This window comes from Gavia stellata, chromosome 32 (assembly GCF_030936135.1).
Source record: "Gavia stellata isolate bGavSte3 chromosome 32, bGavSte3.hap2, whole genome shotgun sequence".
NCBI classification, from domain to species: domain Eukaryota; kingdom Metazoa; phylum Chordata; class Aves; order Gaviiformes; family Gaviidae; genus Gavia; species Gavia stellata.
The window spans coordinates 5,073,118-5,196,813 of NC_082625.1; the positions used below are offsets into that span (position 1 = coordinate 5,073,118).

Below are 123,696 nucleotides of genomic sequence, written 5' to 3' on the forward strand. Positions count from 1 at the left end.
TATCGGTCCCCCCCAGCCACACAGGGGAAGGACTGGCCCCAAGTCCGAGTGCAAGCGGAGGGACGGATCCCTCCTCCGTCCATTGACTCACTGGCTCAGCTCCTGCCCTAAATGCACCAGTTGATTTTGGGGTTCACCCCTCCTTCCCGGGCTGCCAAGCTGGGCTTCTCCCAGGGCTGTGTGTCATTGCCCCCCGCCACCGACCCAAAGGGGCCACATCCCACCCCTGCCCCTCCCCAGAGCCTCTGCCCGCGCCTCTGCTGTACTTTTGGGCCTGGGGCAGCAGAGCCGCCCGCTCAGGGCATCCTCCCATCCTCCAGTCCCAGACCCCCCCCAAGTCCCAGACCCCACTGGCATCGCAGCCCCGGGGTCACCCCTTTGGCAGGGGATGGACGCACCGGCCGGGCAACGTGCCAGCGCCCCATCTCGCCCACGGGCTCCGACAACCAAGACACCCCCCGATTCCCCAGCTCCCAAAGCCACTTTCGCCCGTGCCGCCGGAGAGGGGTGCAACCTGCAAACCGTGGGGACCCGTCCCCACCCCGACACCCTACCCCAAGCCCTGTCCCTATTGCCTGGTGAGGAGCACGGGGATGGGACGGAGGTGGTGGCACCGCGGGGGGCACAGGGAGGTGGTGCCACCCCCAGCAGGAAGCCGCGTCGGTTCGTTATGCAACGTAATTGCAGCCGCCGGGAGCGCTGGGGTGATGCATAGCCGGCGCGCCACGCCCTCACGCCCGCGGCCGATACTCCCGGCCCCCCGCAATTACCAGCACGGCGCTCTTGGCAAAACAGCCAGGCTGAGTGCGACCCTCGCACCCGCCGGCACCCACTGAGCAGAGCCCGAGGGTGCCCCTCTGCTTGCCCCATGGGGCCTCGAAAGCCGTTAGCCGGCTCCCAATGATGGCAATGGCTTCGTGTGATGCCGATGGCCAAATCCTGCCCGCACAGCCCCACGCACAGGCAGAGGGGAGCCCCCTGAGAGACCCCCGTAGCCAGGACGGGCAGAGCTAAGGGTACGTGGGGACGATGCTGTTCTGGCTCCTCCGGAGCTGAGTGTCACCCCTGGATGCTGCGAAGGAGAAGCCCCGACCGCTTGTCGTGTGCCCGCAGCCTCCTGGGGCTCTAATTAGCATCCTGCTAATTACACGGCCATGCCCGCCGCCGGCACCTGACCTGCTCAAAAGACGTTCGCCCCAAATAACTGACGTGGAGATACGGCCGTAACCCCGGCACAATGGCAATTACAGCCCAGAACAGCGTTTAATTGCCGCTCTGTTTGTAAGCCCCGGCTGAATCACCGTGCTGGCTCCCGCATTGTCCCCTCCTGCCGCAGCCAGGTCTCCCCCAGGACCGCCGGACATCCCCCTGGGGCAAACCCAGCAAGATGGAGAGGGACACGGGTGCTGGTGGGATGGCCACAGTGGCAGCCCACATCCCCCAAATCCCACCACGATCAGGGGAAACATCACGGCATACCCCACACCCTGGGCATGGCTCCCCCCCTGCCCCGGCTGTGCCTCAGTTTCCCCACCGGAGCGCTGGGCCCCTCCTCCTCCCACCATAACCCTGCAAGCATCGGCCACGCTGTGCAAAAGAGGGTTTTATTTAGGTGGGGGCAAACCCCTTCCCCTCGCCTGAGGAGGGGGCACGCAGCGAAACTCCTCCCCACGGCTGGCGGGGCTAAAATAGGGGGCAGGGGAAAAAAAAAAAAAAGGGTTAAAAAAAATAAATAATAATCCCCTGCCGGCAATTAAAATGTCCCGGCCACGGTATTTGCTCTCCTCCCACTGTAAACACTTCTTGCCCAACTCCCGGCCCGCTGCCACCGGCCGGCCCTTATGTAAGTGGCACCGTCCGGCCACGGGGCTCGGCCGTGCCGGTGGCGGTTGGCCCCTGGTCCGGTGGCTGTGCGTGGCCCCGTGGCTGGAGCCATCCTGTCCCACTGACACACTTTCTGCCCGTGGTCCCACACGCTTGTGTAACGCCGTGGCCGTTAACCCTTCCCATGGCCGCGGCCGCACCGGGACGGAGCTGTGGCTGCACCCCAACCTCCCGCCGCTGGGGATGGGGAGCGTTTTGGGGCAGTACCTGGGGCCGGCCCTGGGGATGCCCATTTGTCACCCCGAGCCGCAGCTCTCCGTGGGGGACACAGCTCCATCCCAGGTCCCAGGTTCCCTGTCACCCCCCGGACCTGGCCATCCGTGTCCCCTCCAGCCCGGCACCACTTGCCCCGAGCCGGGCAGGCGGCTCTGGTGGTTTCGGCAGAGCCAGAGCCACCCTCCCCAGAGCAAGACTCAGCCTTCCTCCCGCGCCGGCACACCCTCCTCTCCATCGCCTCCGCCCCGAGGGCGGGCATCGCTCTTGCACCCCAAAACAAAGCAGGCCCTGCAGGATCTGGCCACGGGGATCTGGAGCCTCCCTCTGTGGTGCAGGGGCTGCAGGTGGCCCCATCCTCCTCCTCCTCCGCTCCATCCCTCCCCTCGGCCATATGATCTCACTGCTGGGGGGGGGAATCACCCCAAAACCCTCAGCACTCCACTGAGCTCCGGGATGTGCCGTGACCCTGCTGCTGCCAGAGGCTTTTTGGAGCTGCACCCCCTCCAGCCGGCTCAATGGGGATGGGGTGCCCCTGGCTGAGGACTCCTGGGGGTGTGTGTGTGTGTGTTTTCGGGGGCACTGGCAGGTCCCTGCAAAGCCCTCTGCGCAAACTCCCCCGGGGCGAGCCCGCACACCCTTCAACCCATGGGGCTGGGATCAGGATACGGCCGCCCGCTCCCCCGGCCGGGCCACATGAAGCCACAGGAGCAAACCCATCCCCGGGGCCTGGGTGCCCCTCGCTGGGGGCAGGGGGTGAACAGCCCAGCTCCGGGTGTTTCGGAGGTGGCTCCGTGCCCCCGTGGCCATCCCTGCCCCAAATATCCCCTCGACTGCTGGGGCGAGAGCCGGGGCAGGCGGCTTCCCCGGTGCCCTGGCTCATTACCCAGCGAACCTGCTGGGAAAGTAGGTCTGTGCCCCATCCCGCTGCCGCGATCGATGCCGCAGGATGGGCACCTCCGGTAATTAGCAGCAGCCCCGCAGCCCTCCCTCACCTCCCCAGCCCCAGCCAAGGGCACAGGGATGCTCTGATGCTCTGCCACCACCGTCCTCTCCTCTCCAGCTCAGCATCCCCTCGGTGCACCCGGAGCAGGGGAAGGAGGATGGGTCCAGGCTGCACAGGGACACGCAGGGACTTACGATGCCATCCCACCTCCCCATCGCTGCCCCAAAACCCGGCTCTGCTCCCTCGTTCCCTGTGGCAACCTCCAACCCCAGGACCCGGCGCTGCTCCCGGTTGCACCCATCTCCGGGAACCACTGCACTTCCCCACAGCAATTAGCCGCTGTTGTATTTTGGGAAGGTGGCCGTGGGGTAGGGGTGGTGGAAGAGGAATAAATAAGTAACTAAAAGGAACGATCACCCCTTTTCATCTGCTGTTGGTTTTGCTTTAAAACAGGCTCCTGCACTGCAGCACCCCGGGGTCCCCCAGCATCCCGGCGTTTCGGCTATCACCGCCAGCAAATCCCATTCCCATCCGTGCACCCCGTGGGTAACCCCATATGGGCTGGGGTTGCGTGAGGCCAGGGCAGTTTGCAGCATGTGGCCGGCACGGCTCCGGCGTAATGTTCAAAGCACTGGCTCCAGGGACGAGCAGCACCGGGGCCGGGGCCACGCAAGTAATAAGGAAAATTTAAATTACGCAACTCTGGCCCCGTGCTGGGCTGTGATGCTGGAGGTGGCAACCGTTTTCTTAATTGATTAGCAGAGATTTCCTGGAAACTTTGGGCCAGAACAGGGTGTAGCTGCTCTTCCCCTGCCCCAGGGTGACCTCTGGCCACCTTCGCTTGTGGCCATGCGGCCGGTGGCTTCGTAGCTGCCCCAATCCCTGGCAAGGTGCCGTTTTTTCCCTGTCCTGTGGCACAGTGTGTGACCCCAGCTTGGAAATCGTAGCAAGCAGCTCACCCACAAGCAGCGGTGGGCGGGCGGTGAGGCTCCCCCATGGCCACCCGGCTCCTGCCCCGGCTGCTCTGGTTCACCAGCTCCCGCGCCGCGCGGCACCGCTCCAAGGCCAGCCCTGCCGGTGCAGGACGCAGCCCTTTGCACTTTGGCTGGTGCAGGAGGGTGGCAAAGGTGCGGCGGCGGGGAGGGGGACCTGCCACTGGCCCGGGGTGGGGAGAAACCGGGCAGGGGTGGGAGATCCACCCCGGTCCCGCAGCTAAATCACGGGGGAATTATCTCCATGGGGCTAAATAAAGGCAGTGAGAGAGGCTCCGCTCACCACATCCAATAAACCAGGCGTGATTTAGCCATTAGCAGCTCTTTAAATAGCCACTGCCAAGTTCAAAGTTAAACGTGACGGGGAGGAGGGACGGGCAGGACGGGCAGGGGATGCTGCCAGCACAGCCCGGCTGGGCTGTGGGGTTAACCCGCTGCCACCCGAGGGGACAGGGACCAACGTCTCCCCATCACTGCGCCTTCACTCTCCAGGTGCTGCCGCTCCCCAGGGTTATCAGGGACGAGGATCCCAAATCCTGGCTGGATCCCTCGGGACGCCACGCTGCCAGCAGCCGCCTTTCTCCTCCAACCTTATTTTCGAGAGGCAAAGGGCATGGCCATCCCCATCCCGTGGTATCCAGGACGGGCGCAGCCGTCGTGCGGGAAGGCCGATGGGTGCCGGGCGTCCTCGCCCGCGCCAGTGTGCGCACGCTGCCTAAACGGGCAGGGAAGCTCCTCCTCCGCCCTCTCTGATTTTTCCAATGACAGATCTAGGTCACTAGGACAAGTCGGAAAGGCTGCCGAGCCACCGCACGCTCCTCGCCACGCCGCTTGCAAAACAAGCGAGCGGGAGGGCTGGAAACCCTATAGGATTATACAAGGCAAAGCCTCTCACCCGGCCCCGGCGCAGCCGCGACGTGGGGAAGGACAGGAGCGAGGAGCTGCTGTGGCCCCCGGGGGAAAGGGACAGAGCGGAGGCGGTTTCGGGGAAGAAAACGGAGATTGAATTGATTCGGCGTCGCCATGCGGCATTCGGGCTTCGTCGAGAGATGGGGACCCTGCACCGGGCAGGACTGCGGCAAAAACACCCGACGAGGGAAAATGATGTGATATCAGGGGGGTTTGGCCCTTAACTGGGGCCAACGCGCAGTAATTGAGTTGGGGGAAAGGAAAAAAATTTAAAAAAACGGAAAAGTTCACCCAGCTGCTAATTAAGCCAGGAGCCGGCTGTGCAAGCGTAAGAGCCAGGCGGTGTTATTAATTAGGTAGGCGTTAATGCTTCCCCCTGTACTAATAAAGGTGAAATCCTGGGATGTCACGGGGCGGGAAGGGGATGCGGGGGGCTCGCCTCGCCTGGTGCTGGCCCCACCATTACGCAGGAGTGCGGCGGGTGGCAGAGCCACAGCACCCGCAGCCACGCCGGGGAGGGAGGAAAACCGATTTGAGGAGCTCAAAAATGTACGTCCTGGTACACACGCCCCAAAATGAGCCTTAATCTGTGCACCCAAAAATACACCTAAAGATGTGCACCCCAAAAACACGCCTAAGGAGGTGCACAAGCGAGTCCTGAAGGGCTCGGGCGCAGCAGGCGATGATGGAAAACTGCTTTAAAGGGGGATAAAAATCCCGCCCCAGGGTGTCAGGTCCCAGCAGCTCAGTCGGCAACAGGGATGGGGAGAGCTGGCTCAGGCCACCGCTGCGTCACCGTCACCGGGCCCCGGTGGATCGTCCCGCCGGAGCCTTCCTCCATCCTCCTCCCAACCGCCGGTAAAGTGGAGGGGTGAAAAGTAGGACTCGCCTTTAATAACGGATAAAAACAGGCAGGCGCTGGCGCGACTCACCCCCTCCCCTGGGTAAGGGGCACCCCAAATCACGGCTGGTCCCTCGCCCGTCCCCCCCAGAGCCTCCCTCGGGCCACCCCAAACCGGCCCCGAACCCGCGGGGAGGGGGAAAAGGGGGCAAAACCCACAATAAATCCAGCCCTGGTGGGAGCAACATATTGAAGAGGAGATTAAGGGGTTTAGTGCGAGGAAAAGCTTAAGAGCGGGTCTAAGCCGGCGTCGGAAAGCGAAGCAAAATAAACAAGAATTTTATTCCTAATGAAGGGGAGAGCTGGAGGAGCCAGACCGACCCGGCGGGGCCGATGCGGGTCCCCCTCCGACCCGCCGGCGGGGTGCGATGCCGGGTCCCCCCGCGTCCCCCGGCGGGGCTGATGCGGGTCCCCCCCGTGTCACCGGCGGGGCCGAAGCGGGTCCCCCTCCGACCCCCCGGCAGGGCCCGATGCGGGTCCCCCCCCGTGTCCCCCCGTGTCCCCCGGCGGGGCTCATGCGGGTCCCCTCTGGTGGGGCTGACGCGGGGTCCCCCCCGTGTCCCCCGGCGGGACACGATGCCGGGTCTCCCCCCGTGTCCCCCGGCGGGGCTCATGCGGGTCCCCCCCGTGTCACCGGCGGGGCCGAAGCGGGTCCCCCCCCCGTGTCCCCCGGCGGGGCACGATGCCGGGTCCCCCCCCCCCGTGTCCCCCCGTGTCCCCCGGCGGGGCTCATGCGGGTCCCCTCCGGTGGGGCTGATGCGGGTCCCCCCCATGTCCCCCGGCGGGGCCCGATGCCAGGTCCCCCCCCGTGTCCCCCCGTGTCCCCCGGCGGGGCTCCTGCGGGTCCCCTCCGGTGGGGCTGATGCGGGTCCCCCCCGTGTCCCCCGGCGGGACCCGATGCCGGGTCCCCTCCGGCGGGGCCGATGCGGGTCCCCCCCGTCCCCCACCCGGAGCCAACTTTTGCCGCTGTCCCCCCCGCAGCCGGGCGGTCCCCCCTCTGCCCCAGACCCCCCCCCCCCCCCCGCCCCGGACTCACCTCGCATCGTGGCCGGCGGCGGTCAGGAGCGCGCCGGGGGGCGCATGGGGCGGCGCGGGGGTCCCTGCGGCGGAGCGCGGCGGGGCGGGGAGCGGCGGCACCGGGCGGCACCGGGCGGCACCGGGCGGCTCTGGCACCTGCCCCTCCGCGGCGCCGCTGACCCACTTCTGCCCGAGCATGCGGCCGTTCACATGACGAGCCCGCCCCGCCCCGCCCCCCCCAAATCGGTTTCACTTCCAGCCCCACCTCCTGCCCTTCCTCCTCCTCCTCCTCCTCCTCCTCCTCCTCCTCCATCCCCGCCGCGCCGGTGCTCGGCGCTGCACATGGGCGCTGCGCTGCGGGTGCCCGGCGCCTCCTCGGTGCCGGGGGCTGCTGGACCCCCGGGACAGCGGGTACGCGGCTCTGGCAGCGGGGTGCTCGGCGCTGCACCCCCCGGGTGCTGCCCGCCCATGGGAGGGCCGTGCCGGTGCCCGTCCTGTCCCGGCTCGCCCAGGCACGGGGCCGGCTGCGTGTGCCGCTGAATCACCGCACCTCCTTGCTTCATCCCGCTTCGCTGTCCCCCCCCCCGGGGTGCCCCGCTTGGCACAGGGATGCTCACCCCCAGGCAGGACAGGGTGGGGGGACCCTGGAGAAGGTGCAGACACCCAGCACTGGGGGGATGTGGGAAGCGCGGGGACCCCTGAGCAGCCCCAACGTGTCCCCACACCAGGGCGCAGATGCTGAGGTCCGAGGGAACGTCCTAGCTGGGAGACCTGCAGTTCGGAAAGTGCATGGTGGAAGCAGGAGGGAGGTTTGGAGGTGGCAGTGAGCCATTCCCACCCCTGTCCTTCATGCTCCGATGCACACAGAGGGCTTTGGGCCCCGGGGTCGTATCCTGGATGACAGGGTGCTCCAACATGCTGCTGTAATAAATGCAAAGAAATGCTGGCTCTGGACCACACAATGAGAACTCGCGGTGCAGTGCCAGAGGCGTTGGCATGGGGCAAAGCCCCATGGCTGGGGTTTGTGGTGTGACTCCTGCACCAGGTCACCAAAGTCCCCATGGTGCCACATCACAGGGGTGGAGGCGGTTGGTCCGTATCATGGCTGGGCCAGGGCTCAGGGTGCAAAGGACGCGGTGCTCAGCAGCGCCAAGGGATGCCTGGGTCCTGGGAAGGGTGGCACTGGCCTGGAGACCTGCTGCATGCAGAGATGGCATCCACCATGGGCATGGGCGCGGGCATGGCATCCTCCATGGGCATGGCATCCTCCATGGACATGGCATCCACCACAGGCGTGGATGTGGCATCTGCCATGGGCACAAGCAAGGCATCGGTCATGGCCATGGCATGGCTCGGGCATGGACACCACCTCAGCCATGGGCATGGGGGTGGCATCCACCACGGGCACAGATGCAGCCGCCACCACCATCACACATGTGGCATCGTTGTCTCCTCCCTGGACTGCCCCCTGCCCTCACGGTTGGGCTCTTCAGGGGGCACCATGGCCCCAAACCCTTAAATGAAACCATTTAAGCATGGCTGAAGAGGGTGATTTCAACCCACGTCCATGCCAACGCCCGGGGCTGAGCCGGGGGTGCAGCGACGCTGCCGCGCTGGTGGCAGAGGGGTTCTCCCCCTGCTCCCAGCACTGACACCCCCGCAGCGGCGTGAGCGGGAGGCAGCGGCAGACGGACGGCAAGGCTGAGCCACGGTGGCACTTTGCGTGCTCCCACCCGCGTGCCAAGTTACCGCCTCGCTCTGCTCCGGCGCGGGAGCGGCTGTGGCCGGGGAGGGCGATGCCGACGGCTGGGCGGGGGGTGCAGGGGGCGGAGGGGGCCGAGCCGCCCGCCGCGCTCCAGTGCTGCTGTCTGACATAATTTTGCTGATGGCGATTGGGAATGGGTTCGCTGCTCTCGCCAGTCAGATTTGCTCCTTCCTCCCGGCTTTCCTCCCTCCTCCCTGCTGTGCTCCGCATGGATGGGCACGCAGACAGGACGCAGGGTGACGGCTCGCTTCGGTCTTTACAGGCTCCGCTTCCAGCGGGACTTCTGCAAGCGGAGCCCTGGACGGCCCCTGAAATCCCACCCCAGCACACATCTCAACCAGCTCTCGTTAAGGGCAGCCCCTGTGCCGGTGGCATGCGCGGCGCAAGGCCACTGCCCATCCCTGGAGGTCACAGGCACTGCCCGAAGGAGGTCAGCCTCATTAGCCCCATTTCACAGATGGGGAAACTGAGACTGGGAGCAACGCAGTGACTCTTTGGGGCACGCAGGGTCCGGCCCCAGCGAACTCGCCCCTCCCAAAAGGCGGTCGCCGTCTCACCCGGCGCGGTCCCAATTGCTGCTGTTGGGACAGTTGTGGCCAAATCGCGCCAGAGCAAGAGCGAAAATACTCCCGGGGTGCCCCGGCGCAACCCAAAAGTATGAGGTTACATAAGCAGCACCACACCTGCTGTGAGCAACACCGGACCCACGCACCCGCTCCCCGCCACCGTCTCCTTAACCCTTCATGCGCAGCACCCAACCTCCATCACCGACGGGCGTTGGCGCAGTCCAGGGAAAGTTCCGGGGGAAAAGGAGATGCAGCAGGGCCACCTGAGCGGGAACGGCCCATGGGGCAGCGGGTGCTGGGTGCTGAAGATCTGGGCCCGTGGTTTTGGGGCCACAGGGGTGGAGGTGGAGAGGTTATGCCAGAGCAGGACCCCCTTCCATCTTGATCAGGGCCTCACCCTGCCATCTTAGTCAGGTTTAAATTGGGGTCCTGGTCCCAGCAAAGCCAGAACCGAGGTGGAGCCAGTTCCCCAGGGGTGACAGTTGAGCCCCTGGAGTAACATTTGCTCCAGAGAGAGGAGCGGCCTCCCCTCCCCTTGCCCAGGGCTGCTTCAGATGTGGCAGCACTGGAGGCCACTGAACCTCCCCTGAAAACATTTCCCCCTCCACGCACTGTGATGCGGCGCCCGGTGCCGCTCTGCTCGCAGCCGGTCCGTGCAGAGACGCTGACCCCAGCATTGGCCGGCACCGTTCCCAGCGATGGGGAAGCAGCAGAGCCGGAGGGGCCAGAGCTGCCATCCAGTGCCTGGGTGCCGCCAGAACCAGGCTCAGTGCCAGGAGCTGCACCCGCCTGGGTGATGCCGGGGGACGTGTCCGGCAGGGCTGGATCCAGCCCATCGCAGGTGGCACCAGCTGCCCCGGGCATCAGCGGCGCAGGGAGGAGACGGCCACTGGGAATGGATAAGAAGCATAAACTCTGCCACCCTGCCACTGTCCAGCCCTTCTCCTTCCCCTCCTCCCCGGTCCAGCTTCGCCGCCAGCTCTTCGTGGTCAGGGCCAGGACAGACGCCGGGGCGCTGCCAGCCCGTGGCCACATCGAAGCCGCAACCACCCGCATGGCTCTGCCACCAGGATCGACCCACTCGGCCCCTGGCTGGCCTGGAGGCGAGCAGGAATTTGTGATGACACCACCGCACCTTAATCACTGTTTGCTCTCGCTCGCGCCCCACCCAGCGAGAGGGGAACCTCTCAGCCCGCCCAGCCAGCATCACCCCATCCTGCACCCGCAGCTCTTCACCCAGCCTCGGAAACCGCCGAGCCCCCCGTCAGGGCTGTGCTGGGCTGCCCCGCGCCCGCCGAGCTCCGGCACGGCCGGCTGGCAGAGCCGGCCCCGGCGGTGGCTCTGCTGTGGGCTCCCCGCCGTGGCACTGCCAGGTCGCTTCGCCTCACCGTGACTCAGTTTCCCGTCGGGAACGGCTGACCTGCCCGGCGGGGAAGGGGTCATGGGGTGAACTCGCTGACAGGGGCCGCAGCATTGGTGTCCCGAAACCTTGTCCTCAGGTGCCTGCACAGGGATGTGCCCCATGGCAGCCCCCAGCCCCAGGGCTGGGTGGGGGTCCTGTCCCCAGTGCCAGGCTGGGCAATGGGTGTGGGCAGCGGGAACAGGGTGGCTGCAGGGGAGCCGCAGTACTTGCAACCACCGAGCCTTAACATGGCCCCCCTGGATGCGGGGTTACCACCACGGAGAACCCCCGCTCAGGGACAGCAGTGCACTGCTTTGTCCTCTCCATAGCATCGGTGTCACCATTCCTCCCAACCCCGCTGCCAAAGAGCTCCGGCAGTGCAGGACGAGGGTCCCCCCACTGTGCCGGACAGGGCTTGTGCCCTCGGACCACGGGGACGAGACGTGGCTTTGCCACCTGCGCCATCCCCCAGTAGCCGGCTGGATTTGGCATGGTGCTGGGCACGTGGCCCTGCCAAAGTGACGTGAGTCACTGCCCCGCGGCGCTCGTTACGCAAAGGCTGGCACGGGCCGTGGTGTGGGGCTGTGGTGTGGGGCCGCGGCATGGGGCCGTGGCGCAGCATGGGTGCTGCTCGGGTGGGTGGTGGGTGCAAAGCAGAGCATGGAGAAGGGGGAAACTGAGGCAGCAGTGGGATGCGCCCCCGAGTCCTGCAGCCCATGCAGGGCTGTCCCTGTCCCCACCCAGGGCCGGGGGGGCCGTGGAGCCAGGTGTCCCCAGAGCCCGCAGGCCGGCCTGACCCGCTCACGTAACGCCCGCCTGGTGCTTATGCAATAGCTGCTGCCGCGCGGCTATAAGGGACATCCAACGCCGCAGCAATTACCCAGCCCTTAATCAGCGGCGACACAGGATAACGAGGCTAATTGGAGCTGTGGCCGGCAGAGCTGCCGGTGGGCAGGGGAAGGGGCATTCAGTCTCACCCTGCACCCTGAGGGGGCCCCCAAGCAATTAGTGGCTGCTGAGCCTTCGTTAGGGGCTGGGGGTGGTGGGGCGGGCATGGCCGGGCAGGACCCCGCTGTGCAGCGGCTGTGGGTGCCCGTGGGGTGAGACGGAGCATCGCCTCACTGCTTGGTTGGAGCATGGCATCCCCATCCCCAACCCCATCCCCAACCCCATCCCCATCCCTGTCCCCATCCCCACCCCTGTCCCCATCCCCGTCCCTGTCCCCGTGCCCATCCCCATCCCTGTCCCCATCCCTGTCTCCATCCCCATCCCTGTCCCCATCCCTGTCCCCATCCCTGTCTCCATCCCCATCCCTGTCCCCATCCCCATCCCCATCCCCATCCCCATCCCCATCCCCTGTCCCCATCCCCGTCCCTGTCCCCATCCCCATCCCCATCCCCGTCCCCATCCCCATCCCCATTCCCATCCCCTATCCCCATCCCCATCCCTGTCCCCATCACCATCCCTGTCCCCGTCCCCATCCCCATCCCCATCCCTGTCCCCATCCCCATCCCTGTCCCCATCACCATCCCTGTCCCCATCCCCGTCCCCATCCCCATCCCCATCCCCATCCCCATCCCCATCCCTGTCCCCATCCCCGCATGCCCGCAGCGCAGAGATGCTCAAAGTAGGTCAGTGGGCCGAGGTGCCGGGCGACTGCAGGCAGCCGCAGCATCCGCCCCGGGGGGGTTCACGCCGGGGGAGCTCGGCCTCTGCCCCCGGCCTCCCTCACCCCCCCCCAGCCCATCGCCCCGCCGGGCTCCAGGGTCCCCGGGGAGGGGGGCAAAGGCGGCATCTCCCAGGGCTGGGTTGCAGAGTCCTGGCGCACCTCGCTGCACAAATGATGCCCAAATAACAGTGCCTGAAGGTGGGGGCTGGGACCCCCTACGTCCCCCCCTCCCTCCCTGCTGCCCCAGGGGGCTCAGCCCGGTGGCATTGGGGTGCAGAGGGGCTCCCCGGACGGCTCCCCCCAGCACTCACCCCCGGTTTGGGCAGCACTGCCTCCTCGCTTGGCACTGGCCCGGGCACCGCGCGGCACTGCCGAATCTCCAGCGTAATAATTAGGAGATAAACAGGAAAGAGAAAAGGGGCAGATTTCATATTCTGGCCTGATACCCCCGAGACAGATAAAAGCGGAGCGGGGGGACGCGAGGGGGCTTTTTTCCCACTTGTTTCTGCTGAATCAAACATTTTTCCTCCTGCTTAGAAGATTTCCCCGCTCCCCCCGTCCCCCCCTGCTCCCGCCTTAATGAGGTTTTGCTGTAAAAGTCTCCGAGCCTCCACCGTGGCCTTGAGTTAATCTCCAGGCACCTTCAAAGCTGGGTTGTTCCTGCCCCCCGCCACCCCCCCCGCTTCGCCTCCATCTTTTTGAACTTCCTAGCCACAAAATTGCCGAGTTTTATGTGATGCTGCTTCTCCCGCGCTCGGCAGTGAGGAAGGGGGGACCTGGGGCAGACGGGGGCACACGGTGCGGGGGACACAGTCCCCTGGGCTGGGGCAGGGACATGGGATGGGGATTTCCTGGGGGTGTCCCTCCAGGTGGAAAAGCAGCCTGCCTTTGGGGGGTGAAAACTGGGGTGAAACTGGGGTGAAACCGGGGTGAAAAGGGGATATTTTGGGATTTTTTTTTTTTTACACCCCCCAAACTAGAATATTGTGGAAATATTGCAAAAAAATAGCCCTTGGCTCAGCTGAGATGGTGGCTAGAGCCCTCTTTGTCACTGACAGTGAGGGCTCTGGGGACTGGTGACGCCGGGGTGTCACCCCAGGGGACAGGCAGGGGACCTGGGGTGCAGGCAGCTGCCCGACAGGTCTGTGGGGGCTGAGCTGGGAGCAGAGCAGCCCCACGGGTGCTGGGAACATCCACCCGCTGAGGCTCGAAGGGGGACGGCTGTGGGACCCCAGGGCCGGGGCTGGTGACAGGAGGACGGGGCTGGTGACAGGAGGACAGGGCTGGCCGAGGGCTTCATCCTGGCTGCTTCCTTGGGGCTCTGCCGTGGGAACCGGCTGCTTCCCGGGGAAGGGGCCCGGGAGCCGCCGCAGCCGCGTTTGCAGCCTCGCAGAGCCCCGGCTGGCTCCAGACCCTTGATCGCATCCCTGCTGCCGGGACAGCAGCTGACCGGCTGGGTGCAGGGTGGGCCTCAAAGCACCCATCCATCCCTGGGAGGCTTCTGGGCATCCTCACCCTCCTCATTGCCTGGGCGGGTGCCTGGCCCTGACCGCAGTGGGTCCCAAACCCCCGGGAGGGGAGAAGCGGGAGCCGAGAGCACTCAAATTGCTCGAGCGTGGCGTGTTGCACGCATCCACCCATGCTCGAGCCATCGGCCGCCGCTCGGCTTCTTCTTCCTGCTGGCCAGTGCCCTGGGCTGCCCACTGCACCCGTACCTGGGCGTCCCGCTCCAGAGCTGATCTGGAGGCTTTAGCACAAGTTAATCCCAGCAATCCCTTAATTCCAGGGACCAAAATAGGAAAGATCAGTAGGTCAGTGGGAAAAGCTCTTGGCCAAAGTTAACACGTTATTGTGGAGAGAGGGCGAGAGAAAGAGCGGAGCAGGGAGCAGGGGAGAGGAAAGCGACTGGGGATCTGCTCTGGCTTCTCCCCTGCCCAGGCTCAGGTCACCCTGCATCCCGCTGGGGAGCCGTTTCAGGGATGCCAAGCACGGATGGGCCGAGGAGTCTCAGCAGCTCCCGCTCTGACATGGTTTGGGGACGGAAAGGAGGTTTTTCCCCTCTTGCCCAAACAACCCAACCCCAGCACTCACGTCCCCGAGATGATTTCGCTGCAGTTTAAATCCCGGTCTCCAGAGGCGAAAGGTTGCGTATTAGCACGCTGCACCACTGAGTGTCTCTAATTAGGGCTTGGCAGGCTCCTGCCTCGGCCCCGTAAGCGCCTTTTTGGCTGCTGCTCTGGAAAAAGCCATGCCGGAGGACTTAGCTTTTAATACAGCCAAAGCCCAGGTGAGCCACCCACCGCTGCCTGCGATGCCTGCCCGGCATCGGGCAGGTCCCAGGTCCCAAACGAGCTGGTCCCAGCACCGGCTCTGGGTCCCAGCCCCGTGGGGATTCACCGGGTAACCTCAGGCAAGACCCCCCCAGCCCTGCGGTGCTGGTGCTGGTGCCGGTGCATCCTGATGGGGACCAGCCCAGGGCCCTTCCCTGCATCCCTGGCTGCCTTCCCCCGGGCTGGGTGCTTTTGGGCAATAACATCGCTATGGGAGCAGTTTCCTTAAATCCATCTCTGTTACCGCAAGCAGCTTAGCACCAGAAACTCTCTTCCTCTCTGTTCTTTTAATACGATCCCAGCTTAGCAAAGCCCCGGACTTAGCTGCTGCCCCTGCAGTGCAAGTGAGGAGAGAAGAATTAAATAATATGAAAGCAGAAAACAAAGGGCTCTGCTTGATTTAAGCACCTGGTGGAGGGGGGGTCAGGGTGGCCCAGCCCTGCCCGGGGGGAGCCGCTGGGGTTACCTGTGGAGGGGGATGCTCAGTTGGATGATATAGGGTGCAGCCCCCCCAGGATGCCTCATTTTTATGGGTCAGTGGGTCAGGGATGCTCTGGTGCTTTCAACCATTGCTCCTGCTGCTGGGGGCCGGAGGGAGCCCAGCTTGGAGACACACTCACCCTAAGGGTGCCCCAAAAACCTTGCTGTGCTTTTTGGTGGCAAATATTCCCATTTTCCAGAGTTTTCCCATCGTGGGATCTGCCGGAACTGGTGAGCGGCTTTGGGGAACTAAGTGCCCTTTGCAGCGGCAGCATCACACCAAGAAATGGGTCTTACCCACCTTTCCCACCCCACCCACCATGTCGGTGCCCAGGACGATGCTCCCCAGCTGCTGGACCCCGCTCCCCATGCTGTGCCGATGGGCTGGGGGTTATTGCTCATCCTCTGGGTCCCAGCTGGCCCGGCTGGCTCCCATCGCCGGCACCGCGGCTCACCTTGGACTCCGCTCCCGGCACGGCCCAGCGGCTGGCTGGGTTGCTGGGGAGACGGGCTGGTTTATTTACCATCAAGGCTGCGATAAGGAGTGTGAAAGGGGAGGCAAAGCACATGGTGTCCAATGTGCCTGACCCACTTTTCCACTGCCCAGGCATCGCTCACCCTCAGCTATTGGATTGCAGTGGCGGAGGCGCAGGGAGCGCGGCTGCGAACGCCCCGCTGCTCGCCAGAGGCACGGTGCCGCGAGGGTTTGGGGTGTCCTTGCTTCTGAGCCCAATTTCTCTGGGCTGGTTGGGAATGGAGGAAAAGCATCCCTGGGTGCCGCGCGCGCATCACGGCTGGATGCCAAGACACCGTGATGGGGACAAAAACTCGTGTGAAAGCTCGCTGCGGCGGGCTGCTCGTGCCCATCCTCAGCTGCTGTCCCCGCCACGGCACGTCCCCCGCCGGCGCTGGCACAGTGGCCCAGATCTGCCATTCCGCATGGCTTCCCCGGCTCTCCCCGGGGCCGGGTGCCGGCAGGCAGGGCGCTCTCTCGGTGCCTCGCGCGGCCGCCCGCTAATCTGACATGACTCTTCCATTAGAGATGGGATGCCGGCAAAGAGCTTTTCAGTGTAGGAATTAACTCCTTCTCCCACCTCGGAGCTCCCCGACCTGGAGCATTGGCTCTGTCTCCGTCACCCGCACGGCCTGGGGTCTGTGGGATGGGGGGGTTCCCCTCCCGTCATCACCCCCAGCCTGGTGATGGGCTCCCCTCGGGACCCGGTTCTGCCTTTGCACTTGCATCTCCCATCCTCCTCCTCTGAGGATGTGGGATGAGAACAGAGACCCGGCATTGCCATGCTGGAGGGTGCCGGAGTGGGGGTCCACAGGCCCCCTGGGTGGCAGCAGGAGCCCCAGCTCGGCCATCCCCGGCCTCGGTTGCAGCACCAGCCGCTTCTCTTATTGATGTCCTCTCCTGCTGTTAATTATCGGCTCCAATTTAGCCTGATCAGAGCCGCGGCTCCCTGCAAAGAGCCTGTGTTGGTTTTGGCCATCCTCCCCACAGGGTGCTGGGGCTGCTGATGAGAGGATGGGACTCAAAGGAGGAGCCCGGGGAGCTGGGGGCAGGCAGGGGGACCTGGGACATGTCGGGGACCGATGACGAGGGGATGAGCCCTGGCCGGGAGCTGGCATGGGCTCCAGCATCCTTCCAGAGAGGGCAGGCAAAGCTGATCCAGCCTGGTACTGGCCCCTGGGGTGCTGAGCCCGGGGGGGGCACCCATGCCCGGCCTCCTCCTGCCTTTCTGTTTGACAGAGAAAATGATGGGCGAATGCGTCCCTTGGCCATCCCTCCTGGCAGCGTGCACGGGGCTGGGTTCTGTCCCTTGGTTGAGGTCAGGATCCGACCCATATCCCATTCTCCTGCCTGTGGCCCTGGAGGGTGGTCACAACCCCCTACAAAATGCCCAGAGGAACAGCTCATCCCCAGGGTACAGTGGGGAAACTGAGGCATGGAGCAAGGCGGGGACATGCACGATGCTGGGGTCTGCCTGGGCAGAGACGGGGGTTCTGGGGCATCATCTGAGCCATGTGGGTGCTTGAGCCCCATGGGGCTGCAGCATCCCTGTCCCTGCCATGGGACCTGGGGGCTCTGCTGCCCTCCAGGCCTCCACCTAAGGGGGCTTCAGAGGCAGCCAGCCCCCCAGGAGCCCCCCCAGCTGCAAGAAAGCAGGCAGGGAGCTGCTCCGGGAAGGTCTGCAGCCAAGGGGGCTGGAGGAGAGGGGGCTGCGCTGGAGCAGTGTGTCCTCACCATCACCTCCCCCATCGCTGCCATGTCACGGGATGGCTGCGGGGCCTGGGGACCTCATGCCCACCCAGGCTGACTTGATTCAGATCAAGATCCCGGCTGCGAGCGCCCTGGCTCACGGTGGGGATGCACCAATGGAGAGCTGACCTGGATCCCAGCCACCCCGGCGGCCATCACCTCCTGTGCCACCACATGTCCCTGGGAGAGGGACTTCCAGCGTGGGGGACAGCCCTGCAATGGCCGGGGAGGGCAGGACCGGGGATGGCTGCTGTCCCCGTCCCTCACAGCGGCCCTAGGACAGCCCAGCCCAGGGGTGCCCTCCAGGTCACCCACATGGTGCTTTGGGACGTGGAGTGGGGGACATCCACCGAAGGCGGTTTGGGAGGTCACACTGGAGAGCCCTAGCCCTACACCCGGGTTCTCCCGTTCACCCCCGGAGCAGAGAGATGCCCAGAAGGAGACATCCACTCCTCCCACCTCGGGCAGGCACTGAAGTGCCCCCAGATTATTTTTGTGGGACTCTTTGGCTGCAAATCGGGGTGTCAGCACCCTTTTTCCACACTGGATGGCTCAGACTGCGGCAGGGTGGGGATATGGCGGCAACAGAGGAAACCCTCCCTGAAATCCTGGTGCGGAGCCACCCATGAAATATTCAGGCCGTTCAGCGTGATTCCCGTCTCACCATCGAAAGCACCATGAATATTGCAGGCGGGCATTAAGGTTTCACGGCTGCCACAGCCCTGCGGACACTGTTACCACGGGAAGCCCCTCCGCCGGGATGCATCATGCCTTCGCCAGGCTCCGGTGACCTGTTTCCCTCTGGTTTACCCCCAAAACAGGTGGTGGTGATGGGCTGGGTCCCTGAACTGCTCTAAAAGCAAACTGCCTCCAAGCTCCCCACCGTGTCCCCAGGAAGGAGTGGCACAGCTCAAGACAAAGCTGCAGGAGGGTGCAAGGTCCTGCAGGACTGGGGACAAGCAGAGATGGTGACCACTCCACCCCAAAGCTCGTCCGTGCTCCCCGCTGCCCCGACGGCAGCATGGCCTTACTCCTCCGCAGCCCTGATCGATGCCTGCCCTGGGTGCAGGAAGAGGTTTGCAGCTCCCTGAGCTTCTCAGAGGGTTTCATCCTCCATGTCATGAGCTTTCCAGGTCAGTCCCCACCAGAAGGGCCCGTTCCCTTCTCCTCCACCTGCTCTCATAACTCCGCTCTTCCCGTGTTTATATAACAGCGATGTCTCCCACGGACCAGGGAAAGAATTGGCTGGGGAGAAATAATGAGGATAATTCAAGTAATTTGGGAAGATGAGGTTTGCGAGGTGCCCAGCATCTTCCACCTTTTACATGTTGTCTCTAATCATCCGCAATCTCGGATGGCCATTGATGGAGCTCGTTGCTGTGGCGACGGATGAATAGCCCTGGGATTGTACCATGCCAAAAAAGTGCCGTCCTTCCATCAAAACAACAACAACAACAAAAATATCATTTTGTTCAGGAAATTAAGCAGTTTGCAACCAAATAGCAGTGTCTGAAAGGGCTCCCGCATCCATTCTTTCCTCCGGGCTCCCGTGGCCGCGTTAGGTTTGTCAGGAACATGCCCAGTGCCCCGGAGAGTCATTTTGTGTGTGCCGGACAAGGAGAAGGTGGTAATTGCAAGGGGGTTTCTAGCCCACTGAGCCTATTAAAAGGATTTTATGCCCCCCCCTTTCTTCCACAGATGTGTGTCACGCAGGCAGGGAGCGCGGGGCGCTGCGGCCAGGGGCTGGCGCAGCACTAGGTTAATGTGTTAGCTGCGCAAGGGTGGACCAGAGCAGGGGCTGGGCGCTGCGGGAGAGGGTGGTGGTGATGGCCGGTGGACTGGGCAGGGTGTCGGGGCTCAGGTCCTGCTCCTCCCCTGGAGAAGGGGTGATGCTCAGCGGTGAGAGCCAGCACGGGGCTCCCGAGCTGCAGGAGGAGGGTGGTGGGCTGGGTGGGGAGCACAGGGCTCCTGATGTTGTCAGTCTCTGTGGTTTTCGGTTTAAACTCCCTCCCAGGCAAAACGACCTGAGCCCAGACGCTCTCCTTCCTTCCGCAATGCGCTGGGAGCATCTCCTGGGGTGGCTGCTGGAGATGCTGCTCTTGAGCTGTGCCGCCGGACAGCGGGTAGCACAGGCCCCAGGGACAAGGCTGGGATGGCAGTGACTTGGGGTCTGCTCAACCAGGGATTGATCCCGGCTTTGGGTTTGCCTCTGGGGGTGGAGGCGTCTGACCCTCCCGATGCTGGAAACCACATGCAAAGCTCCTGCTACGTCTCAAGACCCACGCTGCGGGAACTCTCCGTGCGTAATCCACACTACCGCACCCCAGCATATATTTTGAGCCGGGGGTCTGGTCCCTACTGGCATCTTCAGTGCGTTCATCTCCCAAAAGCCACCCACCAGCCACGGGATGTAAACAGTGTAATTCTGAGCTGTGTGACCCCGACGCTCATCCTGCAAGAGCATAAGAAGCCAAATACCTTTAGGGCAAGCATCCAGCTGGCAGCTCGGGAGAGCCCTGGGGTGCAGCAGGGTTGGACCCAGCCCTTGCCGCGCTGGGGCAGTGGGGAGGAGGAGGGAGAAGGAGGGATAGGCACGTGGAGAGAAAACATTTTGCAGAGGACCCTGAGGATGAGAAACAGGCCAAGTCCCCGTGGCTCCAGCTCTTCTTTGGGCCAGAGCCCCGGCCAGCCATCCCCAGAGCCCTCCACACTCCCTGGGCTCAGCGAGAGCCAGATGGAGGCACATCTTGGCTGCACAGAAAAATGAGGCAGCGAAGCGGGCTGGGGAGATTAACTCCACGGGGAAAACAAGCTCAGCAGACGCTGCCGAGTGGAGGACGCCTGCGCGGCTGCGCCTGTGTGTTTGCATGCACATGCATGTGCTACAAGCATACGCGGGCACGCATGTGCAGACATTAAGTACTTGCGTGCATGCAGACATGTGTGTTTGGCCGAGCTGATGAACCAGTGTCTGGCCTTGGAGGGGCAGGCAGAGTATTGGAAATATGTCCTCATCCTTTAACTGCGCTGCTTTGATAACAGTGATAATTGGCTAGAAATCGATACTGTTTTGCTCCTGGTTTTCCCATCCTGTCTCCCCCAGCCCTCCCCTCCCTGGATGCCTTACTCCCTTTAGTGCAGTGACATTTAAAAGCTTTGCCATAGTCATTAGATAACCCAGGTGGAGAGTTGCTGAGGAGGGGGCTGATGCAGCCCTGCAGCAAGCAGAGATGGAGGCAGCTCCCCTCTCTGCTGCTGTGGCTCAAGGACAGATGGAGACGATGCTCCAGCAGCACTTCTTGGTGCTGTTGGAATGACAGCGGTGGGTGACCGCAGCAGTTCTGGGGACGAGGGGAGTGCGGAGCAGGGAAGGAACGAACCCAGGCTGTGTCGGCCAGGAGCTCCCTCCGGCTTTGGCTCTGAAAATTGTTCTAGAGCATCACGGGAAAATGTGTATTAATAGCCCCACTGCTCGGCCTGCCCTGCTCTCTGCGTCCCACCACCACCCTCGTCCTGTGCCCTCGCCTCCCTGGCAAGGTGCACCCCGCTCCTGCCACGTTGCTCCAGCCGCAGGCGGGATCTTGGAGCCTGTGAAGCCAGGTAACTCCTGGTCTCCTTGCAACTGCCCTCGCAGAGCAGCCCCTGTGCTTCACCCGCCCATCCAGAGCTGCTGGGGGCTCTGCCCCCCAAAAAGCCGCCCTGACTCCCCACTTCCCACCCCGCTGGGCTCTATAAAGCCAAAGGGCTTGGGGAGCAGGACGGCAGTGCTGGAGGGTGCATGGAGAGCCCCCGGGGGCCAGGGGCACCCCGGGCTGGTGCTGGTGGCCCCAGGGCCCCTGGTTCACATTAGCCAAGGGACCCTCATCAGCCAAGGGACCCTCATTAGCTAAGGGACCCTCATTAGCCAAGGGGCCCTCATTAGCCAAGGGACCCTCATTAGCCAAGTGGGGCTCCAGCGCCAGAAAGGGACCCACTCTGCTCTGCAGGGCTGGCTGGAGCGTGGGGCTGGCAGTGAGCAAGGGATGCCCGGGAGGATGAAGGGTACATGGGGGGGTGCACGGGTACATGGGTGAGGGGCTGCAGGGGTGTGGGGTGCGTGGGTACACGTGTGCCCACCCTTCCGTGGGAGCCTGGTGCCACCTGGTGGCCAGGCGGCCGTGGCCACGGCCCGGAGCGTGCGGTTCTCGGTGGGGGCCCCACGGGAAGCGTGCGGCCGGCGGGGCCGGGGATGCTCGGGGGGCCGGGGATGCTCGGGCAGCGACCTGCCCAGCCCCTCAGCTGAGTTTATTTCCCATGCCGGCCACTGCAAATAAATCAAACTGCACCAACCAGAGCTGGTTCCGAGAGCAGAGCCCCGTCTGCGCCTCTGCCACAAAACTGAGACAAACAGAAACCCCGCACTGACACCCTGCCCGGGGCTTAGGGCTAACGCACAAAGTTTTTCATAGCCCACCGGGCCAGGGAGACGAGGAGGAGACAGCTGAGCAGAGTTTGGCGGTGGCTTCCCCGGGGGTTTTGCTCCTGGGTGTTTCCCCAGCACCGCTGGGCAATGGGCACCCTGTGATCGCCAGCCCTGGGCACGGGCACACGGGCTTGGAGGTGAATCACCCCGCGACAAGCTGGGTCACGACAACACCCGAGCAAAGCTTTGATTTAAAAACAAAACAAAACAAAACAAAAACCATCACTCAGGGCTTAGAGAAGAGTGGCAGGAATGGTTTGCAGCCAGGAAGCCCTTCCAGGCGGAGACCCCTGGAGCATCCCACCCTCCCTTTCTGTTTGGGATGGCAAGGTTCACCCATGGGGTCAGCAGTGACGCCCTGTGGGTCTTAGGGCTGTGGGGAGACAGCCTGGGGTGAGGCTGAGAATGAGTGTGCACTCGGGTCAACTAATTCTGTATTGCAGCAAAAATGCAGGAGGGGCACCACCGCCTGCCGGCTCACCCCGTATAGATGGGGTACGGCCGCGACAGCTGGGGGTGGGTATTCCCAGCCCCTCTCCTATAGCTGGGGTAGAGCCAGCTGCATCCTGGCCCCCATAGCTGGGCTGGGGGAAGAGGGGTGCCCACCCTCTCCTCCAGTGACTATAGATGGGGACGTCCCCAGTCCTCTGCCCTATAGCCGAGGTCCAGCCAATATCTCACCCTCTATAGCTGGGGAGGAAGGTCCCAGCTCCCTCCCCTATAGTCAAGGAATATCTATGTCCCAGCCCCTATAGCTTGGGGGGAGAGGGGTCTCACCCCCTCTCCTATAGCCTGGGTCCGACTGTGGCCCAGCCCCTATAGCAGGGGCTCCCAGATCCCCTCTCTATATTGGGATCTGGCTGTATCCCACCCCTTATACCCATAGTGGGGTCTCAGCCCCTTCAGCTATAGATGGGGCACACCTACACCCCTGCCCAAATAGCCAGGGGGGTCTCAGCCCCCTCCCCTATAGCGGGGGCACACCTATACCCCAGCCCCTATAGCCGGGGGGGTCACAGCCCCTCCCCTATAGCGGGGCACACCTATACCCCAGCCCCTATAGCCGGGGGGGGTCACAGCCCCCTCCCCTATAGCGGGGGCACACCTACACCCCAGCCCCTATAGCCAGGGGGGTCACAGCCCCTCCCCTATAGCGGGGCACACCTATACCCCAGCCCCTATAGCCGGGGGGGTCGCAGCCCCTCCCCTATAGCGGGGGCACACCTATACCCCAGCCCCTATAGCCGGGGGGGTCACAGCCCCCTCCCCTATAGCGGGGCACACCTATACCCCAGCCCCTATAGCCGGGGGGGTCACAGCCCCCTCCCCTATAGCGGGGGCACACCTATACCCCAGCCCCTATAGCCAGGGGGGTCACTGCCCCTCCCCTATAGCGGGGCACACCTACACCCCAGCCCCTATAGCCGGGGGGGGTCTCCCCTATAGCGGAGGCACACCTGTACCCCAGCCCCTATAGCCGGGGGGGTCTCCCCTATAGCGGGGCACACCTATACCCCAGCCCCTATAGCCGGGGGGGGTCTCCCCTATAGCGGGGACACACCTATACCCCAGCCCCTATAGCCAAGCCTCTCCGGCCCCGGCTGCAGGCGGCGGCCCTGTCCCGTCCCCCCCCGTCCCGGGCCCTCCCCGGGGGAGGGCGCTCGGGGGCCGCGGTGGGCCCTCCCCGGGGGAGGGCGCTCGGGGGCCGCGGTCCCGCCGGCAGCGCCCGCCATGTTTCCCGGCAGCCCGCCCTGCCCGCCGCCCGCCTGAGCTTCCCGGCGGCCGGCCCGGCCCGGCGGCCGCCCGCCTCCGCCGCCGGTGAGTGGGGCCCGGCGCGGCCCAGCGGCCCGGCCCGGCCCGGGCCTGCCGCCGCCGCGCAGGCCGCAAAGCCTCGGCCTCGATTTCCACCGCGGGCGGGGAGCGGGGCGCGGGGCGCGGGGCCCGGCCGCGAGGGGGGGAGGCACGGGGGGACGTTCCTCCTGGGGCAACGCCGGCCTCCGACCGGGCAGGGGCGGCTCGGCCGGAGGGTGACGGGGTGGGCGGGTGGTCTGTGGCCTTCCCTGGCCGGGCGGTGGGTTGCCCGGCTCGCCCCGGCCTGCCCGGGCTCGGGGTGCGGGGGCAGAGCCGCGGGAGAGGGAGCAGTTCGGGTTCCCCCGCGGTCCTTCATTTCATCTGGTTTTGCGGTAAAGCAGCGTGCCGCTCGGCTCCCGCTGCCCATCGCCCCACGGCTGCTGGCTAAGGGAGAGCTGAACTCTGTCCGAAGTCACAGCAGTCGTCGCCTTCTCTCTCCAGGGACGCTCAGAATCAGAAGCAACTCTGAAAATTTGTCCCTGCGTGGCAGTCGTTACCATCCGGTTACCTCCACGGGGATTCAGCCTGCCAGGTCCGCTCCCAGAGGGTCTGGTGCGGAGGAGGTTCCCTTGGCTGCTGGTGCCAAGGAGAGGTCGGTTTGGGCCGGGAAGGACTCCTGATCTGGTAATGGGAACACTGGTCTGAGCTCTTCAGGTGGAGCCCCAAGTGCAGAGCGGAGATTTGTATCACCCAGCTGAGTATAAGGAGGAAGAAACCAGACCTCATCCACTTCCATCCCACAGGAGCTCCGGGGAGGGTAATTATTTTATGTTCCTGTTGTTTTGTTCCCTTGGCAGACCAAGTTTTGTAGGAATGTGAAAAAAAGTGGCAGAGTTAGCCGTGAAGTGGTGGATACTTTGTGCACCTGCCGCTGCTGGGGATTCCCGGTAGCAATGCCATGTCTTTGCGCCCGAGCTGGAGCCACCTGCACCGGCACGGTCCCGCAAGCATCCTCTCTCCTTGTCCTCCGCCGAAGCTGGACTGGCTCCGGCCACGTTGTTCGTACACATCTGAATTGGTGTTTGGTTTTGCTTGTGGTTTTGGTTTAAAGGGGTGCAGTGCAGTTTGGACCTGTAAATCCTATACCACATGTGGCTGGAAGGGGCCAGTTCCTGGGGCTGGAGGCAACTGCATGTGATCCAGAGAGAAATTAAGATTAATTTTAATAGTAGGTTTCACTGTGTCTGCTGTTTCCCCCAGGAAGGTGTTCCAGAATCGCATCTCATGTCTGGAAAGAAACCTTTTTCTTATTTCCAGCCTAACTATGCTAATGTTCCCCTTAACTGCCAGCATGTGTCAGGAAATACATGAGTATGTCAAAACTGAGGGTCAGTGGTTCTTTTTGCATCGCTTGCATCATCTTCCTGATGGAGAACTAAAAAAGTAAACCAGGCTTGAAATGAAATCAAACGCCACTAAGCGCAAAATGTAACTAAGTAGGCTGGACGCTGTCCGTTTGAGTGGCGTTCCTTTTCCGGTGTTTGCAGGAGACATTAGTCATGCTGCGATGGCACTTCTTGTTACCATTGGAGAGCGGGTCATTCAGGTCTTCCGTCTGTGTCTTTCACCAGGAGTTTAGGGAGCCTCATGGTGCAAGGAGGGAGTACCAGGAGCCGGTTCCTGTCGGCTTTTCAGCCTGGCTCTGGGCAGGCTCCTGGCAGCTGAGCTCTGGATGGCTCAAGGCTTCAGGACTCGGATCCTGTGGCAGCTTATGATCCCTGGGTATCCCATGCTCAAGGGACGCGGGTCGCGTTGTTGTGCACGTGCAGGAACCGGCCTCTCTCAGGATCCTTTGTGCTCCTTCCTGATCAGCTGCGGCGTACAATGAACGAGCGCTCCAGCCCTAACAGCTGGCTCATTTTTATTCCTGTTTGTAGCTTGGCGCCTTGGAGGAGAGAGGATGGCTCAGGAGACAAACCAGACGCAGGTGCCTCTCTTGTGTACCACAGGCTGTGGATTTTATGGCAGCCCCCGGACCAACGGGATGTGCTCCGTTTGCTATAAGGAGTTTCTACAGAGACAGCAGAGCAGTGACCGGATAAGTCCCCCAGGTAGAGGATTTTTGTCTGAGAAATCTATTTTAAATGGGTGTCTGGATGCAAACTATGTTAAGCAACTGGAATAGAGCATGGTACTGGCTACCAGCAGGTTTACTCCCTTCTGGAAAACTCGTGTCTTTCCCTTTTCATGTAGACCCACGCCTCTAAATCAAAGACCCGAACCTTTGAGCGCATCAGTTCCCTCTAAGTGGGCCAGCTGTTTTCTTCCTAGTCCCAGCCATTTGTGAAGCCCTGTCCCAGTCAGCACCTTCCAGTAAACTGCAAAACTTCACTTGTGCTAACAGTGGCTCAGATTTTTAGCTATTACCTGCTCCCCGAGTTACATGCTGACTGCTGGGAATCGCAACAGATCCCTGAAATGATTTTTTATTTGGGAAGAATTTGGCCTTTTGGGTTTGCATAATTTTCTTACCTTAACAGGGCAGACAATCAAAAGCAATGAAATAAAAGGTTTGTTTCTCGCAGCTAAACAGAGCTGACATATGACTGAGCTGGGAGGCAGCTAGGTGCACAGAAAGGCTGCTCTTTCCACCATTAGCAGGATTTTCTTCTGCTGAGAGTTTGTGCAGATGCCCCATGTGCAGGCTTTGCAATACCGGTGAGAAACACCTTCTGGAGATCTTTTGCAGTTTTGTGGCTGAATGTAATAATGGCTTTCCTTGAATTACCCACGCAAAATATATATTGGGAACACAGCTCTTCCTGACAAAGGGTTTTTCTAAAGACCCTGACTTAGATCCTTGGCTGACATAAACCAAAACATTTCTATCGAAGCCAGTTCCTTTCAGCAGATGAGGATCTGGTTCTTAGACCTTGGAGAAGCTGCAAAGTAACGTTGGGTTCAAGGTGTGTTGGCAACTGCAGCGCTTTCATTTATGCTGATAGGAGAATATTTATGCTGATGTAGAGTTTGCTTTGCAATGTTGAGGAAAAGAAAGGGAATCAAAGAATGACGGAGTTGTCATGGGTGACTGAAGTCAGATTTTACCAGGTGTTAAAAAACACACGATAATGGAAGGCATTCAGCACATAACGCCTGCGAATAAACCCTCATCCCTCAAAAGGGAGTTCGTGGACCCTGAGGAGCTGAACAGATCTCTGTAAGTGAGGCCTGCAGTTCTCAGGAAGATGAGCAGCTAATTTCAGAGGGATGTTATGATCCTGATACAAGGAGTCATTCCTGATCTAATGTAAGAATAGCTGCACTGGGTCACGGTGAGGTCTGTCCAGCCCTGATGTGTTATCCCCACAGAGACCTATGCGCAAATTTGGAGGGGAGAGTGTAAGAATAGGGGATCTGGGAGTGATCCCAACAGGGGTGCACCCTCCCAGCTCCTGGTAGGGAGCAGGAGGTTAAAGCCGGCTGAAAGTGCTCATCCTGCTTTCTCCTTGGTTGACAAGCACCCGAGGAACTTGCTGACATTTTTAAGAGTTTACCAAGACTCTGCTCTTGTTTTGTAGCACCCAGTGGTCCCAACAGCAGCCCCATGGCTTCAGATTCGGTTGCAGGGCAGCGTGCAGAGGGAGACTCCACGCCTGAGGATGTGAAAGCCAGGTAGGGGCATAGTCTATGGGGGGGGAAACCAGCCCTGGGACACAAGGGGTGGGCTCTCATCCTTCGTATGGCCAAGGGGATCTGTAAAACGGGCTGGATCAAACATTGTTCATTGTGACCCTGGTTTATCTGGAAGATTGAGATGTCCCTGACAATGATGGCTGATGCGTAGAGTCAGGTACCAGAGGGTCAGTAGTAAATTAAAACCTGTAGTAAACTAAGTGGCATCCTGGTTCTCTTGGAGCCAGTGCACCTTGTCTGTTACTAGCTGTGTTAAACTGTTGGGTTTCAACTCAGTCCTAAGTGAAAGCACCTGGTGTTGATCCAGTCTGGAAGCTGTGACAGCAGGATTAGGGACCTCGGTCACATTTGATAGGAAAGAAGACAGTACTGCACTGAGCTCTCCCATCACATTACAGTCCTGACTCATAACTCTGTTTCCCTGTCCCTGGACTTATTTGGATGGGCTGTTGCCTTGGCTTTGAGATATAACTGGGTGGAAAAGGATACTGAGATCATCACAGATTCATTCCATTTGTGTCTATAAAGAACTTTGATCCCAAATCTCAAGGGGAATTGGCCTGCTGTACTCCTGAGCTGCCTCTGAGTGTAGTGAAATTAACTTAATGGGCTGATGATCTCTCCCACATAACTGTTAATCATAAGAAAATACTTGTGTTTGCTCTATGGTTTGTTTGTTTGTTTGTTGCAAATGCTCCCAGTGCTCAGACTCCTGTGACCCATCAGATGACGGCCATGAGCATATCCAGAGAAGAAAACAGCAGCGAGACAGAAGAATTCATCAAGACAGAAGAAGCCTCATCAGCATCTTCCTCATCAGGTAGACCGATTGGTTTGGCCTTTGCATGAGTCTGAATGACGCCAATCTCACAAGTCGGTTTGAGCAGCAGGTACAATACTGGCCACTAACTCCAGTGGACAGTTGTTACCTCCCGGCAGTAAAGGTACACCTAGCAGGAGAGCTAAGGAGAAAACAGTTTGTCTCTTTCTGAAAGAGGGAGGAGAGAAAATGCTGTGCCTGAGGGCAGGCCGATAGAGATTGCTTTGTGGGCTGAGGGCTGAGTAGCTGCCAGCCCTCCCCTCGCTGGCAGGAGGATAATCTTCCATGACGCCTATCCTAGTGAATGGCAGAAAGCCCGGAGCGTCCCACAGCCTGCTGCACGGCTGTTGTTGGCTGCAGTTCCCTGCCATCTCTTGAGGGAGGAACGGAGACGGATCCAGTGTAGTCTTGGGAGAGAGGAGACGTGTTTGGGGCGGTGCTCCGGGGCAGCTGCTGGCCTGGTTGTTGTCCTGTGTGATGGGAGGCATACGTGCTCCTCAGAGGGGAGCGTTAACGCTGTCGCTTTGTTTGCACAGTGGGTACCTTGAAGTGATAGAGGAGCACGGGTGTCGTTGCCCAGCGGGGTACGTCCTGCAGTTGATGAGTTACAGGGTGAGCTGTTGTGTTGCAGCTGAGCTGTAACCAAGTGACACTGCACTGGAGACACCCTCTTTTAGTTCAACTGACAGTTTGCTTGCATTCAAAGCTAAAAATACCCCAAGACTTGTTGGCTGCTAAAAAAACAGGCTCCAGTCACTGCACATGACGGTGCATTTTGGATTTGGTAATCCCTGGCCTGCAAGCCCAGGAGATGATATACAACAGGCAGGTGAGAGACTATTTGATGAAAGAGAGGCTTGGAAGAGCCTGCCCGTTTCTTCTGTTTGTACGATTTTTAGAAAGCTGTTTAGGGTCAGATCCACAAAGCTATCTCTGCCTCTGACTGTTTGTCTCCTTAGCCTTATTTTCAGAGCAGTGTGCACTGCAGGTGTGTATCTGCTAGCAGTTGGAGCTCCTCCCTCCTGTTGACTTCTCTAACCTGCTTAGGTACTGTAGGAAATCCCGCTAAGCGTCAGTGACCTTTAACAATCTGGCTTTCAGAGCTCAGTTTTCCTTTTGGTAGATTAGAGACAGTGATGACTATCTGCGTAAAGCATTCTGAGACCTACATATGAGGAACACTTACATAAGAGTCAGCAAAAATAATTAGTAGTACTTACAAGGGGTTAACTTTTTTTTTCCTGCGAAGATTAACTCTAGGCTCAGCTGTGCAGCTGAGTTACTGTACATCAGCTAAGCTGTACTGACTATCTGGACGCATGCTTAACCTATGGCAAGCACCAGGTAGTTCTACTTAGTATTACCTTTTCTCAGCAGGAGCTAAATGGCATCACGTTACCTTACTTATGCCTTAGCTAAACCATAATATCTCCTTGGTGTTTCTGAGCCTTGGACTTAAGTAATTTGAAACAGAAAGAAAACATGAGGCTGTGTGAGATGTAGATCTCTGTGGAACAAGGCAAATCTCACAGTTCGGGGTATGTCAGCCAGGGCAACGTGCGCACAGAGGGGTCTGGCAGAGACCCAGAATCAGTAGGGCCTCAAGCAGCTCCTGTAATAAAATGAATGTGTTGCTTGGTTTATCAAGAAGGGTAGCAAAACTCTTGCCTCTGCTTCAGGTACCCTGCTTGAAATATCCCAGAACATAGCTGAGGGCAAGACAGCTTCGGAAAAGCCGAAACAGAAGAAGAATCGCTGCTTCACTTGCCGGAAGAAGATAGGGCTGACTGGTAAGACCCTGGCTGTGGGGAAAACTTGCCTGTGGCCTAACTCGTCTAGTTTCATAGCCCTGCGAACAGACCTCCTTGCGCTATGATACTGCCTGGGTTCAGAGGGTCGGCATGGGTCAGTGGTTGGAGGTACCCCTCCAAAAAGTACTTTACATCCGCAAGATGTGGTGCTGCAGGAGAGTGGGAGGGGAGCTCCGACCTGCGAACAGCGCTGTCTGAGGCAGCTGGGGAATCTGCCGCTCGCTGTCAGGCTCCCTGCCAGCCCTTGGATGCAGGATTGCGGAACTGGATGGAGCTGTGCCTCTCGGGTTATTTCTGCTGCTTGGCAAAAGCTGCCTGTAGAAGCAAAGGCAGTGCTTGCTGTGGATCTAATTCTGCTCCTAGTCAAGTCAGTGATAAAGCTTTCATAATAGTGACATGAACTGAGTTAGACCCAAACTGAAAATCCCACTCCAAGACTCATCCTAAGAGTAGGATGGCTCTCGGTGTTCAGCCTGTAAAGCTGAAGAGAGAGGGGTGCTGAGATGGTGTCAGGTGACTGGTATCAATGGGAAAACTGCCCCTGGAAAACCAATTCATGAAGCAATTAACTTGGCTGTGGTTTGTTAATAAAAACATAATTCCCCTAAATTGACTCTGGCATTTAGTTGTTTCCCTGGAAAAATTTAACTCTAGAGCTGTGCAGGTCTCGCTGTTCTGGCAGAGCACTTGCCTCTAGCTTCTTCAGTGCGTTCAGGAGCCAGGGACTGCACGCAAACTTCTGTTTTCATCATTGTAAGCTGCTTTGGCAGAGTCTGGCCTGGAAGGTTTGCCCAGTGCCTGGCACTCTGGAGCCTGAGCTTGCCTGGAGATTTGATCCTTGCTGTCATAGAATAAATGTGGGTTTATAAACCTGGGACTGGGCAGGATACTCTGTGCTGAGCCTTCAGATCTGCAGGGAGGATTGTTTTCCTGGATGAGTGCTTCCTTAAGAGCTTCAAACTGTGAGAAGTTTCCTCGCCTTTAGGAATCAACTTCCGGAGAACTCCTGTGAATTCAGGGCATTTGGGATAAAATGAGTTTTATCAAATAGGAGTAAACTGGCACCTCGTAGCAAGGGATTTGTGGTCTTTACAGCCTTTAGTTGGAAAGATGTGAAAGGGAAGAGTGTGTGTGAGTCACTGCCAGCGCAACGGGGAGCTGATCTGGCCTGCAGCAAACCCCCTCCCTGCTCTCTGCCTCAGTTTCCCAGTGTGCTGTGATAATGGTGACACTTCAGAACAGCATTATCTCCAAGTGAAATGACTAAATTACGAATTTTGAAGCCTAAATAGCTCGAAAGTGATCCTAACAAGGTGAAGGTTTTGCTGCTTGCTGGCTTACTGCTGGTCAGTCCAGATGCTGCTGCGTGACGCCTGGGGAGCCAAGCTGGCTCAGAGGGCTCGGCTCCAGCTCAGGCTGCCTCCTCGCAGCCTGGGGAGCCTGGTCTGGATTAGCAATCTGGCATTCCGCAGTCGCCGGCATGTCCCTTGTCCCTGGGGAGCACAGAGAGCAGCTGCTCTGGGAGCGTTTCCCACTGCCGTGACAGCTGGGGCTGCATTAATGGAGTTTCCTGGCCTGGCAGGAACGAGCGGGGGCCCTGCCGCCTTCCTGTCCGGCTGGACAGGGACTAACAGGGCTTTGTCTCTCTGCTCTTCTTCCCTTCAGGCTTTGACTGCCGCTGCGGGAACTTGTTCTGTGCCATTCACCGGTACTCCGACATGCACGCCTGCCCCTACGACTACAAGGCAGAAGCTGCCGAGAAGATCCGTAAGGAGAACCCCATCGTTATCGCTGAGAAGATTCAGAAGTTGTGAAGGGGGCTGAGCAGCTTGAACTGCAGCCAGATGGCCTGGTGCTCCTCCCCTTCCTCCCAGCCTTCCTCCTCTTCCTCCCAGCCCTGTCGGTGGTGCACCGGGGACTCCAGCAGCACACAAGAACCAGCACCTGGACATGGGGACTCCTTGCACCTCTTTGGCAGACAGTTGGCATTCCTTCTCTCCCTTCCTGCCCATCTGACAGCCACAGCTCAGCTGATCCGTTCTCAACCAGCTTCCCAAAGGAAAATGGACTGTCCTGCCCTGCCGCTCTAGTGCTAAGACCTTTGGACTTGTCTTCCGCCGGGGCGGTTTGCATGGGGCGGGCAGCAGGGCTTTGCCGGGAAGCCTTTCCCTTCAGCCAGCAGCTCAGAGTCCTACGAACCGCCCAGGACGCACAGCTGGAGCCCATGAGCAGCTGCTGGACTCTGTTCCCTCTGCCCCACCGTCTCTTTGTGGCAGATGTAAAACCGGGAGCTGGGGAATCCCGGCAGCAAGGCTGCCTTCTGCTCCCCTAGAGGTGTTTGTTCTCAGATGCAGATAATTGGATTCTGTAGTTTTAATGCCCCAAATACCCCTCTGCTCCCTTTGAGATGCTGTTGTTGAAGCACCGGGATAGTTAAGCAGCAGAGTACTGGCACAGTAAAATTATTTTGTGGCTTGAAGCGACGTAGATGCGCTCCAGCCGCAGGTCAGGACCTTTAGGGAAGTACCGCTCACTGCCTCGTGCCTCTTGCCACAGGGAGGGAGCCGGCCTGCCGGGCTTGCTCCGTCCAGGAACGTGGCTGGGCTGAGGGACACCCTTGCACCAGCCTCCCGTGCTTCACCACCCCCTGAATAACCACTGGCCGCTTCCCAAGCGAGGTTTGCTGTAACACGGTGGCGCCTGCCCTTTTCCTCTCCCTTCTGCTCCCTGCCTTCTGCCTTACACGATTCTTTCTCATCAGGGTGGTGCGCAAAGCTCAGATCGCCAAACCTCCGCTTCCTTCCCTGTCCCTGCATGCAGGCGGATGGTGGGAACCCTTCCTCCCCCGTGGGCTTCGCTGATACTCGGTGAGAGCCTTTCTCCCCTATGAGCACGTTGGCTTGGGAAGCCCACCTGACCCTCCCTGCTCTCCCACCTCGCTGCTTGTCCCCATGGGATGAGAGGCAGGGCCAGATCCCCAGGAGACACTCTGAAAGCCAGACAGGGGGATCTGGGGCACGGGGAGGGCCGCAGGGCACGTGAAAAGTCACAAGGAGGGTCCTGGCGTGCCCAGAAGTGCAGGTGGGGGCTTTTGGAAAAGCCCATGACGAGCCCTGGGGAGCAGGGAGAGGCACTTGCAGGGCTCTGGGCCCACTGAAAGACTCGTAGAGTTCTCGGGGGTGCTGGAAGACTCAGGGTGGGTCCTGGTGTGCAAGGGAAGGCAAAAGGAGAGCTTTGGGGAACACTGAACATGCTCAGAGAACTTGAGTGACCTGAGGGCACCTGGAAGGCTCTGGGCTGCACACACACTCACATATGCATGTGGAGGGCTCTGGTGTCCAGGGAAAGCCAAATGCTGGGCTCTGTAGCCCTCCAGGTAAAACACGTGGAGGACTCTGAGGCTGTTAGAAAGGAAAACGGGGGGCTCAGGTACACAGCGCAAGGCAGGCAGAGGCTCCTGGGGTGCACCGAAAGTCACCTCCACCACCCAGGGTCTGCGCCCGCCCCAGAACATCCCGGCAGGGCTCTCCTCCCTGGGAACACCGGGAGCGGAGCTGCAGCTGTGGGGCTCCCGGTGGTCTCACAAGCAGAGAAACCTGGATGAGTCCTGGAGGAAAAGCAGCAGCCTCTGCCCCGCTTCCAGCCATCCCACACTTTGGAAAGTGTTTCCCTCGGCGTTGGCTCGTATAAGGGCATCAGAGAGCAGAGCAGCAGGCGCCAAACCAGCAGTCAGGGGAAATTGCAGCAGCACCTTCCAAGTGCTGGTTTCCTCCCCTGTTTAGGCAATTCTGCCCCGGTGATTGTGGGGGGATCATTCCGAAGGTTTCATTTTTACTATCTGATTTCAGCCGAAGTGGTGTGCGCCCTGCAGCAGCTACTGTCGTATGGCGTTTCTGGGAGGATTCGGACCTCCAAAAATGATGCAAATCCCCCGTCAGCGCAGAGCAGAGGCAAGGCTGGTTCTTGCTAGCCTTTTCCTCAGGTTTTTGCTTCTGGGCCATATCAGCGTCATGTCCGGAGCATGCGAGTGGCGGCACGTTTTAGTGCTGGGGACGGACCCGGGCTGTAAGCACGGTGCTGGTGGTGCGTGGCGAGGCTGGGTTTCGCCGATGAGGTTTTGGTTGAGAATGAGCCATCGCTCTCAGGGGGGAAGCTGTGAGAAATTGCAACCACCCCTTGCCTTGCGTTCGCACGAAGGTCACAAGCCCCTGGGGAGGGGAAGCAGCTCCCATGGATGCAACAGGAAAGTCCACACAGCAGAAGGCGCGGCCGCCTGTTTCTCCACCACCTATCTTTTCCCTTTTGTTTCCTTCCTCTTCGTAAGTGTAAATACTAATACAGTTTAGTTTGCTTGGATGCTGTGGATGGTTCTTTACGGGCACGGATGTGTTACACGCCGGCGCCAGCTCAGCTCTGGGCTCTTCTGAGGCGGCTGTGGGGCTCTGTGCCTCAGTTTCCCCATGGATAATACCTAACTGTGCCTAGTGCTGGTGGGGGTTAGGAGCACCCCACTTCTGGCACCCAGACCCCCCCGGTTTCTCTTCCCACCACCCAGGTACTTAGGCTGTGTCCTAGGGGCTGTATCCAGCACCCCTAGGCAACTAGATTCCCCCGTGGTGGGGGGAGCTGCTTTCTCCACCCGCGTTTGCAGGGCTGGAGCGGAACCCCACGGTGCTGGTGACCGGGGGGGGGGGCGGTTTGGGCCCAGGCCTAGGACCCGGGTGGGACCTTAGGTCCCACCCGGGTCCTAGGCCTGGGCCCAAACCCCCTCCCCGTGTCCATTTTGGGGGAAGCCGCGCTGGGTTTGGCATCTGGATGGCGGGGGGGGGGGGGGTGTGGGGAGGATATCCTGGCCGCGCGTGGCCTCCCTGCGTGGGCTCGTCCCTCGGTGCGAGCACCCCGGCAGCCATGAGGGGACGACAGCCCCGGGGAAGACTGCGCCGTTCCCCCGGCAACGAAGGCGGGGGTGATGGCGTCACTTCCGGTAGAGGAGAGGGCGGGGCCAGGCGGGTCGCTGTGCAGCGCCGCCCCCGCCTCGGAGGCCCGCAGCGGCCGCCCGTCCCTTCGGCAGCCCCGAGCGCGGGGGGGGGGCCCGGGCCGGGCCGAGCATGTCCAGGTACGGGGGGGGGGACGGGTCTGCCTCGGCCGGGGAGTGGGGAGAGGCACGAGTGGGAGCTGGGGGCGGCGGGGGGACGGGTCCCGCGGCGGGGGGGGGCGCACACCGATCAGTGTATCTGTTTGGGGGGGGCCCACAGCGGTCGTGAGGGGCCCACACGGGTCAGTGTGCGTGGGGGGGGTGGGGAGGCCCACAGCAGACAGTGCGGGGGGCCCCACGCAGGTCGGTGTGTGTGAGGGGGCCCATAATGCTCAGTAGGGGGGTGTGGGGCCCGCAGTGATAGTGGGGGGGTCCCACAGGCCCACATCGGTCAGTGGGGGGAGTGAGGCCCACAGCAGTCAGCGGGGGGGGGGGGGCCCACGCCGGTCAGTGTGTGTGAGGCCTACAGCAGGCAGTGGGGGGAGGCCCACACCGGTCAGTGTGTGTGGGGTGGGGGGGTCCCATACCTGTCAGTGGGGTGGGAGGCCCACGCTGGTCAGCGGGGGTGGGGGCACCCACTGGTCAGTGCGGGGTTCCCATGTGGGTCAGTGTGTGTCGGGGCGGGGGGGGGGTCCACACGGGTCAGTGTCTGTGTGTGTGGGGGTCCAACAGCGGTCAGTGGGGGGAGGGAGGCCCCCAGCGATCAGTGGGGGGGGTTGGGGGTTCCCATGGCTCTCAGTGGGGGGGGGAGGCCCCTGGTCAGTGTGGGGGGGGGTCCCACATGGGACAGTGTGTGTGTGGGGGGGTCCCACAGCAGTCGGAGTGGGGGGGATGACCCGTGCTGATCAGTGGAGGGGGCCCACTCAGGTCAGTGTGGATGTGGGACCCCCCACACCAGCCAGTGGGGAGTGAGAGGTCCACACCAGTCAGTGTGTGTGGGGTGGGGGGGTCCCATACCTGTCAGTGGGGTGGGAGGCCCACACTGGTCAGTGTATGTGGGGTGGGGGGGGTCCCATGCCTGTTGGGGGCAGGGGGGTTGTCCCACACAGGTCAGTGTGAGTGTCCCACTTGGGTCAGTGAGTGGGTGCAGTGTGGTTCCCCCACTCTGGCTGTGGGGCGAGTGTTTGTGTGTGTTGGGGGGGGTCAGTGCGTCTGTGTGGCACGGATCCGGCCCCCACGCCAGGCATGGGGTGAGTATGGGGTCAGGGTGGGTATGTGGTGCGGATCCAGCCCCCGTGCTGGCTGTGGGGCGAGGGCAGCCGGGCAGGCAGGGCTGCGTGCCCACGGGGCTGCCTGCCCGCAGGGGTGCGTGGCCCCAGCCGGTGCCAGGGTTTGGCCCGGCGGGAGCGTGACACACGGCGTGAGCATGACACACGGCGCGAGCATGACACGCGGCGCCTGCGCCACCGGCGGCTGCCTGCCTCTGCCTGCGTGGACCCACGCCCCGACGTGCCCGTGCAGGTGTGCGGCTGCTGGACACCGTCGTCCACCGTGGGTGCGTGTGGTCCTGCCAGCTAGCAGGTTGCCAAACCCAGGGAGGGCCAGGGCTGTCGGGTGCGATGCCGGCCCTGGCACCGCTGTGGATGGCCACCGGCCCAAGGGGGACCCAAATTCAGCCCTGGCCCCCGAAGTGCAGGGCCTGCGGCGGGGCCGTGGCATGGGGCATCCCTTCGCTCCGAGTATTTCGGCATATTTCGGCACCGCGTGCCTTCCCCTCCCGGCTGGGCGGTAGGCCTCCCCTCTCCACCCTTTCCTCCCCTTTTCCAGCCCTTCTGAAGCAGATGGAGCGAATTCCTCGGGGTGTGGGCTGGTTTGACATTCCTCAGTGCGAGCCTGTGCCCAAACTTGCAGAAAATAGTTGCTTTTTTTTTTTCTTTCTTTCTCCCCCCCTCCCCTTTTTCTTCAGGAGCTCGGCACTCCTGCTGCACGCTTGTGCAGCCAGGCCTGTGCCGGAGTCCGGGGGGGTCCTGGGCGGGCTGTGGCCTTTGTACCGCCAACTGTGTGGCTGTTGTGGAGTGTGTGTGTGTGTATGTGTGCAATCCTGCACCCGCCATCCTCACCTCCCCAGCGTGGGCCTGTGCGTGGGGGCTGCAGCGCGTAGTGTGGGGGCATGTGGGCTTGGAAGTGTTGAAGGAGGCTTGGTTTTGGGGGTTGCGTGGGTTCAGGACAAGCGTGGGGGCTGTGAGTGGCGGGTGTGCACTCTGTGTGTGTGTGTTAGAGGGGGGGATGGTGCGCCCCTCGGCTCGAGGGGGTGCGGTGCATGTGTTTGCCGGCACGTGGGTGTGCCAGGGAGGTCCATGTTTGTCCCCAGCCGTGGGTCATGTGTGTCTGGGGGGTGCCCACTGCAGAGCCCTCACTGCTGCCTGACCTGCCCGCAGGCCACGGCTGCTGCCCGCAGACGGACGGATGGCGGCTGCCCCAGCCCCAACCAGTGCCCCGGCCCGCGGTGGACTGACGGCGGCAGCCACGCCAAGGGCCAGCTGAGGACGGGGCCTCTCCGGACCGTCGTCGTTCCCGGCCTCTCTCCCATTTGGATCCTCCCTTGCTCCCGGCGCAGCTGCCTTTCGCCTCACCGCCGTGATGAACGGGCTGTCGATCAGCCAACTCTGCTGCCTCTTCTGCTGTCCTCCCTGCCCCAGCCGCATCGCTGCCAAACTGGCCTTCCTGCCTCCAGAGCCCACCTACGCCGTGGTCCCCGAGCCGGAGCCCATGGGCAGCACCAGCACCAGCTCCCTGCGCGGCGGTGCCGCGGGGCGGTGGAAGCTGCACTTGAAGGACCGGGCGGATTTCCAGTACTCCCAGCGGGAGCTGGACAACATCGAGGTGTTCGTCACCAAAAGCAGCCGAGGGAACCGCGTTGGCTGCATGTACGTCCGCTGCGTGCCAGGTGCCAGGTGAGTTGCCCATGGATGTGCCGGCCTGGTGCCACTGCTGGTGGTTTGACCCCAGCCTGCTCAATACCGGGCTGGTGCAGTGCTGGTGGGCACGGTGCCATCCTGCCTTCTCCTCTCCTTCAGCTGAATGCCACCTCCTTGCCCCGGCCTGACCCGGTGCCTTGCTGAAGGAGCTGGCACGGGGGCTTGGAGGCATCCTGTGGGGCGGGTGAGCTCAGCTCCCAGGACCGGTCTGGCTTGTGGCTGCAGCTGGGAACGGGGTTAAACATGGATTGGAGGCAAAGCTGGAGGCTATAGGGCTGCAGGGAGTCCCTAGGCTGTCCCACAGGTCTCCCCTCATGTCAGTCCAGTGATGTAACGCTCCAGTTGTGAACCAAGCATCTGTGCGAGGCTCTCGTTGAGCACTAGTGGGGTCTGCGCCGGCTGCTTGCCCTCCATCCCCAGCCTCGTGGTGACCATGGGGATGACCAAGAGCCTGTGCCGTCTGGGAGATGCCAGCGGTGAACCAGTCTGCATGTTTAGTCTTAATTCACTGGCGCATTTGATTCCTCAAGGAGAAGACTGATAGGAGCAAAAGCCAGGAGGGGTTTGGGCACAGCCCACTACTGGTCACTCCCATGGGTCTGTAAACCGGGAAGCCGGAGAAGGGCAGCCCCGGGTGCGGGATGGACATCCCCTCCTGGCTGCCAGTGGCTAGGCACCAGGGGATGGCACAGGGATGGGAGGGGACTCGGCAGCTGCTCCCTGAGCCGGTGGCACGGCGTGGGGGTTTAGGTGCAGAGGGAAGTCAGGTCCCAAAGCCTGCAGCACACCGGCTGACCCCACACACCGGCATCCTCCTGGGAGCAACGTGCTCTCCAAGGAATGGCATCCACAGAGACCTCTGTGTGGCGGAATGCGGCCAGGATCTGCCCTCGGCTTGCCAACGGCTTCGAACCCACCGGGGGGGCTTGGGGCGAGGGGGGATGGCTCTGTTACAGGATGCCTCCGCAGGCTGCCTGGTGGGGACGTCCGCTCTGTCCCTGCCTGTGTCGCAGGTCCCCAGAGAGAGGAAACCGGTGACGGGACTGTGCTGCCTGCACATCCGCCTGCCCGCGCCCTGCCGCGGTGAGGCTCGGCACTGGCCCTGCTCCCAGCCGGCCCACAGGAGCGACCGTTTACATGCAGGCTGCAGGGCTGGAGGGAAGGGCCCAGGCTGAGGGGGGTCCGGCCCTCCTAAACCCCCTGGGGCATCAGGTCTCGCTTGCCATCTGTCCTCCCCACAGCTGATCCTGCCACCGCCTTCCTGCTGGGGCTTTCTGGGCCATCCAGGCTGGAACATGGAGGCTCAACCTGGTCACAGACCTCTCAGACCAACTGTGGGGGCTCAGCAGGGAGTGGGTCCTGCTCCTCCCTTTAGCAGAAGAGAGCCAAGCTTCCATCAATGCGCTATTAGTGTTAATTTTTATGATTAACATTGTTTTTCCCCTTATGGTGGAAATTTCTTGTGCCTTGTCACTCCCACAATTCACTTCTCTCCCAGCGTCTGGTGTCTTGCCAGACCCAGGGGAGAAAAAAATCCGCTGTCAGAATTCTTACTTGAAATCCCCATTGGGCAAACAGCCCCAAATCCTGAGCTTTTTACCAAAAATAGACTCAAAAACTTGAACAGAATCATCCTGCCTTCAGGCTGCCCATTTCTGCTGGGAGCGAGCCCCTGGCCCTGGGCAGTGAGGAGGCTCTGGGTGTCTCTGGGATTGGACCGGGGGTGTTGCGAGGACCTTCCTTGGTGGCCAGAGGGGTGTTGGCCCTTTGCATCCTGAGGTTGGGCTTTCAGCCTCTGAAGCAGGTGTCCTGGATGGCGTTGCCCAGGCACATCTGTCCCCGAACTTCTGGCGGGGCCAGAGAGCGTGGCGGCACCGCAGCAGAGTCCTTGCTTAACCTGCCGTGCCTGTCTCTCCCCGGTGCTGCAGGTACACGGTCCTCTTCTCACATGGCAACGCCGTGGACCTGGGGCAGATGAGCAGCTTCTACATTGGGCTGGGCACCCGCATCAACTGCAACATCTTCTCCTACGACTACTCGGGCTACGGCGTGAGCACGGGCAAGCCCTCCGAGAGGAACCTCTACTCCGACATCGACGCCGCGTGGCAGGCGCTGCGGACGCGGTGAGCGGGGCGCCGGGCAGGGGGAAGGGAGGACATCCATGCTGCTGCCAGGAAAACCCTGTGGGCCGGCAGTCAGGAAAACAGGAAATCTCCCAGAGAGGGAACCTGGGCTGCTCGTCACAGGAAGGGGTGGCCGGAAAGCAGCTGCGGGGGGAACAGGCTGGGGGACCCGGAGGGGCAGGGATGCTGTGGGGGTATGACCTTGCTTGGGGGTGCTGGCACAAGCTGTGCTCCCCATCTTGCTGTTCCCAGGCTCTCCCCTGGCTGTGCTCAGCCCCGGTTCCCCAGGCAGGCTCAAGGTGCCGCCCCGTGCTGGGCTCTGCCTCCTCTGCCCTGCCTGCAGCCAGGCCTGGCTCACAGCATGCCCCAGGAACTGGGGGCTGCCCTATACGGCTGCGATCTGGGGTCCATGAACCCCTTTTCAACCCTGCTCCTAGCAGGGGTGAGCCTTGACACACCCCCCAACTCATCTGGCAACTCAGCCCTGGCTGCTGCCTGGTCCTGCCAGGGGTGCAGGGCAGCTGCTTTGGGCTCAGCCGTGAGGAGCTGGTGGAAGGCAGGGGGAACAGAGCCCCATTTCCCCCCACCCCAGGAAGCCTTGCAGGGTGCTGTGGCCAGAGCAGGGTGACCCCCTGGGCTGTATCTCCTGGTGATGTGACTCTGGTGCTTGGATGCTGACCTGTCCTCTCCTCTCCCAGGTATGGGATCAGCCCAGAGAACATTATTTTATATGGACAAAGCATTGGCACGGTGCCCACGGTTGATCTGGCCTCCCGCTACGAGTGTGCTGCCATCGTGCTCCACTCCCCACTCACCTCTGGCATGAGAGTCGCCTTCCCCGAGACCAAGAAGACCTACTGGTTCGATGCCTTCCCCAAGTGAGTGGCCTGGGGAGAAGGGGTGGGGGTCAGCTCTGGAGGGGCAGTGCCCAGTCCAGCTCTGTCCTGTACGCCAGCCCTGGCCACAAAGAGGGGTCATGGTGAAAGCTGTGGACCTGTTTAAGCCCACGACAGGCTTAAACACATCCATCGGGATCCTCTGACCTTGCATTCAGTCCCCTCCAGGGGATCGTAACCCTCCCTGGGGACACCATGCCCCCTCCTGAGGGCCATGCTGTGTGTGCACCCTGTGTCCCATGGTGGCATCACCTCCTGGCCATCCTGTCTCAATGTCTTTGCCTGCCAACTTTGGGGCTGTGCCACCAGCCCCTTGTCAGGTATCACAAGCCCTGGGGGTCCCTGGGACCCCTCTCTCCCCCAAGGGTAATTTCTTGGGCTTTTTTTCCCCCTCTGGAGAGGGCAGGGACAGTGGCATGGAAAGGCAGTGCTGAGGTGGGACGAGTTCTTGCTTCACCTCTCACTTGCAGCCAGGCCAGCGGGGCCCAAGGGACAGTCCCTGAGCCGGAAGCCGTGACTGGGAGCCAGCAGCCCACGCTCTGCATCCTGATGGCCTCTCTCGGCCTTTGGGGCCGGGCTGAGAACAGCCGTGCTTCCACTCCTCAAAGCCCAGCATGGCTGATCCTGACGAGGGGAGGGCCTGGGCTCACGCTGTCCTGCAGTGGTTTCCATCAGCCCTGCCTAGGTCCCACGGGGCTGTTGTCACTGCTGTCTGGTCCTCATCTGTCACGCCGGGGGAGATCTTGTCCTGGACCTCATCCTTGGCAGAAGCTCCGTGTCCCCATGCTCTGCTGTGATCAAAGAGCATTTCCTGGTCCCTCTCCTCAAGGGGATGTGTTTTGGGGGGTCAGGAGGAATGGGGGTGCCTTGATCCCTTTACTTACCCCCCTTTCTCATCTCTTCCCCACCTACCTTCTTGGCAGCATCGAGAAGATCTCCAAAATCACCTCTCCTGTCCTCATCATCCACGGCACGGAAGATGAAGTCATCGACTTCTCCCATGGCCTGGCACTCTTTGAACGCTGCCCCAAGGCTGTGGAGCCGCTGTGGGTGGATGGGGCCGGGCACAATGACATTGAACTCTACAGCCAGTACCTCGAGCGCCTTCGGAAATTCATCTCCCAGGAGCTGGCCAGCCAACGCAACTAGCTGCAGGACTCGGGGACAGGCAGGGGGTTTCTGCCTGTTTCTCCAGTTCTCCCAGTGCCCCTCCCCAGTCCCTGCTGCTGGAGGTGCAATGAGTTTGTACAGCCTCAGCTCCAGGCTTGGGAGACGGCAGGAAGCCCTGGAGCGGATGGTGCGTTTCCTCTTGGACATGAGCACAACTCTCCTCCCTCCCAGTGTCAGCCCCGGCGCTGCTGGCACCACCAGCCGGGCTGGCAAGAGACGGCAGCTCGCTCCCTCCTTCCCCCTTCCCCAGAAAGATGAGAGCCCACCCTCTTGATGGCGAATCCTCGGCTTCGGATATGTCCTCGTCCCCTCTCCTAACGCAGCGAACTCACAAATTCCTCCTGGCCGCTCTGCTGCTCTGACTATAGCAATAAGGCGAGTTGGAGAGGGGCTGGGGGCCTGGCCCCCTCCCCAGCATCGCTGTGAAGCAGGACGGTGAGGTGGCAGTTCCTGCTCTCGACGGAGCTTTCCCGGGATTGGCACTGGTGGCGGCAGGGTGCCTGGTGTTCGCCCCGTGGCTGGGGCAGAGCTGTGTCCCCAAGGGAAGTTTGGGGACGCGTGGAGAAGGTGCCCCCCTGCCCCACACCCCCTCCAGTCTGGCCCTGCTCTGCCTTCTCAGAGCACCCCCTGTGTTCAGGTCACCCCTGGAAAACCTCCTCCGTACCGCTCGCTCGCGGTGCACTCGGGACGCGGGGTGAGGAAACCAGGCACCGAATAAAGAGCAGAAGTTTAACGTTTTACCCGTGTGCGCCCTTTCCCTGGGTACGCCTGGGGCTGCCTCCCTGTGACCCAGCGGGGGGGACCAGCCCCAGCCCGTGGGGTCTGGCCCGGCCCCTCGGCTTTCCCGGCTGGCTGATGCCTCGGCTGAATTGCACTTGGCCCGATCCCCGACGCTTGTCACTCTCCTCTGGGGATCAGGCAGCCCCGAGGTGCCAGCAGATGCGGAAGGAGCCATTGGGCCCCCGGGACTGGGATGCAGAGGTCTGTCTCTTCGAACTGGTCTGTGGGGACAACAAGGGCCTGTTCCCCCTGCCAGCCCCTCTCCTGTTTCATTAGGGGATATCATGGGGGCAGAGGTGGAGGATGCCCTCAGCCTTCCTCGAGTGGTGGCATGGGGTGCGCTGCAGGGGAAGGAGGATGTCCCCACGGCCTGCCAGTGAGCCAGGGCCAGCATTGCGAGGGATGCGGTGTGGTCCTGAGTGGGCAGCATGGCCCTGGGGAGAGCAAATCTTATTTTTGACCTGCTCCGCTCCCAGCTGTGCCCCTGGCTGCGTGGGGACCTCTGCGATTCCTGGTGTGTGCTGGCCACGGAGGCAGGCGTGTGGGGCATCCCCCTGTGCCCTCCTGCCAGCAGATGAGGTGTTTTGCCCCAGGGAAAGGCAGAGTGCTCGGGTTTGTGTTTTTTGGGTCAGCACCTGCTCTGAAATCACCCCGAGAAGAGCTCTTCAAAATGTCCCTGTGTTTTCCTGCCCCCAGGGCAGTCCCAACCCCAACAGCAAAGCACCACTCTGCCCCTTCCCGTGCCCACGGGGACCCTCACAGGGCTCCCAGGCACAGTTCTCCCCCCACTGTGTCCCTGTCACCCTCGTGTCCCCTCCTCCCTGGTGCGAGGCCATGGGGCCTGGGCAGGCTCATGTGAGGAGGGATAATCTCCTTAGGCGGCTCTCGGAGGGGCTCAGGAGCCTCGTGGTGGGGCCTCGCCGCAGCCCCACGCTGGGTGCGCTCAAATGCACCTATTGTTTGGGGCTGGGAGCCATGGGGGGACTGAGGTGGGGGGCATGGGACCCCCTGCTCCCCACACATCCCTCGCCTGCCCCAGGACCAAGGCAGGGTGCTCCAGTGGGACCCTTCCTTGGCTCTTGGGCTCTGCAGGAGCCAGGAGAGTATTTGGGTGTTGGGGCTCTGGGTGGTCTCCCCACTTTTCCAGGGGTGGTTTGAGGTCCAGGAGCTGGGATGTCTGGCTTCTCCCCAAGCATCCCCCAGCCCTCCCCTCCCTTCCCCGGCTCGCCGCACGCAGCTGCCGGGTGATTTTAGAGCCTTTAGCTCACACGTGTGCTGGAAGCCAAAGCCACTGCGGTCGCCCAGCCTGGCTCCCCTCGGCCCTGGCCCCGATTAGTGGGGCTGGAGCAGCCCACGGTGCCCTAATCCCGACACAGAGATGTTTTGTTTGCACCAAGGGTATTTTCATCCTCTTACTGCTGCCTGTTTCCTGTTGTGCTGCAGATGCTTTAGAGTGGCTCTGCATCGCCGGCGGGGCCGTCTCAGAGCCGGTGGTTGGATTCGGGGGGATGTCGGGGTGGCTTGAGTTTGTATTTAGTGTGTCTCAGTTTAAAGAAAAAATAGGCAAAAGGACAGAAAAGTTCAGCTTGATCCTGAAAATTTAGACCCAGCACGGGTATGTGAGATCCTGGTGAGCCGGATGTTGCCAGCTGCCACCCCCATGACAGGGAGCAGTGGCCTGGGCAGGGCTGTGATCCGTCGCTGTTGGGGATCGGGGCTTTTTGGGTCAGGATCCCTCACTGCTCCTGGCCCAAGAGAGCTCAGCCTCCATCCTCACCTGAGCATGAGCGGCTGGAGTGACGTTGGAGGGAGGGAGAAGCACTAATTTGTATGTGAGCTGCAGGCTCCCCAAAATGCATGAGCCAGACCTGCCCTGGGGGTCCTGGGCACAGCGTCCCCCACCGGGGCCAAACTGGGCCATGAGCCACTGGGACGGCACTTCTGTCCCCACCGCTGGTGCCACGGTTTGGGAGCACCAGGAGGGGACGGTGAAGGAAAGGGGCTGGGTTGGGGCTGGACCTGGACTGGGTTTGGTGCCTGGAGGGGGGCTCCTCCGAAACCACGGTCTCCGCAGGGTGTGGAGGAGGGGAAAGGCAGAGTCAGGTCTCAGAGCATCCCCAGAGTCCCTCCTGCAGCCACAGCAGAGAGGGGACAGGGCAGGTGTCCCCCCTGGGTCGTCTTGAAGTCCCCAGCCAGAAGAGCCGGGGGACAGGCAGCTCCCGCTCCTGTCGCTGCGGAGTCGCAGGCACATGGCTGGGCAGGGGGGTGCCTGCGTGTGCCTGCGTGTGCCTGCGTGTGCCTGCGTGTAATGGCTGTGAAAGGGGACGACGTACTGGATGTCTCAGGGATCCCGCAGGGGAAAGGATGGGATACCCGCTGCGATGAGCCCTCGGCGGAGGCGCGATGCTGGTGCGGATGGGGCTGCAGCCAAGGCCGGGCATGGGGGACGTCGGGCTCACTGGGTGACCGGCCAAGAGGGGTTTAAGTTTCTTTTGGGGCATAAATGAGGCTTTTGATGGCCGCGGCCTGCATGCCACAGTCATGAGACCCCCTTCACAGGCCGAGCTCAGTCATGGGATCCAGGAAACTGAATTAAAGCGTCTTAAGGAGCTTTTTTCCGAGCTCTGCTCTGGTTTTTCACGTGCTTGTCATATGAACAAAGACGGTATAAAAGGGCAGAGGGGAAGGATCCCATCCGTGGCTGGGCTGGGGAGAGGGGAGGGCGCTGGAGGAGGGATGCCAGGGTGAGGGGCTCTGCATGGCGCTGGCTAAGATGGAGGGAAGGGGACAGGAAAGGACAAGGAGAAGAGAGGATGTGCTGGCAGGTGAGTGAGGCAGCGACCTGGTGCTGGTGGAGGACAGCTGGGGACGAGGACGGCGGCAAGTCTGGGGGAGCAGAGCCCGTCTGCCCCCACTCCTCGAGCAGCACAGATGCTGTGAGCATCCTGGTGTGCCCGCAGCTGCGCCCAGACACCGGCCGGCACTTCCCTGGTGAGAGACGGCGAGTGTGGCATCGCGTCAGGGGGAGGAGGGAGTGCGGGGTGCAGGGGGGCACCCACCACCCTATGCTGCTGGCTGGGGGGGACAGGGGTGGGAGGACACGCACACACCTGCGCAGGCTTGCACCCGCGTTCACATCCACACGCGTGCACACACACACACAGAGCTGTGCCTCCATGTGCCCGGCACAGACGTGCACGTGTGGATGTGCACACACACCCGTGCATCCCCACGCTGTCCTTTTAGTGCCGCACTCCTCACCCCCTCAGGTTTGCACACGCAAACCCACACATTCACCTACAGCCCCCTTGCCAAAGCCAGCGCTGCCGGAGCGCGTGGCCCTGCTTGCGCCCTGCACACCTGCCACGTCCCAAACTGTCCCCAGCGGGGAGAAGCAGTGCTGGGGCAGCGGGTCGCACCGGGGAGACCCATGGGCCGGTTTTCCCCTCTTGCAGATGCGGCGCAGGCTGGGGATCCCCCAGCTCCCTTGGGCTCCTGCCCCCTTCCCTCCCCTCCCGGCTCACATCTCTCCTCCGTCTGCAGGAGCGCTCGGCGGGAGGAGTGCGGGGCCGCGGCCCCCTGCTCCCTGTGAGCTTCCCTTTGTCATCCTATGCCTGAGCGATACCTGGAGGCTGGGACGGTGAAGGGAGGCCCACGGGCTGCCACAGCCCCGCTGCGACGACGCCTGGACAGCACGTGTGGGACCACGCACCTGGGGCCAGGACCACACACCTGGGGCCGGGACCCGAGTCCTTGGGGGGCCTGGCAGCACCTTTGGGGAGCTGGAGCATCCCCCTTGGGGGGCAGAGCATCTCCTTGGGGGGCCAGGAGCACCCTGGGGAGCTGGGAGCACTCTTGGGGGGCTGGAGCATCCTCTCCGGGCTGGCCGGTGGGGGCCAGGGGGGTTGGGGCTGGGCAGCATGGGATGCAGCGGCCGGGCTGTTACCTCAGGATGTGGATGGGGTTATGGGGTGTCACAGAGCACCCCTGGCCATGGGGAGGCTGAGGGGGGCGAGCGGGATGCTGCAGCAGGGCCGAGGAGGAGTCTCCCATGGGGCACGTGGACCATGGTGGGATACATGTGGAGGGGTACGAGGAGCACCGGGACAGGTATCGCCCTGTGCACCCAACAGTCCATCCCTGCGAAGAGACGACCCTGCGTGAGGACATTTTAGCAGCTCTGGGGAAGCCCCTGTTCTCCCACCGCCCCGTTTCTTTCTCCAACTTTGCAAACTCCTGGCTGGCGCCTCGTGTTAGGGCCGTGCCAGGACAACGGGAAAGTTCCTGCGTGGATGTGGAGAAAAGCTGTAACCCCCACCGTGGGGAGTGGGAACTTGTCCCAGGAGGTGCTTTTTTAGGGTGATGCAAAATAACAAGGAGGGAGCAGAGATCTGCAAGGCGGGAGGCTCCTGCCACAAGAGCATCTCCAGCTGGTTTCCTTTCTTTTGGCTCTTTTTCCCCCAAAAATGCAACCCAATTCACCCGTCCACGGGTTTATCACAGGGTGGGGATCGGCTGCAGGGAGACAGGGACCTACTCCCTGCAGGAGATGCTTCGCCTGCAGCTGAGCCCAGGCTGGTGGGTGGGAGTAAGCTTTTGGGGACACCCGCTTCCCCTTGGTCACCTCCAAGCCTCAGCCGCCCCAGGGCTGGATCCGGCCTCCTGCCCCGGGGAGCAAAGCGGGAGTATCCCCTGTGGCAGGTCTGGAGCCACGTTTCTGGGTCGCATCCTCCGTTCAGTCCCTGCTGTTTCAGGGACGCCCAGCACAGCGTGAAGTCTCCCCGGCACAGGGAGCAGAGTCCCCACTGTCACCCAGCAGCAATAATGGGCTGCGATGGGGGTGAGTTTGGCCCAGATGTGGTGGCATCCCCCTGCCTGGCTCTCCACGGGGAGGAGAGAGGCAAAAACGTGGAGGGTCGTGCGCCAGTGCAGCCCTCGCTCCCGAGGGCATCCTTGGCTGCCCCTTGTCCCACACGGGGACTGAGCTGCTGTGACAACCTTACCACGTGCCCAAAACGTGTCCTGAGGTTGTTCCCCTCCTTAACTTAAATGGGGATATTTGGCTGTTGGGTGTGAGCTGTGCCAGGAGGCAGAGTGAGCATCAGCCGGGTGTCCCAGGGACAAGCGGCTGGGGAAATCCCCTCGCTTCTCTGCAGAGGGGTCGGGACCTTTTGGGGCTGGGGGGCGATGAGGTCAGTCTTGGGGGTCCATTAGTTGATCTGGGAGGCTGCAGTGGGAGGTTCGGGTCCTTGGCAGGGTTAGATCCACCAGGATGGGTGAATTTGGGGGTCCCTGTTCTTAGGGGGGCTGCCTCGGTGTGTGCAGGGACCCTCAGGACCTTTTCCAGTGCTGCTAACTGGGAGCTGAGTGGGCATCCCAGTTAACCGAGCTGCCCCTTCCCATGTGCGGAAGCGGAAGCGTAGCCAAGGTCAGCCTGAATTGACGTCGGGCAGTTTTTCCATGTGGGGTCCTCCAGGTCTGGACAGAAATTAATGGTTTATTTTATTTTATTTTATTTTATTTTATTTTATTTTATTTTATTTTATTTTGCCAGCTTGTGAGTTGAGTAAGCATGGGGCAAGAATTATAAGGAAGGGAAATAATGTTATTCAGCATGTCTGCATGCATGGTATTTCTACAGAGTCTCCTCTATTACAGCTGAAGTTATATAAAATAGATTTATCTATATCATAAAAATAAAAATGCTTTCTTTTTTTTTGGGGGGGGGGAAGAATAGCTTGCTTTTCTAGCACTCGTGGGAGGCAGGGAGCTGGCTGGCAGGAGTGTGGGTGGGGATGCTCAGTGTGAGCCCTCCCTGGGTACCTTGTAAAGCACCTTGTGTCGGTGGCATGTTTCTGCCGGAGGGAAAGCTGTTGATTTTCTTGTGTTTCCTGCTTTTTAAAAGCTTTGTATCAATTATTCAGGTTTCCCAGGGCCAGCAGCTGCTCACCCCCAAACCTTGGCAGTGCCGGGGCATTGGTCTCCTGCTCGCTGCCCCCTGCGCGTTGGCCAGGCAGAGTGGCGGGTTCCTCTCCTGACGTTCTCAGCTCCTGGACTCTCTCTGCTGGGACGCCATGGGGGAGCAATGGGTGGGGAAGAGGCAGGATCATCGCATTGTTGTGCTGCCATATTTGAAAATAAAGTGTTTTGGATTTTTTAAGACTACTATGAAACCTGACTTCTGTGATCTTTCCCTTGTCCTTCCTTGGGATCAAAGATGACTCCTCCTTGTGCACCTTCCTCTACATCATCTAGCTGACTCCTGCACTGCCCCAGCGCTTTCCACCCTCTCTCCTATCTCTCGTTTCACAAGCGATGAGTCTTTCCTAGATCATCCCTTCTCTCTGGGCTGGGGCTTCTGGCTGCACTTAATGGCATTTCTCCTGGAAAGGCTTGGTCGCTCGCTGTTGTCCCAAAACAGCCTCATTTGCTGAAGGTGGAGACTCCCTCTTCTGAAAACTCAAGGTAGGGGCAATGCCAGGTGATTCGCAGGTGCTGCAGACCCCCCTCACCTGCTTGAACCCCCCCAGGGCCAGCTCTGAGTCCCTGCTCTGGCGCTGACTCGGTAGACAAATTGCCATTACCACATGCCTCAGTTTCCTCACCAGTAAATACGGGTGTGATGATCGCCTGGGGAAAGGAGGGCGGGCTGGGTCTTCATGGTGGAGGGCAGCGCAGAGTGAGTTTGATCCTCTGTGTGGCTTCAGGTGACTCATTTCTGCCTCAGCTCTCTCTACCAAAACCTGGCTGGTGTTCTGCTGCTTTCCAGAAGGCGCAGGCCATGCCCGGGGGCAGTGAGCCATGCTGGGGGCGGCAGGCCGCAGCCAAGGGGCCCGGGGCCATCCCTCTGGCCGCAGCAGGAGGGATGTGGCAGCGTTCAGGTGGAGCAGAGGTGGCCCTGGTGTGAGGCAGCAGGACAGGGCGACCGCAGCACCGGGGCCTGCACCCTCCCTCCAGCGTCTCCCCCTCGCTCTGTGGCCGTTCGGGGGGAGTGGGTCCAGCGGCGGGCCAAAAACCAGCTGAGCTTGGAGATATTCTCGAGGGCATCTCCTACAAACTGGTCACACGCCAGTTGTGGCTGCGGGAGGGCGAGGGGTGACTGATCTCCAGCCCCGGGGGTTTACCACCCTGCAGCCCTGCGCGGCCGCTGAGGCCCGGGACCGCCCCAGGCCCCTTCCTGAGGGAGAGACCCGCGCCGGGCTCCTCCCGCGGGCACGCCGGTGCGCCCAGGCCTGCAGCCGCGGGGAAAAGGCCCGGGAGGCCCCGGCCCCCCGAGGGAGGCAGCTGAGGGGAGCGGAGGAGCGGGGCGGCGGCTGGCGGCACGGGCCCGCCTCAGCGCAGGCGCCTCCCCCTGGCCGCCATTTTCCCCGCACTCCCGCCTTCCCCCTCCGCTCGCCCTCTCCCTCAGCCCGGCCCCCGGCCCCCGGCCCCGCCCCGCGCTCCGCTCAGGCGCGCCGAGGGCAGCCCTGTGCGGGCAGCGGCGTCGCGGGGGCCTCGCCGCCGGGCCTGGCGGTTCCAAGATGGCGGCGGGGCCGGCGCCGGCGGTGTGAGGCGGGAGCGCGTCGCCGCCGCCGCCCGTGCCTCCTCTCCCCTCCCCGGCGCCCCGCGCCCCGGCCCCGCTCTGCAGCCGGCGGGATGCTGAGATCCACCGGCTACTTCCGCGGCATCGACTGCCCCTTCCTCAGCGCCGGGGGGCCGGGGCCGGGCGGGGGTCCGCCCTGCCGCCGGCCTTACTGCCACTTCCGGCACCCCCCGGTGGCGGCGGCGCGGTGCGGAGCCTCCGGCGGCCCCGGCGCGGGGGTCGCGCTTGGCCACGGCGCAGGTACGGCCCCGGCCCGGCCCGGCCCGCCGGGTCGCGGTACCTCCTTCCCCTTCCCCCGTCTCTCTCCCTCCCCGGGCTGTGGCTGTTCCCGGCCCTGCTCCGCCCTCGCCCCGCGGTCCTGCCGTCTCCCAGCCCGGCAGTGCCCCCCCGGCAGCAGCGTGTCCTCCCCCTGGCAAGGACAGGCCCGTGCCCTTCCTCCTTCTCACGGCTGCCCACCGTTCAGGGCCTGAATCTGCCTCCGGCTCCTCTAAATCCCACCTGCTCCCGGGGCTCAGGATTCCCCCCGAAGCCCTTTTCGAGTGGGATGGCCCCACGGGGGTCTGTCAGCATCATCCAGGTGGGGCAGGTCGGTCCCCCTCGCTCCTGAGCTTGTGCTCAGCCCTGCCCCGGCTCTGGGCCCTTGGTTGTCACCTCTTGTTGCTTCTGAAGGAGGGTCTCAAGGGCCTTTTCTGCCCCAGCGGGTGAGAAAGAGATGGGTGTCTCCTCATCATCATTGTCAGTCGGATCCCATGGTTGCCATCTGACACAGGGGTGATGGGGAGCAGCTTTCCAAAATGTCCGATTGTCGGAGAACAGCCTGTCTCTCATCACCAGGATAGAGGCTGCAGAAGGGCAGCTCTGTTCTGATCCCTTTCTTTGTCCCTCCAGGCACCCCAGCTCACGTGGCAATGAGGTGTCAGGGCAGTCTTTCAAACCAAGAATTGCTGTGCTGTCACAGCCCTTCAGGAGTTGTGCGGGTTTTGGGAGCTGGAGGCCATGTGTTCTCTAGTCCAGTGCTGCGAAGCAGGTCCCGCTGGTGGGGTGTCGGGGAGGGGGGGGCCTGTGGTGAGCCGGGCCCCCTCCCGGTGAGGGACTTGAGTAAGGCATGGAGTGCTGCCAGGTTTCTCAAATGAAGCTTGGCTACAAAAAAGATAGCAAGCTATTGTTCTCCTCTACTTACACACATTATTTGCTGATCTCCTTATTTTATTTGGAGAGAAAAGCCTTTATTCTTCTCCCTAGAAGCACATTCAGGGCTGTCACAGGCCGGCAGATACCATATTAGAAAGACAAAAGTTTTCTGCCTCTTTCAGTGTTCTTTTGAATTTGAAAAGCTCCCTAGAACCCTTTAAGATGGTCTTCCAGATGCTTGATATTATAATTATCTTTCAGTGTACTATTACTGTTTGTCTTTAAACATCTGTGGAGTGTCAGTTTTGGAACTAGATTTGCTCATTTTGGTCTGACACCTGAAACAGCTACTGTACTAAACAAAAGCTGGTGCTGGTTTTGATTTTTGAAATGGGGAAGTGAAGGTTGGTCTTTAATAAGACCTTCTGGTGCACCTGGAAAGTGTGTGCAGCTTCTAATACTGGCTGAAAAGTGTTAATGTAAGAACTGAGTGTGAATGACAAGAAAGACATGATCCCAATGTCTTGTTAGGCCTGGCTTGGATGTGTTGGTGACCCAGGAGAAAAACCTTGTGTTTTGGGGAGTGAGAGCGGTTTACTTACTGTATTATGGCTCTTAGAGAAGCTCTGGCTTTTGAAAAACAGAAGCTACAGCATGGATCTGGTTTTCCTAGGTGAAGTGTCTGCCACTTGCAAAAGAAGCAGGATTGCAAGGCTTAACTTCCAGCTCGCTGCCTCCCACTCCCCCCAGCCGGCTCAGCGCGTGTTCCTGCCCTCTTTCGCAAACTCTCGGAGTCTAACGCATAGCATGGCTGTCATAACCAGGGATCTGCAAATTCTGCCTCAGCTTAGTGTTGGACTTCGGCCGTTTTTTCTATGTTGATTTCGATTGAGAAATGGAAAATAAGCGATGAGCCTGCTGCAAAACACTGTCTTTTAGAAAGGACTTCAGTGCGGTTGTGTAAGGATTTCTATAGGAGCAGAATACACTTTTACGGTTATTTTGTAAGCAGTGCTATGGCTTAGCTTCATCTGAAGGGTTCAGGTTGAAGTGCTCCTGTCTTTTCCTCTGTCTGAAGCTTGTCTAGCCCGGAAGGATGTATTTAAGATTTACACTAGAGGGTGTAGTAGTTTAGCTAGCAACCAGGCAACCATCTTCTTGAAAGCAGGTTCTCGAGCCAACATAAGTTGCTCCCTGTCAGTGAAACTGCCTGTCTTATTTTAAAGTAGCCTTATAACAGTGCATTTGGGCATATTTGACCTATTTAATCATGTCACTCGATAAACAAGCTTTAAAAGCATTTTTTTTTTTGCCAAAGCAGGGTGGGTATCTACACCAAGAGCTACAGTGCAGATCTGTGTTTTCTGGGATAGTGCCTAGAAAAAAGTACAACATCTAAAGAACCAGCCTGCTAAGCATATTGATTCAAGACTGTTGTTGACTTTGATGTTTGAGGATCACCATAGGACTGGCAGTAACCCCAAAACTCTTCGTAGATCTTCCGTAGCCTTGAAAGTAGCTTTTGAAAACTGAGGAGTGGAGCTGGCCTTGCCAGGTCGTGGTGGGAGGAGGCTGTGGGCATGTGCCAGGCAGAGCAGAGAGGAAGTGGAAAGAGGTATTAGTGGGGTGTAGCGCTGTTCCCCTTTTCTTTGTCCTCACCGTTCCAGACATCCTGAGGAGCGTAGTGTTCAGATGTTCGTAATAGATGATCCTTATTTTTCATACAGTCCTCTTATGGTCCTAACCACTGGGAGACAGTGGTGGAGAGGCCTCCATGCTGGTTAGGGGATCAGCAGCAGCAGGAGTCTGAGTTTTCCCCCGTCTGCTGCTGTTTGTGTGTGGCAAGCGTTCCCTTCTCTTCCTCTCTGAAAGCGGCTCAGTAAATAAAAACTTGCCGGGTGAGGAGGGAACCAGCGTGATGCGTCCGGTCTGTAGGGCACATCTGAACTGAGCTCTGAAATGTATGATACTTCATGTGGGGAAATCTATTCCGGTGTCTTTACTGCCAGTATTTGCCTGCGTGGTAAAAGTGTGGCTACCTGGAGGCTTGCGGAAATTCAGTGATGGCTGAAAGGTGAGGAAGGTGCTGGGGCAGTAGCGTGCACCGATGTGGTATTTCCATGGTGCTGTTAGCGGGCTGAGAAATGGGATGTGAGCCTGTGCAGGACTGGGAATCTGGAGATTGCAAATTCTAATCCTGACTTGGCTGAAGTGCTTTTTCCATCTACAAAATGACTAAAACCCACCTGCTTCAGAGCAGGATGAAAAGATTATTGAATGCGTGTGAAGTGCTTTGAAAGTGTGCTGTGTAAGTAGGAGGGAAGAACTGCCTTCAATCCTAAAAGCGTCTCTTCAAGAGCTGTGGAGGAGAAAAATAGGTCTCTCTTTAAAGTCTAGGTCCTGAGTATACTGAAGGAGATAAAAGAAGTGTAATACATGTCTTCATAAATATCTTAAGGAAACCAGCTCTTTGGTTTGCTGGGTTTGATAGTAGCTGTCAGGAGATGCTTAAGAGGTGGATGTTTTTTGAACCCAGAGCAGAAAGCTGTGTCCAGGTTTGGAGGCCTGAGTTCCTCTTTGTCTGCTCTAATCCTGGTGTTAGCGTGAGATGGAAAGAGCGAGGCTTTCAGCATGCTGCCTTCAAATACTTTATTCTAGAGCGGTGCGTACTGACAGTTGCTCGGCAGTTTTCCGGTATGGTCCAAAGCTTGTGGAGCGGTTTTCTTGCTGTGTGGATTTTGTATTTGGATGGGCAAGGCTTTGCAGGTTAGATCTAGATTGCATCTTTCAAAGGTGACTGGATGGGTTCGTGTGGTACTGTCCAGCAACGGAGTTTTTCACCTCTGTGTGATTTATGCTGCCCAGCCCACAAGTCAGCCACTGGAACACTGTTTGGCTCCTGTTTGCCCAGGTCAGGTGCGGAGAAATCCTTGGGCTTGTCTCCGCAGCTTTAACTCTGTTGATCCTGTCACTGATGCAAAAAGGCAGTTCACCTCTCCCTTCTTCAAAGTCTTCAGCTGAAAAGCAACCATGTGGGGTGGCTGTGACTTGTATGTAGAACGCTGTGCAAAAAGATGCTTGGTAAAACCTAAAGTGCCTCTTTAAAGGTTAAAACCCAACTTTAATCATCCTCAGCCCATGCGTCACCGTAGGATCGAGGCCGTTGTCTTCTTCACCAGTCAGGTTCCTCATACAGCTGAGGGCTGCGCATTAAACTCAGCCGTGTTTGGTGGGAGCAGCCTCTCTGTGCCGTCTGGGATTGCCTTTGTATTCCTTACATTGCAGTGCAGGTTCACGCCATGTGTAGAAAGGATGAAAAAAGGTCTTTAACAGATGCGTTTTCCTTCCTGTAGTTGATGTTGTGCAAGATTGGCTCTTGTAGGAAAGCGCTTTTATTACCGTATTTGCTACGGGGAAATTGAATGAGCAGAAATGGAAACTTGTGAACTGCCTTTGGTATTTCTTCACCGAGAAAGGAAATCGGGTGGTTCAGTGTTGGGTGCTCTAGTCCATGAACTGCGTGGGGAGGGGGCATTGCTAAGACTGCTTTTTTTTCCCCACCTTTGTGTTTAGAACAGTAATTACCAAAATGTTGCTGGTGGATATTTTTTTAACTGAGTTTTGAAATGAAGAGTAGAAAACGCACTTCACGGTAAGGTCAGGACAAGTCTTTTCATGTAAATCAATGTCATGGCTTTCCAGCCGTTAGGGATCTCTTGTCATTTAACTGAATTGTCAGTTATGGCAGGTTTCCTGTGGGTGGGCAGGTGCAGCTGCTTTATGTGTTGGGATTTCAGTGTGGGCTGTCAGGGCACTTCCGATTTTTGGTCTTTCTGCAAGTGGTAGTGTGGCTGTGGGGACACTCGGCCCTGAGCTTGCATGCGGCTCTTCCTTGCTCCAGTTACAGATATGTGAAAAGCAGGAGGTGGGAGCAAATCTTCTCCGTCAAGCCGGAAGGATTTTGAAGGCTAAAGGTGCAGCAACCTGCCTGGGTCCTGGAGGCACTAGCCTTGTGCTGGTGTTTGCGAGCTCGCTGGGCTCCTCTCCGCCCGCCAATGGAGCCCTTTGTCTGCTCTTAATGAATTTCTCTCTCCAGTGTGGAATATCTTACCTGACATTTAATCACTTCCTCTGATTTTTTTTTTTTTTTTTCCTCTAGTCGAACGCTGCAGTGCTGCGTTAGTGCTGAAGAAGTGGAAAGCACAATTCACTAGTCCAGAGTTTCCCAAACCACTTTCCCCTGGCTGGGCGAGGCAGGTCGGAGGCGCCGGGGCGGCGTGTTGGCTCACGTAATACCGGAGAGGCAGCAGCGCTGGGCTGCAGGCAGGCACGCACCAACAGGCAGGGCCTGTTGTCTTCTCCCTGCCCTGCCTGCAGCCTCCTTCCCCACTGGGACTGAGTGAGGGCTGTGGGACTGGAGAAGTGGGGTGGTGTTGGGCTCCGTCTGGGGAGTGTGCTTCTGGGGGGTCCTGGTGGGATGAGGGGATCGCTTAGTACAGCCCTGGGATTGAGTGCTCCCTCAGTCAGTTTGCAGACGACACCAAGTTGGGCGGGAGTGTTGATCTGCTCGAGGGTCGGAAGGCTCTGCAGAGGGATCTGGACAGGCTGGATCGATGGGCCAAGGCCAATTGTATGAGGTTCAACAAGGCCAAGTGCCGGGTCCTGCACTTGGGTCACAACAACCCCATGTAACGCTCCAGGCTTGGGGACGAGTGGCTGGAAAGCTGCCGGGCAGAAAAGGACCTGGGGGTGTTGGTTGACAGCCGGCTGAATATGAGCCAGCAGTGTGCCCAGGTGGCCAAGAAGGCCAACGGCATCCTGGCCTGTATCAGAAATGGTGTGGCCAGCAGGAGCAGGGAGGTGATCGTGCCTCTGTACTCGGCTCTGGTGAGGCCGCACCTCGAATGCTTGTTCAGTTTTGGGCCCCTCACTCCAAGAAGGACATTGAGGTGCTGGAGCGTGTCCAGAGAAGGGCGACGAAGCTGGTGAGGGGTCTGGAGCACAAGTCTGATGAGGAGCAGCTGAGGGAGCTGGGGTTGTTCAGTCTGGAGAAGAGGAGGCTGAGGGGAGACCTCATCGCTCTCTACAACTACCTGAAAGGGGGTTGTGGTGAGGTGGGTGTTGGTCTCTTCTCCCAAGTGATAAGTGATAGAACGAGAGGAAATGGCCTCAAGTTGCGCCAGGGGAGGTTCGGGCTGGATATTAGGAAAAATTTCTTTCCTGAGAGAGTGGTGAAGCACTGGAAGAGGCTGCCCAGGGAGGTGGTGGAGTCACCATCACTGGAGGTGTTCAAGGAACGTGTGGACGTGGCACTGTGGGACATGGTTTAATGGGCATGGTGGTATTGGTTGATGGTTGGACTTGATGATCTTACAGGTCTTTTCCAACCGTAGTGATTCTGTGATTGCCGTTTGGGAAACAGCTGTGCTTGCCAACTGGTGTTGCTCAAATCAAGTAAAAAGCAACGTGTACAGCTGGGGAGTGGGGAAAGTACAATATCAGAAAATTCCCCAAGATGATCATAGTAGTGCTGGGAAAGAAGACGACAGTCAAAAAGCCCCTGCAGACACTTGAATAAAACCCAGTCCAACTTGGGAGTAAATGAGGGTGAAGGCGGGACTTTCGGTTGGTAAGTCCTGCCCTAATTATCTCCGCAACCCAGAAAGTGCTGTGTCAGCACATGGTCAGCGGTGTTGTGCCATAAGCCTTTGCCGGAGTGTCTTAGAAGTACCAAGCAGATATTAAAAGCCTCAAGTACAGCATGAACAAATATCTGCAATATTTATTAACCGCGGGGAGCTCAGGTAATTCTTTGAAGTTTTTGACTTGCTGTGGAGTGAACTTGTGTTTTTGTGTGGGTTGCAGTACGTGAAGAAGCAGCTGCGAGAGAAGTGTCTTCTCCAGAGAGGCTTTCACGTGTTAGCCATTCATTTAACGTGAGACTTTAGTCCTCAGGGTTGCGTCTGTGTCTGAAATATACGGGCTATGCAAAAAAACCTCAGCTCTGCTTTGGAGGGTTTAGTTGCACAAGGATTTTCATTTCCCTGTGAGATACAGCCTTTTTATTAAAGAGAGGATCTGTGCTGAGAACCGGGGAGTGTGTTGGGTTTGCTGGTTAAGAGTCTGCGGAGCTGCAGGTGTCCGAGTCGTAAAGGAGCTGCAAAGTATTAATTCCAGCTTTTGAGTTAACTAAAGCTGGACAGGTTTTAAAACCAGTTAAAGTTTTGGTTTTAGTCGTTCATAAGTCACAGCTGAAGTTTTTAAATGTAGTATAGCTTGAAAGGTGCTTTTCTTTAGTTTTTAACTTTGTTTTTCGAAGTGTCCAGTTGTGACTGTATTGAAATACTGTTGGTTTTTTTGTTCTTTTCTTAAATGGAAATTCTTCACCCGAAATAGTTAAAGAAATAAGACAGGTGTTGAGAAGATAACTTATCTTAAGCAAGCCAGAGAAAGGCTGGAAAGTTAAGGGACTGGTGGGTGAGGAGCAGTGTTTGTGACCATGCTGGTGAAAGTAAGTTTTCAAGGTGGTGTTGAATAGAGAGAAAAGAAGACACTAGAATTCTTGAAGTATTTCTTTTTTTTCTTCTGCTTCTTTGGAGAGAAGACTTGCTCTACTAACTAAGTTTTGGAGTAGATCCTTAGTTTTACCTAGCACTTATACAGGAGATGTGGAAATGTTTTCTGGTCTGTCTTTTTCTTGGAAACAGAAAGAGTAAGTCTCTGTTAATTTTTTTTTTTCCCCCCAAACAGAATTTCAACTTTTCTTGTATATTGAGGAATAACTTTAAAGCTAAAATGAGAGAGGGAATGGAAAGATCTCCAAAGAATCCAAACATTGAATATCCAGATTAATGTATCATCGATTTTGAAACGGTGAGACACCTTCTAGCCTGTGTGATGACAGGCTGTGGGGTCGGGGCAGCAGCCTGGGGAGCAATCATGATATTTGGGGTGCCAACCTTTGTTTCTGCCCCTCTCCTAGCAAATACACCAGTTATGTTTCCCACGTTCTTTCCTAGGTTATGGGAGAAATGTACCAATGGTGTGATTTCCTTTTAGGAAAACATTACATTTATCACAGATCTTGACACGCCTCTGATGCTCTTTGCCTACCACTGTTGTTTTAGCACCAGAGCGGGTGGGACTGTAAATCACTGTGGTGATAGAGGAATGTAAATGATGGCTTTTGCATGGGCCAGACTGTCTTGTTCTGGCTTTTGCATCCTCGGATTTAACTAGTGTTGCTGTGTGAAGCAGTGGCGGTCCCAGCTGTCCTCCAGGACTGTCTGTGAGGCTGTCAAGAGGGTGAAGCTACCATATTTAGGAGGCTTGAGGACCTTTTAGATGCCTCTTCTGCTGTGCCAGAGGCAAAACTGCACAAAATTGTGTTTTCTTGAATAAAACTAGGTGTGTACTGCTTCCCTGGATCTTGCTGTCTGAGCTGCTTTGAGGGCTGTGCCCTAACATCTTCCTGTCAAAGTGAGTTTCCTACCCGAGTGAGTCGTTCCCTGGTGACGCTGCCTGCTTGGGAGTGACATGGCCCACGTTGGAGCTGCTCCCTTGCTGGATGAAGCCCCTCAGGCAGGTCCGTGTCTCCTCTCCGGCCACAGCATGTCAGCAGTCTCGGGTGGCTGAGCTGAGAAAGTGGCTTTTGGCTTCTATGAGGATGATGTCTGGCTGCTCTTGTCCCTTGGTGTGATCCACCCCTCCTTATGCTGGTTGTGACACCCTCCGGTGAATCCCCTGGTCAACCAATTCAACCCACCGAGAGACGGTCCTTCCATAGCACTGAGCACTTACGTTGGCTGACAACATCTGGTGAAGCCATACCCTGACCTTAAGCAGGCTTTGTCACAGCAGATTTAAAAATATCCCAGTGTGATGGATGACTGTTCAAACTTTTTTTCAGCCTTGCTAATATAAGACTTTCTTTTCTCATATCTGCTTCCTTTTTTCCACTAAAGAAATGACCATGTTGGTTCACGATGTGCTTTGACGCTGTAGCATCAAATACCTCTTGGGGAGTAACAAATGCAGGGAGCGGGGTGCGTAGGGAGAGGCCAGTTTGGACTAGACTGGCTGTAAGACCTCTCAGACCTTGCTTCCCTGATGTTTTTGGACCAGTACAAGGTTATCTATGCTTTTAATACTTAATTTTGATAATTAGATTTAGTATTTAAAAAGAGAAAGAAGAAGGAAAAAAAAATCATTAGGGCTAGGGTTATATTTAAAGTGGAAGAAACATTTCTCCTAGCTCCTCTTACCTGCCCTCCTAACCCATTTACTCTGGATAATTATTTGAAATGTACTGTTTTAAATTTTAGTGTTAATTATTTCCAAGTGGTTGGATATTATTGTTAAATTAATTGTTGGAAATTTGCTTTGGGTACTCGCAAAGGAGGTCTGTGCCAAAACCTGCCATTTCTTTTGCGCTGTTTAATTCTGAAAGGTAGCAAAACTCAGCCTGCTGGTAAAGCCTTTTTGAAACATTTTGTTCTTGAGAAGCCACTGTCTCTTCTGTGAAGCATTAAATGAAAAGCTTAAAATAATTTTCCAATGGTGATAATTTTTCTGTAATCGCAAAGGTTGTCCATTTGCTAAGTACTGGCACTGTAAACACAGGCAAGCTGTTAAGCTAACAGAGCTGTTCTGATGACGTTAAAATAAAAATGCCTTTTTTTTTTTTCTCCAAAGAGGTCTCCCAACAGCTTTCACCTTCCCCATCTCCCGATGAATGCACCTTTTGTTGCCAGCTCCAGGTGACCCAGGAAAACGGGTGACTTCGGCGGCGGCAGGTCTTGAAAATGTTCGCTGTCTTTTGGCCTGTGCTGGTCCCTCTGCAGTTTGGCCAGCACACCCTTCTGCTTTGAGATCCAAATTGCTGTAAATGTGAAAGTTTCTAATTGTTGTCTCCCTTTAGTTTAGCAGCAGTTGTTGCTGCTTAGCAACTCTGTTGTATCTGAAAGTAAGGTAGTTGTCATCCGTGTCCCACGTGTGCAAGAGCTTGACTCCTCTTTCAAAACCTGCAGGTTTACAACAGCCAGTACTCGTCATACGTTCGGGCTTTTCTGTATTTAAAGCATCTGAAGTATGTGTTCTGGTAGGGTGCTTGAAAAAAAAGACATCTTTTTCTCCAGAATGATTCACTGTAAAATAAGTTTTAACATCAAACAGGTGACCTTGTACTCGCATTATTCATTTAATGTCAGCCTTTGTTTACTGCCTTTGCCTGTTGCACAAACTAGAAGGACCAGTGGACAGCAAGGAGTCGCTAGCTTGTAGAAGCTCTGTAATAAAACAGCTCCACCTCAGAGCTGAGGCCTCGTTTCCCAGAACCAGGAAAAAAACAATCAACCTTGTTTTTTTGGAAGAATCTTCGTTTACACTTCTGTATAATCTGTGCTGAAATGGCTGATTTAAATGGAGTTCATTTTGGTATATTCTAAAGTAGTTGTAGGTTAAATAAAATGTTCGCTGAGGTCTTATGTAAATTATTAATATCTTGTTTTGTATAGTGTTGATGTTAACTTCACCTTTTTGTGTCTCAGAAGGACTATTTCATATGTCTGAGGTACATTAGTTTATTAAAATAGTTTTGTATTTTAAAGAGTGTCCCGATAGCAGTTTTGTTCACAATCCTATAAGGAGTTGTCATCTCAAGTCTCATTATCTCGTGATTCTCAAAGGACAGTGTAGACTCTCAATTTTACATCCATCCATCCAGAGTTATTTCACTATGTGGTGCCTCTCACTTACTCGTTTTGCTTCAGCAGAAATACTGCAGGCATCTTGTATATCAGAATAGCAAAACCGGTGTAGTTTATCTTGTAGTAATCTTTCTTTACACCATGGGTATTCATGTTAGTATTTGAAACGGAGAGGAATAAATGCAAAAGCTGAAGACAACTCCTTTGAATCTTGTATCCAGGTTGTAAGAAGGGGGGTGTGGGTGTTCCTGGGTGCCTGCCTGTGTGGCACTGGGCTCAGTCGTCCCAGAGATCCTTTCCTTCCCTAGGTTCCTAGAGGTGTAATTTGGCATCTGAAAAGGTGGCCTGATTTCAGACAGCGTATTTAATTTCTCTGACTTTGGGGACTTGTGTGTATATGGTCTCCATATGTATATGTGCGTGTCTGTGTATATATATACATATATTAAAAAAAAAAAAAAATCCCCTTCTGCTTGTGTTACCGCTACATTATCTGCAAATGCATCATGGCCAAAGGTGACGGTCCTGATTAGTATCGTGGAGCCCACTTACACAAGTGTCTTTCATGGAAAAGGTAGCCTTTGATCAGCGGCGCTTGGGTAATCCATCAGACCTCCTACACACCCACAAAAGAACTCTTTCATGATGATATCTCAAAGCCTGCTGGCATTCTTGGAGATTATAATGTATTTTTACATCTGGTCATTCCATTGAAAGAAAATGTGCAAATTAATTTTATACTGTAGATGAACAGCAGAGAATCAACGCTAGATCTGTGCTTAGGTTGTCTTCTACTTTCTTTGTATCCTGATATATTTAAAATAGTTTGCTGTTCTGCGTGCACAAGATGTCTTTTGTGTAGTTTGGGTTGTTTTTTTTTGTCGTGGTAGCGGGTTTTTTTTTTTATTATTTTGGCAAGTCTTTAGATCTGTGTTCTCGTCTCTGTTTATAGGCCACCTGATACTTATCTCTGCACAAATTACCAGGCTTTCAGCTGTTCCCTTAATGCTTGTGCTAAATTTTAGGTCTCCATCTTGAGTTAGAGGGTAATAGCTGGCTCCTCCAGACTTCACTGCACTGGTCTTCTCTACCACTATGGAGTTGATGTTTTGCAAAAAGTGGTGAGAAATGAGGTGACAGGTATGGACAGCTCTCTGTTCTTTATCAGCTGTTAGGCTAATATTTATACCTAATTGTTTTGAAAATCTGTTTACATATACTAGCCTTGATGATGATGCTGTTTGTGTCTGGGTTTGTTCCTGTTTTTTCCTTGTTACCTACGTTTCGTCATGGTTTTTTTCTTCTAACTAGGCTCTGGATCTCAGTCTGTCCGGTGTACACCATCCGCTGAGATGCTCTGGTTTGACATCTTCGCCCTGTCTCTCTCCCCCAGGGTTCGAGCTGTGCTGGGCATCGTAATGGGGAAGAGCAGACACTAGTTTTGGAAATGCTCTTTGTGTCTTGGTTGTAAGGCACTTTACAATAAGTGGAGGGGGAGCTAGGTATAGAAATATATCACCTTGTTCCTTTTTCCCCACATTTCTGGTCCTGAGCACAGCTCAGACTGTCCTTTGGAAAATGGTGACATCATACTGCGATTTCCCAGAGTCCCTGCTCAATCAGGAGCTAATTGGTTTGGAAGAAACTTTGCAAACCCAAGGGGGTAAAAAGTGTTTTATGAAACCACTGCCTTTATTTTAACCCAGTCTCTATTATTCTGCTTCCTTGGAGGCTAGTTCTGCCAACTGCTAGACAGGTTCTTTTCTTATTACCGAAGGGAGCTGTATATTCATGGATCCTCTCAGAAAAAAAAAAAAAAATCCAAGAAAAAACTCAGTAAATTCTCTCATCCCTCTTAGACCTGAGAGGGTTTTTTTTTCCCTATCTTTTATCTCTCTGCTTATTGTTTGTTCTTCTACATATTCAAGTTGGAAAGCCAGTTTTACTGCTATCCTTCTAGCAAAGAACAAAAAGTTCCTCTGGAACAGCAGCATCCAGAGACACTATGATTAAACAAGAATTGAAAACTGTTCAAAGTTAAAAAGCAACCATTAACTTACCTGTAGCTTCTGTTAGCTTGCTAAATGCAATCATCTTTATCGCTGGCTTCCTCCATTACTGGTCTAATTTTTCAAGGTGAAGTTATTTTCCTGCCTGTTCTTTGGCAAGCAGGGTGCCTGTCACTCCGCACACGTGCGTGAATGACGTCCTTTTCCCTTCCTTTTCACCAGGAGTTGGAAAGGTAGGTGGGAGAATTTGGGATACCATGGCAGAAAGTAGAGAGCGTTTATGCTTGCGGCAGCTGCTTCCGTATCCTTTTCAAGGTTAATGTTACAAAACGAGCTTTAACAGACTCTCCAGTTGTAAGTTGTCCCTTGGACAGGTTGCTTTGGCATTTCCATGTAGTTCCGTAGGGTGGACCATCACTCACCAAAAGCTCTCCCGTAGAGTTGTGGTTGGAAGAGCCGTGCAGCGTGGTCAAAGCATAACTTCTAGTAGTCCTAGAAATGCCTGTGTAGGAGAGGCCACCGAAGGGACTGGTCTGAAAAGACAAATGTCAGAAAAGAGAAATGTTCTGGGTGTTTGGTGTTCCTGTCTTGGTGGTTGTTCTGTGCGGTTGAGTTGTGTTGCCTTGGTACCTGTAGTTTTTTCTTACTAGCAGCACTCAGTTTGTCAGTCCAAATAAGACTGGTTTTCCTGCAGCTGCCATGAGAAATACTGAGCTTTGAGGAATATTGGAGGCTTTCAGTGGGCTTTGAGCATTGGCATTGATAAGTGAGAACCTAATCCACAGTTTTCATACTGGAATCCTCTTTCCTCTCTTGGTCGCTTCGTTGAATTAAGCAGATACTTCTGCACATACTCAGCTCCTGTTGGTCCTAATACAATGATTATTCTTTTGTGCCTCAAAGAATATTTAATTTATAGAACTTTTCCATGAGTAATAAAAGCACTTTATTAATAGATCTTTAGTCCTTATTGATGCAGGAGTAGTTTGTAAAATCTAGTATAGCCACACACCTGCCGCTGGCCAGAGAACATCACTGGTGGCTTTTGGTATCAAACGTTTATTCTGTGGTGACAAGAGCATGGCTTTTGGTAGTGTCTTTCAGTATTAGGTTTTGATGAGAGCAGACCTTAAAAAGACCTTTTTTAAAATTTTATTCCAAAGAAAATTTTACCTAAATTGCTGGCAGTAAATTATTTTTTTTCTTTCTCTTTTACAGAGCGAGGCTATGATCCCTACAATCCAGAGCTTCCGAGGCCCTCACTGGAGGCGGAGGATGGCGCCCTGGCTGACATTACAGATGTGACACCCGGTATTCTGGAGCTGGAGCTGGTCAACAAGGCCATTGAGGCAGTCAAAAATGAAGTTGAGAGAGAGCAGAAAAAGTATGAGGAGCTGTTAGAAACGACAAAGGAGTTCAGTGCTTCAGAGGCCTCCTCGCTCATTTCAAGTACGCCTGTGTCAGCTGCTGGGACACAAAATGATTCATTTACCTCCTTAGAGTATAATCCAGGTAGCTACAACTTTAATAATAACTCGGACTACAACCCTACTCCTCTCGCTGCTGCTAGCCGGTCAAATAAATACACTTTGGATACTTCCCGCTCTAAAGGTAGCTCACTGGAATATGTTCCCAAGGCTGTAGTACAGAATAAAAAATACAGTAGCACTGTCACTAACAATAAATATGTGATTGATGACTCTAAGCCTTCTACAGACTTGGAATATGACCCACTTTCAAATTACTCAGCCAGGCTTTTGAGCAAAGCCACAACAAAGGAGCCAAAGGGGTCTAAAAGGGGTAGGGTGTCTAGTTATGAGGAGTCTTACTCTCCTTCGCGAAAGAAGCTCTGTGAAGTACCCGACGACTATGAAGTGTATGCCAGGTTCTCTTCCTCTGAAGATGAGGCTGATGTGGAATATAAGCCAACTTCTGTTAGTTCACAGTCAAAAGCTGGTTCTGAAAGTGAGTCAAACGATGGGTTATCCAACAAAGAGCAGAGCACCAAACTGGATGACTTTGCTTCCCAGGATAGCAAAGAGGCAGCAGCGCAATATGGCATGGAAGACCTTCCAAGTTCACAGAAAAATCTTGCCAAAAACTTACCAGACAAGAATGCAAAAGCAGCGAAATTGTGTTCTGGTAAGAATGACCAGGAAATTGAAAATAAAAACAAAGACTCAAAAGACAAAACAAAAAGGAAGAAATCAGAAGTTAGTAAAACACCTGGCCTCAGTGAGGTTGGTAAGAAGGAGAAAAGTAAAAATACCGAAAAAGACAAATTGCTCAAGAAAGAAGAAAAGTTAAAAACCAAGAATGAAGAGAAAAACTGCAAAGATAAAAGTGTCAAAGTGAAAACCGATGGGAGTTTAAAGAAACCCGAAAAACACAAGTCAGAAAAAGTGGATGGGCTTAAGAAAGAAAAGTCCAAGTCCGCCAGCAGTAGTTCAGGGAAAAGCAAGAGTGAGGGTGTCATCAAAGGCTCTAGCACAGAGAAGCTGGGGAGCAGCAAGAAAGACTCCAGGTTGAAAACAGCTGATGTGAAAAATGGTAAGGAAACCTCTGTTCGTAAAAACAAAGAGAAAGGGACCAAGACTCCAGCACTGGAGCGAAAGAAAGAAAAGGTCAGTTCTACAGAAAAAGGAGATCCAAAGAAGGGCCGGAAGCAGCGGAGTTTGAGTCATGTTGACCTGTTTGGCGATGAGAGTGGAGATGATGATGACAAAGGCCGGCCATTGCCATCCACGTTGCTTGATGTGAGCTCGGACTCGGATGGTGATGGCTGTGGTTCAGACTCTGAGAGTGAAAATGAAGGGACAAAGAAAGTGAAGCGCTCTAAATTGTCAAAGTCGTCGTCGTCTTCCTCAACATCTGATGACATTGATTATTCCATCCTTGAGAAAGACTTGGACTTTGAGTCAGATCCAATGGAAGAGTGTCTCAGGATTTTTAATGAATCTACAGATGTGAAAACTGAAGACAAGGGAAGGCTGGGGAAACAGGTAATGCTGGCTTGGGTTGGTTGGTTCTCTCACCTCTGAATGCAAAAGGATTCTGGTTTAGTTTAGTGGTGTTGCTTATTTCAAGTAGCTGAAGAGGGCTACGGAGGGAGACTCCATATGTTGGAAGAATCTCATCCTTGTCATGACTGAGTGCTTTGAAGAGTTTGCACCTGAATTTCCCTGCTGGATTGAAAGCTGCTGTAAAATGTAAGGATTCAATTACCTTTTGTGTGGAAGGCCTTTAGCTTTCAGGGTTATCAGTTACTTCTGTCTCCATCTGGCCTAAGAACCATGGTGGCCTGGATGGCTGGAGAAGATGCTTCAGAGAGTATTGTTGTGGGTGTTTCAAAGCTAATCCAAGTTTGCTAATCTGGGTGATGCCTTCTTCTCGTAGCATAGTTTAAGGAACGTAGTGGCGGGTAGAACCACGACAGTGTGTTGGTGCAAGTAAGTCGATGTAGTTGGCACTGGACGCTTCGGAGACTCCCCAAATTAGTGTTTCCTATTCTAAATGCATGCTGTAGATATTTCATGAGGATCTCTGGATGCCTTGTAGGTGGCGCAAATAAGAAATGGAGGGTAAAATTTCTTCAAAACATGCAAGGGGTTTCAGAATAAGGAGGTAAAAAGACAGCATTTACATAAAAAGGCTTCTGCCAGTGACTGTGAGGTGGTCCCCAGAGGATGCAAGACCCTCCTTTTCCAAAATTAAAACGGAACGGAGCAAGTGTAAAAGGCTAGCCAGCAGCTGCTGGCAGTGATCCTCTAGCAGCATCTGAGGCAGAGAAGTAGGAGCAGACAAAACTCATCCTTTATCTTCTGACATCTGAGTTCGACTGGGCAGCAAGAGCAAACTCTCGATCCTGGGAGCGGCTGCCTGTGCATGGGCAGGATTGTTTGACTTGCAGTCAAACCCAGCACGCCCAGGTTTTCTGGTTGGGATGTTTTTGTGTGCGTACAGAGCAGGTGCTCTGGGAATTGGATTGGAAAGAGCTTGGGGAAAAAAAAAAAGTGACAAATTTGGCAACATTGAGAAAACACCCCAAACTTGTATCTAGCGTTATCCATCTGACATGTGTGACTGCAGTGTGGAGGTATCGGGGTCGCTGAGTCAGCTGTATTACCTGGGAGGCTTAATGAGGCAAGGCGACAAAATCGGGTGCCCTCTGTGTGCTGGGGGAGAGAGGGGGTCCCAAAGGACGAGTGTGTCTATCCAAGGAATTTACTGAGTGGCTTCAGCTGCAGCTATCCTGCATTCAAAAGATAACGGAGGTACTGGGACTCCATCAGGGCTTCCAGTGTGTTCCAGTTTAGACCCCTTCAAACACATCAAGGCTCCCTTTGGGATTATTGATCCGAGGGAGGGGCAGGGCGAGTGCAGCAGGAACCGTGCGACTGCATGGTGGAAAGGCGATTTCTCCTGGTATGATTGATTTGTTGACTTGTATTCTAAAAACGGCATCAGAAATTGGTGCTGGTTTTCAGGCTTTTGTTAGTTGGCTGGGTGAAGTGGCCATGAACAGAATTCTTCCATTCATGACCATCTGTATGTGGATGACAAAGTGAGGCAGGATCTGCAGCATGGGGAGGAGAGCTCATCTTTTGAAAAGAATAGCTGGACTATTAAAGCTTTTTGCTGAACTCTCTGTTGCAATAATGTCCCTGATCAGTTTGGAGAGAAGTCTCTGTTGCTGACAAGTAAAGACCGTTTTTACACTCATATGAAATGCCTTGGTAGAAGAAACTACATAAAGCAGTTCAGTGTAATGATTTTCTTCTGAACTATTAAGCATTACTTGATTTTGCTTGTTTAAAATTCAGCTGCTCTTTCTTTAGTGTTTAGTATAATTCCCAGCTAGGAAAGAGCACTTTCTTTTTGGCTCTGTTTTTCCAAATTGCCCAGTTTAAGCGAAAATAGTTTAAGGGCAGACAATCTATAGTGGGAAATACTAATCCGTTTAGAGCTTTCCAAACATGGGGTGATTCAAAACAGGCTGAATTCAGAAAGTGCTGAACCAGGGGCTGCCACTCACTGCAAACAGTTAATTCTGGCATGGAGTGGCAATGTTCAGCTGCCAGCAGCCACGTGTGTTTCCTTTGCACGTGCTTTACCTTATATCCCTGCACTGAAATTTAATTTCCCCCTGTTTTGGAAAGGGAGAAACAAGCATTGCAGCAGAAGGGTCCTTCTTTGAGAGATGGGTGTTTGTAAGTAGGTACCTGCTTCCCCGCTGCGTTTCTGGCGGGTAGGATTGGTCACGGGGAATTTTTTTGTTTATGGAATAATTTTGTAGATGGAGCCCGTGTCGTTTGGTCTTAGTAATGTGCTAGTCCGGAGGGAAGGTACATGTGGGCAGTGCGGTACTTTTCCACTGGGAAGGATCGCTTTGTGAAAGAGTTTATTAGGGATGTAACTGAATTAACAGACTTACCAAGTTCCTAGAGAGCAAAGTGATTCAGTGTGAAGTGCTCATCTGGAATGCCCTTGTGGTAATGAACAGAAGCTTAGCCTAAGCGGAGTCTGAGCTCGTCCCCAAATCCAGCCTTCAGCTCTGTCACGAAGAGATTGTCAGGCTCATCTCTGCTCAGAGCTTTACCAGGGGTTGTGTTGGAAAACTGAAAGCAAGATTGACTGCAGAGCAGCTAGAGTTTTGAAAAATAAACTTGTGAAGTGTGTTTTGTATAAATGAACAGCCGAGTCAAATTCAAAGAAGAGTTTAAAGTGGTTTCCCCCCGCTCCCCAGGAGCAAGGCTGAGATCTTAGCTCAGAAGTAGCTTTAGCTGGAGAGGTGCTGTTACTTCCTCCTGGGTTTCTGGCCATACAGGTGTGTGACCTGGGGATTTGTCACCACAGCCTTTCTGCAGATATGGCTGTGGATAAAACTGCAGAGAAATGTTTCCCAAAATGTGGAGCGGGGGCACTGTGGTTTAGTGTCGAGCAGGTTTTCAGAACCTGCTCTGGCAGCACGTTATACAAGGGCAGAAATGAGTCAGCTCTCAAGTTCTCACAAAAAAACCCCCAGAACCCCCTGGATTTTAAGAATGCCGCGAAAGGTGAGGTGTGTGAGCAGCTGGCAGGAGAATGGTGTTCAAGGCTTTTGTGCTAGGTAGGGGCTGTCCTGAATCATGCCATGCACAGCTCGTGGAGCGACTGCTTGTGTGGGAACTGTAATGCTGCTGCTGTTCGTTGCCTTCATTAGTGGCTCTTGGGTTCAAAACAAGGTTTGTTTTAGTAGTTCAGCAGCTGACCACATGTTGTTCTCACCTGCCACCTGCAAGGACTTTCTATTAACCCAAAAGGAGACTTTTCAGATGCCCTCATTGAGAGGGATCTTCAAGTCTGTTCAATTTTGGAAGCTTGTTCTTTTGTTTTCCAGGTATCCAAAGAGGAAGGAAATGAAGAAAAGACAGAAGATAATTTAACTACCTTGTTTCCTGGCCAAAAAAGAAGGATCTCTCATCTTGTCAAACAAGGAAATGTAAGTGCAGCTTTTAGAAGCAAAAGTTTAGATTCTTTAAAGTGAGGATTTTCTGTCCTGTTACGACACTGGAAAATGATGCAGTCCCAGGTTCAGGCAGTAGTGTATGAGTTATTTGTGCTGGAATCCATCTGCGTCAGTTTTCTTTCCTCCCCTTTCTGATTTCTGAAAAACGTGGTTAGGCATCTGTTACAAATGGCAGCAAAATAACAAACTTTCATAAAACCAGGGGTAAGCTGTGGAAGAGTAAATGGATTCTGCACCTTGTAACTCATTGGGATAGATTGAGATGTTCATTTTTCTGCAGTAATAGCTTCATTCGATCACTTAGATAAAAATTAGCTGGACACAAGGTCAGTCTGTGTTTGAAGGTACTTTTCTTTGTCTTGTGGACCTAAAAGATAGCTGTAGGAATTTTGTCAGATGTTTAAAACCATTACCTTATATCTGTTCTGAATCAGCCAAGATATCAACAGTATCCTGTTTGATATTCTTCTTTCACAATTGTGGAAATACTTTCAATACAGAGGAGAAGAATTAAAAAAAAAAGGCAAGGAAGGCATTCTGATTTTTTTATTTCTTTCTCACTGGGATTTTAATTCATGTTTTCTCTGAGGGTTTAATGTGTTTCCCTCCAGGTGCTGAGCACAGATTAGTCAGTTTTATGTTCCAGCAGGATAAGAGTGGAGACTTAAGCACTGATTTGAGCTGGGTAGTCCAAATTAATTGTTCTTCCTTACCTCTCTGCCTAGAAAAGGTTTCTTTGCTTTTAATAATTTGAAGCCCTGAGGTCAATACAATGCGTTTTATTTAACTACATATCTTCAGCCAGTTCATGTGTTTTGATAAGGGCCCTTTCTTCCAAAGTGAAGAGATAAGAGACTGAAACAAATGGGTTGGAAATTCATTAACTCAAACATTTATTGTAAATAGGTGCCTTTTAGACATGTACAAATCTTTAAATACATTTTCTTAATGTGACAGCTGATCCCAAAATGCTTTCCAAAGATGTGAGCCCCAGCGCAGCCATTGCATGGGCAAACAGAGCCGATCTGGTGTGGTCAGCAGCAGCTGCTGTGAGCACGCACCAGGACGTGCATTCCCTGACGTATCTCAGCTTGGCACGGCTGCCAAGTCTGTTCAGGAGGTGCCGTAAGACCTGAACTGCTGCTTTTACGCGCAGAGTTGAGGCTCCTGCTTTGCCTTCTCCCTCTGCGTCGAATATTTGCTCAGTCTTGCTTGTGATTTATAGCTCAAGGACTGAGCAAACAGAAGGGGAGGGAGCTGAGTTCTAGTTTAGTTGCCGTGGGAAATGGTGGGCTAAAGGAATTGAAGGTGAGGCAGAAAATGAGTGTCCTGTCCTGCTCGGAAGTCTGTAATTATAATTTAATGGCTGACTGCACTCAGTTTGGTATCCAGAAGCTGGTGTCAGCATCAGAGACCAGGAATGCAGGAGGTACCAGCTTGCCCCCAATTTGCGGTCTCAGAAACGCCATGTATACACATGGGCTGTGCAAGCGCACCCTTCTCTGAAGAAATTTCAGGAGGGAAGGCCTGTTTCTCAGATTTCAAAGGTTATTAGGTAGCGTGGAGAAGTTTGTACTACTGCTGCATCTCTTGTACTTCTGCTGCTAGAAAACTTCTTTCTTTGCTGACATAATTTCTGGCACCTTTCCTGCAACCTAAATTTGGACATCAAAGAAAATGCATGTGTAACTTGTTTGTGCTAGTAACGGCTGAAGCAGTGAAATGCCTCCAGAAATAGGCAGGGGGAGAGCCTATTTAAAATTCAGAGCTTGGTTTATGTAATGCTCTAATCCCATATATACATATATGTGAGACTTTTAAGTAGTTATAGGAACTAGAGACCTGAAAAAAGGCTGCTGGGAGGTGGGGAGCTCCTGTAATGCAAGGGTAGATGGCACTGGTTCTTCAGCACGGGAAAGACAGAGAGGGAGCGAGCTGTAAAACTCAGCGTTGTGTAGCAAAGGGGAATGGAGAATAGTTGGTCACTCTTTCATTGCAATATAAACTGAAGAAGCATGCAGTAGGCAGCACGGAGCTAGATTTGTTTTCTAGTGCAAGACTGTAGAGCTGAGAGTATTGACGGAGTCCAGAAGTGTGTTAGGCACAGTGATGAGGAACGTCATGCCATTAAACAAGCAGTTCAAATACCACCTACCAATTTAGGAACATGCCAGAGTGCTGGGAGGCCTTGCCTGAGGGTAAATCATTAATGTCGTGTTTTTCAGTGGGTGACTAAATATTTTGTTCTGGAGGACGGTTGGGATCATCTCCTCTCAAAAACCTGTGTTTGCTAACAGAGAGGGATTGAGGAAAAGAGACCTTTCTTGGGTGAATGGAAGCCAGAGAGCGGGGATTGAGCAGGCAAGCATGCTGGCTCTAAAACTTTTTGTCTGTGCAGGCAGAGGTCCCAAGCAAGCCCGTAATCCGGCCGTACCGTCCCCCCACCGCTCAGGAGGTCTGTTACCAGAGGATCCAACTGGCTCAGCAGCAGGCGGCACAGCTGGCTGTGGCCGTTCAAAAGGCCTCTCTTTCTTTGCCAGGAGAAAAGAAGAGGATTGCTCACGTGCCAAACGTAGCCCTTTCTGCAGCAGCCAAACAAAGTAAGTCAGCAGCGTTATTTGTGATCTCTGTCCTCTCCTCCCCGCTGTTAAAAGACACTGCCTTCTGTTTAAACTTCTCCTGAGCAGATGTGAAACTATCAGGAGATGTGTAGCATTGGCCATGACTTGAATCGTTGCTGATAGTGACCAGTGGAAGGTATTTCCCCTGAGAAATTCCATCCTATTCTGAAAAGCGACAGACTAGATGTACAGTCCCCTTCCCCTGTCTGTCACCCAGCCTCCCTCACTTCAGCCTGTTCTTTTTCTGTTTCTTCCTTGGAGCATGTTTGCTCCTCGTTTGCTCTTCCATTCAAGCCTTCAGAGGTGGCGCAAACAGGAGGGAAGTGCTAATTAAAGCTCATTGGTATCCCTTTGTAGTTGGAAGGACTCAGAGCTGACGTGATGGGCAGTTAGTGCATTGTAGCTGACAGAGTTACCTCTTTAAACTCTGCTGACTCAGTTACCCCAAAACAAACAGAAATGAGGCACGTTTCCTGGCAGAAGGTTCCTTCATCCTTGCCTGGAAGGTGATAAAATTACCCAATTTGTATCCCTTTGGAGGCTTCCATTCGAAAAAAATCACAGCTTGCAGCATGGGCCTTTTATAGTAAGTTCATTCTGGCAACTTGAAGCCCAGTGGTAGGATTTCTACCTAAATGTGTTTTCTGTTTCTTGCAGGCCTTGTGAGTAGTAAAACGACCGGTGCTGGCAGGAGTGTCACACCTTCCAATGACTCTGAAGCACCCACCCTTTCTCTGAAGGCTTGCACCTTAGCTGGGATGACTTCAAAGACCACCAGCACCATCGTGCAGAAAAGGATAGCACATGTTCCCTCCTTACAGGTAAGAGAAATTTGAAATCTTTCTGATCACTCCCCATTGAGGGTAGTATGTTTAACCATGCTGCTCTGAACTTAGCACTCTCTGAAGAGCGGTGTTTTGATTAGGTTGATTAAATGGGTTTGTTTCTTCCTGTGGTTTTCCTCGATAGCATTGTATAAAAAATTAAACACTTGAGGGGTAGGAGCTTAAAAAGACAGAAATACTTAAGTGCTGCTCTGATCTCTTTGAATATTGATCGCTTATCTTCAGTTTGAGTCTTCTGTTGTGCTGTCTGGCTAGGTGTGTAGCTGTTTGTGTCAGGGACTTGCAGCCTCTCGTGTTCAAAAGGCATGGCTGGATTAATGCCCTTCCCTGGCTTTGTGGGCCATACTGAGGAAGGTGGTTATGAATAATGTCCCACAGTGACCTATATAGCTAAAATGTGATCATTTAAACTTCATGCTGCTGTTAATATTTGGGGAGAAAACTCTTCCCCTGCCCCCCCCGCCCCGGGATACCTGCCCGTCCTTTGGGTATTTTTGCTATGAGTTCCTTAGCAAAGAAGTCCCTCCTTTCCCCATGAGCACTCGGGAACATGTTACTCGCTAAGACAATTCAGAATAGAGTTCCTCACGTAGCAGCGTGTGGATGGCATAAGAAGCTGTTTGCTGGAGTGGATGGCACAGAATGTGGTGAGTGCCAGGACTTGATTAAAGATATCTTTATTGATGATATCTTGTGTCAAGATATGTCATAACATACTCTGATTACTTCTGTAGGAGTGAAAAGTCATTTTCTTCCTTCCCCACACAAAAAGCCACCACGGTAACATATAACTAGAAGCTGATTAAAAAGAAAAGAAACAACTGAAAGGAGAAAATATTTACTGGTGTTATAGGGGTGCTTAAGGGGGTTAGAGAAATTATGTATTAAGTTAATTACATTATATAAAATTATATATAATTTATATAATATGTATAAATTATATATAATATATAATTGTATAAAATTATATATTAAATTTTATATCATATATATTAAATAATATATAGTAGAGTTTGAGAAAATACATATATGTAATGAAAAGGACCAAATCCCCTTGAACAGAGCATCAAGGTGGAAGTCTCGTGAGGAAAATGAGCACTCTTCCCATTGAGATAGGACCAGTTGCTCCCCTTTGAATGTGCTCATATCTTCTGTAGAGCTCTTGTTATTACAGATTGCAGCGGATGGTTTGGTTTATGGCTATCTCTTGGGTGGGATGGAAAAAGACTGACAAAACAATTGGGTGCTTTAGAGGTGAATATACGGTTTCATCTCCAAAAAAGAGGCAAATTGTGTTGATTTGGCAGATTAACTAGTGTTAAACGGAAAACTGTAGGTCGTAACTTGGTCCAACATGCAGTTTTTATGCATGAAGAAGATGTCATTCAATTTAAGGGGTATATCCTTTAAGGAGCATCATGATTGGCATTAAAAAAGGAAGAAAAAAAACCCCAATGTAGTAAAGTTACAGGAATCCCACAGAAAGTGTGATGATTTAGCTGGCTGCCAGCCTGGCAGGAGTGTGCCTCCCATTCTCTCTTCACAGCCAGAGTACTGAAAAGAAAACCACATCTGTTGTGCACATAACTGGTGTCATGTGTTCACATCTCCAGGTCCAAGCATGGTGCATGGTACTGTGCTAATCTTATATCTCTTAATGTAAATGTCATCATTTTTGTGATCTGGAATGCTTGTGTGTGTAAATGTAGTGTTGCGACTAATGCCACTGGGAGTCCTTGGCTGCGGGATGAGTTGCATAATGAAACATGGTTGGTTTTTGAAGTAGTTCAAATACTGAAGGTGGCACAAAAGCTTCAAGTGGTGTTTTTAGTACCAAAAATGATAGATGTTATATTTAGCTTTGGGCAGATTTTCAGAAAGGAAGTCATACCACTATTAATAACATAGCAGGAAATGCGAGAGTCTCAGAGCAACATACTTCTTAAACCCTGAATAGCCTCTTTCTCTCTCTCTCTGTCTCATCTCTAGAGTGCCAGCTTACAGAGGCCTGTTATTCCCACAGAATTTGGTGCTAAAGTCCCAACAAACATTCGTCAAAGATATCTCAATCTCTTCATTGATGAGTGCCTGAAATTCTGCTCCTCCTCCCAGGAAGCATTTGACAAGGTCTGTACTGATGCTTGCTTCTTATGAATAAAGTCTGCAGCCGAGACTAACATCCTCTGCCTTGGCTAAGACCTTCTAAAATTGCAGCAAACCCAGAAAACTCTCCTATCCACATGCAATTCTGTAGAGGAGACTGGCATTAAGTAATACTAGACTGAACAACAGAAAGTGTAATTCCAGTGGGGCTTTCCAGTAGGAAATCCCATCTTTCCCTTCATTCAGAAAGCATGCACGATCATTTTAATAACCCTAGAAGAGGGACGTAGGGGAATGTGCATTATGGTCAAGCTGGACAAAAAGGCCTTTTGCTCTGGTACGGCAGCAAACACCTTCTGGAATCTAAGTGTTCAGTAGAGGTAAGTGTTTGAGATGGATGTAACTGGTGAAACTTGCTGCTTATGAACTGGGAGGCTTTTAAGGAGCCTTGTAGCAGCAGGGAATAATATAGTAGGATTTCCAAAAGCAGAGTTGAGAAAGTAATGCGTTTTATTGGAAAACTTTGGCCATTAATGTTAGTTGAGTAAATATGGAGCATTGTGTGGTGTGTTTTGTAACCAAAGCAGCTGCCACGAGGCTTTTTTTTGTGGGATTTCACCTTCGCAGCTCCCTAGTGGGAATGTTTCTGTTGCATCCAAGGAGTGACCATTTGGCAAACTTCCTTTTCTTGCCAGTTAAGATCTTGCACTGCCACTGAAGTGGGGAAAACAGCTTTTCCCAGGCAGTTCCAGAACGGCTTTATTAATCTGTCAGGGAAGGTTTCACACGAAAATGCTTCTTCCAGCGCTTTGTTTAAAATACAATCTTTTTTTTTTTTTTTCCCTCTTACTTGTCTAAGCAGGCCCCAGAACCAGTATATATATGTGCCATGTTCAACTTCATTACTAGATTCCTTGACAGGCAATTTTTTTTTGCTATCATACTGGGATTCTGTATTTTAAGAGCCAAACATTTATTTTTTTCCAAAAACAATAATGGAAAGAAAGTATGTAGTAATGAATTGCATTGTTTGCAGGCTCTGTCAGAAGAGAAGGTGGCTTATGAACGTAGCACCAGTCGCAACATCTACCTGAATGTGGCAGTGAACACCTTAAAGAAGCTCCGAAGCCTAGTGCCCAATTCCCCGTCCAGTACGAACAGTACGTACCACGTTTGTGGTTTAATAATCGGAGCCCTGCTTGGATTAGAAGCCACGGAGAGGAACTTGTTGAAAAGACAGACCCATTTCTCAGAAGCATTATGCTGAAAGGCAAACAACTCCAGTTAGCTTTTTATAGTCTGGCAAGCTTTAATGGGCCTTCAAGAGGCAAGTCCTGCAATGCTTTGTTGGCTGTCTGAACCTAAATGGAGATAATGCCACATGGATTTTTTTTTAGCACAAGTTCTTTAAAATGAAAAGCCCCGCTAATGGAGTAACTTTCACATGATGCCTTCAAAGTGATAGACTCGTCCATCACCGCAGAAATCTGTTACACACATTAAGCTTCAAGAGAGAAACGAAGAGGGTTAAGACATTTCATTATTGGCTCTCGAGAGGGTACATTAAACAATCAATTTGTGCTGTTCTTGTGAATTTTTTTTTCCTGGTCTCTTCCCTTTTCTCCCCTCTGTCTTCATTACCTTCATGGCCATTAGTCAGAGCGGCTGAACTTGGGAGGCTGGCCTTTAGGAGAGGGCTGCCAGTTAATGATTAGTAAAAAGCACCTATCTGCCATTATCGGATGTGCTGAGCATATTCTAGAGCTCTGAAGCTCCTTTCTAAAAGAAGTTGAAAGATTCAGCGTGGGAGTCTGGGCTGCAGGGACCTAACAACAAAGCTGTGGGTGGGTGATCCCACCATGCAGCACATGACTGGGTCGAGTTGCTTTTGTGCTTGGTCCTCTCTTGCTTTTGGTCAGTAGGAGGGCTTGCTATGCAGAGTAAGCGGGTAGAGCTACCAGAGTTTCCAGGGGAACTGTAAAAATGTCCTTGCTGCCTTTAAAAAAAAGTTGCTGTGGGCTGACAGTGCAAGCAGAAAGCTCCCATAGTGCTGGAATGAAAATGCTAGGCCACCGCCTTGCACGTGCCAGTTTCTGGAGCAGAGCAAGAATTCAAGAGGATAAATGCAGTCCTCCTTTTGCTGATGTGCAGTGCCCCAAACTCTAGGACTAAAATCACTTACTCTTACTCAGCTGGGTACCTGATCTCTGTCCTGTTTTGCTTCTTCCCTCTTCTCGCTGCAGAGACAAGTAACAAGAAAGTGGTGTCCCATGAAGCTGTGCTGGGAGGGAAGCTTGCTGCTAAGACAAGCTTTACTCTAAACCGGTCAGGGAGCTTGAGAGCAGAGGATTTAACAGGTAAGACCCTGCTCCTGCGAGGCTGTAACCTGTAAATTATAGCTGGAAGTATAATACTGTGACTGGGGAGAGCAGGATCTTGCTGATGCATGAAGTGCTGTGATATATCTGCAGGCCAGTGTTATGAGTTATCACCTAACTGCAGTACAGCGCTGCAGAGTCGCTCAGTGAACGGTATGCCACTCTGATCACCGCCTTCCTTACTTCCCCGCTTTGGGCTGTGAGTTCACTGATGTAGTCCGCGTGGCTTTGATGTAGCATCAGTATCTGTTCAGAGCCACCTCTTGTGTTTTGGGTATTACTGACTTTTGGGCTTATATTTCTGTCTGGATTTTACTTTAGCTTTCTTGCCCTGAAGCAGTACTTTACAATGTGCCTGTCAGATGGAAAGGCAAACTTACAAATATCTCCATCTGCTCTGCAGGGCTCATTTTCACATTTATGAATGTCATAGTAAGGTCATATCGTAGCCAAAGGATTGTGCCACAAGCATTATTCATGTTGGCTCAAATAGGTTATGGGTATTTTGGTTGCCAAGAGATGTAGGTAAATTGTTGAGGAGATCAGAGAAGAGACAGGGAGGCCACAGAGCAGAAAGAATTGACATGGAGAAAGCTTAAAAGGGCCTGTATAGCTCAGCTAAGCAACATCAAAGGGTACACAGCAATACTGGAAGGGTTTAAAGTAGCAGCGAAAGAAGAGATATTGAGCAGAGTGCAAGAAGTTATAATTATTCTGTGAAATGAAATGAGCAGCCTCAAATCAACAGCAGGAAGAAAGCTTCTGATAGTCAATGTTTTAGCTAGCTGTGGGTGGCCTTTGAGGGGTATTCTTTGGGCCGTGTTACAAATTATCAGTTAAAGCATTTAAAACATTAAAATGGGAGAAGTCTCACATTGGTAACAAAAAGGCCTGAAGATGGGCCCTTTGGAGGAATTCTGTTTCAGCTGTGTTTTCCAGCTGAATGTTGGTTGTTGAAGAGGTTAACAATGAGCTTGTGCACCAATTTTGAAAAATACTGCCCTGGCACCTATTTCCCTGTCAATCCTGAACAAAGGCAGTGGAAGCAAGTTCAAAATAGTGCAAGTCCCTGCCAGGAGGCTTGATAAAGCAAAAAACAGTAAGAGAAACAGCCCCTACTTAAGTGATCTGGCTTCAGCATTGTCTTTGTGTGCAGGAGCTGCCTTGTATCGGCGACTAAAGGAGTATCTCATGACTGAGGAGCAGCTAAAGGAAAATGGTTACCCAATGCCTCACCCAGATAAGCCTGGCCGCGCTGTCCTCTTCACGACAGAGGAGAAGAAAACGATTGACTGTAAGCTCTGCTGGCTCTTTCATTCTGCAAGGTTTGCTAGATACATTACAACTGGAGACGCCTGTCCTGCTTGCAGCTGGTCTTTTTGCATAAAGATGTTCTTGGTCTCAGCGTGGAGCCATTTGCTCCTGCTGTGATGGGTCTCCTTGGCTGTGACCTCCGTCTCTGCAGGCCAGCCGGTCGCAGAGGAGAGGACTGTGGCTGCAGAAGTCTGCTGTGTTTCTAGAGGAGGAGTTTCTTCAGCTTGCATGTCATGAGAATGTTATTTTTTACACAAGGCTTATAGTTTGTGGCATGTGGGGCTGTGAGGCTGAGTGAGGTTTCTAACTGCTGCCAAAGAATATGAATTGGTCAGGTTGCCTCCCTGGACAAGCTGCCTTTGGCCTCCCCCTGTGAGGGCACATGTTTTGCACTTGTTCACTCAGCACAGGTTTTGACTCCAAGCTCGTTGCACTAACTTGGAGGCTGCCTGCTGCTGTTGCAAGGGAAATGGTTGGAGAGGCGCGCCTGTTCAACATCTGGTGACGCTCCCCTCTTGCAAGAGAAGGATTTTTTTGTGTCTCTGTGCATATGAATTGCTGTTATGGTGGGATATGGACTGACATTGGGCCAGGCTGGTTTTGCAGTGGGTTGTGCCTTGCTAGTTTGGATTGCACAGTTTTCTGCTTGATCTCTTGACAGCGCTGGGCCAAGTAGTTCCCAGAAGCCCTTTTTGCAGCTGGACAAAATGATTCCCCAGGTTTCCTCAGGACAGGATGGGGTCCTCCTCTGTCTGAATTTTCTGAACTCCTGTAGCAGGATTTATGCTTCTCAGACGCTGATTAGAGCAGGCTGTGGTGCGGCAGAGATAAAACACATACTTAGGGTATCTTTTGAGGTGCCTTGCCACACTCCTCTGAGCGTCTCTTTGGAGAGACCTTGCTAAAGTGCGTTAAGTGCTCATCCATGTTAACACCTTGTGTCTACATTTGTCCTGTGGTTGCTGAAGCAACCTCTACGAAAGCTGTCTTGCATTAACACTGTCAAGTACTGTATTTGTTAGAGCCCTTTTCTCCAGTTAACCAGCCAGCTCCTTTATATGATTCTGAGATCATGTTCCTGTTTCTGTAGTTTCCTGCACGTCTTGCAGGATCTTTGAATTTGTTCTTATTTAACTAAAGCTATTGCTGGTCTGTTAATGCTGCGACCACGGTCAGTGGACAGAAATGGTCTAGACTGGTGTTATGCAGAGCTGGGAATGTGCTAGCAGCTTAAATGCTCACACTAGAACTCAGGGAATTGCATGGAGATCAGAAGCACGACAGTAAACTCTTTTATTGTGGCTTTTTGCATCTCCCTTCTCTGAATTGTGGGCAGTACCAGCACAGATGACAGGAGGGAGAAGTCCATAACTGCCCTCTCGGTGGACCAGGCTGTGCTGTAAATGTTCCCGGTTTTAGATGCTGGAGAATCCTTACAGAAAAGCTGTGCCCAGGAAGAACTTGAATGTCATTTGGAAGTGACAAGGCACAGATCCCCTGGAAACCGGGCTTCATTAGCTCTGATGTCCAAAGAATGACTTATTTATCCTGTTTCTTAAAATAACTGTGTTAGAGTACAACGTAATTTGCTGTGTATGGAGGACCAATGCAGCACATGTTGATGTGAACTGTGTTGAAGCTGATGCTGTGCACCAAAAACACTAGGGAGTCTTATGTTTGCCTCTGAGAAGTGTTTGGGGGCCAAATCTACAGGACTGCATTTTCAGAGGGATTGCTGTGTTTTTATGGGAGTTTGAAACGACATTTGGAATCCTTTTTAACAGGAAAAGTTGTTTCACTGGTGTTTGGAGCTTGAATGATTCTGACGTACTTGTGCTTTGGCCAAGTTTAACAGGTGAAGGATTTCTAGTGACCTGACTCTTGTTTCTCTCTTCTCTTAAAGCCTCCTGCAGGATTTGTTGTCGCTGTGGCACTGAGTACATGGTCTCAGCCTCTGGAAACTGCATTCGCAAAGAGGAGTGTGTCCATCACTGGGGAAGGCTACGCAAGCAGAGAGGTACAGCTTGTCAAAGAGGGTTTAGTCACATGCTAGCTGTGCTCTAGCTCTGAACACAGAGTCTGTCTCGGTTTTGAGTTGCTGTGGAACATTTTGTGGCTTTTGGGGCTTGTCATGCTCACAGGTTGTGACAGTTCCTAGTTTTGTCACTGGGTGGCCCTGCTGCTGCTAAAATAGCCTTGCAAAGAGCTGCTGGGAAGTAGTGGTATAGTCCCAAAAATGTGACACTGGGGCTGGAGCAGAGGTTGTTCATCTTTCAGTTTAAAAAAAGTAAAAGAAAAAATAAAACTTCCTGTGCCTTTTGAAGAAATCAGTCTGTTTAGGAGGCTGACTTGGGAGCACTAGATGTCTGTCACTGCTCAGGAGAGTTTACTGGTCTTGGTTGAATTCATTTGCAGCAAGACACTAACCAAGTTTGAGCTCTGCTGTGGCTTTCTATCAGAGCAATCAGGTGGCTTCTGAAGTTTGTCTGGTTGAGTATGAGAGACTTAAACTCTTCAGATTGCTGCAGGTGAATCCATACTTGTTTTTCCCCATTGTTTGACACATTATTGTTACTGTGCTCATCCAGGGTACCTCTGCATGTGAAAGCTACAGTTTAGGTCTCTTGTTGACAGGACTTTTCTCTTTGACTCTTATCTCTTGCTCTTTCAGTGCCAGGTGGATGGGAAACTCATTACAGCTGTTGCTCAGGAGCTGTGGGTTCACCAGGCTGCCAGGTTGCAAAAGTAAGTTATTGAGCAACACCTTTTTATTCTCAATGACATTTGTCCTCTGCTTACAGTGGTGATGGCTGTGTAATTGTTGCTTAAGCCTTTAGAAGAATGGTGGCTTCCCTTAAGGGGGGAAAACAAGTACTTCTTAAATATCTTTTGCTATGCAAAGGTAGGAAAATTCAGTGTTTGTGGAAAGGAGGAGGCTCAGCTGTCTGGAGTGAGGTGGTTTCAGTTGTTCTAGGCAAATGCCAGTGGATTAAGCTGCTCAGCAAAAGCTCATATACAGATTTCTTCAGGGAAACATTGAAGAAGTGAGAAATAAGGGATTTGCTTTTAAGCAGCAGTCTCGGGGCCTTGACAACAGTGTGCCAAAACCTTTTTCCCATTTTTTCCTTTCCTAGATGCCTGTGCTAAGGTAACTTTCTGTTGTAGGCCAAATCTTTTCTTAATTTTCTGTTTACTGCATGCCCTTTGTTGTATTAAGGGGAGGAACCTTCCCAAGGAACTTGTAACTCATAAATATTACTTCTCTTGGCAGGGGGGTTGGGGGGGAAGGGATCCCAGCACTAGAAAGCAGAATGAAAAACCTGCTCAGGAATGGAGTTTTGGCCCTTTGATAGAGCTGAACACTGCTTGGGATACCTTTGCATAGGTGCTGCTTTTTTTTATTATTTTTTTTTCCTTAGGCAACAGGAGAGTTGGCTTTCCAGCCTGGCATCACTGGTTGTCTCGAACCATTGACTGAAGGGAGCAATCCATCTTTTGCCTGTCCTTTAGATCTCTGGGGATACTCCTCATCACTTGTTTCAGGGGCATTTTTTTATTTGGCAGCTGCCATGCAGGGGAGAGGAGCGTGATGCAGAACCAAGTGAGAGGGGATCTGAAAGGGTCATGTCCAGTGGAAGGGGCTCCCAGAGCCTATCTGTTATAAGGCGGCATCTTGTCGCACTGTCTGAAAGACCTCGGGTGATACAGGGCCAGCAAGGCTGGCTGTAGGTTCTGGAGAGTGGTGTGCCCTTCTTGTTCTGGCCAAAAGCTAGAGCTAGTAAGTGAATTCTGGGGCAAAATTCAAGGCTTGTAAAAACAGGAAGAATTGTCTATATGGGCACCCTAAAAGTCTGCTCTGCACAGTCTAAAGCATGGATGGGATCAGGCAGGCTGCTACTTCTCCTGTTTCTTTTTCATGTGAAATTAGGATCTCTTTTTAATCAGTGTTCCGAAAAACATCCGGCAGGGAAGTCATGAGAAATTGATGGGGCTATAAAAACATGACTTCTCCGCATGTCTTTGCGTGGCTCTTGTAGACCATAAAACCTCATGGCCTTTTAAGAAATGTACAATCTCCCTAATAGCCTCTTACTCAATGAAGCATGCCGCCAGTGCTCCAGGGCTCAGGCGTCCTTTGGCATCTGCCTCCTAGTTGTGCTGCCACAGATCACTATGTTCTGCCTTTCTTGGTTTTCTCATCCAAATGACCGAGTTTCACAGCATCCTGTGATAGATTTAAAGTTGGAGTCCACAGCCTGCTCAGGATGAGAGTATGCAATGAGATACTGGGATGTCTGGGCTACTGGGGAGCACAGTATCTTTCAGCTTTGAAGGAGGGCATTGAAAACCGCAAATATTTGTAATAAGAAACTGTTCTAAGTAACTAGGTCTGTAGCTGGTTAGAAAAGCATGTCTGTGTCTTTTCTTTCCAAATACATTTGAGATACGCCTGTCTGGATTACGCTGCAGTTAGCCAGCGTGGCAGGAGATGGCAGGATGGAGCTGTGCTCGTACCTACCGCTCCCCAGGAGCGAAGGAGTCTGGAGCTGCTGTTCTGTGTGATAACCGAGTCTGCTTCTTTTTCTGGTCTGAAAAACAGAAGCAACTTTTCTGCCCTCCTCTCAGCAAGGAAGAATTGGACAGTTGCAGAACATCAACTAGTGTAGAGAAACACCTAATTTTAATTTTTTTTTTTCCTTTACTGCCCAGTTATATTGTATTACAGAGGGAGAGAAGGGATCAAGCTGCGAGGGAGAGAAGGGATCAAGCTGTAAGGGAGAGAAACTTTTACCATCTATTGGCCTGGTAATCTGCTCTACCCATTTCTTTAGCAAAACAGTCAGATTCACGGGCATAGATGCAGAATGGACAAGTGTGGCCTCTTGCTCCTGGGAAGCAACAAACCACGCGGCCTTTGAGCAGTGCTGGCTTTGGATACAGGGAGAGATTGGATTCAGTGTTGGCGCAGCTGCGTCTATAACTTCAAATCATGCAGTTCTCTGTACTCTGGCTGCACCTGCAGTAATAACCTGTGCAGGAAAATACGCACATCCTTGCTTTGGTTATCCCTCTGCCTACAGGTTTCAGCTTTACAAGTGCCTCAGTTCCTCATCTCTCCAGCCTTTCTATCCTGAGATGAACAAGTACAGTTTGATTCCTTGTAGGGTGAGATTTGTGAGAAGCACGATGAAGGAGGCTGTACAGAGGCTGCTGTGATTGTGCGCAAATACATTGAGATTTAGGGAGACACAAAACTTAAACAAAACAAAAAAACCCCACTGGGGAATAAGGGAGAGAGAGCATCACCTCTGGGTGTGGTGTAGCAGTTTAATTTGACCTAAAACCATGCTAGTGGGCAAAAGGGCAGTCACAACCTCTGCCTTGCATTCGCTTATGTGTTCCTGCTTCCCCACTGGTGCAGTGGTGCAGGTAACTGGATCAGTGCAATCATCCAGTTTAAAACTGCTCCTGCAAAGAAGGCTTTCAGGCTGACCGAGTAGGGTGGGATCTGCGGCTGTGGAGGAGAGGAGAGTGGGAGTGTCTGTTGCAACAGCGGCTTAGTCTTGCGTTGGCTTAAGCCACTTGTGAAATCACTCCCTGAGTTTTCCTGCTAGCTTGGGGAGCTCTTCTGTGCTGGATTTTGTTGACCCTGGAGCTTTAGCTGGGGATAATGAAGAGTGGTTGGAAATACTCTCTACTTATTGCCTCAAGTGCTGGTAGGCAGTAGCTCCAGTTTGTCTGTGAACTATAGTTTTGGAATACTGTGGCTTTTATTTGTATGCACACATTGACATTTTCTGGTACTTCATTACACCAGTTTCTCGTGCCGTCTATGAGCTAGATACACCTGATGCTAATACTTGAACAGGGATGTCTGGGATTAGAATCCTGCACCTGGGCATGTCTCGGCTGCAAGCTAAACCAGGAACCGGCAGCTGGAGTTAGATCAGTGTAAGACCTCAGCATGGTCCTTTCTGAGTAATTCTACTCTGAATTGAAAGTTGAAAGCTACTTGTCCGTAGATGTGTGATGTCTTACTCCTATGTGAGCTGTTAATATGATGCCACTAGCCCTGATCTGGCTTTGGAATTGGGATTGCACATGGCTATATTTGCTATTGCGGTGACCTTCTTAGAGCGACTGGTAGGCAAAACTTATTCCTAATTAACCCTTAGAAATTATAAAAAAAACCTTTCTGTTTAAGTAATAGGTTCTGTTGAAGTGGACGTTTTGGATTCTTGTTCCTACCATCAAGAATTGTCCCTTTTTTTTTTTCCTATAAGCAACATGTCCACGATGGGCGAAAGGAGAGCCTTGATGGCTTTGTGAAGACTTTTGAGAAGTTGCCTACGACTGATGGCTACCCTGGAATCTACGCGTTAGACTGTGAAATGGTGGGTCCCTAACAATAGGGGCAATGCAGAAGCAAAACAAAGCTTTTTGGGGAAGGCTGAGGGTGTGATACAAGTGGCTGAAGGGAAGTTCTGTTTCCTTACCATCTTCTTTCCTTTCTGCTGTGGACTCTAAATTATGTTGGTCCTGTACGCTTAAATTAGCTCTTATTAATTAGATTTAGCAATGAGTGTTTCAGTTGGGGACTGCGTGCACCCTTGAAAAGCTGTAGCTAGTTGGCTGATATTGTGCGGTGTTTGCACACTAGATGTGCTGCGTTTTGGGAGCTGCAGTGCTTCGGTGGATGGCTCCATTGCTCCATGCTGTGGTTGGCATGCACTTGTCTTCATGTCTGCTCTGTTGCTTGCAGTGCTACACTAAGCAAGGACTGGAGCTGACAAGAGTAACTGTGATCAACTCTGACCTGAAAGTGGTATACGACACCTTCGTCAAACCTGACACCAAGGTGGTGGACTATAACACCAGGTAAGGATGGTGTCATCCTTACCTTGTTGAAACTCCATTGACCACCACTTCCTAATGGCTGAGATGCTTTGGGCCTTGAGGTGTTCCTTTGGTGAAGGAAACCCTCCTTTCTGCTCTTGCTCTGCAGATTCTCAGGAGTGACAGAAGAGGACCTGGAGAACACTAGTATCACCCTGCGGGATGTCCAAGCCGTCCTACTGAACATGTTCAGTGCAGATACCATATTGATAGGGCACAGCTTGGAAAGCGACTTATTTGCACTAAAGGTAACTCGCATGCCTTGCATTTACATCTCCCTCTGGTTCTTTCCCACCCTGGTGTGTGTTATATGTCTCCTCTAAATTTAGGAACTGTTTATTTCCAAGAACCAGGAGGACACGGTAGATCTGTCTTGTCTCTGAGCCAGTGGGAAGCTGTCTGTGGTGGAAGAGCAAGGGAGCGGGTCATGTGTGTCACTGGTGGTGTCACCCCAGCTTTTGGTGACTGGTGCTGCCCTGGGTGACAGACCTCTCTAGAGGTGACTGGGAAGGGTGAATAGAGCAGGGCTGGTTGGAAGGACTGATCTCGAATCATTTGCCTTTCACCCCTGCCATATAGTCAAGAATCCTCCATCGGTGTCAGCATCTTTTGACTGGCTTGAAGATGTGCTCAGCCAGGGTCAGGGCATGAACAGGGGAGGCTCTGGAGTCCCCTGTGCCCTCTGGATGTCCACAGTAACTATTGCAGAAACAGGACAAGCCTCTTCATTGTCTCTGCCACTGCAGACAATTCTCATGGTTTCTCTTCTAATGTTAAAATGTCTGTTTTCTCTGAGTGAGGTTCTCTGTCTGGTTTGCTGTGATTTGTGGTGTTACTTTGATCAAGCTATTTTGACCTTTTATCTGTCTTGTTTCCTGGCTGGCCCTCGTCAGTCTAGCCTGAACATCTCAGCCATCTCTGCTGTCCTGCGAGGGAGGGCTGTCCTCTCCCCTTGCGCTCTGAACCTTAGATACCCAGGCACTTGCCCAGGGTTACCAAGAAAGCGTGCGGCAGGCAGGAGCCGAGTCTTCAGTCTATGCTCACAAGGCAGAACTTCCTCCAGCCATCCTTTATCATGCAGCTTCTTTGATGAAGAAGCTGTGGCTGCCAACTCACGGCGATGGTTTGGAAGCAGGAGATTTTAATGCCTGCAAAGCGCTTTACCTCTCCATGGCACCCTTTATCCTAGCCTCTCAGAGAGTTCATCATCATCATAAAAAAATTATTTACGGTTTTATCAGCACAAGATGACTGCGTTGGCCTCTAAGAGGCATGATTTTCTCTTAGCATCGCAGAGACTGCCAAGAGAACAAACCCGAGAGCAATATAGCAGAGTGTGACAGGCAGTGGCATGTCAAGTCGTAATGTCTGAAGGCTGTGGCAGTAAAGTCGACATCTCGCTAATGGCTGTGGCAAGCTCCAAATGGTGATAGCATTTCAATTTTTATTTAAAGCTATATTATCCTGTTTCCTCAGTCTTCCTGATCTACATAAGTAATTATCATTGTGCCTGGGTGGGTGCCAAACTTGACTGCAGTCTAGGAGAGATTATCCATAATGTTGGCAGTTTTATACTCCAAACAGCGTAGCAGGTTGTTTCTGTTAAGCTGCAGCTGTTCTCAGGCATTTACGGAGCTGGGCTATGAAACTGTTAATGACGAAGTTACGGATTGTCACGCAACATTAGCTGGTGCCTAGGAAGAGTCAAGGCAGATGAGGAGACTGGATTATCAGGGTCCTGTCTGAGTCATCCTGTGTCGAGACTTGCAGAGCCATCTTTTGGTCAGGTTTATCTCTTAGACTTTGCATTTTACTCCTGTACTCAAGATGTGGGACTGCCTTCATCCATGTTCCTTTAGTTCTCACTGAACACGTATTCTTGGCAACAGAGGATTAATCCTGTCTCAGGAGAGTAAGAATTTATTATTTTAAAAAGCCAGCTTACCCTATGTTTATGGACTCTTGTCAGATGTGGTCCTCCACAGGGCCCCTTGGTGCAGGGTAGGTAGTTGACCTGTTCAGTGTCCTCAGTTCCTCCAGCATGATGACACTTCATATCTAGAGGACAGCAAACCTCTTGCCTCTCCTGTGTGCCCAGGCACTTTGACCCCGATGTGGGACCAGCCAGGGCCTCCCTCCCATCTGCTGCATAGTTCCATGTGCCCAGCAGTACAAGATTTCCTTGTCCCATTTCATCCTTGCTAAGCCGGTGCTGTTTAAAAACTTCCTGTTGACTCATTGCTGACGGACTGGAGGTTTTCAGGTTGGTTTGCGCCTTGAAGGTTAGGCCTTTTCTGTAGAAGCAGTGTGATGTACAATGGGTTAGGTACAGGTTTGACTTGCACATTCTTCCCTCTTCTGTCCACATCTTGAGAAGCAGTTGAAAGGCTGTTATAAGCTTTGTGGGGTCAACTGGTTCCTCGAGTTATTTTTTCATTGTGAAAGACACTCTCAGGTATGCCAGCTTCCCCAGGCCAGGATATGAAGGATTGACCTGTCCTGCCGTTTGAGTTATACGAACTGAATCAGCCCTGAATTTCTGCTGCTTTGAATGTGCAGTTAGGCAGGGCTTGGAGGGCAGGTATGTTGGCTGGCAGAGCACTGGGAAGCCTGTGTGCATGCACGCTTCAAGGGGGAGTCATCTTTGATTCAGCCAGAGCCTCTTGCAAGACTGGTTGGGTTGGAGCTTGGTGACAGCATTACATAGAGCCTGAGAGGCTGACCGGAAGATTGCTTTAGCATGGTTAATCCTAAGGAGTGTCCGTCCCTGTGGGAGAGGGAAAATAAGCATGTTTCTTTCCTGCTCCCTCCCTCCAGCTTATCCATGGCACAGTGGTTGATACCGCGATCGTCTTTCCCCACCGGCTGGGCTTGCCTTACAAACGGGCTCTCCGGACGCTGATGGCAGACTACCTCAAGCGCATCATCCAGGACAATGGTGAGACCAAGGAGGAGCTGAGTATGAGGGCCTCGTGTCCCGTCCCACCTGGATGTGGGCTCCTCAGACCTGCCTGCCTTCCTCTGCTCTCCCCAAGCCCCTTCCTCTTGAGCCTAATCTTTTTTCTCCTGCATAGCCTCTGGCAGTAGCTGTGAATGGGCCAGCAGGTGAAGTCTCTGCCACAGACAGTTTCAGTTTGAACCCTGTTCTGAGGGCCGGCAGCACTTGCTTCTTCCCTTTCTGTGCTAAGTGGGGACCAGAGAAGTGGTGTGAGAAGGCCAGAGGTAGCTCTGTCAAGGCCATGTCATGCCCTCCCTTCTCTCTCTGGCAAACTGAGATTGACCTTTCTGTTTGAAGCGTGGCATGTTCCTTTCTATCTTCCTTGAGCACATTATAAACATACTCCTGGGGAAATTGAGGCCTCTCTGACCAGCTGCTCCATAGCCTGAGGGCCTACAGACTAGCAGGACTTCAGGCCTTAATTTAAACAAAGGAACGATGTCAGGCTGAAGTCCAGTAAAAAATGCATTTGGTGGAAATTCTTCTACTTTAAATCCCTCGCTGTGGTTCACGGCGATCACAGATGCGCCTGTGGTTGCTGTGGCAGAGGGCAGTGAGCAGCTGGGCCAGCAGTGTCAGGCAGGACTTCGTCTCGGAAAGCCTTCCTCTGTGCTTTGTGCTGTGAGCAGGCAGCCCCTGTGCAGCCGAGGTGGTAACTGCCGTCCTTGTCTTTCTGTCCCCAGTGGAAGGGCACGACTCCAGCGAAGATGCCAGAGCTTGCATGGAGCTGATGGTCTGGAAGATCAAAGAAGATGCTAAAGTGAAACGATGACTTGCGCTTTCTCTCTCTCCTGTTCCTCCTCCACCTCTTTGAAGCAGTGCAATAAATGCTCAGAGTAACACTGTCCACCTGTACGCAGCAGCATGCTACCCCAGACTCCCCATGCACTCACAGGTATCTATGGGACTTAAGGACTGCTGCTGGCGCAGCTGAACGGCACCAGCTCACTGCTTGCAGGTCCCTGTGTCCAGATAATGGCTCTCAGATCCTCTTTACTCCACCTGAGGGATACTCTGTGGTACAACAATTGCCTTGTAGGCATGGCAAGGTGGTTTTGAGTAGCACAACCAGAGAGAACTTCTTGGTTCCTAGGAGAAGCTTTTAGAGGTAGGTTGGATACATGCAGAAGGATCTTTCTGGTTCAGTTAAAGGTAGATCTTTTTCTTTTTTTTTTCAAATGTATCTTAAATTGCCTCTATACTCCAGAGCTGGTAGATTCCTGCGATGTTTGGAGATTGGGGGAAATGGAAGAAAGTTGGGCAGGAAGCTGTAAAGTGAGTGAATTGTGTAGCTGGTGTGTGAATGGCAAGCAAGGGGTGGTGAGAGCCGAGGACCAAGCCATCTGGGAGGAGATCCTAGTGCAGTCCCACTGTGGAGGAGAAAGCCAGAGCTGCAAGAGAGGGAAGCTGTCTGTGAGAGCGTGTGGTGGGAGCAGCAGGTCGGAGAGGAGTGAGAGGAAGTCAGGGGAATTACTGCCTGCTGCGACCCGGGTGATCTTTTCAGTGAGGGCTGGCATCCTGGTTCTGCAATAGTTGGAAAAGGGAGAACCCACAAGTGTCAGACCTTGCCCAGACCTCAGGGAGCCGTGTGTGTAGTAGTGAGGCAAGGGACAGCGAGGCTGGGACAAATGGGGCTCCCAGAGCCAAGCGTCAACTTGCAGCCTTCCAGGAGAGGAGCTGTTTTGGAGAGGACAGTGCTAAGAGCAGGCATCGTGTCTTTGCGGGTTAGGACAAGCTGTCCTTCCCCTGACCCTGAGCTTCCAGCATGTCTCCAGCGAGCTTGTATGTAGGGATGAAGGTTTTTGGGGGGACCTAGGTGCAGCTAAGATTGTACCTAAGGGTGGCCCCTAGCAGTCTGCAGGACTCCCCACCAGCCTGTCCCTGATAGCAGGGACTTGATGCAGGCAAGAGCAAAAGCAATAGGTAAAAATTACTCTTTTAAACTAGTTTACATGTTGGGTGTTTTAAGAAGAGCAGAAGACCCAGTTATTGCCTGTCTGGCCCCCTGGGCAAAAGCAACTGTCGAGAGTGTGTCTCTGTCGCGCTTGCGGTGACTGGGGTAGGAGCACAGGCAGACTGGACGGCTCTAGTGGCGTCTCTCCACGCAGGCTCCATTGTTGTCAGGGGGACAACAGAGCTGATTGCAATGGTCCCTGATAGACGCGGTCTTTTAGCTGAGGTCCAGCAGCAGCTTAGTCCCGTTACTAGAGCAGCGATCCCCTCACCCCTCCCAGGCAGGACTGGCATTGCTTCCCAGCGGTGGCTGGTGTGGTGCTGGCCCCCGCGTCCCTCGCACGGGCTGGCCGTGTTGCTCCGGTGGCGGTGGGATAGGGGAGCTGCTGGGTTTTGGTTCCTGTTGGAGCTGAGTCTGGCTTGCTCCTTTGTAATCCCGCTGGTGGCGCTGGGCTCAGAGTTTGGGGACGTGCTGCGTGTCCCCCGGCACGTCCTGTTGACTGTCCCACCTCCGTGCCCAGCGTGGCAGTGGGGAGGAGTGTGGGGCTGGGCTGTGCCACGGGCAGCAGTGTCCTGCTTGGGCCTCTCTGCATGGGCTGGAGGGTGCTGGTACATGCGCAGGCCCTGGGACGCTTTCCCCGTCCCACTGCTGTCCTCAGAGGTGAGGATGTGGCTTCCAGCACCTGACCTCTGTCAGGCTCTCCTGAAGCCACCAGGAGAAGTGGGGACCATAAAGGCTTCTGTTATTGCTGAGCCCTTATGTGCTTCCTCTGGCAGGCAGTGGCACGGGCTCCCAGCCTGTTCGTTACCCCAGATTTCAGGCCGTGCAGCTCCCTGCCGCTCCCCCAGCGCTCCGTAGGGCATGTCGCATCCAGCTCTCCTTTGCCAAGTGTTGCAGCTGCCTCCTTGCCTGCCGTGGGGCTTCCAAGTGAAGCAGCCTTGGGACAGCTTGTCTTGTCTCCCTCTCCCATCGCCTGCAGGGAACGATGCTGTTCCTGCCCAGGCGCTGGGAGAGATGGAGAGAAAGTTCAGTGCTTCCTAACCAGGCAGGGAAAGCTTGTTCCCAGTTCTGCGTCTTTCCCTTGTTTATCTTCACCCCTGGCTGCAGTGAGGGAGCGTACCTGGAGCAGCGTGCTGATCTACCGTGCAGCCACGTTAGATTTCAAAGCTGGCTCTTGCTTCGAGGTTCCCCCGTTACTCAACAGGCAGTCCCAGCTCCCTGGCCCTCTCCCGCAGCAGCTGCCTTCCCTGGAAAAGCCGGTACAGTTCTAACACGGAGCCGGTGTGCCAGTGTCCTGCTTGGCGAGCTGGTTGCTCGACTTGATCCCACTGCCTGGGCTTGGGGAAGGCAGAACATCGCTGCGGGGTGCGTTCCTCTAGCCGTGAGTCCTGCCAGGCCAGGAGACCTCGGTCATTTCCCCTTCTTTTCCCCACGGTTCAGCTGGGACCCCCTAAAATGAGGCTTTTGGAGTGGAGGGGCGGAGGGGGAGGTTGCCTGTCTTGTGGGATGTCAGTGGGAAAGTGATCTACTTCCACCCGTGCTGTCGGGGTGGGTCAGAGCAAGCATTGGACCCACGAGCACCCTAACACTGTAAAACCAGAGGTTTGTGGTTGGCAAGAGGTTTTTGGGTTGTACATAACTATTGTAACCTGTAACTTTTTGTAATTGTTTTTAATAAAAGGGTGTTGACTAGATGCATGCTCCTGAGTCTGGGTCTGCTCTACCTGCGGCCGAGTCGGGGAGGATGGGTGCTGGAGCCATCCCGGAGGTGGGGAGGGCCTGGGGAGGCTTCCCTGGAGCATCCCTTCAACTTGCAGCCGCTGTTACTTCCTCCGTGTCCTCACAAAGTGGCTCTGCAGCAGAGCGCAGCCTTCCCCCGGCACTTGTCACCGGCCTTGCAGCTCTCAGCGGTCCAAGCCTCTACGTGGCACATCAGCCTGCCGGGGTGAGCCAAGGAGCTGGAGGAAAGAGGGCGAAACCGGTGTCACTCGGCGGCAGCAAAAGTCCAGCCCAACCCCTTGGGACTGCGAGACAAGGTGATGCCCACAGTGCCTGGGGTGGTGCGGGCCATATCCTTGCTCTGTGCAAACCCTTCTCGCCCCCCACGCGGTGCCCTGAGCCACTGGGCAGCAGCGGGACAGGTCCCGGCTCCTCTTGCCTCTGTCCTGGAGCTGGGGCGAAAGCCCAGGAGCGCTGGCGCCCGCCTTGGCATCCTCCCACCGCCTGACCGGGCTCCCCAGGAAGAGCCCGTATCAATCTCGCAAATGGGGCAGGAATTAAAGTGCCAAGTGAAGGAGCTGATTCAGCATGGAGGAAGAGGTGAAGGTAAAAAGTTCAAATAAAAAAATAATAGGCTATTAGATGACCTCACTGGCAATGTGTTTTATTTAACGTGCCGGTGACGGCTTGGCAATGGCAGCGGTTACTTAGGATGCTATAAAAGTCACAGCTGACCTGTGTTCTCAGCCACCTTTATGGGCCTTTGAGGTTCTGGGTGCCCTGAGCTCTGGCATTAACCTCTTGGGGTGCCATCCCTTCCCCTGCGGGATGGGTGGCCCCTCTCCTCCCGCAACGTGCCCCTCTTGCAGGTCCCCGGCTGCGAGGCAGGCAGGGTTTTCAGGGGTGCGAGGGGCCCGGTCCCAGCTGGGCACCGCTCACCCACCCTCGGGCGTGTGGGTGGACATGTGGATGGACAGACGGACACTGGTGCTGCGGGGGTGTGTTCGATATCTGTGTCAGAGGTCCGAGACCCTTGTCTTTCACTGGAAAACTTTGTCTCCCAGGGGCACTGCCAGAGCTGGGGCATCGCCACAGAAACCACAGCGAGGGGCTTTCTTGCTCTCCAAAACCTTTGCCCCGTGGGGCTGCCTGCCCTCCCCACCGCCTCGGCTTTCGGATGCTGGAGCTGAATCGGGGGAAGCAAACAAGCAGAGAGACCCCCTGAGCCGTAACCCTGGTCCCTCGCCTCCCGAAACCCCCTCGGAGAGGCCAGACTGGCACAGCCAGCTCCTTCGGGGCGAGCTGAAATTTGGAGAGGTGATGCCAAGTAGCTTGCTGGGAGAAAAAGGCTCTATTTCCACCCCAGCTCAGAGGTGCCGGGGTGTTACAAATCCCCCCACTTTGTCCCTGCTTGCCGGGGATCTGGCCCTCACCCCTGCACACTGTATCGACCTGTGGAAACAGCCTCTGGCCCCTGTCCCACTCTAAGCTCTTTACCAGTGAATTGGTGCCACTGGGCTGGCCGTGTCCTTGGAGCTGTCACGGATACGGTGACCTGCTGGGTCCCTGATGGCACTGCCAGAGCTTGTTTCAGCCCCGGGAGGAGGGTCCCTGCTCTGCTCCTGCCTCTGCTGCGCTGGTTGCAGCTCGGCTTTGCGCAGCTGCTCCCCTCCCTGCCCATGGCTTCGCTTTCCCAAGCAGGGAGGGAATTTCCAAACCCAAATCAAAGCGGCCTCCTGCCCCCTTGCGAGTGGGGCAGAGGTTTTGGGCAGCCCAGGGGGCTGGTTGGGCACATGGGCTCATTATGTGTCCCTTTTCTGCAGCTGAGACTGGGCAGTTCATCACATGCAACCCTGCGCCTGTAGATGTTACCGGGGTTTGTGCCAGTGCCCGTCTTGTCCTGCAGCATCATCCCCCGTCGAGGGGCATCCCCGGGACACCTCGGTGTCACCCCCTGCCATCGAGCCACCAGGCATGGGTCAGAGGTAACCGCAGTCATCAATCCTCTCTTTAAAAAGCTTTTTACCACGGTTTGTCCGGAACCTGCAGGAGGGCAAGGGCTGGGACCGAGGCAGGGGGGTGAGTACCCATCATGTGTCGGGGGTCCCGCGGCTTGTGTGTGTGGGCAGGAAAGCTTATGTGGTGACATCGGTGCGGTGAGGCCCTTTCTGCCACGGTCGATGGGGACAGGGACCTCACGGCAGCCCTCACACATCCACTCCCTCCACACTCCTCCTCACTCCAGCCTTTTGCTTGGCCAGACCCGGGGTCGATGTCCCGGGCACCTCAGTCACTCTGCTCCATGCCTCAGTTTCCCCTGGGGTGGCAGTGGGTGATACCTGTGCCTCTGCCATGGCCCTGGTCCCCCCAAAATGCAGGGGGGCTGCGGGGCTCCCTAGACATGGGGATCCCTGTTCGCAGCCATAAACCTGCAGCAGGGTGAGGTAGGTGACACCGGTGTCACTGCAGGGACCGGGTCGTCCTGCACCCTCCAGCCACTGGCAAGAGAGGGGAACTGGCCAGACTGGGGAGCAGGGGCTGGCGGTGTGTGAGAAACAGGGTTGCCACCAGTGACCAGTCCTGTCCCCTTCCCAGCACTGTCCCCTGGCCTGAGATGGCCGTAGGGTGGCCGGGAGCAGAGGAGGAGGAAGAGGAGGGTGCGTGCGGGTGCTGAGCAGGAAGGAGAGCAGCAGCCGACTGGTTGTGCAGGTTTTGGAGCGGGGTTGAGTTTTTTGGTGTTGGAGGCGAGTGCTGGGTGCCGAGGGCATCGCTTGCTCCTTCCACTGTCTCCGCGTGCGGCAGTTCTGGTCCGGGGGGCTCGTGGGAGGCAGCAGCCGTGCCCGGAGGCAGCGCTGCCCGTCCATCGCGCCGTGACGGCCCCCGCAGTCACATCTTACCAGGGGCCGAGCCAGGACCAAAGCTTGGGGTATTATCCGGAGCCCGAGGAGGTGCTGACTCGAGGCCGGGGGCTGTGCGTGGGGCTGCTCCCAGGCTGAGAAACAACCCCTGTCCCGCAGGGAAACATTTCTAAATTATTATTATTATTTTCTCCGAACAAACGGGGCTTTGTAGCTGCTCGGCCGGTTGGAACGGGGCACCTGGAGCTGCTCGGTCCATGACCGAAGGTAAAAACCAGGCTGAAAGGTTTAACTCTTCCCTGCAAGCGCAGGAGGCTGCGCACAGGATCCAGCCACCGCTGCCGTGGGGCAGGTCCCACTGGGGGTCTTCTGCGCCCCCAGAGACGGGGGGACACGCTGGGACGGCCATTGCGGCGCCCAGCAGAGCATCCTCCACCCCAGCGTTGGGCTGTGCGCGGCCTCCCGGCGCTCGCTTAATTATGTGTGTGGGGGGGTGTTCAGCTAATTGCAGGGGGCGATTGATTGGTAAAAATGTCATCTTTGCCGGCCGCGGTTGCCAGGGTGACCTCGGCCATTCTCCGCTGGCGTTATCAGTTCCCGGGTGCCCGAATCCACCCACCACGTGTCCCTGTGTGCGGCATGCCGGGGTGGGATGTGGAAATCCCTTTCCTTCCTCCAGATCTGGCCCGCTGCGGCCGAAAGCAGCGAGCGGTTGCGAAAGCCCGGGGGGGCGCGGAGGTTTGGGGCTGGAGCGTGTCCCCGCCATGCCTAAGTGGCTGCTGGGTGCCGGTGCTGCCCTCGTCCGAGGGTCTTCTTGGGGGTCCAGCGCTGCATGTGCTGCCGGCGCAGAGGGAGCGGCAGGGACAGGGCAGCAGGTAGGAGACGGCAGATGAGGGCCGAAACACCGAATTTCCTCGTGGATGCTGCTCCAGGGTCAGGCACCAGCCCCGCGGGAGCTGCCGGGGATCGCCGCCGCAGCGGAAGAGCTGCCGGGGGAGAGCAGGCACGAGAGGCAGGTGATGGGCTTGGGGCATGGGAAGGGAGAAACTCTGGTTGTATTTGGAGAGAGGGATTGGGTTGATGTCAACAGTCATGATTTGGGGCTGCAAAAATGGAAAAAACTGCTCCCAGCGGGGCTGGCCGGACCCCGCCACGGTCAAGGATGGAGACGGAGACTCCCCGGCCCCAGCCCCGCTCCAGTGTGTGCCCGCTCTCACCGCTAACGTTTGCTCAGACCATTTAACCAAAATGTCCCGTCCTGCCCGCTGCAACCCAGACCTCTCCCATGCTTTATTTCAAAATGGCGCGTGCCGCCGTTCACCAATTTTGCATGAGAATTAACAATAACTCGTTAATTTGGTTCATCTCGCAGCACCAGCCCCTTGGGCAAGGGTTGGGTGAGGTTTTCCCCTCCATTTTCAGGAGGTGAGGAGCAGCCCCAGGGAAGGGGATGCACCCAAATCTGCCCCCACCGCCGCAGGTCGGGTGCTGGCCAGTATCACCCAGCACCCCGTGGGGACATGGGGATATGCGGACACGGCACAGCCGCGTTGTTTATGGACCTTGAACGAGTTATTCATGACTGCGCAGTAAATACTTTATGGACTGTCGGGCCAGCGCTTGGTTAATTGCCTCCGGGTTTCTGTGGTTAATTGCAGCGAGCAATTAATCTAATGACGGCTAACGCAGGACCACTACGGTGGGGCCTCTCTGCGGGTGTGCAGGATGCGTGCGGGGCGGGATGGAGAGCAGGGAGACACCAGGCTGGCTCTCGTTAGCTGTCATCACTAACGAGGCGGCTTCTGTCCCCAGCTGGGTTTGCAGTCCCGGTGCTGTCACCTCGGGGCTGTTCGGAGGCGGTGTGGTTCATTTGTGCCTTCGGCCTCCTCTTCCTCAGCTGGCCCCTGCTCCCACCTTCCTCGGTCTTCAAGGCACGGCCTGAGCCCCACCGAGCTGCTGCCAGAGCCCGGGGGCTTTGGGGGGTCTGAGCGCTCCGCAGTGAAACCAGCTCAGCCTCAGCGCTGCCCAAACCTGCCTGTTCTCCGCTTGAACACCGCCCCGGAGACTGAACACCCATTGTCCTCGGACCCAGTTTGGGACCCCCGTCTCTCTGCCGGGAGGGTGGCAGGGACGCACCGGCCGTGACACTGTGTCCCCTTACCCTGGCAAATCCCACGGGAACGGCTCCTGCAGCAGCAGCTCTGGGTTGTTGTGAACCAAGCCGCGCCAAGACGATAAATCAGGGCAGGTTTTGAGCCGTGCCCGGCTGCCAGCGAGGAGGGGGGAGCCCGGGGGTGCCCAGCGAGGGTGCCCCGGAGCAGGCAGGGAGAGGCAGGCAGCCGGGATGGGAGGCGGGCAGGGCAGGCAGGTCCCTGCGGAGGCCAGGACTGGAGGTGTGGCATGGGCTGGCCCCACGGTCCCTGCGTGGGGCAGGACGGGTGGCAGCAGTCCTGCTGGGCGCTGTGGTGGCAGGAGCTCGGCGGCTGCGCAGGGCTGTCGGCAGGGCTGCGGGCAGGATCGGTGCAGGTATGGGGACCCAGGGGGGGAGCGTGGCACGGCGGTGCCCCCCCGCCCCCGAAGGGCAGCAGGTCCCAAGATCTGCCGTCCTCCTCCTCCTGCTCACTTCGGGGCACCCATGGGTGCCAACTGGGACCCGAGTGGGCAGTGGGTGCGGTGGGGGGCTCATTGCCAGCGGGTCCTTCAGGGCTCTCCTGGGAGCTGCATCTCTCCCTACGGACCCCGGGGAGAAGGGGGGAGCCCGGGGCAGCCCCCCTCTAACAATGCTGCGGCTGGATGCTGGGCACGGAGGAGCGTTTCGGGATGGGGATGGGAGAACCGCCTTTTCACCTGGCATCCCATCAAAACAGGTGGAAAAATAAGGTGAGCGGAGGGAAACTCATGGCCCGGGCATGTCCTCAGAGCTGGGGAAAAAACCCCGAGAGGCTTTAATGAGCCGTGATCCACCCGGCCGGAGCGCGGGGGTGTTTCCGGCGTGACGAGGGCAGGAGGAGGCATGAGCTGGCTGCTGCCACACGCACCCACCCACCCGCTCATCACCTGGCCTCGGGCCGGTGTCACCACGGCTGTCGCGACGGGGCCGAGCCTGGGGTGATGCTGGAGCTGTGGCAACCGGGGGTTGGCGGCGGGGGGTCCCCGGGGTGGCGGGGCACCGGCTGGGGTCCCGTGGGAATGCTGTGATCAGGTAAACAATAGCAGCACTCACAAGGCTGGTTATGGCAGCACCCGCCAGCCCCGGGCAGGGGATGGGGGGTCAGGCTGGTCCCGTCCCCCCCCTTTTTTTTGTCTGGGAGGGAACAGGAGGGGCAGAAAGGCAACCAGAAACCCCCGGCCACGAGCGCTGGCTGTGCTGGGTCTGCTGGGCGCTCCCAGGGAGCCCAACACGTCTCTCACTAATTCCTGTACTGAGCAACAACTCGACATTTATCCGGAGATTTCAGAAACAAAACCGTCACAGAAACCCCGTAGCAGCGGGTCAGATCAGCGAACGACATAAATCTCCGCGTGTTTCACTAACCCAGGCCAAACCCTTGTGGCGCGGTGCCCGTTCCTGCTTAAAACTGGTTTATTTGTGTTCAGCCATGCAAACCTCCGCTAACCTAAAACTATGGTTTTGGGGGTAGAAAGCCTCGCTTTGGGTCTTGTTAGCACCCAGCAGCACCGTGTCGCTGCTTTACAGCCGGAGACCTCAGGGATCAGCGGGACGGGACGTTCCCTGCCGGGCCGGGTGAACTGGCCGGTTCATCCCAGGTATTGAGTTGGAGGAACATCCCGTGGGTTAATAAATCACTGTTGGTCTCGATGAGGTGTGGAGCAGTGGTCAGAGGATGTCTTGTACCTTTGGTCATCGCTGGCCCTTTCTGGCTCCGGGAAGCTTTGGGCTGGGGCTGGTGCGGGCTTTGGCCGCCTGCCCGCATGGCTGGGGCTGGCAGGGCACCCTGGCACCCGCTTCCAGCCTGTTCCCGCCTACCTAAAGTGCCATTTTTATTTCTAATTATTGAGGTGGTGAGTGAGGTTTGTAGAGAGGTTTCTTGGAACCGAGGTTTCTTGGATACCTCCTTGGAAGTATTTCTCCAGTGCTTTGAATCACTCTTTTTTTTTGCTTTTTTTCCCCTTTCCCCCCACTCCTGGGCTCTGGCAAGGGGCTGTTTTTCCGGCTGCCTTTGCACGGTGCTCAGCTCCACGGAGGGTCCCACATCTGCCAACCGCAGGTGCTTCATTAGCTGTACTTTTGTCTGGCATCACCCGGGAACCGGGGTGCTTTGGAGCAGATGAGCAGCACGCGGAGGGGGTAATGGCAATCACTACTGCGTACAATGGGGCTCAGAGATGCCAAGCGCAGTGGGGACATGATGGATATTCAAATTCAGGCCAGATCCTGAGCTCAAGAGGGACCTTCTGAAAGGATGACCACAGACAAAACTAAGGTCTTCCAGTGTATCTCGGGGAGACTCGGGGCCGGGCAGGTTTAGACCCTTTGATTAAAGCGATTGCACCATTTGCGGGTTTAGAAGCAGCGAGCTCAGGCAAACATCTTGGCACACATCACTGCTGGCCTCAGCTTTAATATTGAAGTCCTGGAGCAAGAAGCAAGGTCAGAAGATGCTTTAAGCAATGGGTCAGGGCCCTGAGGGCACTAACAGGCATTAATGGCCCCCAGCAGCCTCACCTGGGACCTCTCCCACACCTGCCCATGGGCACGGGGCTCAGTCCTAGGCTAAGCTTTGTTGTAGGTGGGTCTGTCTCCAGCTTGGCCATATACCTGTGCCTACCCATGGACCCAGCCCTCTACCCATGGACCCAGCCCTCTACCCATGGACCCAGCCCTCTACCCATGGACTGACTTTCTGGCTTGTCCCAATGGACCTGCCCAGCAACCACTGGGCTATATCTCACATTGGCCTTTGTCACCAGACCTGATCTTGACCTGCGTGTTGACTTCCCGACCTGACTCTGCACCTACCCCATCATCGCAAGGTTGACTGGAGATCTGGGCTCGGGGTTGACCCTGGCTGCCATCCCAGGCTCTGCCCTGCTTGCCCATGGTTGGGGACTGCAGGATGGATGGGCTGGTGAGGACTTTGCTGTGCCCTGGCCCAGTGTTGGGGATGGAGTCACTGCAGGGATGGTTACCTCCACCAGTATGAGCCAAGGGGTACTGGCTGGTTTAGAGGGGTGTGAGCAAGTGGCTCAGTTTTCCCCGTTCTAGATACCCTAAGGTTCATCTTGTCTCCTGTTGGATACTCCCTGCGGTGCAGGTACCTCCGTTTAGCCTATATCCCTTGGCCCATTTGTGGTCCAGGAGGAGGAGGTACCCCTGCGTGGTCGGGGGAGCCCACCCCTCTGTTAGGAGGAGGCAGGGAAACGTGCCTGCCAGGAACAGGAGATGGAGGGCAGTTTGGTGTCCCCCCCGCCTTGGCTCTCTGCAACAGCCAGAATTGGCTGTCTGCAGGGAAAGATGTCCCAAGCTGACAGGTTCACTGGGCCAAGGACATGAGTGGGATCACAGGAGGGAGGAAGATTTGCATTTCTCTGTGTCAAATCCTTTGCCACCTTATTTTGCCCAAACAAGGTGTGAACAGCCAGTCTGAGCACCAAGGGGCTTCTGTGCAGCTGAGTATGGAAGAAATCGCATCCCTCCAGGTATCCCTGCTCTTCCTGCTCCCTCTTATCTGTGGGACAAATGGTAGTTGGAGCCGTGGGACATAGCACGAGTGTCCCACCATGCAGCTCCCTGCAACCCTTCTTCCTTCTCAGCCATGCTGTGAAAATACAGATGGGCTCCAAATGTGCTGAGTTCATGGGTGTCATTTAGGATCCAAGTACAGTGACAAATGTCGAGTCCTTAGTGGTAAAGAAGGATGATGTTGTGGATCAAAGGGTTTTTTGGGCAAGCTCTTGGACGCAGGGGCCGAGGTGCTGCCCATGTTGCTGCTCAGAGTCTCTTTGACCTGGGCTGAGGTGACAGCTCTGACAGCTCTGCCCCAGCTGGTGGCATCTGAGAGCGTCTCAGGGCAGTGTCATGTGTCGGGGCAAACCAATATCAAATTTGCCTTGTGCCACGAGGAGCAATAGGAAGAGAAGTAGACGCTTCGGTGAAAGAATGGAAAAAAGAAGTGATCAAAGGAGTGAGATAAAAAAATAATGGCAGGGACAGACTTCTGTGTGGGATTATTTAATAATAAGGTAATTAATGCTTTATACCTCACTGACTCCTTTCATACAAGGATCACAAAGCGCTTCACAAACATTAATTAATCTTCCCTAACATCCCTGCAGGGAAGATCACCGAGTTACTGAGCATAAGGGAAACCTTGTCACTGATGAAGGTGGCTGCTCTCTAGGCATGATGGATGCTTGGGTGTGATAGCGGGACGGGGAGAGTTTCTCTTCCTTGCTGATGACTTTGAATAATTTGCCATAACTTCCTCAGAGAGGAAAAATGTCTTTGAGTTGTCATGGGCAGCTGGGACTGGGCAGAGGCGGGTCTGAAAGATGACCCACACTAAAGCCGTTGAGCGTCCCTGAGGACATGGAGCAGGCAGGGGTCTATCCAGGCAACCCCCAGCGCCAACACCCACACAAGGTTTGAGTAAGCGTAAGGCACCCGTGAAGGGCAAAACTGTGACTGTTGGAAAAAAATGCCAGGGTGAAGTGGATTTCAATTCAGATCTGAGCTATGGCTGGTCCTGCAAAAGGCAGGGCAAAGAACCTCAGGCATCAAAGGGAGAAAGATGTTTTCTGATGACAAACATTCAGCCTGATGTCACTGACCTGTGACATTCAGATGGCTACAGAGGACTGTGTGTCAGTGTGGGATTTTATGTCTCCAGAGTAGTAAAAATGTCTAAGTTAGTTTGTGGCTCCAGGAAAGACACTCATCCCCAGCTGTGCCAGAAGAGCGTCCCTTCTGCATGATGTCCTGCTCTGGAGAGGTGGAGGGCCCACCTTTGGGATGTCGGAGCATCCTGGTGGGATCACGCTGTCATTGCTCAGCTTTGCAAATATCTTTGGTTGTCCCTGTTCCTAGATCCTGGTAGCAGTGCCAGCATGGCTGCGCAAGACCCAGACTCAGGCTGCCCGCATGGAAAGAAGCAGCTGCCAGGTCAGTGAGCAATGGGTGTGTTTTGGGGTTTTTTTCTTTTTGTAGACAGTTTATGAGGAAGTTGAATGCGGGATAAGGTTGTGAGATGGGGAAGAAGCAGATTTGGGGTGAAATGGTCTGGAAGGATTGGCAATCAGCTGGGGTGCAGGAGTTGGGAAACATGGCTGGGATGTCCCTTGCTTGGCAGTATCTGCATTGGGATTTCATGCAAAAATGAAATTAAGAGAGGAACGACCAGCCTTCAGAATAGCAAAGACTGTGCTTGGAGGAGTCATCCTTCACCTGGCCTGATTATACTGTTAAACCAAAACCTGAGCCCAGCTGGTTAGCCTGAGGCTCAGAGGGGAAGTGTGCGCAGCAGTCCTACATCTCTGGAAGCTTCTGGCCTCCTGCCCCCTCTGTCCACTCTGCGACCCAGCTGACCCCAAAGATCCAGCTCTGTCCCACAGAATCACAGAATCACTGCAGTTGGAAAAGACCTGTAAGATCATCAAGTCCAACCACCAACCCAACCCCACCATGCCCACTAAACCATGTCCCGCAGTGCCACATCCACACATTCCTTGAACACCTCCAGTGATGGTGACTCCACCACCTCCCTGGGCAGCCTCTTCCAGTGCTTCACCACTCTCTCAGTAAAGAAATTTTTCCTAATATCCAGCCTGAACCTCCCCTGGCGCAACTTGAGGCCATTTCCTCTTGTCCTGTCCCAGTTGAACCTCCAGCTGCTCTCAAGGTGTCGGTACACTATGGAAAGCCCATCTTGGCAGCAGTGGGTCACCATGAGCCTAGTGGTACCATCACTGGTCCTTGTGTCCTTGGAGGCTGGAGGCTGAGGGCCAGGGCCTGGCTCTGATGAGAGCTGGTGGATATCCACTTGCTTTTCCAGCTTTCACCTGGGAGGTGAGGGCCAACGACCGAAACTACCACATGCAGTTCAAGAAGAAATTTGCCTTCTGTTTCACCAAGAAGAAGTATGCGGTGAGTCAGCCTGGGCCAGTCCTGGGCCATTTCTTTACTCAGCCCCTGATTCCTGAGCTGGTGGTGGTTGGGGGTGGCATGAGAGAGGTGCTGCAGAGTGATCTCCAGTAGAATGGAGAGGCACATACATAATCCTGAATGAAGAGGAAGGGGCTGCTCTCTGCCTGGTGTCCCAGATGCCCTCTGAAGCTGTCAGACAAGGAGCAGAACTGTATCAGGATACTTTTTAGTCTGATGGTCAAATCAAAAGAAAGAATTTTGAAAAAAGTTTTGATTGAACAAAGCCAGATTTTTTTCCCAGCTGAATAATGACCATCTTGTTGGGGCTCAGCTGGGTATGCTTTAGATGATCAGAAGCAAAATATTTTGTTTCAATTTTAAGTCCCTTTGCTCTAATAAAAATTCTTTTTCCTTATGGCTTTTGTAAATTTTTAAAGGCATCTCTTATGCCATAAAAAGTTGAGAAGTCCTAAAAATACCAGAATGTTTCTGGCATTTTCAAAACACATCCTTGATTCCATGTGGCTGAATTCCTGCTGTGGCTTTGACGTGCCTTTCTTCTGCAGGGCAATGCCATTAAGACAGCCAAGTACAACATCTTTACCTTCCTGCCGCTGAACCTCTACGAGCAGTTCCACCGAATGGCCAACGTCTACTTCGTCTTTGTCATCCTCTTACAGGTGAGGTGGACACCAAGGTAAGAGCAAGTGTGTGAGAGACTGCCTAGCAAAGGAGGCTTGTCTGGTGTTTAGAGTAGGGGACGCTGGTCTAAAATGGTGTCAAGGATGCTGCTTTTCAGTGGTGTTCACTGTCTTCCATGAACTCTGAGGGGTTTAACCTACGTTAAGTTTGATTACTTTAAACTGATTGGATTTGGATGTAAGATAAGCTTATGTAGACCATGCTTAAACAGGAATCTTACCCTCCAAATTCAGCGACCCACATGCATTACATGCATCCAGTTTAAAAAGAGATGGAAATTCAACAAAACAGTTCCACGTAGAGATGTTGATTTGATTCATCTTAGGCAGGTTCCTGCCATCCTCAGGTGCTGGCTGGAGAGGGGAGCTGGGGGCAAGGGGGAGTTACTCAGTCACCTAAAGTGTCCCAAGGTGGGATGAAAGTTGTGTCAGTGGTGTAAAATCTTCCTTCTCTAGACCTTCCCTGAGATCTCCACGCTGCCCTGGTACACTCTGCTGTTCCCCCTGAGCTGCCTTCTCACCATCCGGGGTCTACGAGACCTGATCGATGACATTGTGAGTATGGGTTGGAGCGAAAGGCTGTGAGTGTTTAGTGTAGGTCCCGTAGGGGATGGGCAGCAGAAAGGGCCCCTTTGCTGTGGGGTGAGCTGAAAAGCTTGGGAGTTGCTGTCATTCATCATTCCTGAGGTACCATCAACTCTACCATGTCCAAAATGCTTTTTTTCTTTCCCTTGGGAAGGATGTGACTGGCCGGTTGCTTTCCTTGGGGTCTAGACCCCCATCTCTGTCATCTTTAATATCTTAACCAATGGCTATATTCCCAGGTTGGTCCCCAGAAATACCTTCGGGGAATGTTGCCTCTATTCATCAGAATACATCTTCTGATTGCTTCAGAAAACAGATCTTGCCCTGGGGCTGAGGATGCAGATTGTGGAATTTAAGAGGGTTGTTTTCATGGGACAAGGAAGTCTGCCATGGCCCATCCTTTTCTTTTGGCTGCTTTTTTTTCCTCTCCTCTGTGCAGGGCCGTCACCAAAGTGACAGAAACATCAACAGCAGACCATGTGAAATCCTGTCTGGGAAGAGGTGAGGGGTTTTGGGAAGCTGTACCCACCTTTTCCAGGCCTGTGTGGAACAACAGGTCATCTGAAGTGCTGAGCATCCTTGAGCATAGCAGCTGAGAAAGGTTTTGGTGGGAATGTCCCTGACTCTGCAAACTCTCATCACCTTCCAAAATCTGCTGCAGGTCCAGCTGTTCCCCTGTAGGAATGACTGTATCCCAGTCACAGACAACAGGTCTAAAAAAGCCCTAATTTGCTGTGATAAGCTGGGAGGAGGGTCTCCTGGCCACAGAAGTTCCTCCAAGTCTTCATATCTAACCCACGGAGTCATATTCCTGCTAAACACCGGTCCAGGGAAGGACCAACATTTCCCACCTGCGGCCAGGGGGCTGAAAGTCCCTGCCACCTCTAGGTACGGGGGATACGGATGTGACAAATGGGTCCTGTGCCATCCTCAGTGCCCAGCCATCCTTCGGTCATGCAGATGGTACCATGGTGGCAGAGGAACAAACAATCTGGAGACCCCATTCATGCAAGAAGCTGGGACAGACACAGGCTGGTCCAGAGGACAGAAACAGCCGCGGCCCCCATTCCCACTGCTCTGCAGGGATAACAACTTCCCTCCTAATTCTCCTGCAGCTTCCGCTGGCAGAAATGGCGTGACATCTGCGTTGGAGACATCGTCCGCCTGCGTAAGGAGAGCTTCGTCCCGGTGAGCGGGGCCCCGGAGCTGGCTGCATGCCAGGGGCAGGAGGGGGGAGTTTTGGTGAGGAGGGGCTCAACCAGGTCCTCTCTCCCCCTTTTTGCTCTTCAAGGCCGACATGCTCTTGCTGTGCAGCTCAGAGCCCAGCAGCCTGTGCTACGTGGAGACTGCCGACATTGACGGGTGAGGAGGGGGACAGGGGACCGCTATTGCCATGGGGGGAAAGGGGCAGAGACACCTCAGCCAACGACTGAAGCCTCCAGTCTTGGGGACCCCCTGGCATTGGGGGGGGTCAGGCACGCTGGGAGGGCTGCAAGTCCAGCAGAAAGCATGGGATGTGGGGGATCCTCAAAAGCTAAACCTACAGACACCCCAGAAATGGGTTTTGAGCCCCTAATTTTGAAAATGGGAAGCCAAAAACACTTTTGGGGCTTCCACAGAGCAGCTGGTGACCTCGGGCATCTCTCTCCATCTCTCGGCTCCCTCCCAGCCACACCGAGGACAGCAGCTGCCCGTCCCTCCCGCCTCCGTCTGCAGGATGATTTAATGGCAGGGTCTCTGGGCCAGAGCTTCCTCCCTGCATGAGTGCTCGATGTCTGGCATGATAGGGCCCTATCTCGCTTTTCATTGCCATCACTCATGTAATCACCCGATAATTAATGGCCATCTCTGTCCCATGGGTCTGACAGCAGAATTAACAGCTCTGTCACCCTGCAGGGTTGTTTTATTTTTCCCTCCCTGGCTCTTGTTCGCAGGGAAACGAACCTGAAGTTCAGACAAGCTCTTCTGGTCACTCACCAGGAGCTGGTGAGCGAGGAGACAATGGCCACCTTTGATGGTGAGTGTCCCGGACTGGCGAGGATGCGGCTATCCCACTGGGATGGGATCGGTTCAGCCTCAAGAAGCCTCTGTCCCCTCAGGCACAAAGTGCCATCAGCCTAACCAGAGGTTGCACTTGCTCCTGCCTGCAAGGCTGGAGGGTGGTTCATGCTGAGAGACCTTGCACGGAGGCCCTTCCCCAGCAGAGTGGCTCTGTGATGGGTCCATCGGAGTTGCGCACCTTGGCCCCACAACGGATCTTGATTTTCCCACTAGAATCAAGTACTTGGCTCCCAAACCTGAGCTCAGACTGTGAATTTTTTCCCCTTTGGTCCTCCACAGGATGCAGACTTCCCTCTCAGAGGCTCTGGGGATGAAGGGGGTTGTGTTTGTACCTTGTCCAATTTTATAGCCCAGTGCGGTTTCTGGACTGAGCACCCTCCCAGCACTGCAGGGTGGCCCTCTGGCTTAGCCAGACCTTAATTTGAGCCATCCATATCCCAACTGCACCTGGAGATGCCCTGGCAAAATCTGAAGCTCCCCTGAGAAGCCCCAGCACCCCTCTTTGGAGGGGGCAAGCGTGGCAGGAGGGGAGGAAGGACCTCTCATTTCCCCCAAAGCCACTACCTGAACCATGCCTTCTGCTCAAGGGAGAGTGACCTGTGAGGAGCCCAACAGCCGCATGCACAGCTTCACCGGCACGCTGGAGTGGAGGGGCGAGACCTACTCACTCGACAGCGAAAGGATCTTGCTGCGAGGCTGCAAGCTTCGCAACACCGATGTTTGCTACGGCTTGGTTATCTACGCAGGTGAGTGCCCAGGCCCAGATCAGGAAAGGCAGAAAATACCCAGGTCCCCGGGGGTTTTTTTAAGCTGCCCAAGCACTTCTAGCATCAGCAGGTCCCATTCTCAGCTGGTACAAAGTGGGAAGACCTGCTGCTCTAACCAAGCCCCCAGAAATGTGTCCCAAGCTTTGCTGGTGTTGGGCTTGCCGGCAGGGAGATGATGTGGTGGTACCAAACATCCGCTTATCCCAGGTTATATTTGAGCTGCATCACGTCCTGGATCCATTTCATTTTGTGGCCTCCTGCACGGATGGCTCAGTGCAGCTGAGAGCTTGGCCATGAGTAGCTGTGGGTAGAGGGGTGGGGTAAGATCTGGTGTAAGCAGCACTTCGAGTGTGCAGCCACGGCTTGATTAACCACTGATCAAGGGATGCGGTCCTCTGAAGTCTTCAGAGGTGGGGAGATATTGTTATGGAGGAAACCAGCATCACTTAGCTGCAAGTCAACCTTCTGGGGGCTGTGGACTTGTGTTTTTATTTCTAAAATGTTTCTTGTCCAGGATTTGATTCCAAAATTATGAGGAACTGTGGAAAGATCAAGCGGAAGAAAACCAAGCTAGACCGCATGATGGACCGGCTGGTGATCATAGTGAGTGTGGTGCAAACACCTCCTGTGCTGGTCCACCAGCCTCCTGGGGTTGCTCACGAGTCTTCTCATGAGAGGCTGCTTGCTTGGGTGATGCTGATTTTCTTAAGCTTGCAATATTTTGCTCAAAATATCTTGGGTTTAACATGTTATGGGCAAATACCAAGTGATGTTCCCAGGAAGTGGCAGTTGCTGGGTCTGAAGCAGTCTGCGTGGTGGTTGTGTTGCTTAAACCCTGGACCCTGGCGGCTCTGAGCCCTCAGCGGTAGAGCAGCCCTTCAGACCAGGGAGCTGGAGTATTCAGGATCTCCAAGCGCTCTTGGCCTGCTTTATTCATCCGTAACGATGCAGGTCTGAGGAAGCGGTTTGTGCTGAGGGACCTGCAGGCTGTGGCTCAGCACAGAGTAGATGGAGGACGAGGGAAGGATGAGCCTTTCCTCTGTGGGAAGCAAAGCAGCGTGGTCATAACAATGAATTGAATGGCTCTTATTCCGGTTCCTGGTGGTTGAGTGTCTTCACTTCTCAGACTGGCCACTAGCATTCCTCCGTTTGCCGGTAACTTCAGCAGGAAGGCTGCAGGATGCCCCTTGTCCAGGGAGATGGTGTCTGAGGCAATGAGGAGGGTGGGAAAATTGGGTTTTGCTGTACGTGTGATGTGGATGTGTCAAGCTGAAATACATGCTGTGATCCTTCATCTCCGCCCAGGATAAGCTCTGAGAACCAGCTTCAGGCACAAGGACACCTTTCTGCAGGTTTACAGCTAAATGAGACAAACAGTCTGGAAGGGGCAATGGTTGGTCCTAGAAAAGAGTCTGGTGGGCTCTGTGTGATGGGCCATTCTCATCCTGGCTTCCCATCTCAGATCTTCCTGGTGCTGTTGGTCACATCGCTGTGCCTCGCCGTTGCCTCTGGGTTCTGGGCCAGGATGTTCCAGGAGAAGCACAGCTACCTCTCTGCTCTCTACAAGCACACGACCCCTGCCCAGCAGGCCTTCTTCAACTTCTGGGGCTTCACGATCCTCCTGAGCATCATCATACCCATGTCCATGTATATAACGTAAGAACAACAGAGCTTGCAAGTGATCAGCGATCCGTACCCCGCTCCCTACCCTTGGCCATCATCTGGCACATTGGTTTGCAATGGGGCTGCACAAAAGATCCAGCTGTGACCCTATGCAAGTCATTCCCATATGTTCCCTAAGCCATAAGAGGGTAAGGATGGATGGGGTGTGTATCTTACAAACATGGATTATGTGCTTTGAGATGTCAGATGAAAGCCAGAAAAGAGGTGCAAAGACACGTACTGATGTTGGAAATGGTAGACAGGCTGAGGATGAGACTGATGAAGGTGGTGTTTCCCCACTGAGCAGCAGCAGGGTGGGGAAGAGAAGGGCACAACCATTGTGAAGAGGCAACAATCACAATTTGTGCTGGAAAAAGCAGTTTCCAAACTTTTCAGCCCTTCACTGAATCTCCAGATCTATGAATTTTGTCATCAAGGGCCAGATTTCCAGAGGGAAGCCCAGTTGCCTGGGACCCAGTGGGCTCTCAGTCCAGTGTGATGAGCCTTCTGGAAACCTGGCCACGAACAATGAAAACCCCTTTGCTTCCCCCAAGCTCAGAGCAATAGGATCCAGGCGGGGAGTTCCCCTCTGCCCTTTGTTCTTGTGTCAGATCCCCAAGTGCCTCCGGGATGTGAGTAATGCAATCTCCTTCCCCAGAGTAAGTTTTCTTCTACCTGACTCCCTAGGTTTGAATTCATCTATCTGGTGAACAGCTTTTTTATCAACTGGGATCTGGAAATGTATTACGCTGTCAAGGACATTCCAGCAAAAGCCAGAAGCACCAGCCTCAATGATCAGCTTGGCCAGATCGAATATATCTTCTCGGACAAGACTGGCACCTTGACACAGAACATTATGAGCTTCAAGAAATGCTGTATCAATGGGACCATCTACGGTAACTTTTAGTGGAAGCAGGTTGGTAGGGACTCATGAGTTAGGTAAACCTTGAATTGGTTCTTTCCACTCCTCCTGGCTTGCTAGGAAGCTCGGGGCATGGGGGTTGATCTTGGTGGTCCAGCGTGTAGACAGAATATGCTGTAGGAATTCAGCATGTTCTCATCTCCCATGTTATCAGTGCTTTGCAGTCACACTTGTCTCATGTTCCCAGTGCACGGAGTCGGAGCACAATTCTGCCCTGCTAAGATGGGTGCCTGCCTTTCAGGAGATGTATCGTGCCCCAAACTCAGCTGAGATCAGCTAGGTTTTCCCTGATAAAAAAGGGAGCCTGGGGTTAGGAGCCCAGCACAGCTACATGGCAAACACATAGTCTGAGTGAGGTGGATCCCACCTGGAATAATTAGCTGATGCTGGCCCAGGTAGCTAGGACAGGGCAGGCAGAGGAGCCACGGCGTGATGGGTCAGTGAAGCCCATGGATTTTTATTTTCTGTGAAGGTCTTGGAGAGAAAAAGGAGGTTTTGCTTTTCTTCTTTGCATCATTTTCCAGTGAATCGCCAGCTTGGTTTCCAAATCTGGGCACTTTGAGGCTTTCAGGTGACCTGTGGAGGAGGCAAAGAAATTCTCATTCCCCTTTGTTGTTTCTTTGCAGTGAATGCATGTAATTGCTGTTTGCTTTTTTTTTTATGATTCTGGTTGTTTTTCCCCTTAGAAACCCGAGAATTGCCAATTCCTTCCTCTTCTTATTGCTATACTTAACTCGAGCTCTCGGCTGGCTTCTGGGAGCTGTCTCAGTGCTTAATTAGTGAAATTTAGTGAGCGGGGCAGGCCAGAGCTTTAGCGTGGAGCTCCTTTTTCCTGAGATACGTATCAGGCACTTGAGACAAACGGAGAGTGATAAAAGCAAAGAGGAGGGGAAGAAAATATCTAGCAAAGTTTTTAAAGCAGGAATAAAACCCATTTTCCCCTGCCTGATGTATCATGTTGCACCTCTGTGATAGCAGCATCGCCGTAATCCCATCGGTTTCTGGCCAACTGCAGAGTCTCCCAGGAAATGCGGGTGAAAGCTAGACCTGAATTTTTAACATTAAAAACGTGTCGAAAGTCTGAACAGTCCAAGAGCCAAATAAGTCAAACCTGGATATCCTAACGGAGCCTGGCTCATGACCGACACCGAGTAGATGCTGAAAACCTGTCCCTTTTTGGCAGTCTTTTAGCCAGCAAAAGCAGCATCCCTTCTAGAGAAATTGCTCGAAGCCCCCACTGGTGACACTCCCTACCAGCTCTCTATTAATTGAATTATTTTTATTTTGGCAGGTACAGGCACAGGCCATGAGAACAAACAGCCATCGGTGCGTAACTCCCTTCTCCCATGTAACGTGGGGCCAGATGCTGCTCCTCACCGGGGCCAAAGCCGTAGCAGTTATTGATTACACGGGCGGCAGGCCCAGCCTTTTGTTTTGGAGCACAGCTTCCTTACAGTGGGGTCCCATGCTGTAAGGGAGTGGCGTGTGTTTCCTTGGGCTGGCGAGTTTGCCGATCCTCAGCTGCCAGTAAAGGACAGCGGAACTGGGTTTATAAAATAACACAGTTCTGATTTTTATTTTTTTTTTTTATTCCCAACCTTTTTATACTCACCCTCTTGGTGTAGACAATGCAGAGCTTGGCTTACGGACTCTGATCTGGATCGGACCACGCCAGCACAGGGTTGCTGTATTGCAACCCAGCAGCATCCCCGGTGCAGAGCCCCGTGCTCGGTCTCTCTTTCGGGTGCCTGCAGCCTGCCTGTGCCTCTTGCAGGGATCGGGGTTGACCTGGAGCCACCACGGGGAGAAGAAGTTGGACTTTTGCGACACGATGCTGCTGGAAGCCGCTCGACAGGACAGCGACCCCGTGCTGAGGGAGTTCCTGAGGCTGCTGGCCCTCTGCCACACTGTCATGGTGGAGGAGAAGGGTGGTGGGTTGGCCATGGTGGTTGACATGCTCGGAGCGGGGTCAAGCTGCCGTTCAAGGCGTTGAGGTTGTGACGGCTTTTTCCATCGCCCAGCAAAGCTCTGCTGTGTGAGGAGCAGGTGGCGTGAGAGCCCGGGATGCTTTGTGCCACTGTCCTAGCATCACGGACGTGTATATTTGGGTTTGTTTTAAAGCTAATTAGTTGGAACAGAAGCACAGGGGGAATAATCCATCCCTGTCTGGGCACTTGTCCTGCCTGGGGCAATGAGCAGAACAGATGAGACAAGTAGGACTGAGTTTCCCTCGCCTGGTGACTTGGACTTTAGGGTGTCCATAGATAATGTTGGTGCTGGGCAAGAACAGGCTGTTTCAGATGTCCAAGAGTTGCTTGGCTGGGAGTCTCCTTGTCTAACCCCTACTCCTCTTCTGCAGACCAACTGGTTTATCAGGCAGCTTCACCAGACGAAGAAGCACTGGTGTTGGCAGCCAGGAACTTGGGGTACGTCTTCCTGGCCCGAACACAAGACACCATCACCATCAGTGAGCTGGGGAAGAAAAGGACGTACAAAGTGCTGGCCATGCTGGACTTCAACAGCGATCGCAAGAGGATGTCTGTCCTGGGTGAGCAGGACGGGGTGTCTCAAGGGGCCCCTCCAGGAACATGGGGGGTCCCTTCCATACTCTGCCCTACAAGGGATGGCACCGGGATGGCCGCGATTGTCTGCAAGTGGCAAGGGCTCCTAAGGATCATCCTGGTCAGCCCTGTGGTTTTGCTCACACTGATACCTTGGTGAAGGCAGCTGAGAAGGGTTTGAGCAGCCAAGAGAGAGCGAGTAAATCAGGGGCTCAGAGGAGGTGTGTGAGGAGCTGACAGTCCTTGAGGCCTGATCCCGCCTCGTGGCGGTGTAGATCTGGGGAAATTCCTGTGCTTCCTATGACCACAGGCAGAAAAGCACCAGCATCCCCCGCAGTGCCTTCTGCAGCATGGCCATTGCATGGGGACAGCGAAGAGTGGGAGCCATCTCTCTGGGTACCTGAGTTGTCCTTCCCCTCCCGCCCAGTGCGAGACCCCCGGGGCATGATCCGGCTCTACACCAAGGGGGCTGACACGGTCATCCTGGAGAGACTGCAGAGGCGAGGGCCCAATGAGACCTTCACCGAGATGGCGCTGGATGTGAGTCCCACGCCAGCCGGGGGTGGAAAGGGCTGGTGTCCCTGCTGCTGGCTTTGGGCTGGGTGTCCTGGAGTCCCCTGTTGCTCTTTCGCCCTCTGGCTTCAGGATTTTGTTTCTTCTTTCTTCCTTCTGCTCTAGGAGCCTCATCTGCATATGGGACAGGGGCTAAGAGGGCATCAAATCCACCTTTGGTGTTCTGCATGGACCAGTTGCATTACAAGGATGCTCATGGGGATGTTGTAGGATGGGGGAGGGAGTCAGAGCCCAGAAGGAGACCCTCAGACGCTGAAGTGTCTCTGGCTCTGCCCATCGGAGCATCGTGGCTGGCTGGCCTGATGCCCTGGTCCCCTGTGAGAGCCATCCTGGTCGAGGGAAGGGAGACCTGATCTCTCATCTCTGCAGCGCTTTGCAGAGGAGACGCTGAGGACTTTATGCCTGGCCAGCAAGGAGGTGAGCGAGGTCGAGTACAGCGAGTGGAGCAGGAGGCACCGCGAGGCCAGCGTCCTGCTGCAGGACCGCGCACGGGAGCTGAACAAGCTGTACGAGGAGATGGAGCAGAATCTGCAGGTGGGATGAGGACAGGGTTTAGGAGGAACTGGCTGTGCTGGTCCCACAGAGGGTAGGAGTGTGGGGTTCGGCTCTCTGGGATGAGGGGGTGAAGTGTCCAACCCAACACCCACCCCCTGGGTGGGATGGCAGGTAGAGTTCCCCCCCAGGCGTGACTTTGTGACATGCCGGTAGACACTGGATTAGATATCTGTCAGGTCATGTCCACCCATGAGCAAGGACTCCTGGTTGGATCCGGGGCAATTCCCATCGCCGTATCTTGCCTGGCCCCATGTCATGACACCCACTCACTGTCCTTCCAGCTGCTTGGGGCCACGGCCATTGAGGACAAGTTGCAAGATGGAGTCCCTGAGACCATCCAGCTGCTGAAACTGGGCAACATTAAAGTGTGGGTGCTGACGGGAGACAAACAAGGTCAGTGGAGGCAACCCCAGACCCCACCAACACATTTCAGCCTCTCCTCTAACCAGGACCAGAGAAGAGATGAGACCCTGGGAGTGGGCAGCAACCAGGTTCTGCTGTTCCCTTTAATATACAATAGCAGCACATCCCACAGATCCTGATACCCATGGGGAAACTGAGGCGGGGGAAGCCATCTGCGTGATGGCACAGAGCTGGAGCACAGCCCCCAGCAGCTGCTGTCCACCAAGGGCTATTGGACCCAAGGGCTGGGGGCTGCCCTGGGATGGGGGGGCAGCACCATTGGCCGTTGACACCTGCGTGTTGCAGAGACCGCAATGAACATTGGCTATGCGTGCAAGCTGCTCACGGATGACATGGAGATCCTGGAGGAGAAGGAGATCAGGTGAGGAATCGTGACCTCCTGGTTGAGGACATTGTTGTCCCCGCTGAAGACAGCTGAGGGCATAGGAACCTGTGCAGGGTGGGCAGAGCTTGACTCTGCCAGAGATGCTTCTCCTTCCCTGTCCCAGCCTGGATGTCCATGGCCCTCATCTGCTGATGCTTTTCCAGGCCCCCCCATCTGTTTCTGTCCCTACAGCATTCTCCTCCTTGGCAGGCTTTGACCAGAAAGTGCTTAAGCTGTCTCTCCAGCCTCTAAACCACAGGCTGATTTCTGATATCATTGAGCCCTTGAGGCCCCTTCTCTGTCTCCTCTATTCCCACCACTGGGTACCAGCCCCATCTCCCTGGAGCTGACTTTGAGATGGCAAAGGCCAACTGTAGGTCTCAGTCGAAGCCAGGCAGCGTGCCCAGTGTCCTCAGCTCAGCCCCAACCACCCCTTCCTCGCACAGCGAGATCCTCGAGGCTTACTGGGTGAGCAACAACAACCTCAGGGGCAGCGGGGAAGCCCTGTGCAGCAGCCGCCTCTCCCAGCAGCGCCCAGAGGCCTCGCGCCACAAGAAGAGAGCTATCATCATCAGCGGGGAGTTCCTGGTAAGGTGGCACTTGGATGCTCTTCTCTGCTCCCTGCCTGCGTTGGCAGATCGCTCTTTCTGCCCTGGTGCTATCAAAGTCCTGGGTAGCACCAACACGTGGAGAACGTGATGCCCCTCCTGCCCAAGGGGTGGGAAAAGCCCATTTTGGGCTGGAGAATGAAGAGTGGAGAGGGGGACAACCTTGCACGGATCATTTGGTGTTGGGGAGCTTCGTCCACACCTGCCCGACCAGTCTTCTGGGATGACGCAGGCTGGCGGGTAATCACATGCTCTTCTGGTCATACTGGGACCAACTGGTCTCATGGTCACAGTGCCTGCTGCATGATGAACTTAGAGAAAACTGGGGTCACTTTTTTGTAGCATCTACAAGATTTAAGAGCATTGTTGAGGAGCTGGGGGGTCTCATGCTATGAAGGCTATGGGTGAGGTCCCAACTGCATGTGCTCCCCCCTAAGGACAAAATCCTCCACATGGAAGAGGTGCTGAAGGAGAAGAAGGGGTGGCTGTGGCAGCGGCTGGCTTGCTGCAGGGCTACGGGCTCGCAGGAGCAGGGCAGTCTGGTGGAGAAGGCCTTCGTGGACTTGGCCACCAGCTGCCAGGCGGTGATCTGCTGCAGGGTGACCCCCAAGCAGAAAGCCCTCATCGTGCAGCTGGTGAAGAAGCACAAGAAGGCCATCACGCTGGCCATCGGGGATGGGGCCAACGATGTCAACATGATCAAAAGTGAGGCTTGGGGCAGGGGGGAGTGTGGGTTTCATCCAGCCCATCCTGCTGGTGGGGAGTGGTGGTGCCCCATCTGCCTCTCCTTTGAGGTGAGGAGCTGGGAGGGGAACCCCCCCAAACCAGTTCTCCATGTTGCTGTGTGGGAGGGGAGCGAGAGGCACAGGACCAGGGCCAGGACCAGCCTTGGACTAGAGCAGGGTGGACCACTTGCTTTGCCAGTGGGGATGAACCTTGATGAAACTTCAAGCCCCAATCTGGGCAGCTGGCAGAGACGTCCCTGCCCCTCTCCAGCAGCCCTGACATGGGGCTGAGCTCTTCACATGCCCAGCCATGCCTGGCATGTCACTCCCGCAGTCGTGGCACGTGACGGAGCACCAGGCTCCCCAAAAACCTCCCCACCTGCGTTTCACACCCTCCTGTCCTCTGCAGCCGCTGACATCGGGGTGGGCATCAGCGGGCTGGAGGGCATGCAAGCCGTGCAGTGCAGCGACTATGCCCTGGCGCAGTTCTCTTACCTCCAGCGCCTCCTGCTCGTCCATGGCCGCTGGGCATATCTGCGCATCTGCAAGTTTCTCCGCTACTTCTTCTACAAGACCTTTGCTGGCCTCATGGCCCAGGTCTGGTTTGCTTTCCACAGCGGATTCACGGCTCAGGTGAGAGATGCTGCCATTAGCAGGGGTCACATCCATCCCGTGGAGTTTTGCACACCAGTGTTGCAACCCCCCTGCTGAGGACCCCATGCAGGTCTTGTGCCTGGTACTGCCTGATGGGCATGTGTCCACATCACTGTCCTGGTGTCCTTTCTCCCTTGCCCTGGTATTGGGCTGTCCAATTTTTTGGGGTTGCCTGGCTGAGATGCAACTGGTTATCTGCTTTTTACCTGTCTGGATTGGGAAAAGCACCCTGGGGACATCTGGGATGTCCTTGTGAGCTGCAGCTCAGTCTCGGATAGACGCAGGGAAAGATCCCACGTGCATTAAGCTGGTTTTCTCCAAAATGGGAGCTTTTACCCAAGGGCCATCAGTGTGACTTCACCACCACTGTGTGGCTCTGGCCCCACATCTCCATCTGCAGCACAGCCCCCCCAGTCGCTGCAGACAACGTGGGGCTGATGCAGAGCCTGGGGCAAGTCCACGGGGATTTCCCCAGAGTTTGGATGTGAGTCTCGTGGACTCACCCCGATGCCTGGGCATCCTTTCTGAGTCTTTCCAAAGCACCACTGAGCTCACAGCTGCTTTCTTCTCCCTTCTAGCCTCTGTATGAGGGCTGGTTCCTTGCACTCTACAACATTTTCTACACCACTTACCCTGTGCTGTCCATGGGCCTTCTGGAGCAGGTATGGGTTCACTGGGCTGCATCCAGCCCCTGTGCCTGGAGGCTGCATCCTCACTGGGTGTGAATTAGCCCAGCCGTCACTGCACTCCATCCACGTGGCTCTTTCTTTGTGCTGGGACGTGGTACCAAGCAGCTCAATGGGCATCTGTAGGTCACCAATGGGCCTGGGGTGCCTCTGTTCCCTGTCACCCCAGAGCAAGCGGGTGGAGGGACTCACTGCAGCTCTCCTGAAGGGTGTGTTGGGTGGGGTGGCCCAATCCTGCTTCCCAGTGTTTGTGGGAAGGGTGATGCTTAGCCCCCTCCTGGCAGGACGTGAGTGCCAAGAAGAGCCTGGAGTTCCCTGAGCTCTATGTGATTGGGCAGCAAGACGAGCTCTTCAACTACCGTGTTTTCGGCATCACTGTCCTGCACGGGGTCAGCACCTCACTCGCCAGCTTCTACATCGCGCTCTGGGCCTTTGAGGACCGCGTTGGCAGCAAGGCTGTTGGCGACTATGAGTCGTTTGCCGTCACAGTGGCCACGTCGGCGTTGCTGTCGGTCCTTGTGGAGGTGAGTGCTGGTCTGTCCTTCCCCATCCTGACTCCTGGAGACATGTTCAGGGACTACAGGTGGGCTCAGCCCTGGGCCCTCTGACATGATCAGCAGCAGCTTCGTGGCTGGGGGACGATCTCCCTTTGGGCAGAGGAGGAATTAGGGACCAGTGGCTGTATGGAAGAGGGTCCCCACATTCTCTGTGTGCTCTCCCCTCGCCCCTGCAGATCATCCTGGACACCAAGTTCTGGACAGTGTTGTCCTTCCTGACTGTCGCAGTCAGCCTGCTGCTCTTCTGCCTCTTCTCCTTCCTGACCCAAAGCATCGGTGCCTTCAGGATAGCCCCTGCCATCTTTTGTTTCCCAGGTGAGATGCCCCAGGGAACCTCATGGTTCTTCCCTTCCCCGAGCCAGGGGAGCCCATCCTGGGCTTGGTGCTACAAGCTGTTTCCCACCTTGTAGATCATCTCTTCATCACCACTTCTTGATCTTGCTGTCTTGATTTTTTACTCCAATTTAGGTGCCATCTCCTCTTTAGACCCCTCAACACCTTTGTGGGTGGGGGCCTGTCCCCTGACAGTTGTTCCCTCTGTCCTCTCCACTTTCCCTACATCACCCACCAACTTCTTGCATTGACAGACGCCAGCCGGAACGCCCTGACCGACCCTTACGTCCTGCTCGTGGTCCTGCTGTCCCTGGTGGTGAACACCATCCCCTCGCTCACCGTCCGCTTGTACCGCACCATCGCGGGCAAAACCACCATCCAGCAGGTGAGGGCTGTGCGGGGGCTGGCATGGGGAGGGGTCTGCCTCTTGCCAGCGTTGGTGTCTGGGGCTGGTGATGGGAAGGCTGAGGTTCCCTAGGAAAGCCACTGCCTGGGCTGTAGTGGTGGGACGTCACCTCTCCTTGGTGGCATCACTCAGCTGGTGGTGGTCTCTCATAACATTGGTGGCCAAGTCTGGCTCCAGGGGCCTCTCCCCAAACTGGTTCATGGCCTAAAAGGAGGCCCTGAGGCAAGAGACTTGCTCCAGCTCTTGGAGAGGGTCTGCTTTTGGCTGCAGTAAGGAACTGCCCTCCAGGATTCCCTGGAGCTGCCTCTTAGGAGGCACCGGGGTCTGGTGCAGGTCTTGGTACCACCCCTCAGCTTTGGTAGAGCTCATCCCCATCGGGGTTGTGGGTCATACCTTGCTGGTGGTACAAAAAGGTCCTAGATGAGAGCAGGGGTTGAGATTGTGCTCCAGAGCTCCGAGAGTTTTGAAGACCCCCATGAGGGTCCCTACGTTACGCATCCCATCACATCAACTCAGTCATGGTGGAGCTGGGAGCCAAGCTGTGTCTTGGTGGAGGGCGTCCCTGCTCTCACTGTGTATCCCTCCTCGGGGGGCTTGCCTGGGGAGTGGCCACAGCCCTGATTTCCCCATCTCCTTGCAGAAGATCCGCCTGAAGGCCAGGCAGGAGCCAGAGCCCTCGGTGGAGCTGCGTGCCCATGTCCCTCGTGGCTCCTTCCACCGCCGCTCCAGCTACGCCTTCTCCCACCAGGAAGGCTACGCCGGCCTCATCAGCCGGGGGGACAGCCTGCGCACCGGGGGCACCCGCAGTGCCGCCCCAGGCCTCCTGCGCCCAGAGACGACCCCAGCTTTGTCCTCTCTCCCCAGCCCCTCGGCATAGCTGCCCTGGCCGGCATCAACCTCCCACCATGCTGGGACAGGGGAGGTGCCGTCAAGGCACAGAACTGGCTGGCTCCCTCCTTTTCTGGGCATTTTAAAATCTTATTTGGATGGTTTTGAAGCGTGGGCAGCCCCTGTGGCTCCAGAGGGGCTGGTCAAGCCTGGGGGGTGCCGCTCCGGGTGCTGAGCCCTGGGATGTGTCCTGCCAGCAGCTCCATCTCCCCCAGGCAGTGTGTGAATGGGCTTTGCAGGAGCCTGTAAAGCTGTGAAAACCACCAACCGAGCCACGCTCGGCCCCTCGCCCCGCAACTCCCTGGCTGGCACCCCAGCCCCCTTCCCTCTGCTGAGCCCCCTCGGAGCTGGGGCTTCCTCCTGCCCGAGGCTGATCCTGCTCCAGGTTGGACCCACAAACAGCAACTCTGCTGCCCCAGGCTCGTTATTCCACCTCTGAACTAATAAAATGCCCTGATGCAAGATCAGCGGTGGGGCTGGGTGGCGGGTGCAGCCCCTCGCCCCTGCTCGCTCTCTCCCGCGCTGGGGGCCGAGTTGCAGCAGCTGCACGAAGACCCTCGTCTTGTTTTCCCATGGCTGCAAGGAGCGCAGGGCAGAGCCGACCGCCCTCCCCATGCAGGGCTGCATCCGGCGCCCGTGGCTTTCACATGCATCTATCCAACAGATCAGACTCAAGCGGCGTAATTTTAAAATGCCCCCTGTTTTCTGGGGGAGGACCTATGTATAATTGATTACCTGCAGATTTTCTTCTCCCACCAAACCAGCCCGGCTTCTTGCAGCCTCTTCTCATCACTCCCCGACGTTTCCACCTCCTTGTCTTTGCCAGCTCTGCACAAGGTGCTCACGGTGGTGGTGTCTGCTATGTGCCATGTCCCACATATATCTCCACAGCAGTCATGTCCCGCTCCCCCAGGACTGATGTCCCCATCTTTGGGGACAGCTTGTGGCTGCAGGGTGTTCGCTGCAAAGCCCTGAAAAGTACTTTTGGGGAGAGGGCAAAGCATCGGGGTGCCATGCATCAGCTCTGCCCAGCAGGCATGGGAGGACACGTCCTGCAGAGCCGTGCTTTGGGGACATCAGCAGCGGCTGCTGGAGAAGTTGTGTGTGAACAACTGACTGGTGACCGGATCACCCTTTTTATTGTTTTTATTTTTTAATTAAAAGGACTTTAGCTTTTCTCTTGTCTCCTGTAAATCTCTGCTACGCCACCAAGGGAGAAAGCTACACAGAAGGGTCCTGTGGTCCCTCAGTGTGTGCCACCAGCTCTTTGCCACCCGCCAGCACTTGTGCCATGGCAAAATGCACGGTAGGACAAGATATGGGGTAAAAAGATGAATAATTAAATCAGCCACAGGGGCTTGGACCTGCCTGGTGCACATATGACTTGATGGGTTTGTTTAACAAGTGCTTTGGCCTCATCTGCACCGAGTTTGTGAGAATTAAAGTGTTTTCTTTGGGCTCTGGCCAGAAGGGTGCTGGATGGTGCCAAGAAATAAAAGAAGTATCTGAGGCGTCCTCTGGGAAAGCTCTCACCCATGCAACTACCAGGTGGAAAACCGTGGGGTGGGGGGAACCTTTCCCAGCTGCCGGGGCATGATCCCCAAATCTGCCCCCTTGATGCTCTCAGGCCAGGTCTAGGGAGAGGAGCTGAGATGGTTAAAATGGGGCTACCCCTCCCAAGCAGCCCTCCTCCTGCCCGAGCAGCTCCCGCGCTGCAGAGCTGCATCAGGAGGGAACTGACCCACGAGCATCACCGCGGGATATACACACACCCCAGGGTGAATGACTAGAAAATAATTTATTGAAGAAACAGAAAGCTGCAGAAATACAACACAGTCATGACCAGTAGAGGATGAACAAATAGAGATTAATTCTTTTTTTTCTCTTTTAAAACCTGTTGACAGGCTGGAGTTAAGTTTCCTGGTAACTTCCCCTGCATGAGTCGTTGCAAAGAACAAGGAACAAACTCCAGAGCACACAGCACAGTTTGGATAAAGTGCCTGACACATAAGACTCTTTTTTAATATTTTTTTCTTTTTTAACGTTTGTAAATAGCTTAAACAAATATAGTTGCAAGACACAGAGGAGTAACAATTGCATTTCACTGTAGAGTAAAACCTATCCCATGAGAGTAACAATGAAGCAGCAGCAAAAAACCAAATTCAATTTAATTAGAAGGAAAAAGTCATTTAAAAACTCAGAGATGCGGCCCTCGGACCGTGCGGGACGAGGGCGAGCGTCGTCTATTGCTATACAGAAAAATGAGCAATGTTTTCTGGAGGTGGCTGGACTGGCAAACCCGAGGCTGCGGGTTCTTCCTGGCCGGGATTAATTCTGTCTGACTTCTTTTTTTCCTTCAGAAATTTAAGGGGAAAAAGAAAAAAAAAAAAAAGAACAAAAACCTGAATTTTGTTCTTTGCATTTTTAATTTCCTCTCTTTAAAAACCCCAAACAAAGAAAGACACAAGAGGAACCGGATTCTGCGTGGCAGCGTTTGCAGGTCCAGCCCCATCGCCGGCTGCCAGCGCCGCCTCCGCTGCAGGTGTCCTCTGAGACAAGGGAAAAGGAGCCGATTTAATGCTGGGGATGCACGGTGGTGATGACGGTGGCCGGCCGGTGCGGTGCCGGCAGCCAACCCAGCCCAGCGGCATCTTCACGGTGCCCAAAGTGGGTTGGGGAGAGAGGTAACGAGGAGCAGATCATCTTCCCCACCCAGACTTCGGATGCTCAGGAAAAGGGATGAATGGTGATTTTTTTTTTTTTTGCAAAGCCATTTCTCAGCACAGAGAAACGTCAGCTCCTGGCCCACTCTGTGACAACGTCCCGTCAGCGGAGCCGTCGTTAGAGCAGGAAAAGCTCAGCTCTGGCTGTGCCTTAGCGGGGTGACAATGGCTAAAACCCAGCCAGGTGTCCCCAGGAGCCCACGCTCCTCCTGCTTGCCCGGCGGGATGGGGACAGCGCTGCCCCGCTGCCAACGATGGGTTTTCAAAGCACAAAAGCCATCAGTGGAAAACTTCCACCCAAGGTAGAACTGGAGTGCCTGGGGGGCGTCACGGGTAATGAAATGACCCAAATCCCTGAAAACTTCCACAATTGAAGTAGGACACGGTGGCCAGACTGAACCAGCAGGTCTCAGTGGGAGATCCCGGGTCCCCTCCTCTTCCTCACCCTCTGACCGTCTGCTCTCCATCGCCCTCGGAGCTGCCCTTGGGGCCCCGGTTTTCCTCCTGCTCCCCACAGCACAAAAACGCCCTTCGGGGCAACCCTGGTCAAGAGAATTGTCTTTAGGACAGAGCTCAGATTGTCATTACCTGCAGGGAAAAAAAAATCTTTGGTATCGTGGCAAGTTGCTCCTCAAGGCATTTTGGTTGATGTGGGCAGCAGGCATGGCCAGATCCGGTGTGGGGCAGGGCTCAGCCTGCTTGCGGTTGATCCAGTGAGTCCTGGTGGGCTAAAGGACATGGGAGAGCGCTCGGCTCTTGGCTTCTCTGGGGTTTCCCAAGCCACTCGGTTCATGGCCCATGATGGAAACCAGCTGGTCTCTGTAAGGTCCAAGGACTTGTGACCGTGGGTTGCATCCAAGCCTGGTGAGACCTTCTTGCGGTCGGAAATGAGGTCTTGGCCTCCAAGCACCAAAGCTTCTCACGCTGGAAAAGGTCTCGTAGGAGGAAATGGGACACGGGAGGGATGCAGACCTCCCCACAGGACAGAACAATTGGTTAGTAGATGAATGGTGCTGCTGGAGTAAACATAATCTCTTCCTAAAACCCAGGTCCTCTGCCAGTGGGTCCCATGTCTCCCACCACCACCTGGTACTGAGCATCTCAGTACTGGCCGTGAAGAAGGCGAAGGCTGCAGGGACACCGCATTAGACAAGAGATGCAGATTAAAAAAATGCAACCCTACTTTGCTTTTGGGAGCCACTTTGGTGGGGCCTGAAGAAGCTGAGATCTCTTTCCTCGGGGTGGGCTGAGCTTTGGGGCCAACTCTAGAGGCGAAGGATGGAGTGGTGAAGAGGCTGGAGAGGGCTGAGGAATCAGCATTTGAAGGTAAATGCTCTGATAATGGTGGGGAAGAAGAAAGAAGTAGGTACCACTG

At 55.0% G+C, this 123,696-nt stretch overlaps 5 protein-coding genes across 5 annotated transcripts in view; 4 read left to right on the forward strand and 1 right to left on the reverse strand.

Annotated features, from left to right (window-relative positions):
* LOC132319850 (nuclear receptor ROR-beta-like) overlaps positions 1–8,206 on the reverse strand; it is a 14,371-nt gene extending 6,165 nt beyond the window's left edge. The window contains exon 1 of the mRNA XM_059831644.1: positions 8,050–8,206. Coding sequence (XP_059687627.1) covers positions 8,050–8,206 — 157 coding nt within the window. The remainder of the gene's footprint in view (positions 1–8,049) is intronic.
* A 15,377-nt stretch (positions 8,207–23,583) lies between these two features.
* Positions 23,584–33,634, forward strand: LOC104258197 (AN1-type zinc finger protein 5). The gene is made up of 7 exons (XM_059831727.1): positions 23,584–23,617; positions 24,092–24,407; positions 25,528–25,701; positions 27,172–27,265; positions 27,988–28,106; positions 29,786–29,896; positions 31,583–33,634. Exons 3-7 carry the CDS (start codon positions 25,551–25,553, stop codon positions 31,729–31,731), a joined length of 624 nt encoding a protein of 207 aa, XP_059687710.1. The 5' UTR covers positions 23,584–23,617; positions 24,092–24,407; positions 25,528–25,550; the 3' UTR covers positions 31,732–33,634.
* Positions 33,635–37,379: 3,745 nt separating this feature from the next.
* Positions 37,380–42,799, forward strand: ABHD17A (abhydrolase domain containing 17A, depalmitoylase). The gene is made up of 4 exons (XM_059831782.1): positions 37,380–37,846; positions 39,799–39,993; positions 40,692–40,871; positions 41,813–42,799. Exons 1-4 carry the CDS (start codon positions 37,533–37,535, stop codon positions 42,036–42,038), a joined length of 915 nt encoding a protein of 304 aa, XP_059687765.1. The 5' UTR covers positions 37,380–37,532; the 3' UTR covers positions 42,039–42,799.
* Positions 42,800–50,474: 7,675 nt separating this feature from the next.
* On the forward strand, positions 50,475–91,445 carry REXO1 (RNA exonuclease 1 homolog). Its single transcript, XM_059831866.1, has 16 exons — positions 50,475–50,661; positions 64,487–66,270; positions 69,648–69,749; positions 72,175–72,376; positions 73,055–73,218; positions 75,232–75,369; positions 76,382–76,505; positions 77,589–77,702; positions 78,880–79,017; positions 80,941–81,054; positions 81,709–81,782; positions 85,322–85,432; positions 85,801–85,916; positions 86,044–86,182; positions 88,752–88,872; positions 89,616–91,445. Exons 1-16 carry the CDS (start codon positions 50,475–50,477, stop codon positions 89,702–89,704), a joined length of 3,717 nt encoding a protein of 1,238 aa, XP_059687849.1. The 3' UTR covers positions 89,705–91,445.
* An 11,086-nt stretch (positions 91,446–102,531) lies between these two features.
* On the forward strand, positions 102,532–119,587 carry ATP8B3 (ATPase phospholipid transporting 8B3). The gene is made up of 29 exons (XM_059831645.1): positions 102,532–102,586; positions 103,476–103,567; positions 104,134–104,247; positions 104,725–104,823; positions 105,293–105,354; positions 105,969–106,041; positions 106,145–106,215; positions 106,788–106,870; positions 107,502–107,660; positions 107,993–108,001; positions 108,083–108,091; positions 108,196–108,284; positions 109,144–109,337; positions 110,031–110,239; positions 111,557–111,591; positions 112,040–112,196; positions 112,625–112,813; positions 113,254–113,366; positions 113,769–113,933; positions 114,236–114,347; positions 114,663–114,738; positions 115,188–115,329; positions 115,787–116,054; positions 116,484–116,707; positions 117,307–117,390; positions 117,699–117,938; positions 118,148–118,286; positions 118,559–118,689; positions 119,351–119,587. The coding sequence occupies exons 1-29, from the start codon at positions 102,532–102,534 to the stop codon at positions 119,585–119,587; spliced, it is 3,630 nt and encodes a 1,209-aa protein (XP_059687628.1).
* Positions 119,588–123,696: the final 4,109 nt, after the last annotated feature.

Excerpts from the sequence above, each read along its gene's own strand:
- LOC104258197 (XM_059831727.1), top strand. The coding sequence starts at position 25,551 with ATGGCTCAGGAGACAAACCAGACGCAGGTGCCTCTCTTGTGTACCACA. Across the intron at positions 27,266-27,987 it reads CCTGAGGATGTGAAAGCCAG|TGCTCAGACTCCTGTGACCC; the intron begins GTAGGGGCATAG and ends AAATGCTCCCAG. Across the intron at positions 28,107-29,785 it reads ATCAGCATCTTCCTCATCAG|GTACCCTGCTTGAAATATCC; the intron begins GTAGACCGATTG and ends CCTCTGCTTCAG.
- ABHD17A (XM_059831782.1), top strand. The coding sequence starts at position 37,533 with ATGAACGGGCTGTCGATCAGCCAACTCTGCTGCCTCTTCTGCTGTCCT. Across the intron at positions 37,847-39,798 it reads CGCTGCGTGCCAGGTGCCAG|GTACACGGTCCTCTTCTCAC; the intron begins GTGAGTTGCCCA and ends CCGGTGCTGCAG. Across the intron at positions 40,872-41,812 it reads TGGTTCGATGCCTTCCCCAA|CATCGAGAAGATCTCCAAAA; the intron begins GTGAGTGGCCTG and ends CCTTCTTGGCAG.
- REXO1 (XM_059831866.1), top strand. The coding sequence starts at position 50,475 with ATGCTGAGATCCACCGGCTACTTCCGCGGCATCGACTGCCCCTTCCTC. Across the intron at positions 76,506-77,588 it reads TTCCCCGTCCAGTACGAACA|AGACAAGTAACAAGAAAGTG; the intron begins GTACGTACCACG and ends TTCTCGCTGCAG. Across the intron at positions 77,703-78,879 it reads GAGAGCAGAGGATTTAACAG|GAGCTGCCTTGTATCGGCGA; the intron begins GTAAGACCCTGC and ends CTTTGTGTGCAG.
- ATP8B3 (XM_059831645.1), top strand. The coding sequence starts at position 102,532 with ATGGCTGCGCAAGACCCAGACTCAGGCTGCCCGCATGGAAAGAAGCAG. Across the intron at positions 106,042-106,144 it reads GTAAGGAGAGCTTCGTCCCG|GCCGACATGCTCTTGCTGTG; the intron begins GTGAGCGGGGCC and ends TTGCTCTTCAAG. Across the intron at positions 117,391-117,698 it reads CCATGGGCCTTCTGGAGCAG|GACGTGAGTGCCAAGAAGAG; the intron begins GTATGGGTTCAC and ends CCCTCCTGGCAG.